At 43.2% G+C, this 144179-nt stretch overlaps 1 protein-coding gene across 1 annotated transcript; it reads left to right on the top strand.

Moving 5' to 3' along the window:
* The first annotated feature begins 2306 nt into the window (after nucleotides 1-2306).
* Nucleotides 2307-113507, top strand: TMPRSS5 (transmembrane serine protease 5). The gene is given in 14 exon segments (XM_053670402.1): nucleotides 2307-2357; nucleotides 3755-3878; nucleotides 4259-4305; nucleotides 4307-4346; nucleotides 4738-4860; nucleotides 6167-6262; nucleotides 6265-6301; nucleotides 6637-6750; nucleotides 7899-8011; nucleotides 8106-8204; nucleotides 8702-9048; nucleotides 25596-25689; nucleotides 111883-111971; nucleotides 113310-113507. Coding segments are annotated over 14 exon segments (1572 nt in total).
* The last annotated feature ends 30672 nt before the right edge of the window (nucleotides 113508-144179 follow it).

Below are 144179 nucleotides of genomic sequence, written 5' to 3' on the forward strand. Positions count from 1 at the left end.
AATCACCAGGGTAAAAATGCAGACCCTGGGGCCCCCATTCAGAGGGTGTGTGCTTCAGTTGGTTTGACACAGAACACTTACAGATGGGAAGGGAAGGGCATAAATTTAAGAAGGCATCACTCTTAGGGTATTCACGAGTCAACCTTCCCCTTACCAGAGAATGCCTCCCTAAATTTTGCACCCTAGGCTCCTGCTGCCCCAATCTAGAGGTGAGTATTTTGTTCAAACTAGGGAGATAGCCAGGGAAACCCAGAATAGTTAATTTGGGATGGAAGGAATAGCAGAAAAAGAGGATAGACTTCCTTTTTTTTTTTTTAAGAGTAATTATTTTATTTTATTTTATTTTAAGATTTTATTTATTTATCTTTAGAGGGGAAGGGAAGGAAAGAGGAAGAGAAACATCAATGTATCGTTGCCCTTCGTGCGTCCCCTGCTGGGAAGTGGCCTGCAGGGAACCAGCCTGCAACCCAGGCATGTGCCCTGACTGGGAATCGAACCGCGATTGTATGGTTCGCAGGCCCGTGCTCAATCCACTGAGCTACACCAGCCAGGCTGAGGATAGACTTCTTGGTTAGCCAGGCAGAGAAGGATGGCCACAAAGAGGCCAGTACCAATTTACCTAGAATATATTCTTTTTTAAAAATCCACCCTGGCTGATAAAGCTCAGTGGATTGAGTGCTGGCCTGTGAACCAAAGGGTTGTTGGTTCAATTCCCAGTCAGGCCACATGCCTTGGTTTTCAGGCCAGATCCCCAATATGGAGCACACAAGATGCAACCACACATTGATGTTTCTCTCCCTCTCTTTCTCCTTCCCTTCCCCTCTCTCTAAAAATAAAACCTTTTTAAAAATCAGGTTTATTAAGGCATAATTGACAAATAAAATTGTAAAATATTTAATGTATACATCATAATTTGTTATCTGTATACATCGTGAAAGGATTCTTCCCATCTTGCTCATTGACACACTCATCACTTCACATATTTATCTTTTGGGGAGGGTGAGCACATTAAGTTTTGAGCACCTTTCATGTACCTGTTGGCCATGTGTACATCTTTGGAAAAATGTCTATTTAGATACTTTGTCAATTTTAAATTGGATTAGTGTTATTTTTTGCTATTGAGTTTTATGACTTCTTTATATATTTTGTATATTAACCCCTTATCAGATATATTACTTGCAAATATTTTCTCCCATTCCATATATGCTTTTATTATGTCGTTGATGGTTTCCTTTGCTGTGCAGAAACTTTTTTATTTGTTTGTTTATTTTTTCTTTTTGCTTGTTTGTTTCTGCTTTTGTTGCTTTTGCTTTTGGTGCCAAGATGGAAATGATGGTGCTTACCCCTGTGTTTTGTTCTAGGAGTTTTTTAGTTTCATATCTTAAATGTGAGTCTTTAATCCACTTTGCGTTGATTTTTGTGTACGGTATAAAATGGGGGCCCACTTTTATTCTTTTGCATAGAGCTGTCCAGTTTTTCCAACACCATTTATTAAGTAGGCTTTCCTTTCCCCGTTGTATAGTCTTGGCTTCTTTGTCATACATTAATTGGCCATGGATTTATTTCTGGGGTCTCTATTCTGTTTAATTGATCTAAGTGTATGTTTTCATGACAGTATGATACTGACTTGATTACTGTAGTTTTGTAATATATTATAGTCAGAAGTCAGGGAGTATGAAGTCTCCAGCTTTATTTTTTTTTCAAGATTGCTTTTGTTCTTTGGGGTCTTTTTGATTTTTATTTTTAAGTATCTTGTAGTATCTTTAGAACTTTATTTTTTAATTATAGTTGACATATAATATTATGTTTCAGGTGTACAACATAGTGATTAGACATTTATATACCTTACGAAATGATCACCCCAAGGCTAAGAACTTCTTATTCAATATCTCATTTAATTCCAACATCAACCCTATGAGGTAGATACTATTTTTCTATCTTTACAGCTGTGGCTAAGTAAGGGAGTGGCAGAACTGGGGTTGGATGAAGGCCTGGCTCCAAAGCCCATATTCTTAACTGTCCCATTTGAGGTTCTGTGAGGCAGTTAGAGAAGGAGGATCCACACCAGCCTTTCCCTTCCCTGGAACTTGTTCTGCCTCCTTGACTGAAGGATGCGGCTCCCAGGTGTGTTCTGCTCACCCTGGGCTCAGCTGAGCCACCTTGTGCTTTGAAGCAACCTAGCACTAAGGGCTTCTACAGTAACTGGCCCTTAGCGTACCAGGGCTGGGAAGCTCTATTTTCTTGGCCTTGGGGGTGGCAGGTACAGCCCAGGTGACAAAGATATCTATCATAATCCCAACTCCAACATGGTGACAACCCCAGACCTCTGGGAAAGCCAGCCCCCAGAGAAGGGAGAGGTAATCCAGACAGCTCAAAAACATTTCAGCAAATGCTAATATCGGCTTCTCCAATACAACCCTGTCAGCAGGAAGGGGGAATTTTGCTAGCTTGCATAGGGTACATTTTTTGGCACAGGTACCTGGTTGCTAAGCAACAGTAGCTGGCCTCTTCTCCTCCCTCTAACCTTTTTCTGTTTCTAAGCTTCCAGTTAGCAGATGGGAGGGACTGAGCCTGACCAGCCCAGGCCAGCCCTCGGTCCCCTTTCCTGCAACAAGGGGTCTATTCATGGCTTCTGAGCAGAGTTCATTGTTTCTCTGGCTTGGGTCTGTGTGCATGTGTGTGGAGGGGGATAAAGGGAGGAGCCGTTGTGTGAACTAGGGAGACCTCACCCTCCAGCCAAGCTGGCTGAGCTGTTTAATAAGTGCTGATGCAAGAACAGGACCAGAACCTTTCCTAGCAGAACTTGAGGCTTTTTGGTCTTTACCGCTCACCAGTATGGTAAGACTATACCTCTGCACCATCCCTGATCTGGCCTCTCGCTCCTTCTTCCCCACCTGCACCCCCCACACCCCTCTTGGAGTTCTTGGCTGGCAGAATGAGCCTCCTTTGGTAGGCAGCTGTGGTACAGGGGCTACATGCTAGAGGGGGCCTTGTGTGGCCAAACTACTGGTTTTGTTTTTTTACAGCAGTTGACTTTATTCTCCTCTCTTTTCTTGAAATACCCAATGCCCATATATATCAGGTAAAACCCTAGTCATTCTGATGGCCTGTGTCAGAGGCTGCCTCTTCTAGGAGGCCTTTTTTGGTCACCCCCAAGAAAAGTAGGTGCCCCTTCTCTGAATGCCAGTGGTGGTTTACCTAAACTTTACTTCTGTCACTCCACGTGCACTGCTTTGTTTACATGACTCATCTTCAGGAGTGAGACGCAAATTCTTTTAGGCAGTTGTGCTGGAGGTTCATGTTACTTGTTCTTGACCTCCTTACAATATCCCCCGTCATGGCCTGTTCACCTGGGCTCAATACTGTTCACTGAGTGAATGGATGGCTGATGCACTGGGGAGGGGCCCTTCTTCCTATGAGAGAGAAGGGAAAGAAGAAGGATGGGATCTTGAGGCCTGAGGAGGGAGCTGAGGGAGTCAGCAGATGCCCTTCATGCTCTCTGGGGTGGTGTAAACTTTGGTCTCTGCTGGTCTGGATCAAGTCTCCGCCCAACACTTCCTGGCCGTGTGAAAGTAAGGTGGGTAGGGTTGGGCTCTAAGGAGAGCAGAGAGGGCTTGGAGGGGCATCTGTAGCAACACACAGGAAGTCCCCAAGGAGAAAAAAGGCTTGCCAGGAGCAGCGAAGGTGTAGTTGAGGTTAGAAGGTGACTCTCCTGGGTGTGGGGGTCTTGAGTGACTGTTAACTGTCTCCCCAGAGCCTGATTCTGAGTGGCCAAGCCTCCACGGAAGCTGGGTGCACGGAGGAGGGCCCAGACCCCAGGATCTTCAGAGCAGAGCTGGGAGACTCACGGCAGAGGCCTGACACCCAACAGCCACCCAGTAGGCCAGACTGGGCCGCAGAGGAGTGACAGGGCGGGGGCCGTGAAGGGATGATCTTCCTACACCTCCCCAGAATCCCCAGATCTTCATTGAGTCAGCCCCAGATGATAACGGCAAGAGGCCATCTTGCTGTCTGGGGTGGACATTTATCCCAGACTGGATTTTGCTCTCTATTTCCCATTTTGGGGATTGAGTGGGCTCTGGGGGCTTCAGGGGTCGTGGGGTGGCGGGAGGTGGGCAGGTGCAGTGGGACAAACTCCCACTCCTGCCGCAGCTCAGTGACTGCCTAGCCCTGTGGTACCTCAGGGTGAAGTGAGGCAGGCCAGCAGGAGCTGGGGACCCAGACACTGCTGTGCCCTCCCCCACGGTCTCTTGGACAGGGCGCTGGTGTTCCAGGAGGTGTGGCTGGGAGGCGCTGGGAGCACTGGGGGGTGCAGGCTGGTGTGAGTGTTGGCTCATGGCTTCTAGGTCAGTGCTGAACCCTCGTATGGTCTGGAGAGGGACCGAGTGCAGGGTCTGGGAGTGTTGGGAGGAAGGAGCAGGTGTGAGCATGTGTTAGGGCAGGCAGATAAGCATCTCTCTCATGTGCCCTGGGTGCAGGGTACTGGAACGAGTGGTCCGGGGGGGCCCTGCTCCAACTGTTTCTAGAAATCTTTCCCAGGCAGACAGAGACAGAGACAGAGGGCACCGTACCTCTCGTCAGCATGTTAGGTGGGAACCTGCGAGGGCAGGGTGGTTGAGGAGTCCCCGGGGCAGCTGCTTGCCTCCGCAGCCACAAATGTCTTGTTGTGCCCCCCACCCCCTCCTGTGGGAATACCTCCCTTCTCTATGACCCTCTCCTTGTTCTTGTCCTCTGAAGGGCTGTATCTGTGGCCAGCTGCCTCTCAACCCATTCCTGGGACCTTGCAGGATGAGGAGATGACTTTGAGCTGCTCAGAGGCCCACAGGGAGGAAGCCCTGCTCCCCTCACTTCCCAGAACAGGTGGGCCACACTCCAAGGCTACAGGACTCCCACCCCAGCCCCGGGCCCTTCACAGCTCTGGGACTCCCCTTCTGGCTGGGGGCAAGAGGACCAAAATGAAGGTCCTCCTGCCACTCATTCGTATCTTCTCTGGTGTGAGGGTGGTGACACAGTCCCGATGTGCAGAGCTGATCTATGATTTGGGGCTTTCAGCACTCCCCTGGGCCTGTCTTGATCTCTGGCTGGGACATGGCCTGGAGCCAAGTTGCTGGCTAGAGAGCAACTTGACATTTTGGTCAGAGTGAGCCAGAAGTGGAGGGGAAGATGAGCCAGGTGTGTGGGGAGACGGCGTGTGACAGACAGGGGCCTTCGTCCAGTGGCCACCTAGAGGGCTGGGAGCATCACTACCTGTTGTCTACTGCTTTGCCCCAGCATTGTCCTCTCCAGGTGAGAGCTAAGGCCCAGCAGGGGTCGTGCTGCTGAGGCTGGGGTCAGAAGCAGTCATAGGAGACAGAATTAGCTTGGAGCCTGCCTTTTGGTAGCTGTGTGACTTTGGGCACATTATTTCCTTTGAGCTTCCAGTTCCTTCTCTATGAAATGGAGACAAAAATATTTACTACATGAAGTTGTAAAGATAATATGAGCTAATAAATAAAATAGCTTAGCCCTGGCTGGCGTAGCTCAGTGGATTGAGCGCGGGCCTGCGAACCAGAGTATCGAGGTTCGATTCCCAGTCAGGGCACATGCCTGGGTTGCAGGCCAGTTCCCAGCAGAGGACGCATGAGAGGCAACCATACATTGATATTTCTCTCCCACTCTTTCTCCTTCCCTTCCCCTCTCTCGAAAAATAAATAAATAAAATATTTTAAAAAAAAATAAAATAGCTTAGCACAAAGCCTGGAAAAAAAACAGATGCCGCATAAATGGTAACCATCACTAGTATTGTCACAACACTTGAAATCAGAAGGCATGGAGTTGATTCTGGATCCATCAGTCTCATATTCTGTAACCTTAGGCAGGTCACTTAAGCTCTGTGCCTTGGTTTTCCCTTTGCAGATGGGGAGGATGGTGATACTCATCCCACAGGGCTGTCGTGACACTGAGTGATGGAACACATTAAAAAGAAAGTTGAAATGCTGCAGAAATAGGGCTGTTTTGTTCTCAGAACTGACCTGATACCCTGGGGAGCAGGGAGCCTGACACTGGGTGGCCCAGACACTATCAGTAAGGCCCATTCAGATGGACAGCGGCCAGGTCCAGCTGCCCCTGCCCACCCTGCACCTCCACCTCATGGCAGGGGCGATGTGGCTTTTATGCCATGATTCAGTATCTTTCAGAATAAACACTGAGGACTTCTTGCTGGAAGTGCAAGTGAAGGCCCGGCCAGGCTGGCTCCTGGTCTGCTGTGAGGGCCGGAGCTCTGCCCGGGGGTGCGGGTCTGCCGGAGACTTTGGCATCTCAGGTAAGTGCTGCTCATCTGGGGCCTGGGGCGTGTGGGGAGCTGGCTAGCAGTTGGAGACCTCTATTTGTCTGTGGTGTTCACAGTGCTCAGGAAATGGCAAGAGGTCATTTTGGTCATCTCTGGGCCTCTGGGCACATTGGTGGTCCAGCCTGTGTCTCTCCCTTGAGCATCTCTGCTTTTTAACAAACATAAATCCCAGAAGAGTTTGTTGTCACAGCTTTGCTCTGTCTCCATCCTGGTGTAGTGTATCAGCTCTTTGCTGCTATGAACCCCTGCCCCTCATGCTGCAGTTTGAGGCTGACTTCCTCCTGCTCTGTTCTCTTCTTTCTGCCAAGACTCACTCACCACAAAGGAGTGAACCTGTCCGACGTCAAGCACAACAGCTCCCAGGAGTTTGCTCAGCTTTCTCCTAGACTGGGAGGCCTCCTGGGGGAGTGGTGGCAGCCCAGGTGGGGCTTCTGGGGAGGCTGACTGGGGTCCCTGACTTCCTGGTGAGCAGTCCAGCAAAAATCTCCCTGTCATGGGAGCCTGGTGACAAAGACATTGATTGTGTAAGATAGGTCAAAGGGGAACAGTCAGAGATTACAGACTCAGTTCCATGAGCCTGCTCATCCAAGTTTCACATACATTATTTTACTTGCCCCTCACGAGAACTACAGGATGCTACAGCTTCATAAGGTAAAGGGCCTTGTCCAAGGTCACAGAACTAGTAAGCAGCCAAACCAAGTCTTGAAATCGGGCTCCTGTCTCCAATCCGAGTGCTCTCTCATCCCTGCCACATTTCATTTGGATAACGGGTGTCTCAGGGAAGATGGTTGACTTGCTCTAGCTAAGAACTGCTTGGAGCCTGGAGACCCTCTAGAGAAGAGGGCTCTGGAATGGAGCAGACCCTTCACCAAATCCCGGGGGTGAGCACAGGCTGAGAAGGTCTTCACTCAGTTTGGGCTTCCTCTAGCTGTCCAGCAGCTTCCTGGGCTGGCTGGCCGAGCATCGCTCACCACTCTAAAGCCTCGTACCACCTTTTCCGAATGCTTCTTTATTTTCTACACCTGAATAGGCAAAGGGACGTAGGGGTGGGACTGACTCCACCAAGGGAGGAGGGCTCTGGGTTGGGGAAACTCGAAGAAGCTAAGGATCCAGGCATTGAGCTGCTGGCAGTAAGAGATGAGTGAGGAAAGAGAAGAGAATTTTGGTCCAAAAGGAACTGAGGTTTATGATAGGGCCCATTCACTCACCACGTGCTTAATCATTCATCCACTGCACACCATACTCAGGGGTCCCTTAGGGGGAACAGCAGGGCTTTCGTATTTGTGACTACTTGGTTGTAACCTTGGGCCCTGCCCACAGCAGTCCCCCACAGCAGTCCTCCAGGACCACAGAGTTCTGTCGGTGCTCTTGGGCAATCGAGCAGTGTGCACACTGCCAACCTGGAGACCTGTTAGGAGAAGGGGTTGGGGCTTGGGTGAGGGTGGGCAGCAAATGGCTATAACTACATGAGAGGTCCCCTCTGACCCCACCCTTCCTCCACGCTTTTGGGTGGGTGCTCAGCCTCACATGGGCCTCTGCCTGGTTTCTGGTTGGTGCCTCTGTTTTGCAGAGACAGCTGCACTTCTGGCCAAATCGTTTCCCTCAAGTGCTCTGGTGAGTCACATCTTGGATTTAGGAAGGTAGTGGTGGGAGGAAGGAGTCTCTCCCACCCCACCCCACCCTGCCTGTGGAAGAGCCCCATAGAAAGGCTCAGCTGGGTCTGGCGGTGGGGTTCCTTATCCACCTGCCCATCTGCCTGCTGGGCCCCTTCTTGAAGACACAGTGGGCGCTGTGTGCCTGCCTGCGGAGGAGCAGGATTTTCCGAGGGGCTCGCAGTGCTGGGTGTCTGGCTGGGGCCACACCGACCCCAGCCACAGTGAGTCAGTCCCCAGGGCCCTGGGTGCAAAAGGGGTGTGCGGGTGTGGGGGTGACCTCCTTGCCCAGGTGAGGTGCCTCCACCCACCCCGGCCACAGGGCAGTGCCAGCCCACGTTTTCTCTGATACCTCCTTTGGCCAAACCAAGGGCCCCCCATCTGCCCTGTGTGGGTCTTTCTGAAAGAACAACCCCTGAGTTTCTCCTAATTGCAGGCCCTTTGCTCTTATTCCCTGTGTTCCAGGAGTGCCAAGGCCTCAGTATTCGGGGTGTATATGTGAGCGAGTTCCACTCCTGCTCTTTACTCCCAGCCTCCACGTCTGACAGACCCTTGCCTCCTTGCCCACGGTCCGCAGCTCTCACCCTGAGCTCTTCTCTTTGGGACTCTGTCTCTGAGGCCTCTAGCCACCCATTCTCTTGCTGTTCTGTCATCCTGGGCCTTGCTTTGTACTCTGTGGCCTTGCTGTGTGTCCCTTCATCTCCATGTCTGCCTCCCGCAGCCCACAGCTTGGACACACTGCAGGACACGGCCCTGGTCTGAGCAGCCTCTCTAGGAGGGCTGAGACAAGACAGGATCCGTGCTGGAAGCAGGAGGGGCCAGAATGGGGGGGTCTGCTTTCTGGGAAGGTCTGGTGCCCCTCCTCCTGAAAGGACTAACTGCCCATTTCTCTGGTCTTTGTGCCTGGACCCTCAGGGGAACAGTGGGGGCCCCCTGGTTTGCCCAGATGGGGGCGCATGGCGCTTTGTGGGGGTGGTCAGCTGGGGCCGAGGCTGCGCAGAGCCCAAGCACCCCAGTGTCTACGCCAAAGTTGCTGAGTTTTTGGACTGGATCCATGACACGGCATGGGTGAGTATGGGGGCCAGGTTGGGGAAGGGAGGTTTGTAAAGGACCTGCCCCTCAGAAACTGTGACCCTTGACCCTTAGGCCTGGGCCTAGCTGGGGGCTAGGGAGGGCCTAGGGAATGTTCTCCAGAGTAAGAGGAAGGAGAAATGATGCACATTACGTTGAATCCATTGGGTTTCTATCCATTTAAGCATTGGCTGGGGAAGATTAGACCTGAGCTTGTGTTGTAGCCCAGATCTGCCATCTGCTGTGTGACCTTTGGTGAGTTCTTAACTTGGTAAACCTCAGCTGCCTAGTAATAACTGTCATGGTGACCTTACCTGCTATCGTGGCAATTAAATGAGGTAAGACCTGAACAAGGCCTGCACAGTGCCAGGTTAGAGTGAGTGACCCTCCTGCTATTTATGGGTGTATTTGTGACTGTCACTCACCCCCTGGTTTCTAAGGCAGTCACTAGGGCCTGCAGTCCTTACATCGCAGAGAGAACTCAGCATTTAGCAATTTGGGTTTGGCCGCTAATTAATTCTTGTATGGCGCTAGGCAAGCCACTCAACTTCCACTGTCCGGTAGGAGGTCCAAGGGATATAATGTGTTAAACTATGTTATTTGTATCCATTGCTTTATAAGTGCAGGGTGTGATAAGGAAAAGCGTCTTCTGCGAGGTTGGGCCTGGAGTGGTTGGTGGATAATACACTTTATGGATTCCGGGGGACGCAGGCATCCACCTTCCCATTCCAACCTTACAAAAGACCTAGAGAAGTGAATATTTTTAGCCCCATTTGATAGAAGTAGAAATGAAAGTTCTGAGTGGTTAAGTGATTTACTAAAATGAAAGTTGACTAGTGCATGGTAGGGTCACCCTGAGGATCTGGTTCCTTTCTCTGTGAGCTCAGAACTCGCTCCCCTGGTCCTGCTGGCTTCTCCTTCTTACTGCATAGCAGCCTCATGTTTCCTGGGGTCTCCGGCAGGTCCACTAGATGGAGGAGGAGCAGCAGACCCCGGTGCAGAAGTCACGGATTTCCCATCACTGCACATGAGACAATTACCACCACCAGCCAGCCTCTGGGCCCTACAGCCTCCCCCTTGGGCCCTGGTTTCTAGATCCTCTATGTTACCAGAGGGCTCCAATGATGAGAAGGAAGCTGGGCAGGGTTGGGACCCTGGGGAAGCCCTGGGATGTGGGGGAGGAGCTGGAGGGAAAGAGGATGCTGGGAGCAGCTGGGAGGCTGCCTCTGCCCTCTCCCCTTCTCAGCCCCTGAGCCCATCTTCCGGGAGGATATGCAGGGATACTCTGGGCCTGTGTTCTTTCTGTGCTCTCAGGTGGGGTGGGGGCGGGGAGAGTGCCTCCCTAGAGGAGCCAGTGGCTCCAGAGGCTCCTGGAAAGATGGGGTCAGGGAGGGCCAGCCCAGATGAAGCCCATGGAGTCAGGATCCTCCCCACTCCCCACAGTTGGTCTCACTTCCTGTTCTTAGCTGGCTCTGGCTGGCCTTGCTGGCATAGGGGTGGGAGTTGGGCCAGTGCAAGAGCACTGTGGTTGGTGTTGGAATAGGGTTTTGGTTTTAAATGACAGTTCTGTGAACTGGTCCAAAGAATTCTTTTATTAAAGCAATGTGATGTATGGTCACGGTCCATTCTCTCTCTCTCTCTATTTCACACACATACACTTTCACAACAAGGGGTAGAATTACAGTTTTCCTTTCACATTGTGCATGTTTCTTAAAGCTCTGGGACTAACTCCTGTACTTATTAGTTTAATTCTTTACATTTGTTAAATCTGCATGTCATGATTTGCAACAAAAAGCCCCGCCACCTAGGTGCTAAGATGCAGCAAATCAGAGAAACACAGGCGGACGTTCTCTGAGGGAGATCTGGCTTCCCCACAAGCCCCATCTGTCCCTCTTGGGTCTCGCGCTTGTTTCAGAGCTGAGCCTTCAGGCTTGGGGAGTTTTCTTTCTGAGGTTATTCTCAGCATTTTCCTGGTTACATTTCTCCAACTCTCTCCGCTCCAGCAACTGAAATGCAATTGGCATCTTGTTTCTAAAAACTGCGATGAATTTTTTTGGTGCTACCCAAAGAAATGCAGTTAACATTTAGCAGTAACACAACTTTTGATGAGTTTATCAGCATTTTTGGAAGGGTTAGTAGAGATGAATATTCATTCCTGGAAGGTCTGCTTCCTTTGCATGAAGTGCACTAAAAAATAAGGGCCTCAATTTACTGTCGCTTTAGTACCCAGGGAAGAGGCTGCTAGGAGTCTGCTGTCAAACTGCAGAAGCAGCATAGCTGAGGCCCTGGCTGCTAACAAACAGCCTGGACCTGTGTTCGCAGAGGCCACACCTCCAGGCTCCCGCCGAGATCATCATTTACCCCCCACTCTGGAAGTGCTCACCTCAAAAGGCGTTCCTCCTTTTCAGGGTGCTGATCCTCCTGGGCAGGGAGGAGTTACCAGCGGATCCATCAACTCTGACCTTTTCTGTGTTTCTGATGTCACCCACAGGCATTTGCTCACTTAAAGGGAGGTTTTATTTATCATAGTCATATGACCTGGTAATATTAATCACATTTGAATACTGCTTTACAGTTTTACCAACCCTGCTCACATGTGGTAGTGCAGTTAAAGCTCACATCTATATGGTGAAGATATTATTGTGCTTGTTTTACAGGCAAGAAAATTAGTTCAGAAAGATTAAGTGACTTTCCAAGACCAGCCAGCCAGTAAGTGGCAGAACCTGAAGTGAACCCTAGCTAGGACCGTTTATGTCACTGTTTTGCACATGGATGAATGAGAGGGTCCAATATTGCACACAAGTATAGAATCGGAAAGAACTTTATCACCTGGCTTAGTCACCTGCCTAGTGTAATACTTTTTATAGGTGAGGTGACCAAAACCTGGGAGGTTAGTGGCTTCTCTCAGAGATCCTTAGGTAAAGGTCTTACAGATTTCCAGTTCTCCATGAGATTCACGGTCTGACTTCAATATTACGAATGAGCATCTTTCACAGGAGTGTGATAAAGAGGACCCTAATTAGGGAGTTTGCTAATAGCAATTCCCTTTTTACCTTATAGGAGCTCCAGCCAGGGGGCCAGTCAGATCTACAGGCTCAGAGGCTCTGACTTGCTCTTTCTTTGTTGGTACCAGCCTATCCAACCCTTAGGAAAGTGAGGATAAGGGAGTGCATTCCTGGGCTGGCTGCTAGAATGCAGGGATGGAGTTGAAGGCAGAGAAAGGTGGGGATATTCAGGTCCAGAAGGATTTTAATGAGGACCAGCTGGGTGCCCAGCTGTGTTAAGCTCTGTAGGGAATTCAGAGGTAGAGAAACCAGCTGTGTTATTGAAGCAAAGAAACTTATTTGCAATAAATTATTAGTGGCTAGCCAGGCAGGAAGCTGCAAGATGAGGCAGTAATTGCTAAGGGAACTCTAAGGGCCCATTGTTGAATAAGTCAGGGCATTTCTGTGTGCAGGAAACCTGTACTTGCCTCCCAGAGGATTCAGCATCTCACCTGCCTGATAGAACTTGTGAGCCTCCCGAGACTGTCCAGGAAGCTGGGTTCTGGCCGCCCTGCACAGCGTGGAGCCTTCTCTCTTCTGCTCCTCATGCCTGTGGATCTGGAGGATGCAGTGCAGTGCGGGCTCTCTCTCTCCATTAGCCCTCCCTGTAGTCCTGCTTTTCCTAGAGGGGCTGCTGCAAACAGAGGGGTGGCCCTGTCATTCCTCCAGAATGTTTCTCAGGCTCTTTTCTGCATTTTATTTTTGGAAATGCTGGGTCATGCACAGTAGGATATAACTGGAAATGCTATAAATGCTAAAAGCTAGTTCAGTAGCTGCCAGGAGGTGGTTTTCCTGAGTCTCTCCATTGTTTGTTCTGTCTCTCTCTTCGGCCCTCTCCTGGCCCTACACTTGGGGCCCTCCTGACTACTCAAAGAAAAACCACCTACTTCTGCTCCACTCTTCAGCCTCCCTCACCATCCTGGGTCGGGATCCCTGCCCACCTTGCTACTCAGACACAGCAGAATGTGTCTGCATTTGCATCACCCTTGGGCCACTTCTTTCTGCTAAACTATTGGAGCCCAGAAAGCCTCTGTAAACTGTCTTAACTCTGCCACCACCTTTAGGAAGGTTTCTAATGCATAGGCGGGAAATAGCCTCCTTCTCCTGAGGGTGAGGCTGGGCTTTCTCGCACATTCTAAACCTGGGAGAGGGAGAGGCAGAGCAGGCGGGCACCAGTGCCCACATTTCCAGTGCCTGGAGGCCCCGGGGCAGAACAGTCCAGAAGGATCTGCTGGATGGGTTCAGCTGGAGTTGGTGCTGGAGGGACCGAGCTGGTACTCACATAGGAGAGAGAGTCCTGGCCCCATAGGGTGGGAGGCAGGTCTTTCACAGGACTGGGCTGGGCTTCTGAGCTCCCTCCCTTCCGAGGACCCTCTGACTGTGGCGTCTGATGGTGGAGTCCCATCTGCGGCTCAGCCACGTGTGAATGCGCTGCCCTGAGCTAGTGACTCAGCCTCCCTGGAGGTTGGTCTCCCACCTGTCTAGTAAGGAGTACGGGGGCAGTGAGATCACTGGGATCTGCCTTGTCAGTACAGTTGAACTCTAACCTCCATTGCCTCTGGAGACATTATCTGTGTGCAACATCCTGCTGGGACCCCCGGGGAGGGTCCTGTTCCCTGGGACTAACCTGGAGGAAGCAGCTCGCTCAGCGGCTCGGGCAGGCACCAGGACAGCACTCACAGCTGCTCTCCCTCCAGACCTGCCCTCCGGGTCCCTGGGAGGAGGAGCTCCAGGTAAAAGATTTTAAAATTACTTTCCCTGTGTCCCTCTGGCCAGTGTTTGTGCCCTGGAGAAGGGTTCAGGGACAAGGCAAGCCGTCGACCTGGCACTGTGCTCCCTGCTTCCTTCCTGACACTCAGGCTCCGCGTGGGGCTTCATGGGCCTCCCAAAACCAGTGAGGGGATCTCCTCCCTGCTTCCTCTGTGAAGACCATGGCACTTGTCCTTGGACTACACCCCCTAGACAGTCCCTAAACTGACCACACAGCCCCTTTGCTCCCCATACATGAGACAGAATAGCGAGCAAAGTGTCGTCTAGCAGGACCATTAACAGTCACCCTGTCCTGAGCCGTGTGCCAGACTCAGGGAAGGAGGATCGTTTCCATGGCCCCTTAGGTGGCTCTGCCTCCTGTTTGCCCAGGACTGCCCTGATTTTAACACAGAAGACCCTGCGTCCTGGGACAGTGTGTCATGCTAAATCCATTGCCTCTCTTCTGTATAAAAGGAGCTCTGCAAAAACCAGTGGCCACTGGCGTTCCCCAGTCTTCCTTCAGTCCGGGCTTATTCAGAAGCTTTCCTGGTGGCCAGCTGGAGGAAGAGAAGGTTCCTGGTTATTCCTGAGGTTGGGGTGGTTCTGCAGGTGCTGGGACCTCAGCAGAGCTGTCTTGGCCCTGAGGCCAACAGAGCAAGAATCCCTCCTTTCCCACAGTGGCCCCTCACATGGCAGCCAGAGCAGGTGCACCTGACCTTGCCTAACATTTTGAATAAGCTGCTTTAGCCTTCCCAGGCCCAGAAGTTCTGCTGCAACTGGGGGAAGGCTGCTAGGAGGGTGAGGCAGATGTAGTGCTGCTTCCTGAATATTGATTTCCCAGTTTCCCAGGTCTCACTGATTTACGGCACCCAGAGCCTGAGCCCACTCAGGAGGAAGGGAAGCTGGGTGGGTCTCTTCTCTGGGCCTCTGCCTTGGAGGGGATCAGAGAGGAGCACACAAGAGACAAGCAGACTGCTAGAACCCGCCAGGATTTTGTGGGGCTTGTTTATCCTCAGCACTGTCTGCGGAGGTGAAAGCGTGAATAAAGGCATGAAGGAAGATTTACTGTTCCCACCACTTGCAGCAGCTCTGTGTTTGTACAGCAGATCTGGACGGGAGGGGTAGAGCGGGTGGAGGCAGTGCCGGGACGCAGAGAGAAAGGCAGAGCCTGGGCAGTCTTTCTGCAAGGACCCTGGGGTGGGGCTGAGGTGAGGCTGGGAGGCTATATTTAGGCCAGCTCTCCAACCACAGGGACCAGTGTGTCCCCTCCATTCTCCCATCTTCTCCCTGCATAAGCCATTAGTAGGCAGCTTGGGCCCAAGAATCCCTATACCCAGGGATATGTGGTGGGCCTGGCAGGGTATGCTGCCCATGAGTCTCTCAAAAGAGAGGGCCTCGGGCTGGGCTCATCAGTCACTCATGGTCCTGGCAGTGGGAACAATGAGAAATGACTTTTACTGTGGCCCAGCCTCGGCTGGCACTAGGACTTGGAACCTTTCAGCTGAAAGTGACCTTGAATAGGGTCCGGTGTTAACTTTGCATACATGCCCAAGGCCACATAAGCCATTTTGTGCTGATGCTGTGCTGTTCCTGGAGCCACGAATAATAGGCCACTCTTTGTACAGTAAATCCGAATGGTGGCAGGAAGCAGCAGAAGAGAGAAAACCCGAACCCTGAAGAGGGACTGGGTTGGCCCCAGGAAGCGATGTGAATCCTGTGTGTGGGTGTCTGTGTTCTGCGTGTACCTGTGTGAGTGTCTCTGTGTCTGCATGTGTAACTGTATTTGTGTGGGGGTTTCTGTGTGTTCTGTGTACATGTCTGTGTGTTTGTGCACACACGTGTATGTGTTCTGTGGGAAACTTGAAAGGTCCGAGGGAAGAAGACAATGTAAGTGGTCTGCGGTAAGGCTCTACAGAATATCTCCCCTAACTCTGAAGGGGCAGATTTGGTCAAGATTCAGGCCAGTTTCCATGTGCAGGACCCTCACCCCCTTCAGCCGCCCCTCTAGGGGCAATGTCAGGGGAATCCTCCCACAGAGAACTCTACTTCTTTCTCATTGAAAACGTCCTCATCTTCTGCAGCTGCCGCTCTACACACACACACACACACACACACACACACACACACACACACGCACTCACACACTAGCTCAATACTTTGCTCTGGCGGGCATGATCATAAGTTACTAGATATAATTAATCACGATAGTCACATATGAGAAATACAGGCCTGTAGTAGTGCTTCCCCAGGCCCTCTGTAACACTGTGGGGTTTGGGGCAGGAGTGTGGATGGAAGCCACATACCATATGTCTAAATAGTTCAAAGTAACACATCCAACTAGCAAACTGTTAAACATATCTTCTCCTCTTGCCATGACGAACAGTCCCTCTTAAGGACGTGGAAGTGCAGACTCAAATTTAGACTTGAATCCTTGGCATCTGCCCCAGAGCACGGCAGGATGGGGGAGCCAGCTTGGGGCTCCATCCCCTCCTACACAGAGCCTGGGGCAGATGTCATTCAGCCTCAGGGCTGCTTGAATTCCAGGGTCTAGAAGGGAGCACATAGGCTGTGGGTGGACACAGCCCCTCCGCTGAGTGACTCTGGTCAAAAAGGGACAGGACAGCGGAGCAGGATTGGGGCAAGGCAAGCGAAGTGTCACTGTCAGGATCACACAAGGGCAGCCTGGCTCCTGTCTCATCCTGACCTTGACCCTGCAGGACAGGGCCCTCTAAAGAGGGCAGGAAGACTCCTCTCATCTGGTCTTCACAGGAGTCGAAATCTAGTCCTGCCCATCTAGTCAGACCGAGGTAAGATGACAGAAGTAGACCCTCTCTTCGGTGTACCCCACTCCTCCAATGTCCCGTAAAGCACCCTCGGCCGTATTTCAGAGAGCTCCATGTCCTCATCAGCTTAAACCCTGGCGTGCTCTCTGTGCTCGTGCTTGGTGGAAAAATACCCAGAATGATTCGTTATGATTCCCATTCATGTCAGCTCTCAGAAATAAACTGAAATAAACACAGAAGAAAGACTCTAATGTGCTAATAGACCAGAGCAATCTCACAGAACAGAGTTCAATAAAAGCCAAGGTGAGTCAAAGCTAATTAGAAAAATGAAAGCATTAGGTAGCCCCAGCTGGTGTGGCTGAGTGGATTGAGTGCCAGCCTGCAAACCAAAGGGTTGTTGGTTTGATTCCCAGTCAGGGCACATGCTTAGGTTGCAGGCCAGGTCCCCAGTATGGGGCATGTAAAAGGCAACCACACATTGATGTCTCTCTCCCGTTCTTTCTCCCTCCCTTCCCCTCTCTCTAAAAATAAATAAATAAAATCTTTTTTTTAAAAAAAGAAAGAAAAATGAAAGCATTGGGTCAAGGAAAGTCTGAGAGAGAGGTTCCGGAATATGAATCCATATGCATTTTGGAGAGGTCTGGGTTCAACTTGCTATGGCTGAATCAAGTGCCCCTGCCATGCATGTGTCAAAGCCCTAATTCCCAGTGTGACTGTGTGAGGAGGCAGGGCTTTTAGAAAGGGAATTAAGGTTAAATGAAGTCATAACAGTGGGGGCTCGATCCCATAGGACTGGTGTCCTTATTAGAAAGGAAGAGACATCACAGCTCTCTCGTCATGTACACAGAGGAGCAGCCATGTGAGGACACAGCAGGAAGGTGGTCATCTGCAAGCCAGGAGGAGAATACACACGAAACAACACAGGTGGCCCCTTGATCTTCAACTACCAGTCTCCACAACTGTAAAAAATAGATTTCATTGTTGAAGCCACCCAGTCTGTGGTATTCTGTTATTTAGTTTTAATATAAAACTAAGTTACTGTAGAGTGTGCTCATAAAACAGTAGAATAACACGAGAGCAAGCATAGGGTGGTCTGACAGAGCCTGTCACCAGGTGTCTGTGGGAGTCATTTAGAAGAGGCTGGGTGGGAAGGACAGAAAAGCGCTGGGCTGGGAGCCTGAAGCCTGCGCTGCAGCTCGGCCTCCGTCACTGGTTAACCAGCCCAGCTGTCACTGGAGTTCACTGTGTTTGTATTTCCTCTTCTATGTAATAGAACTCAAAACATATCAGTTCTGATTAACTCACAGGGTAGATGGGAAGTTGAAATACAAATCAAATGATGAGAAGACTTTGGAGATTGTGTAGAGCTGGGCAAGTGTGAGAGGTTGTTGTTTCTAACCCGTGTCGGTGAGTCTGCCCGTTGTCCTGTTGACCCAGTCAGACCCCGCTCACTCAGGGGCCCTTTGGTGCCACGCCCCATCTCAGCCTGGCACACCTAGGACTGAGTACAACGGCACTGCCTTCAAGTTGCTCATGATCTAGTTGGAGAGAGACACTAAAAACCACCTGTTATTATTTGACCAAAGAGCAAAAATAGGGAAGCTTTTGAAAGAGTTTGCTATAATTACTTTACAACCATTTACAGATAGATGCTTGTTGCCAAGAAGGAATTGATGTGGTAAATGTAGACATTTCCTACGTACTATCATTTTTTAAAGAAAGCCAATGGAGGCAAATTATGTTTTAATCATAACCTCAGAATTGTAGTTTCTATACCAATCTATTCATGCAGGAAAAAAAAGTCGGAGACAAAGGTTGCCTCTAATTCACAATTTGGCTTGCCTTGGTTAAGTCGAATGGTGATTTAATAGAAAAGACTAATGTTCCACCCCACACAGTGCTCTGCCAAAGTGTATGCCCTCCAACACCTGTACACACAGACACAAAAAGGTAAGTCAACTGAAGCCCTCTGAGGGGCCAGCTCAGGCTCCCTGTGGACTCCTGGGTTCTAGCCCAGCCTGTCACTTTATGTCCCTGGGTCTTAGTTTCTTCATCTGTATAACAGAAGTAATACTGCCTCATACATTTTATCATCAGGAAACTGAAATGAGAGCAAATGTATAATTGTCTCAAAAGAACAAGGAACCAAATAGTCGCACAGGCAGCTCCTCCTAGAGCAGAAGGAACATCATGCAGCTTTTGCTAATGACTTGATTTAAACTGCTACCAATGAACCAGATTTCCTCCAGAACATCACAACTGGGGATGAATAGTGGGTCTTCAGCTGTGATTTGGAAACAGAGGCCCAGTTGTCCCAACAGAAGTCACCTGGTTCTCCACACCCGAAGAAAGACAACAAAGTCACAGCAAGATCAAGACCATGTTAACTGTGTTTTTTGATTGGGAAAGCAATGTCCATCACGAGTACACTCTTCCAGACCAAATAATTAATAAGGAGCACTGCCTTAATGTCCTTCGTATGTTGAGCAATGCAGCATGATGAAAATGGCCATAGCTATGGGCAACTGGTGATTGGCAGCTTCATTATGACAATGCACCCATTTGTGCATCACATCTCATCGAGTTTTTTGGTGGAACATCAAATCACCAGGTGACTCAGTGCCCGTGTAGCCAAGAGTTGGCACCCTGTGGCTTCTGGCTTTTCCCAAAACCAAAATCACCTTTGAAAGGGAAGAGATTTCAGACTATTGATGAGATTCAGGAAAATACAACAAGGCAGCTGATGGTGATTCCAACAAAGGATTTTAGAGAGGGTTTTGAACAGTGGAAAAGATGCTAGGAGAACAGTGTAAGGTCCCATGATGACTATGTTGAAGTGGACTAATATGGCACTGTCCTATGTACAGTGTTTTTTGTAATGTATCTTCTTCAATAAATGTCTATGTACTTCACATTACACAGCTGGATACTTTCAATATGGTTTAGCTGTTTAAAATATGTCTAAGCTTTTGTTATGTTACCATAACAAAATACTGTAGAAGTGGCTTAAACAACAGTACTTTATTTTCTTGCAGTTGTGAAGGCTGGAAAGTCCCAAGATCAAGTTCTAGCAGAGCTCGGTTACTCTCTTGCTGACTGGCAAATGGCTGCCTTCTCACTGTGTCCTCACGTACTGGGGAGAGAGAGCTCTAGTCTCTTTCCTTCTTTTTATAAAGACCACCCTCATGTAAACCTAATTAACTCCCAAAGGCTTCTTTTCCAAATAACATCATGTTGAGGGACAGGATTTCAATATATGAATTTGGGGGGACACAAACATATAGACTGAAGTCTATAACAGTTGCATAGCGTGAACAAGTCCTGAATTTTAAAGTTAAGTACTTGAAAATAGCAATTTATTTTTCATAGCCTGATTTTAATCTTAGAATACTCTGTAATTAACAAGGAAAAACTAGATTCAGGGGTCTTTATAAAATGGTATTTGGCATCCCAAATAGATGGGCAGTGGTATACATGGACCTATATGAAATATATAACACACCCTTATTATGGTTTAGAAGATTAAAGTATATTTTAAACAAAATTTAAATAAACTATTTAAGAAGCCCCAAGCTACATGAGAAAACTGAAGACACATGAGATTATTGCTAACCTGAAAGTGAAGGGTGTTATGTGACTTATTTGTGTTGTTCATTTACTGGGGGACAGCAGTTGGCCCTCCCCATGGCTGAAGTTGGACATTTGGGGTTGCATTAGTACTTACTTCCTCAGTGTGGCTCTTGAGAGATGCTTCTTTCAAAACCGGCAGGAAAGAGGGTTGAGCTGGCTGCATTGGGCTTACCTTTCCTATAGACAGCATGTGACATTTGCATAATCTTGCTACCTGTCTTATGATTTGTGGGAAAACCAAAAAAAATGCCAGGATATTGGGAGACCTTGCATCCATCTGGGAACTCCTCACATATGCTCAGGGAGCTTCCACAGAGAACAAAAGCCCACCAAAAAAAGCCTGGTAACAGTCTCTTTTCTGGTGACAGTTTCTTTTACTGAGCACCTACTATGTGCTGGACACTTTAAATGTGCAAACACATTTTTAAAAATAGTTTATTTATTTGCTTTTAGAGAGAAGGGAAGGGAAGGATAAAGAGGAGAGAAACATCGACATGTGAGAGAAACATTAATTGGTTGCCTCTCACATGCACCATGACTGGGAACTGAACCTGCAACCCAGGCATCTGCCCTGAATGGGAATCCAATCAGTGACCTTTCACTTTGTGGGATGAAGCCCAACTAACTGAGCCACACTGGTCAGGGCTGTACCAGCCCTTTTAATCATTGCAGCAACCCTATGAGATGATTGCTGTTGTTATGTCCCTTTTAAAGATGAGGCAATTGAGGTACAAAGAGGTTAAGCATGTCTTTTTTAAAAACTATATTTTATTGATTATGTTACTATAGTTGTCCTGATTTTCCCCCTTTCCATCCCCCTCCCTCCAGTACCCCCCACTCCCTGAGGCAATCCCCTCACCGTCGTTCATGCCCATGGGTCATGTGTATAGGTTCTTTGGCTACTCCATTTCCTATACTGTACTTTATGTCCCCATGGCTATTCTGTAACTACCTATTTGTACTTCTTAATCCTCTCGCCTCTTCACCATTCTCCCACACCCCCTTCCCATCTGGCAACTATCAAAACACTCTCTGTACCCATGATTCTATTTCTGTTCTTGTTTGCTTAGTTTGTTTTTTAGATTCAATGGTCGATATATTTGTATTTTTTTGCCATTTCATTATTTATAGTTCTGATCTTTTTCGTAAATAGAACCTTTTAACATTTCATGTAATAGTGACTTGGTGATGATGAGCTCCTTTAGTTTTTTCTTGTCTGGGAAGCTCTTTATGTGCTCTTTGATATCTTTGCTGGGTGGAGCAGTTTTGGCTGTAGGTCACTGCTTTCTGTGACTTTGAATATTTCTTGCCAGTCCCTTCTAGCCTGCAAAGTTTCTTTTGAGAAATCAGCTGACCGTCTTATGGGAACTCCACTGTAGGTAACTAACTACTTTTCTCTTGCTGCTTTTAAGGTTCTCTCTTTGTCTTTAACCTTTGGCATTATGATTGGTTTGGAGTGCACCTCTTTGCATCCATCTTGTTTGGGTCTCTATTACTTCCTGGACTTGCATGTCTATTTGTTTTTACCAAAATTAGGGAAGTTTTCTTTCATTATTTTTTCAGATTTCCAATGTCTTGCTCTTTCTCTTCTCCTTTTGTCATGCCTATGATATGAATGTTGAACCTCTTGAAGTTGTCCCAGAGGCTGCTTATACTGTTCTTATTCTGGGGGGTTCTTTTTTCTTCTTATTGTTCTGTTTGGGTTTTTTTTGGTTCCTTATGTTCCAAATCATTGATTTGATTCTTGGCTTCACCAACTCTACTGTTGTTTCCATGTAAATTGTTCTTTATTTCAAGTAGTGTATCTTTTGTTTCTGACTGGATCTCTTTTACGCTGTTGAGGTCCTCACTAAGTTCCTTGAGCATCCTTATAAACAGTATTTTGAACTCTGCATCTGATAGATTGTTTATCTCCATTTTGTTTACCTCTTTTCCTAGAGTTTTGATCTGTTCTTTTATTTGGGCCATGTTTCTTTGTCTCCTCACTTTGGCAGCCTCCCTGTGTTTGTTTCTGTGTATTAAGTACAGCTGCCTTGACTCTGTGTCTTGATAGTGTGGTCTAATGTAGCAGGTGTCCTGTAGGGTCCAGTGGCACAGCCTCCCCTACCACCCAAGCTGGGTACTTGAGATAGGTCCTTCATATGGGCTGAGTGCCTCCTCTTGTAGTTGAGCATTGGTTGCTGTTGGCAGATCAATGGGAGGGATTTACCCAGGATAATCAGCTACAAGGATTATCTGTGACCACTCACCACTAACCTCCACTCTCTGTGAAGAATCAGCTGTTCAGGGGCAGGGTGGTGGTGCTCCAAAGTGGTCTGTAGCTGTTCACTGGGTGTGCTGGCCCTGGGGTTTCCTGGGTGACACAGGCAAAGGTCAGCCCCACCTGTGTTTTGCCCAGTGCCACACTGCCTGAGCTATAAAGCAATCTGAGATGGCTGCTTCTTGTGCTGGGCTTGGAGATTCCCAGGTGAAGCCAAGCTGTGAATCTAAGCTGGCTACTGCTAGTGCTGGACCTGGGGTTCACTGAGGCCAGCTCCTGCTTGTTGGAGAGGGTTTAGGAAGTTGTGAAGCATGAGCCAAGCCCAGCCATTCATATAGAAAAGCAGCTCGAGTGAGCTGATAAGTTGAAGGGGGGGGTGGCGGTGGGGGCATTGGGGCAGAGTCTCTGGGGATTTCCAAGGTAGGTTAAACACTGTTAGCCAGGTTGGTGGAGTCTCAGATATGGCACCAAGTTGCCAGCTCTGCAGGGGTAGGATTTAGGAAAGTGACAATGGCCTCGGCTTGCCTTGAATCCAGTCACTTCATTTCCTCCCTGTATACCACTGGTGCTTTTCAAGGTGCTACTGCAGTGCTCAGAAGTGAGTCTGAGTAGGTGAGTCCATGTGTGCATTTTTTAAGAGGAACTGCTTCAGACTCCAGCAGGTTCTTCTACCAATTCAATCCCCACTGGTTTTTGCAGCCAGAAGTTATGGTGACTTATCTTCCTGGCACTGGAACCCTGGGCTCAGAGGCCTGGTATAGGCCAGGCCTGAATATTTCAGGAATATCCTGAGATATTCCTCCTAAATTTTTATCCACTAACCATCAGTGAGGGACCAGCTTGTTCTGCATCTGCACCCCTTCTACCAGTCTGGATGGATGTGGTTTCTTTAATTTCATAGTTGTCACACTGCCATTCAATTTGATTTCTGACAGTTCTGAGAGATGATTGTTCTATATTTTAGTTGTAATTTTGATGTGGTTGTGCAAAGAGATGAGCCATGTCTGCCTACACTGTCATCTTGACCAGAAGTTTGATCAAGAGGTTAAGCATCTTGCTCAAAATTATGCAGCTAATACATTGCAGAGCTGGGATTTGAGTCCACAGTTTAGCTTTAGGACCTGCATGCCTAATCACTGTGTGCTCTTGTGCTTCTTCACGGTAAGAATTCACATTAGACCCCTGAGATCAAATATCTTTTAATTGGGAATAAATGTTAACATTTGTCACTTTAAAACAATGCTCTTCAGTGGACTGAGCACAGGCCTGCAAACCAGAGTATCACGGTTTGATTCCCAGTCAGGGCACATGCCTGGGTTGCAGGCCAGTTCCCAGCAGGGGATGCATGAGAGGCAACCATACATTGGTATTTCTCTCCCACTCTTTCTCCTTCCCTTCCCCTCTCTCGAAAAATAAATAAATAAAATATTTAAAAAAAAAACAATGCTCTTAGTGCTAGTCATAGAATGTGGGTCTTCTGGTTATGCTAAGAATTGAGTTTCAGTAACACTTGTGCAATATACTCTGCAGTTCTGGAGAGGGACTTAAGATATATATGTACTTTTTCAAAATGTAGTATTTCAAGCAGGGCTTGAGCCATTCATGGTCTGGATTCATGATGCTAGCAGGTATCATAAAGTCAGTATATGGTCCTAGGGGTCTATGAACCAGGAAACACAAAGGGTGGGACAGACCCAGCACAGAAACAGTGGTAGGATGCTGAGCTTGGAGTGAGGTGTTACCTGGCTTCTGAATCCTCCTCAGACCCACTTTTTTTCTAGCAGCGGTCCTTTCAAGTAATGGGAAGCAACTCATTAAGCCTCCACTGAAGGAAGGAAGTTGAAATGGGAAAGAGAAGACTAGGATGAAAGTGAATTGGCAAAACACCTAAATTGATAGCAAATAGCAGGATGGGAGCAGCCACTGCAAGCCAGTGTATTAAAAAAAGGTCCCAAGAAGCCAAGCTGGATTTTCTTAAGGGCCAAACACTAAGCCCAGCCAACTGAGTAAATGCAGATATGTCAGTCAGGGCCATGCAGATTGGCAAGAGCAGCACTCTCTAGAGTCAGATCATGGTCAAGATGGCAGCTGACCCATTTGCTGGGTCTCAAGAGTGGCCACCACTCCTTGAAGTTGTAAAGAGTTTATTTCAGGATCAGCAGAAGGAATCTCCTGCTGGGAGCAATTTTATGGAGTTTGTTATCTCTCTTGTTCATAGCAGAGAATGAAAAAATCATTAAGGAAGGATTTAATGAGTTTTTGAAGAGTGAAGAGTAAAGGGGCTATGAAGGGGAGTTGGGGAGGCAAAGGAAAGCTGCCTAACCTCATGGAATTGCCACTGTGAAGCTCAGCAGCCTCCCTGACCCCTGGTGCCGCTGCATACTTAAATGAGCACAAATCATATTGCCAAGTGGCCCCCAGGGCTTCTGCTCAGGTTCCAGCATCCTGTACCCATGCATCATGCATTATGCGGCATCCCCAGAGATCTTGAACCCCTTACTGTAGCACAGAAACCTCGAATCACCAGCTCAGTCCACAAGCAAGGTGTTGTCTTGATCTAACCAGGGCTCTGGTGATGGGTTTTTGGCCCCTTTCCATGTGGTCAAACCATTGACCCTACTTAGAAAAGCAGGGAGGGAACCAGGGGTTTAGGGACACCTCCTTTGTATCAGACACTGAGCCATGTGTGTTAGCTACATTGGTTTCCTGAATCTTTACAAAAACCCTATGAGGGAGTAATCTGTTGTTCTTTTTATAAAAGAGGAAACTGAGGTTCAGAGAGGTTAAGTAATATGCCCAAGTTCACACTAGTGGAGGAGAGAGAGAGGGTTCAAGTACACATTTTTTCAGGTTCCAAAATCTGTACTCTGCACTCTACCCTAGCATCCTGAGCAGAAAAGAAGCTCTGCTCTTTCCCTGAACCAAGAAGCAAGGGCCACAATGTCTCCCAGCAGGACCCAGGACAAAATGTTCCCCACCAGAGGTCCTGCCCTGACCTCGGGCAAGTTATTTGACCTCTTTGAGCCTCAGTTTTTAATATGGATAAAGTGGAAACACTACGCTCTCTTCCCCTTGCAGGATTGTGAATATAAGATGAAAGCCAATGGGAAGAAGGACTTTGTCACTGCCAAGGATGCCTCTGGTGGTAGAACAATCAGCGTTAATCTGCCCAGTGAGTTCACTCTCCCCTGTCCCATTAGGTACCACTGGGATCTCTGGGAGAATGTTGACCCCCAAACATTTTGGGCTTGAACTGATGAAGATCTCACTATTCTGCCAAGAGGAGAGTCACTTACAATTCCTTTCAGATTCTGGTTTTTGTGGGGAAGAACAGGGAAAGCTCCATCTAAGAGGCCAAACTTTTTTTGTGCCAGCACAAGAAAGAAAGAAAGGAATTTTTTGACTGAAGGCCTGGACAGCCAGCCAAGCTCCAGGGAGGGCAGGTATGAGTCAGTCACCTGGAATGGGGACTGCTGTGCCAGAATCCCAGGCATTTCAAGTCGTTTCAGAATTGGATGGGTAGGAGGGCAGAGTTGACAAATTTGGGAGGAAATGATGGGTCTCTGTAGATACCTGGGAGGTTTTAGAGCCCTCCTCCCCCCACAGCTGTCCTGTTTGTCATCTCAGGGGGTGGGGAAGGGGTGTCACACTGAAACTGCCCCTCTTAAAACACTACCTGCTCTGAAGACCCTTTGCCCCTCTTCAGCACACCCTTTGCTATTACCTGCTTCTTAGGCCTATTCTCCACTGCCTGTCTGATCAACACCACCCTCCGCTGGGTACCTCAGAAACCTACCTGCTTTTCCTATGCTCTCCTCTACATCTGCTCTGCAAGCACCCAGGGAGGGGCTGCTATGTGCTAGACACTATGCTACAGGAAGGAGGAGGCAGGTAAATGAATCACTTGTTTAATCATGCCTTTCAATTTTCTGATGATTTGACATTTGACCTTGCTGACCTAATAGTAAACACTTTTCTGATTGGTGGTGATCTGAATCTGTGGCTTTAAAAATATTGTAAATATTTTTACAATGAAAAACATTTAATGGCATGTTATAATAAAACATGCCATTTGAAAAATCTACATTATTCAGTAAACCAATATTTTCCAAATGACCAAGACATGATGTTACATATTCATGCATGGATAAATGATTCAGCTAAAGTACCAATAGACCAGGAGATTTTAAGTAACAGAGTATGAAAAGTTCACTGGCATGGTTACAGGCTCTATATTTCAACTAACCTTTAAGAAACTATGTCTTCTTTAGTTTTGATGAAGTATCAAAAAAGAGTGTCCACCATGATCTTAAAGATTATTAAATACCCCCATATTTTCCAACCACAGCATTATGTGAGGCTGGGTTTTCTGCATATATATCAACCCAAACAACATATCCCAACAAATTTTGTGCAGAAGCAGATATGAGAGAGGAGGACTGGACCAAATGCGAGGGATAATGGCTGACAAAGGAGATCAGAGAGAGGGGTGAATGATCCCTGATGGACATAACAATGCAGGGGGCAGGTATGTTCTGACAGGCTGCAAGGAGAACCAGACAAAGCAGTCCCATGCTTAGGCTCCTTTGCCTGCCAGGTCCTTGGATGGAGGCATTAGAGATTAGTGGGGATACTGCACTCTAAGCTGGCCATTTTGCTGACAAGGCCACTCAGAAAACCATAGTTCCATAGACCTTTCTTAGGAAATATCCCCAAGAATCTCTGATGTCGCATCATTCTTAACTCAATGGCTCCCCAGTATTTGTAGCTTTCAGGCTCATCTTCATTCATCAGTCACCACTCATACACTCAGTAATTAATTTTAAAAAGTGCATATTGAGTGCATTTAATATGCCAGGTACATACTAGGTACAAGGATTAAAATAGCACAGCCGTTCTCCAAGTGTGGTCCCCAGACCAGCAGTATCAGCCTCATCTGGCATATTGATTTATCTATGACTACCTGACAAATCCCCCAAAACTTAGTAGCCAAAAACAACAATAACCACTTACGATTTCTCATAGTTTCTGTAGGTTCTGGATTAAGATCTATCATAAAACAGAAGTCAAGGAGTTCCAGCTAAGATGGAGGCATAGGTAGAAACCCTTCACTTCCTCATACAACCAAAAAGAGGATATCAACCAATCTAAAATTAATAAACAACCAAAATCACCAGAAAATCAAACTGCATGGAACTCCAACAACCAAGGAATTAAAGAAAAAATCAACCAGAACAACCAGACTGGTAGCACCACAGAGCAGCAAAATGGGTTGCCCTGCCCTGGTGAATAGCTAAAGCCCCACCCCCTTACAACCTATCAGCTGCACCAAGAAAAAGAAATATGGCCCAAATGAAAGAACACAGAAAAACCCCAGAAAGAGAACTAAGCGATGAGGAGATTGCCAATGTATCTGATGGAGAATTTAAAGCCCTGGTGATCAAAATGCTCGCAGAACTGATTGAGCTTGGTAAAAATTAAAGAAAAAATGAAAGATACCCAAAATGAAATTAAAGCAAAATATTCAGGGAACAACAGTGACAAGAAGGAAACCAGGACTCAAAGCAACAATTTGGAACAAAAGGAAGAAATAAACATCCACCTGGATCAGAACGAAGAAACAAGAATCCAAAAAAATAAAGAGAGGCTGAGGACTCTCCAAGACAACCTGAAATGTTCCAACATTTGAATTACAGGGATGCCAGAAGGAGAAGAACAGCAGCAAGAAATTGATAACTTATTTGAGCAAATAATGAAGGAAAACTTCTCCAATCTGGCAAAGGAAATAGATTCTGCATGGAATCCCATGCAGGAAGTCCAGGAAGCCCAGAGAGTCCCAAAGAAGTTGGACCCAAAGAGGAACACATCAAGGCACGTTATCTTAAATTACCCAAGATTAAAGACAAAGAGAAAATCATAAAAGCAGCAAGAGATAAGGAGATAGTTACCTACAAAGGAGTTTTCATAAGGCTATCAGCTGATTTCTCAAAAGAAACCTTACAGGCAAGAAGGGGCTGGAAAGAAGTATTTGAAGTCATGAAAGATAAGAAACTACATCCAAGATTACTCTATCCAGCAAAGCTTTCATTTAGAATCGAAGGGCAAATAAAGTGCTTCCCAGATAAGGTCAAGTTAAAAGAATTCATCATCACCAAGCCCTTATTATATGAAATGTTACAGGGACTTATCTAAGAAAAAGAAGATAAAAATATAAACAATAAAATGACAACAAACTCACAATTATCAACAAATAAACCTAAAAGAAAAGGAAAACAAAAACTAAGCAAACAGAACAGGAATAGAATCAGAGAAATGGACATCACACAGAGGGAGTTCAGTAGGGAGGGAGAAGAGAGGAATGGGGAAAAAAGGTACAGAGAGGAGGAAGAAGCATAATTAGTTGGCATGAAATAGATGGGGAGAGATAAAAAATGCCATAGGAAAGAAGACTTGAAGAGCTTATATGTACAACCTATGGACATGAACTAAGTGGTGGGGGGTGGGGAATGCTGGAGGGTTGCTGGGGCAGCGTGAAGGGGGATAAAGAGAAAAAAATTGGGAAAACTGTAATAGCATAATCAATACAAAGTACTTAAGAAAAATAAAGTAGAAGTCAAAATATTTGGCTAAAGCTGCAGTCATCTGAAGTCTTGATTAGAACTGGAAGATTTGTTTCCAAGGTAGCCTGGTCACATGGCCAGCAAGCTGGTGCTGGTGTATTGGTGGGAACCTCTGTTCTAACCTTTGTGCATCTCTCCACAACACTGCTTGACTGTTTTCAGAGCATGGCACCGAATTCCTGAGTGAAAATCCAAGGGCATAAATGGCAACCTGCAATTTCTTTCATAACTATCACTTCCAAAGTCCCCTATTGATCACACAAGTTATCTCTACTCCATGTGGAATGAAACTCCAAAAGAGATGAACAGGAAGTAAGAATCACTGGGACCATTTGTAAGATTGGGAAATTACCAGACCTATGGGAATGTCTCAGGCCTAACCCAAGACCTCCTGAGTTGGATACTGTGGGTGGGGTGCCCTACAGTTGGTGTTTTAATGAGCCCTCCCAGTGATTCTGATGCACAAAGCCTGGGAACCATTGCAAGGATGTATGGAATAGTCCCTACCCTCAAGGTGCTCATGGCCTAGCATAAATGACAAAGCCATCACAAAACTGCTGTAACAAACGCAGGGGAGAGGTCAGGGGTGTTTCCTAGCCTGGCGTTTAAGATCTGCTAAACCTCAGTTCCTCTGACACCTTCTTTCATTCATTTCTCTCCTACTTGGACCCTGTGTTGGTTTGGTCTGTTTCCCTACATTGTGCTCATTCTGTCTTTTATGCAATGAGCTGTTATGGCTGTGACAGCAGCTGGCATGGTGCCTGACACATAATAGTTGCTCAATAAATGTGCCCTTGCTTCCATTTCCCATGTTCTGGATTTCACCTTTAGAAGAACCAGATCCTTCATCTTACCAAATTCTAACCTTTCTTCAGGGTCTAATGAAGGGCTCCACTCTCATGCAGCATCTCAGGCTCCTTCATGTCTAGTTTTTCCCTTCCCTGAATATCTGAGCACTAGCTCACATAGTCTAACCCTTGATTCCACTGATGAATTTGTCCTGTATTTTTCCCTTGAGAGTCTCCATTTGTAACAATCTTTGTAGTTCTTATCACTATCTGAAATTTCCTGGTTTATTATTGTTTTCTTGCCACTTTCTATCACCATTTACCAATGCTGCAGCCCTTACCTCCACCAATAGGCTTAACTCGCCATTCTTCCACCCAGGGCTGCTGTGAGAGAAACCTTTCAAGGTCAAATGCCTCTAAGTTGGTTTCTTGCCTAATTAGTGCCTACTATGTGCATGGTGCCACAGTAGGTCCTGGAGTATGGGAGAGAGTTCCCTTTAAATGCTGTGAGCCTTCACAACTGAGGGCAGGCACCTCATGCACCAAATTTCCAGCTTCTCCATCTCCCAACAGGGCAGTCCTGGGCAAGGCCTCCTCACTGATTTGAACTTTCATTTTCAAAAGCATCATAAACACCTAAGCAAAGAATGGCTATGACAGAATTAAACAATAAAATTATCAAGGAAATGAATGCTAATGCTTAAGAAGTATTTAACATTTATTAAATGCTTATGACACATTGAAATCTGGTCGCTGGATGTAAAATAGTGAAAGAAGTCCTTTAATTATCACCTGAAACTTAGCAGTGTTGTCAAGAAGAACAAGGCAGAGTAGAGAGCCCTCTTTGAAGAAGGGAGCTGCGACTATGGATGAGGGCAAGGGGAGGGAGCTGGACTCTGAGGAGGCAGATGGGGCAGAGACTTGATCCAGATGGGGCTAGTCCATAGGTAGCTTTACATTTCTTTGTGCCCCATAGGACCCCCGTATGGTCCTCACTTTTGCAGCAGCACATTGCTGACCAGTATCTTCTGGGTGGGATGGGGCCAGGAACAGAGGGCAGTGGAGGGGTCTCTGTGGATTCCCCTAAGTTTGATTTCATGTAGAAGAGGCTCCTTGGAGAGCCTCACCCTGGGACAACCCCTCAGTCCCCATCCTCCTTTTTCATTTTTAAATGTGGCAGCTGAACTGCGACTCACTTAAATATTCCTCAGATTGTCTTCACTATTAAAAGCAGGTGAAGCTCTAATGAGCTCCAGGACAGATTCCCCTGTACAGCTGGCCTAGTTGTAGATGAACACATGCGTAACAAGATTACTTCAAAAGCCAGCATGGAGCAGATGGTTAAGGGGGGTAAAGAAGAGCTATTTTGGTTGGGATCCATTAGAAGGTAAATATGGCCCAGTGGTTGGCTTCTAATACAAAGTTGTGTTTATACACCTGAAACTAAAACAAAATAGTGAATGTAAACTATAACTGAAAAATAAAATAAGAAAAGGGAGTTGTGTTTGGCCCTTTTTTGTTAAGTGAAGCTCTTGGGGTCTCTCTGGCCAGGATGGGGAGGAAAGCAGTTACCTGCTTGCCTCTGATGAATTCATGTTCAGAAAAGACAACAGCCAGGTATAGGAGAAAGATCTCAAAGTGAAGTCAGGAGAATGCATATTGTCCCAGCCCTGTCACTAGTCAGCTAGTGGCATTGACCAAGTCATGAACCTGTGTTCTTATCTGTCAGATGAATGGGGAGGGTGAGGGTGATCTCTGAAGCCCGTTCCTGCCCTCATAGTGCTGGACTATAAGAGGAGCCTCCAAGCTTGTTTGAAACCCTATGATTTTACGAGTTCTGCCTGGCTCCTCCTCAGCGCCACTCCCTTTTCTCCTCACAAGCAGGAGTTGCTGTGCACATCAGCATTCCCCCAGAAAGGACTCAGTATTGCACAAAAGGTGAGAGATGAATGCTGTACTACTAACTCCTACCTGCCTACGTGCCATGCTTTATGTCCTTTTTCTTTAAATACCATGAAGGCAAACTTTGGGGACCATCCAAGCCTAGATTTCATGGCTAGTCTAAGTTTGGGGCTGTATTAATTAATGCCCATGCTTAAACTGCTACCTTTCTATTCCAATGCCTCTATTTAAGGTAATAGTGTCCATTATCTGTTATCACTGAAATGGTTTATCATTGATTATTAAGGAATTTAACTCCATTTATCAAACAGCTACTGAGCTCTTATTGTGGGTAAAACCCTGCCATGGATGCTGTAGGCAATAAAAACATTTTTTCCTTGGGGACATAATTTTATATAAAGTGTGTTTTATGCACTGATTGCCCAAGGGGATATCTGAGTGTTTGAGTATCTTAAGGTCTAGCACATTGCTTTCATAAGAACAACTCTGATTAATTTTTCAGTTAATGCAAAACTATGTGCTAGTCATCATGCTAAGCACTTTGTAGGTATTTTCTCAATAAGTTTTCACAACAGTCCTATTTTAGTGATGTGGAAACTGAGGCCTAGAGACCTCAAGTAGTTTGCCAAAGCCATACAATCAGTAATAACAAAATAGAGACTCAAACCAAGTCTGTCTGTCTCTAAAACCTATGAGTTTATCAATGTACATAGTCTGCTTTGTATAAAGTTGACAATTCAGAAATACTGGTTGAGTAATTGAGTGACTGAATAGTGAATGATTAAAAGAATAAATAAATGAAAGGACTTCAGAGTGGACCCTGAGTGGCTTCAGGGAGGTGTAGGCTTCCCCCTTTACCTCACTGAATGGAGCCCAATAGCTGAGTATAACTGTCCTTTGGATTCCTTGTCGTTCTAGTCTGCTGTTGCCTCTCATAAAGGACAATACCTCCATTCCCAGCACATGTTCACCCATATCTAATTATTAATTTGAGTGGAGCCTCTGCTTTGAGTCAACCAAATAATTTCTTTGCATTTTGTCTCACTCCCACCTCTACCCCAGGCCTACTTCCAGTTGAGTTATTATGCAGTTCATTTCCTGGTCTGAGATCCCAAGATACCCTGGGATAGTCCTCAGAATTATTCCCTTATCTCCTTTCCAGATGCCCTGGGTGGAGACCAGCCAGAAGAACAGGGAGACAGCCTAACTTAGGCCCTCAAGAGCCTCTTAGCAGCCTCATCCATTCTCGGAGGCCCAGAAACCCAGGATCTGGGAGGCACAGGGCAGTGACAGCCCTTCCATTGGGCCCTCCACATTCCTGGCAGTGGGAGTGGAGAGCCCGGCCTGGTGCCCCCTGGCATAAGCCCCTAAAAATTCTATGAAGAAAGGAATGCATCTAAGGGATGACCAGGAGGTCCAAGAACTCACCACAGGCATGCAGCAAAAGTAAAGACCAGCCTTGGACTTTTTTTTTGCCTTCCCTCATTTGTGCTACCCTTGTTCCAGGAGCCCAGTTCCTTCTGAACTCTGTGCCTCCCACAGTCTCAGCTCTGCCTGGAGAAAGGCTGAAAGACTCATTCCCTCTGAATTGCAGAGGCTGTCCTAGAGATGGGATGAAGACAGGGGTAAAACAGAGTATAAGATGGTCCAAGAAATGATGCTATTGAGTGGGGAGGAATCAGGGCTCATCTCTCAAAGGATGAGTGGTGCCTCTTGGGGCCCTAGAAGTTCTCGCATTGCACATTGATGCAGGCAAATCTTGTTCTCAAAGCCAAACATGGAAGAGAAGGTAAGAGGAAATCTGACCTATTGAGATGTTGTTACTGTGTGCCACTGGGGCCTTTATACACGATCTAGCCTTTGACTGTAACTATAGACTTCTGAGTTATGTTTGACTACTTCTAGCTTACAGATGAGGAAACTGAGGCTCAGAGAGGCTAGGTAACTAAACTATATTCTCACAGCAAGTGGTGGAGGTTGAACTTGAATCCAGGTGTATTCTACTTCTAAGCCCATGTGGCTTCCTCAGGAGGGGCTGTTTCATACCTGGTGCTTTTTGTTCCTTGTGTGGCATGGCTCCCTTCATGTCCCTTCTGCTTCCTGGCTTCCTTTCTGTACTTGGCTCAAACTGGGGCTTCTAGAATTAGAAGGTGAATTCCTTGCTTGTGTGTGCGTGTGTTCATGATCACATGTAGCACACATGTATGTATGGTGTGGGAAGGGTGGCGAGGAGACAAAGGCTTCTTACTTTCAGATTTAGGGTCTCTGCACAAATGTGGTGTCTGTGGGGTCTGCAGAGGTGCCTCCTCCCCACCACAGCACCAACTCCTGTTGCTGCTCAACCTGTCCACGCTACACCAAGACTGTCAGGCAGCAGTCTCCAGGTTGGCCTAGGGCCTTGGGGTGGAGTTTGCTGTTGTGTTACAGCATCTAGTCTCTTTCCCCAAGGGGGAAAATTGCAGATACGCTCACATGTACAGCAGTAGAGAAACCAGCTTTATTTTACTCAATTCCTCCTTTTTCTATGTGCTAAAAAGCTTTAAGGGTGGAAAAAAAGCTCTTCCGGAAAATTATTCCCTGCATCTCCCTTTCTGCTGCTCCTAGGAGTCATTTAAGATGGAAATTAGGGCCTATTATTGCACATTTAATTACCTACCAAATGAATGGAATATTTAGTGGAAATGGCAAAATTCTCCAACATGTGTAAAATTTCTAGTTCATGCATTTCCAAGTATGTTGCAAAATAATTCATTAACTAGAAATGTGTGTTGCTGGGACTGCCTCAAGGGAAAAGCAGGGCCAGGGAATGGGGCCAAGGATGTGGGAGTCAATTAGTATATGCCTGATCCTGGGGACTGAGGTGACACAGCATCTGCTCCAAATGTGCTCTGAGGTACAGGTCCCTACTCATTGGGGGTGGGGCATGGAGGCCAGTGCTGGGGCCAACAGCCCAGGATAAAGTAGTCCAAAGCTGAATGGGAAGAAGAGGGTGTATCTAGTTTATCTACAGCCCTCTTCCTACCCCCAGGTTCCCATATCTCCCATATTGTAGCCCCAGGTAACATGCAGAAGCAGCTGTTAGGTGTAGCGGAGAGCTTCAAAAATGGTGGGGACAAGAAAACTGTCTCTGAGGTAGTTCTTGCAGGGCAGAGTCTGTCACCTCACCCCCCACTGATGCTCTTTGCTGTGTCCTCTCTGGCTTTGCTCCAGGCAGTTGTTATATATTAAGGATATTTGTTCATTCACTCAACCAGTCAACATTTATGAAACATCTGCTGTTTGTGGAAAATCTGCTTGTTAATTCAACCATGCAAACAACCAGCCTTTTTATTAAATGCCTATCATTCATTTCCTCATTCACTTATTTATTTTAAGCAATGAATTAACCAGCCAACATATATTGAATATCTACTGATTCACTTATTCATGCAACCAATTGACAACAGAGTACCTATTTGACCACTCATCCATCTATTCATCTATCCAACCAACCAACCAACTAACCAACCAATATTTATTGAATGCTAAATCTTATTTATTCATGCAATCCACAAACATATACAAAGATCAAGACACAGATTGTGCCTTCAAGGAGCTTAGAATCAAGTAACAATATTACTGGCTAACATTTATTTAGCAGTTAATAATATATCTGCTCATCACTGTGTTAAATGATTTACATGTGTTAACTCATTTGCTAGCATAGGTACCATGAAGAAACAGGAATGTAGAGGTTAAATACATTTCTCAATGTTACACAGCTTTTTGTGTGACAGTTTTGAGATGTGAACCCAGACAGAAAGATCAGAGAGTGTGTGCTTTCAACCATAGCACTGCCTCCAGGGCAGGGAGGCAGATATATGTGTTGCACAGTCCTACAGAAGGAGAAAGAGATGAATTGACTCTGCCTGCAGGAGATAGAGGAGTTGGTGTTTGACCTGGATCTTTTTAAAAATATATTTTATTTATTTATTTTTAGAGAGGGGAAGGGAAGGAGAAAGAGTGGGAGAGAAACATCAATGTGTGGTTGCCTCTCATGTGTCCCCTACCGGGGACTTGGCCTGCAACCCAGGCATGTGCCCTGACTGGGAATCGAACCAGCGACCCTTTGCTTCACAGGCCCATGCTCAATCCACTGGGATACACCAGCCAGGGCTGATGATCTGGATCTTAAAGGAGGCATTGGGGTCTGTAAACTAAGGAAAGGCAGGGGAAACATCTTGAACTGGTAAATTTTGGGAACTAGGGCATGAAAATACATAAAAGGTATGATTTCTACTCGTGAGAGCTTTCAATCTAACAGGGGAAGTAATACATGGACATAAATGACTTCACTACAAAGAATTGTGGGAATGGTATGAAATGGTATGTGATGAATCATACAAGTAGCACAAATGAAATTTGTAGTAGCAGAATAATGAATTCTTCAGATGATCAGAAATGCAGTCATGGAGGAGCTATAGATTAAGATAGTCCTTGAATTGGGGCTGAGTAGAATCTCCTAAAACAGAGATAGGGCTGGGGACCATTGCAGCATGTGAAATGGCATGAGAAGAGACAGTGCACTAGAAAACAAGTGGTGTCATTTCAGGCTTAAGTATGTGAGCAGTGAGTGAGGATGAGTCGGGAAGGGACTTGAGTGGTCATCTAGGGAGGTTATGCTTTATTTAGTAAGCAGTGGAAAGAGCCACTGGTAATTTTTAAAGGGAAGGAGTGTTCATTATTTAATAGTTTTTCAATATTTAATATTTTTCAATTATAGTTAACATGCAATATTATGTTAGTTTTAGGTATACAACATAGTGATTAGATAATTATATAACATCCAAAGTGATCATCCTGGGTAATAAGTCTAGTACCCATCTGACACCATACACAGTTATTACAATATTATTCACTATATTCCATATGCTATATTTTACCTCCCTGTGACTGTTTTTATAGTTGGCAATTTGCACATCTTAATCCCTTTGCCCTTAATCCCTTTGCCAGATATTCTTTATCTATTTGTCTATTGATGGACAATTCCACATTTTGGCTATTATAAATAATGCTGAAATGAACATAGGGATGCATATGTCTTTTTGAATTAGTGTTTAGTGTTTTAGGTTTCTTCGAATAAACACCCAAAAGTGAAATTGCTATGTCCTGTTTTGTCTCTTGTAATAGCCTTTGTTTTAAAGTCTATTTTGTTTGGCACTCACTGGTTTGATTCCCAGTCGGGTCACAGACTGCAGGATCCATCCCTGGTTGGGGTGCATGCTAGAGGTAACCAATCAATGTTTTTCTCGCATCAATATTTCTCTTCCTCCCTTCCCCTCTCTCTAAGATTAAATAAGTAAATGAAATCTCAAAGTCTATTTTGTCTGAAATAAATATTGCTACTCCATCTTTTTTTCCTCTACTTGCATGAACTATCTCTTTCCATCCCTTTCCTTCTAGTCTGTGTGCATCTTTCAATCTGAAGTGGGTCTCTTGTAAGCAGTATATGTATGGGTGTTGTTTTCTTATCCATTCAACACCCTATATCTTTTGATTGGATCCTTTAATTCATTTACATTTAAAGTGATTATTGATAGGTACATAGTTATTTCTATTTTATTATTTATATTTATGTACTTTTTTGCCTGCTTAAAGAAGTCCTTTGAATATAACTTATAATATTGGCTTGGTAGTCATAAACTTCTTTAACATTTTTTGTCTGGGAAGCTCTTTATCTCTTTCAGTTTTAAATGATAGCCTTACTGGGTGGAGTAATCTTAGTTGTAGATCTTTGCTTTTCATCACTTTGAATATTTTGTGCCAATTTGTTCTGGCCTGTGAAGTTTCTGTTGAGAAATCAGCTGACAATTTTATGGGAGCTCCCTTGCTGGTAAATAACTGTGTTTCTCTTATTGCTCTTAAGATTCCATTTTTGTCTTTAACCATTACCATTTTAATTATGATGTGTCTTGGTGTTAGCCTCTTTGGGTTCATCTTGTATGGGATTCTCTGTACTTCCTGGACTTGTATGTATATTTCCTTCCAGGAATCTATATCTTTGACATTCAGTCTAGGTAGTTCCAATATTCAGGTAGATCTGGTAATCATTGATCCATACTGTTACAAATCATTATCTCATTTAATCTTGTGAATGAAACAATATTTTAATCTGTATTTAACAGTTGAGAAAACTATAATTCAAAAGAGTTGCGATGTGTCCGATGTCACTAACTTTTAAACAGAATAGATGGGATTATAATCCACATTTCTGGGTTCTGCTCAAAATGACAGAGGAAGTAAATGTACTTGTCTTCTCCCATGACCACATCAAAAGTACTGCTAAATTATAGAATGATCAACCTAAGAACTATCGGAAGACCAGCTAAACAGAAGTTCTGTAACTAAGGATACAAAGAAGCAGCCATGTCAAGAGTGGTAGGAGAGGCAGAGACACTGAATGGGCTGGTCCCACACCCATGTCTGGCAGATAAAAATCGGGAGAGATATCTCAGCTGCAGAGGTTACCCATGAGGAGAAGGGGGGCCAGCCCCATACCAGGCCCCCAGCATGGAGTACCAAGGCTAGAAAGAGGAGCCTCTAGCCCCACGACACCTGGCTGTGAAAATTGGCAAGGATCTTGTCTGCTCAGGTAAGAGGGAAAGTTGCTGGGAACACAGGCATCCTCTTAAAAGTCCCATGCACAGACTCACTTGCTCACAGGAACTCACTCTGGGCTACAGAGAAGGGCTAGCAGATTGTGGGCTCCAGAGACATACAGGAAAAAACTTAATCATGTGGTTTCAAGGCGAGGGCTAGAAGGACAGTTGCCATTGTTCCTGTGTTGAGCCTTTGTTCCACAAAGCCAAATCTAAATTTGCAGATCCTGGTGAATACTACTCACCCCACCCTAACAAATCCTTGAGATCCCACTCTACCTAACTCATGCACTACCAGAGGCTCTTTCAGCAGCAAGCAACCAGCCACAGACCATACTGCAGTCTTTCTTAAAAACTTTCAAAGGTCCACAGGCCCTGCAGGTGGTAACTGGCACCAATGAGCCTTTTGCCTTCTGATGAAAGGCTCAATCTGAATCTGCATTAACTTAGTGAACAATACTTGCATCACTCTGGTGACTCCTTATGACCCCACTTCACTTAACTCATGAACTGCCTGAGTTAAGTGGCTGAGTCTTATAGACAGCCAGCAGGTGGTAGCAGGCCTTGGGGTGCTCTGTGCCTTCTGCTGTGTGGCCCCTACTTATATCCGACAAAATAGACTTTCAAACAATGGTTATAACAAGAGACAAAGAAGGACATTTTTACAATGATAAAGGCAAAAATCCAATAAAAGAATATAACCCTTGTGAACATTTATGTGCCCAAAACAAGAGCAAATATTGATGGACATAAAGAGAAAGAAAGAGAGAGACAATAATAGTCATAGTAGGGGACTTTAACACCTCATTGTCATCTTAGGATAGATCTTCCAGATAAGAAAACAGAGGAAACTATGGCCTTAAATACACATTAGAGCAGATATATTTAATAGTTTTAGAGTATTTTCACCCCAAAGCAACAGAATATGTATTATTTTCAAGTGCACGTGGAACATTTTCCAGGATAGAGCATGTGGTAGGCTGTAAAACAGGTCTCAATAAACTTAAGAAGATTGAAATAATTTCAATCATCTCCAGCCATGATGGCATAAACTAGAAATCAATTAAAAGAAAAATACAAAATAAAAAAACACAAACAAAGATATGAAGGCTAAGTAACATGCTGCTAAACAATGCAATAAATAGCAAAACAGTAAGATCAATGAAAAGCTACTTTGAGACAAATTAAAATAAAAAAAAAAGACCTAAAATCTATGGGACACAGAAAAAAAACAGTCCTGAGAAATTCATACCTATAGAGCCCGACCTCAAGAAAGAAAGAAACAAACTAAAAAACCCAAATGAACAATCTAAACTTTCATCGAAAAAATTGGAAAAAGAACAACAAACAAAAATCCAAGTGAGTAGAAGGAAGGGATTATAAAATCAGAGTGAAATAAACAAAATAGAGTCTACAAGACAATATAAAAGATCAATGAAACCAGGAGCTGATTTTTTGAAAAGAGAGGCAAAATTGATAAAACTTTAATCAGACTCATCAAGAAAAAGAGAGAACATCCAAATAAATGTAATCAGAAATGAAAGAGAAGTGACACACAGATGATAAAGAATTATAAGAAAATACTATGAACTACTTTATGCTGACAAATTGGACAGTCTAGAAGAAATAAATAATTTCTAGAAACCTAAAATCTTCCAAGACAGAATCTTAGAAGAAACAAAATCTGAACAGACTGATTACTCCCAACGAAATTGAATCAGTGATCAAAAAGCTCCCAAAACAGAAGTACTGGACCAGATGGCTTCACAGGTGAATTTTACTAAACATTCCAAGAAAAACTAACACCCGTCTCTCAAACTATTCCAGAAAAATCCAAGAGAAGGGGAGGCTCCCCAGATCATTCTATGTGGCCAGTAATACCCTGTCCACATACACATTATTAAAAAAGCAAAAATTGTAGGGCAATATCTCTGATGGACATAGATGCAAAAATCTTCAACAAAACGCTAGCATATCGAATTTAATAACACATCAAAAAGACCATACAGCACATTCAAGTGGAATTTATTCTTGGGATACAAGATTGTTTCAATGTCCAAAACCAATTAAGGTGATATTCCACATAAGCAAAACAAAGGGTAAAAATGATATGATTATATCAATAGATGCAGAAAATCATTTGACAAATACAGTATCCATTCATGATGAAGACACTCAGCAAAGTGGGAATAGAGGTAACATATCTCAACATGTTAAAGGCCATATATGACCAACTCACAGCTAACATCATACCCAATGGGGATAAGCTAAAAGCTTTTCCTTATGATCAGAAACAAGACAAGGATGTTTACTGTCCCCACTTTTACTCAACGTAATATTGGAAGTCCTAGCCAGAGCAGTCAGACATGATGAATAAATACATGCATTCAAATTGAAAAGGAAGAAGTAAAACTATTATTATATAAAGATGACATATTCTATATGGAGAGAACCCCAAAGTTTCCACCAAAAAATTTCTAGAACTGATAAATTAATTCAGTAAAGTAGCAGGACACAAAATTAATATTTAGAAATTGGTTGCATATTTAAACACCAATAACAAACTATCAGAAAGAGAAATTAAGAAAACAACCCCATTTGCAATTGCATCCAAAAAATTTGCAGGCATATACTGGCAAACCACATCCAGCAATACCTTAAAAAGATCATATACCATGATCCAGTGGGATTCATCTGAGGGATGCAAGGATGGTACAATATTTGCAAATCAATAAATGTAATACATCACATAAACAAAACAAAAGACAAAAATCACATGATCATATCAATAGATATGGAAAAAGCATTTGATAAGGTACAACACCCATTTATGATAAATACACTCAACAAAGTGGAAATAGAGGAAGCATTCCTCAACATAATAAAGGCCATATATGAGAGACCTACAGCCAACATCGTACTCAATGGACAAAAACATAGAGCTTTCTCACTAAGATGAGGAACAAGACAAGGATGCCCACTTTTACCACTCCTATTCAACATAGTACTGGAAGTTCTAGCCACAACAATCAGACAAGAAAAAAAAAAAAGGCATCCAAACTGGAAGGGAGGAAGTAAAACTGTCATTGTTTGCAGATTACATGGTAGTGTACATAAAAAATCCTATAGACTCCACCAAAAAACTACTCAAGCTAATAAATGAATTTGGCAAAACAGCAGGATACGAAGTCAATACTCAGAAATCAAAGGAATTTTGGTACACCAGCAATGAAATATCAGAAACAGAAATGAGGAAAAAATCCCATTTGATATAGCAACAAGAAAAAGTACCTAGGAATAAACCTAACCAAGAAGGTAAAAGACCTGTACTCAGAAAACTATACAACACTGAAGAAAGAAATTAAGGAAGACACAAATAAATGGAAGTGTGTACCATGCTCATGGATTGCAAGAATTAACATAATCAAAATGGCCATACTACCTAAAGCCATTTATAAATTCAGTACAATCCCTATTAAAGTACCAATGACATATTTCACAGATATACAACAAATATTTCAGAAATTTATATGGAACCATAAATGACTCTGAATAGCTGCAGCAATTTTGAGAAAGAAGAACAAAGCAGGAGTGATCACAAAACCTGATATCAAATTGTATTATAAGGACACTGTAATCAAAACATCCTGGTACTGGCATAAAAATAGGCACATAGACCAATGGAACAGAACAGAAAGCCCAGAAATCAACACAACTCTCTACAGTCAATTAATATTCGACAAAGGGGGTGTAACATAAAATGGAGTAAAGATAGCCTCTTCAACAAATGGTGTTGGGAGAACTGGATAGCTACATGCAAAAAAAATGAAACTTGAGCACCAACTTACACCATACACAAAAATAAATTCAAGGTGGATAAAATAGAAGCCATGATACCATTAAAGTCCTAGAGGAGAACATTGGCAGGAAAATCTCAGATATTTCACACAGCAACATTTTTACTGATATGTCCCCTAGAGCAAGGGACATAAAGGAAAGAATAAACAAATGGGACCTAATCAAATTAAAAAGCTTCTGCATGGCTAAAGAAAACAGCATTAAAATGAAAAGAGAACCAACTATATGGAAAAACATATTTGCCAACAATACCTCACACAAGGGTTTGATGTCCAAAATATATAAAGAACTCACATGACTCTACTCCAGGAAGACAAAAAAAAAAAAACAAAAAAAAAAAAACAATTTAAAAATGGGCAAAAGACTTGAGCAGATATTTCTCCAAGAAGGAATGACAGAGGGCCCAGAAACATATGAAAAGATGTTCAGCATCACTAGCCATCAGGGAGATGCACATTAAAACCACAACGAGATACCACTTTACACTGGTCAGAATGGTTATTATAAACAAATCACAAAAAGCAAGTGTTGGAGAGGGTGTGGAGAAAAGGGAACCCTAGTGCACTGTTTGTAGGAATGCAGAGAGTGCAGTCACTGTCAAAAACAGTATGGAATTTCCTCAGAAAACTAAAAGTGGAACTGCCTCTTGACCCAGCAATTCCACTGCTGGGATTATACCCTAAGAGCTCTGAAACACCAATCCAGAAGAACCTGTGCACCCCAATGTTCATAGCAGCACAATTTACAATAGCCAAGTGCTGGAAGCAACCTAAGTGCTCATGAGCAAATGAGTGGATCAAAAAACTAGGGTACATTTACACAATGGAATTCTATGCAACAGAAAGAAAGAAGGAGCAGCATGGATGGAACTGGAGAGCATTATACTAAGTGAAATAAGCCAGACAGTGAGGGACAAATATCATATGATCTCACCTTTAACTGGAACCTAATCAACAAAAGAAAAAAGGAAACAAAATGTAACTAGAGACATTGAAATTAAGAACAATCTAACAATAGCCAGAGGGGAAAGGGGAGCGGACAGACGGGAGAAGGGTTTTCAGGAACTACAATAAAGGATACATGGACAAAACCAAGGGGGAGGGTGGAAGCAAGGGAGGGAGGTGGGTTAGGCTGTGGGGGAGTCATGGGGAGAAAATGCAGACGACTGTAATTGAGCAACGGTAAAGTAATTTTTAAAAAAATTCACAGGAATAAATTTAATCAAGGAGGTAAATGACTTTTACTTGGAATAAGACATTCAAAAACAAAGTTGAAGAAAAATGCATAAATGGAAGCATATACTGTGCTAATGGATATAAAGAATTAGCATAGTTAAAATGTGTATACTACCCAATACAACCTATAGATTTAATACCATTTCCATCAAAATACTAATGGAATTTTTTACAGAATTAGAACAAATAATTTTAAATTTTATATGGAACCACAAAAGAACCCAAATAACCACAGCAATCTTGAGGAAAGAAGAGCAAAGTTGGAGGTATCACACTACCTGATGTCAACTATACTACAAGTCTACAGTAATCAAAATGATATGGTACTTGTATAAAAACAGAGATATAGATCAATGGAACAGAATAAAGAGTCTAGAAATAAACCCATGCCTATATGATCAATTAATTTATAACAAAGCATGGAAGAATATACAATAAGGTAAAGACAATCCAGTCAATAAATGGTGTTGAGGAAACTGGACTGAGACATACAAAAAAGAACTAGACCACTGTTTTTTTTACATCATTTGCAAGAATAAACTCAAAATGGATTAAAGCCTTAAATGTAAGACCTGAAAATATAAAACTCCTCCTAGAAGAAAACATGGGCAGTAAACTATCTGACATTGCTCTTAGTAATACTTTTTCTTTCTATATATCTCCTTGGGCAAGGGAAACAAAAGAAGAAATAAATAAATGAAACTACATCAAACTTTAAAATTTTGCACAGCAACCAAAATCAACAAAATGAAGACAACCTAGTTTTTTTGAAGAAGATATTCACCAATGATGTATCTGATAAGGGGTTAATATCCAAAATTTATAAAGAACTTATATAGCTTAACAGGACCTCCCCCACAACAATCCAATTAAAAAATGAGCTGTAGATGTAAATAGACATTTACATCTACAAAGGGGAAATACAGATGGCCAATAGATAAATATGCTCAATGTCACTAATTGTATAAGAAATGCAAATTAAAACCTTGTACCTGTCAGAATGGCTATCATCAAAAAATCAATGAGCAACAGAGTTGGTGAGGATGTGGAGAAAAGGAAATGATTGTTGGTGGAATTGCTAATCAGTGTAGCCACTACAAAAAACAGTATGGAGCTTCCTCAAAAATAAAAATAGACCTACCTTATGACCCAGCAGTTCCACTTCTGGGTATTTATTTAAAAAATACAAAACACTAATTTGAAAAAAATTCACTCCAATGTTCATTGCAGCATTATTTACAATAGCCAAAATATAGAACCCAAGTATTCATCAGTAGATGATTAGATTAAGAAGAAGTGGTACATATATTCAATGGAATATTATGCAGCCATAAAGAAGAATGACATCTGGACTTCTGGCCAAGATGGAAGTATAGGTATATATACTGTGCCTCCTCCCACAAACAAAAGAAGGACAATGACAAATTTAAAAACAAAAAACAACCAGAACTACCAGAAAATTGAACTGTATGGAAGTCTGACAACCAAGGAGTTAAAGAAGAAACATTCATCCAGACTGGTAGGAGGAGTGGAGATGGGCAGCTTGGGCAGAGAGGACTCACAGAAAAGTGGTGGCTGGAGGACTGGGGCTGATGAGGGCAACTGGTGGTGGACCAGGCAGTTCCACATTTGTGTGCAGATAAATCAGAGGGAACAATTGGTGACTGAGACATACTAGGCAGTCCAGGGTTCCAGCATGGAGAAATAAAGCCTCAAAACCTATGACTGAAAAAACCCGTGAGGGTTGTGGTGGAAGGAGAAACTCCCAGCCTAACAAGAGAGTTTGTTGGAGAGATTCACTAAGTCCTAGAACATACACAAATCCACCCACCTAGGATTCAGCATCAGAAGGGACCAATTTACTTGTGGGTAACAGAGGAAGAGACTGAAAGTGTATTGAGAGCTGAGCAAGCAGCATTGTTCCCTCTTGGGCCCTTTCCCCACATGCAGCATAACAATGCAGTGATATGGGTTGCCCCACCCTGGTGAATACTTAAAGTTCTGCCCCTTACTACATAACAGGTGTGCTAAGACAAAAAAAAAATATGACCCAAATAAAAGAACGGAGCAACACTCAAGAAAAAATACAACTAAACAATGAAGAGATAGCCAACCTGTCAGATGCAGAGTTCAAAACACTGATAACTAGGATGATCACAGAATTGATCAAACTGTCACAAAATGAAGGCTACATGAAGTGAAATGAAGAAAAATGTACAGGGAACCAACAATGAAGGGAAGGAAACCAGGACTCAAATCAATGATTTGGAGCAGAAGGAAGCAATAAACATTCAACCACAAAGAATGGAGAAATAAGAATTCAAAAAAATGAGGAGAGGCTGAGAAAGCTCTGGGACAACTTTAAATGTGCCAACATCCAAATCATAGGAGTCCAGAAAAAGAAGAGAAAGAGCAAGAAATTGATAACTTATTTGAAAAAATATTGGACAACTTCCTTAATCTGGCAAAGGAAATAGGCTCCAGGAAGTCCAGGGAGCACACAGAGTCCCAAAGAAGTTGGACACAAGGAAACACACACCAAGCCACATCATAATTACATTACCCAAGATTAAAGACAAGGACGGAATTTTAAAAGCAGTAAGAGAAAAGGAGACAGTTACCTACAAAGAAGTTCCCATCAGACTATCAGCTGATTTCTCAAAAGAAACCTTACAGGCAAGAAGGGGCTGGAAAGAAGTATTCAAACTCATCAAAGGCAAGGAACTACATCCAAGATTCTCAATCCAGCAAAGCTTTCATTTAGAATGGAAGGGCAGATGAAGTACTTCCCAGATAAGGTCAAGTTAAAGGAGTTCATCATCACCAAGCCATTATTATATGAAGTGTTAAGGGGATCTATCTAAGAAAAAGACTATCAAAACTCTGAACAACACACAACTATCAACAACTGAACCTAAAACAAAAACAAACTAAGCAAACAACCAGAAAAGGAACAGAATCACAAAAATGGAGATCACATGGAGGGTTATAGGTAGGGAGGCACAGGGGGGGAATGGGGCAAAAGGTAAAAGGGATAAGAAGAATAATTGGTAGGTATAAAATAGACAGGGGGAGGTTAAGAATAGTATAAGACATGTAGAAGTCAAAGAACGTATATGTATGACCCATGAACATGAACTAAGTGGGGTGAGGAATGCTGGTGGGAGGTGGAGTAAAGGGTAGAGGGGAATAAAGTGGGGGGGAGGACAACTGTAACAGCACAATCAATAAAACATTTTTAAAATATATTTTATTGATTATGGCATTACAGTTGTTCTATTCCCCCCTTCATTCCCCTCCACCCTGCACACTGCCTCCCCCACCATCCCCCCTTTAGTTTATGACCACATGTCTCAAGTTCTTTAGATTCTGTATTTCCCATACTATTCTTGCCCTCCCCCTATCTATTTTCTACCTACTATCTATGCTACTTATTTTCTGTACCTTCTCTCCCCTTCTCCTCCCACTCCCCTGTTGCTAACCCTCCATGTGATCTTCATTTCTATGGTTCTGCTCATGATCTAGCTGTCCTCTTAGTTTGCTTTTGTTTTAGGTGTGGTTGTTAATAACTGTGAGTTTGCTGTCCTTTCACTGTTCATCTTTTTTATCTTCTTTTTCTTAGGTAAGTCCCTTTAACATTTCATATAATAAGGGCTTGGTGAGGATGAACTCCTTGAATTTGATCTTATCTGAGAAGCACTTTATCTGCCCTTCCGTTCTAAATGAAAGCTTTGCTGGATGTTGGTTGTAGGTCTTTGGATTTCATGACTTGGAATACTTCTTTCCAGCCCCTTCTTGCCTGTAAGGTGTTTTTTGAGAAATCCGCTGACAGTCTGATGGGAAGTCCTATGTAGGTGACTGTCCCCTTATCTCTTGCTGCTTCTAGGATTCTCTCCTTCATTTTAATCTTGGCTAATGTAATTACAATGTGCCTTGGTGTGTTCCTTCTTGGGTCCAACTTCTTTGGGACTCTCTGAGCTTCCTGGATTTCCTGGAAGTCTATTTCCTTTGCCAGAACTTGGCAAAGTTCTCCTTAATTATTTGTTCAAATAAGTTTTCCACTGGTGGCTGTTCCTTTCCCCCTTCTGGTACCCCTATAATTCTGATGTTGGAGCGTTTAAAGATGTCCTGGAGGTTCCTAAGCCTCTTCTCATTTTTTTGAATTCTTGTTTCTTCATTCTTTTCTGTTTGGTCATTTTTTTCTTCCTTCTGGTCCACTCCCTTGATTTGAGTCCCAGTTTCCTTTCCATTATTATTGGTTTCCTGTGCATTTCCCTTCATTTCAATTAGTTTAGCCTTCACATGTTCCTCTAATTTGTGACTAAAATCGACCAGTTCTGTGAGCATCCTGATCACCAGTGTTTTGAACTGTGCATCTGAAAGTTTGGCTATTTCTTGGTCGCTTAGAGTTATGGGCTCTGGGGCTTTGAGTTCTTCTTGAGCCATAATGTTTTGCTCTGTTTGTGCCTGTTATGTATCAAGAGCGGAGCCCTAGGTGTTCACCAGGGAGGGGCCACCCAGGTTGCTGGTTTGTGATGCTGTATGTGGGAGCAGGGTCAGAGAGGGACGATAGCGGTCCCCTCTGCCGCTTCTTGCTGCTGGGGCCTGCGCGGTCCATCTTACTGCTCGCTCCTTCGCTTGTTTAGCTGCGTGAGAATGTGTGACCACCGAGGTCAGCCCTTAATGGGTCCACTGGCTGCTACTCCACACCTGAGATCTGCTCTCAGCTGTGCACCTGGGTTGCACCTGGGTTGCATGCCCAGGTTGGTCTGGTGGGTCTTTCCTGCCCGACCCCGCTCTGCTGCTGGCTCTGCTCCTCCTACTGGTTTGGCTGAAGGGTTCGTTGTTGTCAGACCTCCATATAGTTCAATTTTCTGTGGTTTGGCTGCATTTTTTGTTGCTAAAACTTTGTTGTTTTTAAATTCGGTTGTGCAAGAAGGCACAGTGTTTCCACCTATGCCTCCATCTTGGCAGCAATAAAACATTTTTTTTTAAAAAGAATGACATCTTACCAGAGTGGCAACATGGATGGACCTAAGTGAAATAATTCACACCATGAAAGGCAAATACCATATGATTTCACCTGTATGTAAAATCTAAAGAACAAAATAAACGAACAAAACAGAAACAGATACATACTTACCTCAGTGGTTTGGCACAGCATCAGCCTGGCTGGTAACTCAGCCAAGGACTCTCAGGGTGCATGGACTCTATTCCCTTTTAGGGCAGAAATGTCTCTGGAGTTCTGTTTCCTCAGTCTTTTGGGGACACTGGAGACCAGGAACAGGCCTCAGACAGAGAGGAAAGCATCTCTGGCAGCCGATGTGCTAAGGCTTGGATATAGCTCCTCATCCAATTACAAGCATGAAACAGAGGGCAGTGCTTGATGTACCTGGAAATAACAAAAAGAAAATAAAGAAGATTCCATCCCTGAATGTCGTTTGCACAGTGCTTGATTGTGAGGATGGCATATTTATGAATAAAAAGCTCCTTCATGTCAAGAAAGGCACTGCCAGTTCACGTTCCCAAGCATGGATGATGAAAAGACAAATCTTCACTTCTCTCCTATCTTCTTCTTTTCATAGTTAAATGCATGAGGAGACTCAGGACTGTCTACGCCCCTGCTTGCTGGGACACAGTGAAAATAAGTAAAGTAATTAGATTTCAGGTGAATCTCCATGACATTTGGGTGAGGCCATTAATGTAGAAATAGAATAAATAGAAGCAGGATTCCAGGGCTGCTATTATTATTTAAATATTTACTTAACATTTGAGTGGCAAGATGGCCATGGAGTAGGAGAGTTTATCTCACACTGGTTCTGGTTTCCCAGAACCAAGCTGAAAATAAAGAAGGGAACATCCACCTGAAATAAACAGCAGACAACTACCCGAGAAGGAGATTCTTAACCAAGGATCATCAGAAACCACCTTGTAACTGGTAGAGAGGGCAGGGATATGAAAGGGGCCAGCACCACTTTCACGGGCAGCAGCCACAGTGGCTGCTTGACTGAAGGGGCTTCCCCCAGAGCGGAGTGAGGCCTGGACGCCTGACCAGGCTCCCAACTCAGCCATCCACCCATGCAGTGTTGGGGTCACCCACCCATGCAGCATCCAGCAGTGAAAGGGTATGGGTTTTATTTTATTTTAATTTAATATTTTATTTTATTTTATTTTATTTTATTTTATTTTATTTATTTATTTATTTATTTAGCCTGCTGGAGAAAGATGGGGCCTGCTGGAGACAAAGCCACCTTTTTTTCCCTTTTGTTCCGAGGGGCCAATGCACTGGTTTCATGTTCTCAGCCACTCATCTTTGACTTGGGCATAGGGAGGGCAGTATGGTCTGCAGCTGTGAGGAGAGTGAAGTGGGAAGGTTGAGGGAGAGGCATGGGGAAGTGGCTGCTGGGTTTACAGTGCTGGGACATAACACCATACTGAAACAGCCATTTTTCTTGAGAAAAGCCAGCCCCTTCCAGAGGAAACAACCCCCCCCCCACTTGTGGGGAAACCACTCGCCCCAGCCCCCGAAAGCCTCTTAGCCCCATCCTCTGGAATATTGCTTGCCACACCCTTTGAAATCTTGCTTGCCTCAACCAGCATCTTTCTTACTATCTTCCAAACTGCATCTCATCCCCTGCTGAGAAGACAGCAACACAGGTGGATTCAGGGGTATTAGAGACTGGCTTTAGGGCACAGCTATTCCATATATTTTCCCAGAAATCAGACTTGTGTTTCCCCCTCACAGGGGAGCCTAGGAATGCTATCAGATCCAAACTCTGCATTCTGGAGGCCCCACCTGCTACACTACGAGGGGCTTCACCCTGCTGAGTTCAGGGAATTAATATGAGACACTCACTTATAAATGGCGCCCACCATCTTCCCTAAAGTCTGAATTACACCTCCCACAGAAAATTCCATCTTCCCAATTCTACCAGAAGCCCTCTGAGAAACAAACAGGAGACCAGCTAGATTAAGACTGACAGCAGGACCACAGGCAGAGGCAGGTGGAGGTGGTAATGGCAGTGCTTTCAGTCATTAGTTGACCCATATCTGGGCCTTGAGCTGATAAAAAGCCAGAAGCGCAGAGGAGCAAGGACCACCTTGGACACAGCCAAGACTGAAGGAGACGGCCACAAACTCTGGATTACTTATAGCTTTGAACAGGGTGCCTAGAGCTGGAAGGGGACAGCCTCCAACATTGGCTTACACCAGACTCAGAACACCAGAGGCATATCCAGAAGGAGAAGCCAGCAGGCAAGCACTAAAATCTGCTGAGATACATCCCACCTCAAACTTTGTCATTATTTGCATTATTTTTCTCTCACATAGCTTTTTAAGCAATTTTTCTTTTTCTCCAATTTGTTTCTATTTTTTCACTATTTTTATTTCAAATCTCATATTTTACGGGATATGAGAAAGGGAAGTAAGAAAGGGAAGTAAGAAAGGGAAGCCTTTGCCTTTCTTACTTCATTTTGCCTTCTTTCTTCTATTTTTTATTTTCATTTAAAATTTTATTTTTTCCTTTTTTTGCATCTTGTTTCTATTCCTTACTCTTATTATTTCTCCTCCCTCTACCCTCTCAAAATATTTTTCTTTCTTTTATTCATCTCATATCCTTTTTTCTTTTTATATATTTTTATTCTTCCCACCTTTATTAATCTTTGCTAATTTGTCATTGATATTGCTGTTGTGGTTGGGGGTGTTTTTACAAGTGTGAGGGCTTTTTTTCTGTGTTGTTTTGGCAGCACTGGTACAACAGCATAAAAGATGTGGCGGGGATAGATACCTTCAGTCAGTCAGGCAGAGGGGAGTACCCACCAACAAACAAGCCAAGAACAATCAAAACCCAAATACTACCGGAGAGACCACATAAGCTGCATAAAGGGCACCCCTAGAGCATCCAGCTCAGGGAACCAAGGAGACTGCACCACTGAGTCCCACAGGACTTCTACCACAGAAGGCCACCCTGTGAATATGGGTCATCAAAGCAGATCAATCTAATACACAGAAACAAATAAAAAAATGTCACCTAAAATATAGAGACAAAGAAACAACCCCCAATCAAAAGGAAAGGAGGAATTCCAAGAAAAATGGCCAAATATAATTGAGGAACTTAGTGAGGACTGCAAGGAACTTTATGGGAGCTACCAAGAGCTTAGTAAAGACTACATTAGCGTGAAAAAAAAAAGACATAGAAACTATGAATAATAACCAGGTGGAAATGAAGGCTACAATATTTGAAATGAAGAATATACTAGGAGGAATTAAAAGCAGTCTAGATGAAGCAGAGGACTGATTCAGTGAGCTGGAAGGCAAGGTAGAAAAAAATACCCAATCAGAGCAACAAAATGAAAAAAGATTAAAAAAGAATGAGGATAGTATAAGGGAGCTTTGGGATGGCGCGAAACCTGTTTGAAAAAATAATGACAGAAAACATCTCTAACTTGATGAAGGAAAAAGTCATGCAAGTTCTAGAAGCACAGGGAATCCCAATCAAAATAAACCCAAAGAGGCCCACTCCAAGGCACATCAGAATTAAAATGGCAACATTTAAAGGCAAAGAAAGAATCTCAAGGGCAGCAAGGGAGACAATTAGTAACATACAAGGGAGCTCCATTAAGGTTATCAGCTGATTTCTCAACAGATACATTAGAAACCAGAGTGACTGGCTGAAATATTCCAAGTAATGAAAAGCAACGACCTGCAACCAAGACTATTCTATCCAGTAAGTCTCTCATTTAAAAATGGAAGGTGAAATAAAGTGCTTCTCAGACCAAAAAGAAGGGGGGGGATGATAAAAAAAAGTACATCTCCACATAACCAGCATTGCAAAAGGTGCTAAAAGCACTGCTTTAAGAAGAAATAGAGAGAAGAGCACAAGTGTAAAGGGAAAAAATGGCCATGAAGTAGTACCTTTCAATAATAACCTTAAATATAAATGGATTAAATGCTCCAATCAAAAGACACAGGGTAGCTGAATCAAAAAGAAAACATGACCCACGTATTTGCTGTCTATAAGAAATGCACCTCAAAACAAAATATTTACACAGGCTGAAAGTGAAGGGATGGAAAAAAATATTTCATGCAAATAGACATGGGAAAAAAAGGTGAGTAGCAATATTTATATCAGACAAAATAGGCTTGAAAACAAAGGGCATAATGAGAGACAAGGAAGGTCACTACTCAATAATTAAGGGAGTAGTTCAAAAAGAGGATTTAACCCTTGTAAACATATATGCACCCAATATATGAGGACATAACCATGTAAAGAAAATCTTGGATGACTTAAAAAAAGAAATCAATAGCAATATAGTCATTATAGGGGATTTTACACCCCTCCCCTGTTAACAATGGATATATATTCCAAATGACAAATCAACAAGGATATTGAGGCATTAAATGACACTCTAGACCAAATGAGTTTGATTGACATTTGCAAAGCATTTCACCCCAAAGAAGCAAAATACATTATTTTCTCAAGTGCACACAGATCATTTTCAAAGATAGACCACATGGTAGGACACAAAACAAACATTAAAAAAATTTAAGAAGATTGAAATCATTTCAAACATCTCCTCAGATCACAATGGCTTAAAACTAGAAATCAACCTCGAAAAAAACCCCTCAAAAACATTCAAATACATGGAGGCTGAATAACATGTTATTAAATACTGAATGGGTTAAGAATGAGATCAAGGAAAAAAATCAAAAAGTTTCTGGAAACAAATGAAAATGAACACACAACAACCCAAAACCTATGGGTCACAGCAGAAGCAGTCCTGAGAGGGAAGTTCATAACAATATAGGCCTACCTAAAGAAAATAGAAAAATCTCCAATAAACTACCTAATCCTACATCTAAAAGAATTAGAGGAACAACAATAAACAAAGCCCAGAGTAAGTAAAAGGAAAGAAATAAGTAAGGTCAGAGCAGAATTAGATGACATAAAGACTAAAAAGCAATTCAAAACATCCATGAATCCAGGAGCTGGTTCTTGCAAAAGATAAACAAGATTACAAACCTTTAATCAGATTGCTTGAGAAAAAAGAGAGGACCCAAATAAATAAAACCAGAAATGAAAGAAGAGAAGTAACAACCAATACCACAGACATTCAAAGGATTCAAAATGACTGTGAACAACTGTATATCAAGAAATTGGACAACCTGGGTGAAATGGATAAATTTCTAGAAGTGTACAATCCTCCAATACTGAATTAGGAAGAAGCAGAAAACCTGAATAGATCAATAACAACTAGTGAAATTGAAGCAGTAATTTAAAAAACTCCCCATACATAAAAGCCCCGGACTGAATGGCTTCACAGGTGAATTTTACAAAATATTTAAAGAAGAGCTAACACCTATCCTTCTCAAACTATTTCAAAAAAGTGAAGAAGAGGAAGACTTCCAAACTCTTTTTATGAGGCCAGTATTATCCTAATTCCAAAACAAGTTAGATACAACAAAGAAAAAAATTACAGGCCAATATCTCCAATGAACATAGATGCTAAAATCCCCAACAAAATATTAGCAAACTAGATCCATCAATACATTAGAAATATCATATGCCATGATTAGAAAGGTCATATCAAATGGGATTCATCTTAGGGATGCAAGGATGGTACAATATTTGCAAATCAATAAATGTAACATATCACATAAAATGAAAGACAAAAATCACATGATCATATCAATAGATGTGAAAAAAGCATTTGATAAAATCCAGCACTCATTTATGATAAAAAAAAACACTCAGCAAAGTGGGACTAGAGGAAGCATACTTCAACATAATAAAGGCCATATATGGAAACCTTATTGCCAACATCATACTCAATGGGCAAAAACTAGAAGTGTTTCCCTTAAGATCAGGAACAAGACAAGGGTTTCTGCTTTCATTGCTCTTATTCAACATAGTACTGGAAGTTCTAACCACAGTTATCAGACAAAAAGAAGAAATAAAAAGCATCCAAATTGAAAAGGAGGAAGTAAAACTATCATTATTTGCAGATGACATAATACTGTACACAGAAAACCCTATAGACTCCACCAAGAAATTACTCAACCTAATAAGTGAATTTGGCAAAGTAGTGAGATACAAAGTCAATATTCAGAAACTGATGGCATTTTTGTACTCCAACAATGAACTAACAGAAAGAGAATCCAATAAAAAATCCTATAAACTAGAGCAACAAAAAGTAAAGTACCTAGGAATAAATTTAACCAAGGAGGTAACAGGCTTGTACTCAAAAAGCTATAGGATACTGAAGAAAGAAATTGAGGACGATACAAACAAATGGAAGCATATACCATGTTCAGGGATTGGGAGAATTGACTTCATTAAAACGTCAATACTACCCAAAGCAATCTATAGATTCAATGCAATTCTCTTAAAAATACCAATGGCATATTTCACAGATCTAGAGTGAACATTCCAAAAATTTATATAGAATGAAAAGAGACCCCAAATAGCCTCAGCAATCTTGAGAAAGAACAATATTGGAGTGACCACAATACCTAACATCAAAGTATATTGCAAGACCACGGTAATTAAAACAGTCTGGTACTGGCATAAAAACAGACACATAGATCAATGGAAGAGAATAGAGAGCCCAGAAATAAACCTATGTCTCCATGGTTAATTAATATTTGACAAAGGGGACATGAGCATACAATGGAGTAAAAATTTATCTTTAATAAATAGTGTTGGGACATTAGACTGGTACATACAAAGAATGAAACCAGACCACCAGCTTATACCATACACCAGAATAATCTGAAAATTGATAAAAGACTTGATATAAGTTGTGATACTCTAACAGTACTAGGGGAAAACATAGGCAGTAAAATTTCAGATATCTCATATAGCAATATTTTCACTGCTATATCTCCTATGGCAAGGGAAACAAAGGAAAAAATAAACAAGTAGGACCACATCAAATTAAAACACTTCACAGCTAAAGAGCCACCATCAAAAGGAAAAGGGAACCAATTGCATGGGAAAACATATTTGCTGATGGTACATCAAACAAGGGTTTAATCTCCAAAATACATAAAGAGTTTATACAACTCAAAACCAGGAAGACAAACAATCTAATTAATGAATGGGCAAAGAACATGAATAGACACTTCTCCAAGGAGGACATACAGATGGCCCATAGACATATAAAGAGATGTTCAACATCACTAATCATCAGAGTAATGCAATTAAAGCAATAATGGACATTGACAACAGTGTCATGATTATGTGGGGAAGGAGGTGTAAGGGGACTAAATGGTAATAAAATACAATAAATAAATTATTAAAATTTAAAATACCACAATGAGATATCACTTCACACCTGCCAAAATGGCTATCATTAATGAATCAATAAACAACAAGTATTGGAAATAATGTGGAGAAAAGGGAACCCCAGTGCACTGTTGTTGGGAATGCAGACTGGTGTAGCCGCTGTGGAAAACAGTACGGAATTTCTTTAAAAAATTAAAAATGGAACTGCCTTTCTGACCCAGTAATTAAACTGCTGGGAATACACCCCGAGAAACATGAAAAACCAATTGAAAAGAACTTATGCACCCCAGTGTTCATAGCAGCACTATTTACAATAGCCAAGAGTTGGAAACAGCCCAAGTGCCCATCAGTAGATGAGTGGTTTAAAAAACTGTGGCACATTTACAGCATGAACTACTACATAGCAGTAAAAAAGAAGGAATTCTTACCTTCTCCAAGAGCATGGATGGATCTGGAGAGCATTATGCTAAGTGAAATAAGCCAGTTGGTTAAAGACAAATACCATGTGATCTCACTTATAAGTGGAATCTAATGAACAAAATAAACTAATAAGCAAAATAGAACCAGAGGCATGGAAACATGTAACAGGCTGACAGCTGTAGGAGGGGAAGGGAGAGGTGTTGACTGAGAGAAGGTGAAGAGGTTAGCCAAAGAACATATATGCATGACCCATGGACATGGACAGTGGTGTGAGGATTGACTATGGAAGTTGCGGATGGGCTGGGTGGAGAGGGGCTAAGGGGGAAATATTGGGACAACTGTAACAACATAAACAATAAAACATTATTTAAAAAATAGAAACATGTTGGGAACCACTCTGCCTGGTTTCAGGAGTTGTAACTGTCCCCCATGGCTAAGGCTGAGTGAGCGACCTCCGGACTGTGAGCCACTAAGGAGACAAAGCTGATCTCTGGCAGCAGCACTGCTTCTGCTTCATCCCCTGCCCCCAACACTTGGTCAGTTAGTCAATGATGGGTAAGACCCCTCAGAGGGGGGGGGCAACCTAAGCCAGACACGATCACTTGGGAGGCCCTCAAGGAAGGACTGGGGGTGGGGGCTGTAGCAAAAAGTGTGTGATGGACTCTTGCCCCCTGGCTATTCTGACATAGCCCGAGTCCTCATTTCCATTTGGGAGAAGCACTTCCTGGCTCTAATCCACTTCAGCCTGAAAACCTGTGATGGGGAGGCGGTGCAACCTCTTGCCAGCTAGAGTGGGTTCTTAAGAAAGAATTTGCAAAGTCCTGTGAAGCCTGCTTTGCTAAGAGTGCTTTCATTCATATGATAAGGGTCCAAGCAAGAAATGGGTATGTCTCCCAAAGTTTCTGCAACCCCCTTACCTGACAGACACTGTCTCAGACTAAGCCCTCAAATTTCTTTGAAATGTTATCTATTGTTTAATCCTTGCTGCCTGACATTCATTGATGAGTTTCACCTGTATTCCTGTGTATTACAACCTAATAAAAGGCATTGAAGAAGAGGTTTTTGGTCCTTCTCCTCTGAGAGATTGACCACCTCTCCTCCTCAAGCAGATCATGTCTTGGTAGTTTCACTTTCATCCGTGGCAGACGGGGGACTTGCTGACAAAGTTGCCCCCACAGAAACAGACTCACAGATACAAAGAAGAAACTGAATGTTGGCAGATAGGAAGGGTTTTGGGGGCTGAGTGAAAAAGTTAAAGGGATTAAGAAGTAGAAATTTGTACTTACAAAATAGTCAAGGAGAAGTAAAGTATAGCATAGGGCATATAGTCACTAATATTAAATTAATGATGTATGATGCCAGGTGGTTACTGAACTTATTGGGGGAATCACCTCATAAATTATATAAATGTCTCACTGCTATGCACCTGAAACTAATGTAAAATAATATTGAACGTCAACTGTAATGGACAAATTTAAAAATCTGCATTTCTTATATTCAGCTTCCTAGGGGAACCACAACCAAGTTAAAAGACCTTTGTAATAATGAAGCATGATGCTACTTTTCTCAACTTGTTTCCTCTAATCTTTTCATTGCCAAATATTGCCCATATATTCTCTAATGCCCATCTTAATTAGCATCTGCTCTACACAACCCTCTGATTCCCCAGTTAATTATAACTTCATAATCCTATGCCTATACCTGGTTTATAGGTGCTTGTCTTCTCTTTCCACTTTTCTTTAAAGATTTTAAAATAGGGACTGTGGAATAGTGGTTAGTGCATTGGTCCTAGAATCTTTGGTCTCTTGGACTGAATAATGTCACTTTCCCTTCACTAACCCTTGTCAGCTAGATGGTCATCATTCTATGACTACTCTCCCTATCCCTCCAGGTGTATCACTCATCATTTATGAATTCTTTGTTAGTACTTTCTCATTAAATACTATTTTGGGGGTGAGCTGGAGGAAGATGAGTCAGTTAAACAGAAAGAGATAGTTCCTGGGGGAGGAAGGAAGAAATAGCCTTGTGGGTAGGGTTTGTCTTATGTCAAGTGGAGGCCAGGAAAGATCATTACTGCATATCTATTCTGTGCTAGGTACTTAATTATACTGCCTAATTTAAGCTCCACAACAAAATCGTATAAATTTATATGTCTATTTTTATTTTACTGAAATAAACTAAGTTCAGTGAGGTTAAGTAAAATCCTGCAGGTCTCTTAACTTGTGGCAGCAAAGCCAGGACTTCAACTCACACCTAGGTAATTGCTTTGTCTTCTGATATAGGAGTGCTGAGATGAAGAATTTATGGCAGAGAGACTACAGCAGGACAACAAGGGCTCAGGATCCAAGTTATACCCAAGGATTGCAGCTTGACTTTCCATATTGCAGGTGATTACTTCTGTCCCCTCTGCTCCCACTCACCTGTTGATTTCTCCAAAGAGGCCCCCAGCAATGACTAAGCCTGGAGCTGTCCTGTCCACCTTCCAAACCTAGTGGGAGAGACTTCTGAGGTATGTAACGGCTTTTAAAATGTAATTTAACTTAATGCAGTGCTGTATTATTACTATTGTAAGCTTCATTGTGTGTTTCTCTGAGCCAGCCAATCATAGGGATTTTCATAGAGAGTAAGTCTAAGCCAAGGCAGATGCTATTTTTCAAAGCAAATGTAATGGGATTTAAGCCATCTGACCAGGGGCTAGTATTGGTGGCCTCTGTGACTGTAGTTGAGATTCTAGGCTTCTAAGAAAATGTTGGGGAGAAGGCCCCCATTATCCCTTCAGGAATGGCACAAAGACCTGTGCTGAGGATCCCTTTGTTCCCATGACTTCCCACTCCCACCCCACAACCAGCATTGCTGGAACAAGGCTGCCAACGTCTCCAGGGATATTCTGTATGCACATGGGCTAAATTATTCACATTAACACTAAGACATCTCAAAGAAATAAACACGGACTTGTAATATTCTTCAGGCTAAATAGAGGGGGTTTTGTAAAAGATAGCTAGCATCCGAGGATATTGAATCAAATCTCAATTCAACCCTCATCTGACTAGTATATGGAGCAGATGCTTAAAATACACTCAGGTAGGGGCTCCACTTACCTTCCTTCCAATTTCTGACGTTAATCTACCCTCCTCTTCCCTCCCACACCAAAGCTGTCACTGAGGGGTGCCACTGGGTTCCCTGCAGGGAGCCACCCTCCCTCCTCGTTTCTGTCACTCAAGCCATGCTTCAAAACTCCTGCTCCAGAGGCAGGGATCAGGCCCCACACTCCAGAAGCAAGTGTGTAACCCACTTCCCAGGACAGTGTCTGTCCTGTCACATCTACTTTGTAGCCACATGCACCTCTGAGATTTCTAAGGGCCACAAACTGAATCTTAAAGCAACTTGCTTGAAATCCTCAGTATTTAAAATGATGACAGGGAAAAATCAATCTGAGTATCCAATGTTAAGAAATTCTCTCTTTGAGACAGTCAGAGTCCAAGTCCTCTGGGACTTGGAGGTCAAAAACCTTTAGTGCTGTTAGGTAGGACATTTGGAGTGTGTATCTTGACATGAAGTGACTACAGCCAGTAAGAAGTGTTTGATGAACAAGGGGAACCTCTCTATGTCCCCGGGATGAACACACAGAGTGGAGAGGGCACTAGGTTTCAGGTTTTAGCCACTGCTTTGCCAGCCCTGGCCATTTGAAACTAATGCATCACAAGTTATCTAAACCCCACAGTTTTGGTCAAGCCTAAGTTATACTTTTGCTTCAGGTTCTGTTGTGATATTCAAGACCTTTCATTTACTATCACTCCAGCAATCTATCAATCTGTTCATCTTTCTATCTGTCTGGCCTTATACTTTTTCCAAATGAGGCAAAAATTTCATCTTCAAAAGAGTCCAGACTTTGATGAAGCCCAGACCTTTTCTCCCTTCCAGCCTGTCTGTCTCCCTTCCAGACCTTGTCTCTCTTGACCTCTACATTACAGTCTATACCCCACTGAACTGGTCACACTCTTACCTCCCAGCCATGGCTCATGCTGTCCCTCCTACCTATTGAATAGATCAAAAAGTCAGAGGAAGGGTGAATTTGCTCTCTCTGCTTGATCTGAGACATTCATCTTCTCCTGCTCCCTGAAATCAGTGCTTTAGGTTCTCAGGCTTTTGGGTTCAGACCAGAATATACATCATTGGCTGTGGTTCTCAGGCCTTCAGACTTAGACTGAATTACACCACCAGTTTTTCTGGTTTTTCAGCTTATAGACAGCAGACTGTGGGATGTCTCAGCCACCATCACTGCATGATCCATTTCCCCTAACAAATCTCCATATGTATGCATGTGGGTTCTGTGGAGAACCTTGACTGATATGGTAGAGGCTGAAATATATAATTTTCCTTTTGTGCACCACTTGAATGAGTTCTCATGGCCAATCTACCCCTCTGTGAGGTCTGCATCAGTCTGGGTAGGGAGAGTTATCAGACAACCCAAATGTAGTCACTCTGAAACTTTAGGGTTCCCGAAATGTGTGAAAATGGGAAAGCTGAAGGGGGTGTTTTGGGTTGGCTTGTGGAGAGGGAAGGAGACAGTCCCACTACCTGATGGCCTGTGTTTGCTGGTGAATGCACTGGCTCATTTCATATTTCATGGGGCTTATCTTCACTGTCCAGGTAGCATTTCAAAGCCTGTTGGAGCAGAGCAGTCTGGAACAGAGGCAGGAATATGTAACAGGTTTTTATGGCAGAGTCATTCCTGAAATTTTAATTATTATATCTTTACATTATTATATACACATATATCCTAATAATAAGATTAAACATTTCAGTTAGTATGTAATTATGAGTTTCATTACTTAAAGAAAAATACTTGGGGATAATTATACAATTATGAAGTACAATTAGAAAATGACATATAATTAAATTTAGAAAAGCTTTTAATATATTCCCTGTATCCTCCTTCCCCACCCTCCTGTACAAAAGATTTCTTGTATTTATTCTCTACCCTCTTTTTCAAGTATATGTGAAGCCCAGTCCAGCCTAGTGTGAACAAGGGGTGGATATTCCCCTTGTTCCTAGAGGATCCAGGGACATTATATCTTGGGATGCAAGCCCTCATGACCTCTTGGGGTTTAGGAACATATCAACTGAGGAAGGTCTACATGAGGTTGTGGGTCATGAAAGAATGTTTTCAGCCCTGGGTAGTATTGTCCAATCTTCTTTGGTACTCCATCTGCTGGGGATGCAGAACAGGAGCACTTTCAATGGCTGGAAATGTTGTAGGAGGCTGGGCTTTTTACCGGTAAGAAACATTATCCAAAGTCATCTTGTAACTGAAAAAGACACCGGTATTTGGGCTGCCTGTCACTACCAAACCCAATAAGCAATGACAGCAAATGAATCATTATGGACACTTTATTCAGATGGCCGACAATCTGAGAAGATGGTGGGTTCATACCCTAACAGACCATTTTGCCTTCTCTTTCCAGGCCAGACTCTTTATACCAGGGAATAAACAAGGTGTGGTGAGGCCTTTGAGATTCAGGGAGGACTGGGTGAAAGAAGCTGCAACATTCCTGTCCTGGGCAGTTAGCTGTTCCTAGAGATGGGTGGTCTTCTGTCTCTCTCTGGAACACAAAAGGTCTGGATGCCTCCAGTTGTCCCCAGGCAGTAATCTTTAGCAGTGCCCCAGGAGGTCGGCTGTTTTCCCAGGAGCTAGGATGGGCCTTATCTGTAGTTTCTGAACCAAAAGCTTTAACATACACATTACTTGCTAGACTTATAACTTTTTTCTTTAGGCTAAAATTTTCCAAGTCTTGAGTCCCCTATCAATCTCTTACATGGCCACAGCAGTTTATCATTTTGAAAGCATTTTACTTTTCCCAACTCATTCAATTCTCAGCACCACCTGATGAGGCAGGAAGATAGGGTAAGTTCTGGTGTCCCTTTTGGAACTCCTTCCTTTGGTCTCTGAATCCTTACTCCGGGTTTTCATCTTTAGTTCTCCAATTTCCCTTTTCAGTCTCTTCATTCCTTCTTTTTCTAATTGGACCACAGATTAAATTTTATTGTTCTTCAGAGTCCCATCCTGTCTCTTGTTCTTTTTCTCTCTTTGGCAATTCAGTTGGGTTGGAAGGAGCAGGTAGGGTGAGGTTGGATGGTAGCAGGGAAGGTAGCCAAATGGTGCTCAAATCTACAGTGGCAGAGACTGGCCACTGTTTACACGTCCATTTCTCTTCCTCTGAGGCACAAAGTTAGTGTGTCTTTCCCACACTTCCCTGCTACTATGGGGGGCATGAAACTAAGAAACCCCACTTCTAGGTTTGGACCATAAAACTTCCTCTCAATCCTCTACTTTCTCTGTCAGCATCTCTGATTGTTGATGTCCAGGACTACATTCAAAATCATTTTGAAGAAGGCAACGACTGCCCCCATCTCTAAAGCAGAACACTCATATCACTCTTTTCTTGTTACAATTTAAATTATGAGCAAGAAAATTTTTAATGGCATTAAATCACTGAGATCTTTAGGTTTACCTGTTAGAGCAGCTGTTTGTAAAGAAAAACAGCCTTACTAATATGATACAACTGGAACCTTAATATTTGTATTGACAGAACATTCCTTCTCTCTTCTGGCAGGTCTAAATAGGAATCCAGCTTATATTCAGAAGTTGATAAAATTGGTTAGTGTAGTGAATGTCTTAATAGCCTCCCTGATAACCATATCCCTTTCATTTGGTAATTATCCCAGTTATGTTTGGGTCCCCAAACGTTGTCCACACAACCCTGTGCTTGAGGGGAAGCTCACCCTGCCCTCAGCTTCAAGGTTGGGCCTGATGAGTCTAGGCATAACCTCAACCCCTCGCTGCTGGAATCCAAGCCAATGTGAATCCTGGCTTTAGAATTTGTTCAGGAAGAGCTATGACACAGAGCAAGTTTTCTGGATTGCTTGGAAAGATGCTTCTTCACTCTTAAGGGAAAGACACAGAAACTGTGTCACTGATGAACCCAGAGTTCTGAAAACAAAAAGCCAAACATCCAGACCCTGTCCAAGCAGTGAGCATGGAAACGTGGTCTGCCTCTCAGGTCTGAGTGCCCTGGTCCATGGGCAGCTCTGTCTCTAATAGGACTCATTCATTCTTTTGCAGAAGATAGCACAGGAAGAGTTCTGTGACTGCCCTTTTGCTGCCATTGCTGGCCAAAGGCTAGTTTCCTGGTTGCCAGGCAACACCTTTTAACACTTAAGTAGAAGCTAAGAATGAGTGGCCAGAGGAGAAATAAAGGCAGGGCTCTCACCATTACAATCTAATAAAGAACTTAATACAGTAGGCTAAAAGCAAAGGCTCACCCGGTGACACGGTAAACCTAAGCCTGGTTCAATAAGGCTGCCAGCCATTCTGAATAACAAGATAGTGGGGAGCAGGGGGCTTGAAAGTCTGTGTGTATCATCCCCACTAGCTGGGAAAAGGAAAACCTTGAGATGGTGTATTCATCCCAGGGCCTGGAAGGGAGAAGGGGAGTGGGACTACATTGTGCCCCCCAAAAAGCCCATAAACAACTTTGGTTAGCTGCCTGCCTCACATCATGTATATAAAATAATCAAATAGAGCCTGAAGCAAAATAAGGATTTGGGCTGACAGCTCCCTGGGGGAAAGCTGGCACCACCTTCCCCATCAATCAACATGTAACTCCCTCATCCCCATCTCACTGACCATGTAAGTCCTCAGAAAAAAGGACTAGCTCTCTTCTCTTAGCTCTTTTTGCCACATGCTGGCTGCTCGGCCTCTGGCCAGGGGGTCCCTCGCCACCTGCCTCTGGCTACCTGGGGTTTTGCTCTCCCATTAGAACTTAGCACTAATAAACTTTGCTTGCATGCTAGTAGGCTTGCTGATATGTAATTCTTTACTGTGTCAGCTAGAAGAACCGGGGTTTCTCTGGTAACATTACCATCTCTTACTATGCTTCTAAGTTCACTGAGAAGTATTAACTAAAGATGCCTTCAACTGAAAGGATCAGAAAATCCAATTGAAATGAACTGAACTCAATAACAGGGATTTTTTTTTTTTATTATGTAACTGAAAGAGGGTAGAGGTGGAACTGGGTTCAAACATGGATCTTCTTGCCTAGTTCTTTTGAAATGCTCTTGCCATACTGTTTCTTTTTCAGGCTGGTGTCCCACAGTATTCCCAGGCCTCATAGCCATAGACAAGGAAGAAAGTTACACCAGGCCAATTCTCTGGGCACTTAACTGTAGACATCTTAGTTTACTCCCATAGTTAGCTGCTCACATTCCTTGTCTGTATATTGCTATTTAATTCTCAGAAGAGTGACAGTACTTCCTGATTTCTAAGTTCCTGGGGAGAATTAGTACCTCTCCATGGCTACCCTGTGTGGCCAACATAGGTTACGCTCTCTCCTTGACTGATCTCATCCTCTCCCATGGCTTCAGCCATCATCTGTCCATTGAAGACCTCAAAACTACAGTCCAGGGCAGATTCCTCCACAGATTCGTCTCAGTTTTCTAGTTTCAACAACCTGCTGCACAGCTCCCTATGCACGCTGGGCAAGCACCTCAAACACAAAGCGACCAAGTGGGAAACTCCTCATCTGCTCTTCGGCCAGTGTTCTGTAACTCAGTTAATGGTGAGTTAAATGAGTTAACTCAGGCTTGAAACCTTGGCACCATTTATATCTCTTTGTTTTTCTTTCCTCTGACACACCCAGTGAATTACCAAGTACACTGATATTTCCTAGATAAGTTTTTAATATTTTCCCTCTTCATTATCTCAATGGTCATAATTTTAGCCCAACTTCTTCTTCTATTTCACCTGGACTATGAAAGTATTGATAGTTTCCTGAAAGGTCCCTCTACTTCCCATCTCACTCCTCCTAAATCCATCCTGCTGATTACCCCAGGTTCAACATTTTTACAATACAAATATTCATTTCTTGGTTTAAAATCTCTTCATTGGATCTTCATTACTGCTAGAGAATAAGATTCATCTATCCTAGCCTAATATTCAAAGCTCTTCACATTTGGCTCTGACCACCTCTGCCAACCTTTTCTTCTACCATGATACCCATCTCACTCTATCTTTCTTTCAGGCATACTGAATTATTTGCTCTTCTCTAGGGACAGATTATATTATATTATAACTAGGGACTTTCATGCACATTTAACTCCCTGCCTAAGATGTATGTCCTGTACTCTTTTAAACTCATCCACGCTCCCTGATTCCTTAGATTTTACTGCATGAGTCACCACCTCAGTGCACCTTCCCTTAGCCTTCTTTCCACAGTGAGCAGCTTTGTCTTGCTCTCCAACACTACACACCTTCATGGAAGGCCCCTCACTGCATTCCCATTATTTGTTTACCTGTCTGTCTGTTGTGCTGGAGGATGAAGGTCTTTCACTCATTCCACTAGCATTTATTGATTGAGTGCTCAGCACGTGCCAGACACTGGGCTAGGTACCGGGAGCATGAAGATAAACAATACTAGGTAACATTCATATAATACTTACCAGGGACCAGGAACTACTCAAAACACTTTGTGTATATCAACTTAAAAGACAATAATTTACTGGGAGCCAGGGAGAGAATATGACCTTGCGTATGAGGGCAACAGTGGGTACCCATTCCCTCCCCAGCAACTTAGAAATACAGTAATTCTTCTAAGAATTAACTAGTAATATATACACACAAATATTTTTGCAAATTTAGGTTGTAGTAGAGGCAGCGCTTGAATCCAGATCTTTCATTCCCAAATCTGATGTTCTTTCTGTTATGTCACACCTGTTTCACTTAACCTCCTCCCGGCTTCCCCATCTGTCAGGTGGTAATGATGATAATACCTTTACTTTTCTACTTTATTTAATTTGTGAAGAAGATCCAATATGATGTTGATAAAGTTTTTGCAAACTGTAAAGCTCTATGCAAATGTGACTCTATAGCTATAATAATAGCTATATATGTGTCTAAAGAGCCATATTTAACATCTATTTTTGCCTAAATTAAGGAACCTTTTAAAGTCACTTATCCTTTAGGGGTTTGGAATTGCACAAGAAAATGCGGTTGCCCTGATGTGGTGAAGGGTCTTTGGTTGCTTCCTGATTCCTCTTGGCACTCGAGGCATGGATCATTTCTAATTAAGTAGATCATTTGCCTTCATTTGAAGAGTTTTAGTCCTCTATTTATTCTTCTCTCACCACTGTATGTACCTCTAAACTCTTCCATCTCTCCTGCAAGCTACATGATTCTGAACTCCCAATGCCAGATTCTTGCCATTAGTAGGAAGCCCCACAGATGCCAAGACCTGCTGGAGGCTGCAACCTGAAGCTGGCTTCCTGATGTACACTCACCTTCTCAGCCCCAGGGGAGAAACCCTTCTATACTCAGATGCTACACAATGCCTTCCTGGGATGGTGGAGCAAACCTCAGGCAGGCCCTACAGAAAAGGTGTCAACTGCATAGACAGCGGTGCAATCTTCAGGAAACTTGCTCCCCAGGGATGCCCCAGGGAAACCCCAATAGTCTTACTCTGGCTGTGTACTGACTGTGGAGGGCAGGAGGGACACGATGGTCCTGGGGGATTGGGGTGTTGATGTGGAACAGTGTGACTCTTCTTATCTTTTATGCACGAAAATTAGACCTTATCCACTAGGGTTCAGTTGTCTGGAAAACAAAGGAAAGTTTAACATAGGCTCAGCCTGGGGCAGTGAACAGGGATCCTGGTCTGTGTGCAGCATCACCCCTTCTTTTCTGATCTTCCCCTGACATTGGAGGAGGGAAGGGCATTGCCTTCAGACGTAGGAGATTCTAGGGAGCCTTGGACCCTGCAGGCCTTAAGCTGGCTTTGCATAAGACACTCATGTATTAAGGGATTCCTCTCATCTTAAATCTCCTACCTTCTGCTTTTAAAAAATTTTTATTTTTTTTACCAATTTCCATAACAGCAGTACTGAGTATATCAAAGATAACAAAGAAGTGCTATCTTTAAGAGCAGTGATTCTAAATCGCAGATCTGACAATGTAATTTTTCCCCACCTCCATCGTGTTCCTCATCTCTCACTTAAAGACTATCCAGACTCCATGAAGTACCTATAAACAACCACCCAGCCACTGCCTCCTTCTCCAGTCTCATCCCTCAGTACCCACCCCGCTCCACCTTTCCGTTCCAGCTAAACTGAACTTCTTTCAATGTCATAAAATGTGGAAACTCTGTCAGTCACTCCAAGGCCTTGGGATGAGCTGTCTGAAACACTCATTTATCTCTATTCTCCTGGCCAGTTCTTTTTTTTTCTTTATTCTCAGTTTAGACGTGACTTTCTCCCGGACCACCTCCTGGGTGTTAGGTCTGCCTCTTTCTCTGTGAATGATTGACTCTTCAACTTGTGTGTTTCCAAGAAAACTTATCAGATGTTTTATGATGAAAGACTTACTTATTTTTTCATTAGAACAGTTCTAATAGGACAAAGACTGCTGAATCTATGCTGAAAAAATGAATGAATGAATGATTGGTAACCCATCCAGCCTGGCACTAACTGGGCTTTTGAGAGACCCAACAGATCGTGACTACTAACATTTCTACTTCCTAGTGGGCTTCTTTTAGATTTCATCCCCCTTTATTCTGCCATCAGGCAACACTGTCTCATCACACACAGAGCCTTTGTGCCACCAGAGGAAACTCTAGCCTCTTCAGGGGTTCTCCGAAGCTCTGAAACTGAATGCTTTTGTTTGACCTTACAGTATTTGTGAAAGCAAGGAACCCCTGGGGAAGGGATTACTTCTAGTCTCAGAATAATGGCTTGCAGGGTCTCCCAAGAGCAGGCTTATAACAACAATTTACTTTATTTTTCCCTCCTATTTTATGTTTTTCTGCTTCCTACTAGTTAGTGAAATTTTTGAGTGCTGCTGAAAGCTCTTGGGAAAGAGTGGCCTTATAGCATCCCTAAGATTAGCCTGCTGGTAGAGCTTCTGAGCAGAGAAAGGTAGGCTGTGAGGACTATTCAAAGCTAGCTCTGCAGCTCATAGCCCTTCTGCTGGGTTGGGGTGAAACAGCTGTTCCTCTGAGCACCTTGAAAAATAAAACACTTTGACATTCTGATGAAGATTAATGTGACAGACCATTGAGGAAGTTTCAAAGCCAGCCCATGAGAGAGGTAAGGGAGTTAGTCATAGGATGAGTTCCTTGAAATAATTGATCTTCTGTAATCAACAGTGCTTGCCTTGCTCCTGGGCTTGTTCTTCAGGATACCAGACAGTGGGCCCAGACACCATCCTGAACCCCTGCTCCCCGGCCCCCACCCCAGACAGCAGAGTTACCATGTGATTTGTTCTGAATATTCTGGCATTTGAGATTAATGTCTACTGGGAAGAAATATGGAACATGTACAGGTCTACTTTTTTTTTTCCAATTAAGTATGGATTTCATTATGGCATGACAATGTTACTTGAGTATATACAGCCAGTGTCTTTGAATGTGAAATACAAGATACGGTAGTAATAGTTGTCCATTTGCTCTCCATCTCTGTTTTTTGGTTTGGTGTGCACATTTTTTAAATCAAGTGTGCCTAGTATTTATTTTTGTTTGGGAACCATATGTCACCTTTAACAAGGAAGGCATCGAAACCCTACAGCATGTCTTTCTTGTCATACTCACTTCTTGGCTGGCAACAGGATGTGTGGAATTACAAATGTTAATATTTGGAGCCAAACTTTTATGGTGCTTTGTTAAGAATGCTGAAGTCTTTTTTGTATCTTCATTAAACAACAACAATAATAATAAAGGAGTAAAGAATTCTGTTGAATAAAGGTGAGAAAATAGGAGCTGAATGAAGGAATAAAGAATTCTGCTCTATCTTCTTCAGATGGCAGGGGAGAACTCTAGGATTGGGAATAAGAAGTAGAGAGTCTTGCCCAAAAGCAAAGATCTGTAGGAGGTAGCAAAAACTCTTGGTTGAGAAGATGAAATAGATCAGCCTCAGAGAGAGCCCTTGCAAGGCAGAAGAATAGGACAAGGTAGGCTTGGACTGAGAGGAAAAGAAAAATTCTCTAAGTAGGAAACTGAGGATTGGATGAAAGTCTTGGAACAGAGATGGCAGTTCACAGGCTGAACAACTTCAACTTTATGGCTAGAAGTTAGGGACCTTCAAGGTCAAATTATTTACCTCTTCCCCCTACACACATACCTAAGAGGAAACAGAGGCTTAGTGAGTTGAAGTAGGCAGCGTGAAGTCACAGAGCTAATTAATGAAGGTTAACAGAAAGCTAATTATATCTTTTTGTGGTTACAAGTAGGGGTCTGAAAGAGTGACACTGGGTTTGGTAGAGAATACCCAGGAAGGCAGAAGGGGAACAGGACTTTCAGGATGAGGAAATGCTGACCTCCGTTAAGTTCTCATTTTTCTAGAAAAGATAAAGACTTTTTTTTTTTTTTTTTTGCTGGAGGTAACTTGAAAAATTTTCTTTAGTAGGTAAAATTAAGGAACTCTGCAGGGAAGAATAAAACGACTTCTCAAGATGGGCTCAGGGTACATTTAGACCTAGGTTTATATGGCTTACAAGAACTACATCTCTTACTCTCATAATGTGTCTCAGAGGCTGTAGTGGGTTGAATGGTGACTTTTCCCAAACTTGTGCATGTTCTAACCCCTAGAACCTGTGAATTTGATGTTAGTTGAAAAAATCATCTTTGCAGATAATAATTAAGATTTTCAAGATGAGATCATCCTGGTCTTAGAGTGGGCTCTAAATCCAATGACAAGTGTCCCTACAAGACAAAAGAGAGGGAGATTTGAGACACAGATAGGTGATGTGAAGACGTGGGCAGAGCCTGAAGGGATACTGCCATAAGCCAAGGAACACTCGGGGCCATTGGAAGGTCTGTGGTAAGAGTCAGGGAAGGATTTTCTACTAGAGCTTTCAGAGGGAGCATGGATCTGCTGACACTGATTTCAGACATCTAGCCTCCAGCACTGTGAAAGACTAAATTTCTCTGTTCATGGCCACAAATTTCTTATGGCAATCTTACTTTCTCTGTTTCTTCTGAGGCCTTAAATTCTCTCTGTTATCTGTGTTCTTCAGCACCATTAAGTGTCAATTTGACCATCTCTGACCATCCAGATTTTTTTTGGAGTAAAACTCTAGCATCTCAGGTAGAAAGTAGCAATGGATAATGGTTAAGAGTACAGGTTCTGAAGTCAGTTTGTGTAATCTTGGGCAAGTTATTTATTTCTGTCCCTTGATTCACTAATATGTAAAATGGGAAGAATAATTGTACCTAACTTTATAAAGAGTTGGTAAGGATTGAAGACATTTATATTTTAGAATCTTTTAAGTTTAGACCTCTTTGAGGTTCTCAGTCTCCACATTCCATATTTAGTATTTCCAGAAGCTATTTCAGAAAAACAAGCTGACATTTGAAAACAAAGGGCCATGGGGGCCTACCTTCCTTGTTGAAGTCTTTTACAAAGACCACTGGAAGACCTAGTGATTATACAAAACGGCTTATTAAACATGCTGAGAAAGGTGGAGGATTATCTTGACAGCCTCAGTAGTGGCTCTAAAGGGGGAGTTTAGTGGGCTTTTGTGATAGGGTGGTTTTAGGGTGGTTAAGTTAGTAAGTGAGGTCTGGATAAAGATTGGCCTACAATTTGTAAACCAAGTGAATCACTGGAATAGTCAGTGGTTTTGTGTTTGGTACTTCAGTTGATGTGGAATTACTGTTAAATCATTTTCTCCATGATCTTATTATTAAGCCTATGAGTCTCTATGAGTTAGTGTTAATATATTGTGATCTCAGTTTGTGCTGCAAGACATGGTTTCATACAACTGATCTATTTTGCAAGTTATAGTACAGCTTTTCAGTGTGTGGTTTCAGTTTTATTTCTTACCTCTGAGGACAGGAGAATTTGATTGCCAAAGAGCTGCCACTCTTTTGATTTGGTCCAGGAAGAAATTCCTGATGGAAACAAGATTGAATGCTTATTCCAATTGGAAACCTCCCATTCACTCTTTTCATGCTCTACCCAAGAAAGTCTAAGTCTTCTTGCTATATTAGGGACCTCCTAGGACCTGGCTTCCATCAGTGTTCCATTTGTGTTAATGTCATATAACACAACACTTCCACCACTCACCACCCCCACCCACTATTATTACTCACTACCTCCACTGGCACAGTCCACCCTTCAACACCATCATTCATTACCACTTCTCCCCACTTTATTACTCACCTCCATCACCACCCCCACTGAAAACAGTGCCACTTACTAAGCAAACACTATGAGCCAGAAATGAGGCCATGTGTATCTGTGACTACTGTTTTATTCATTTTCCTCTACAGCATTTGATATGGATTAGTGGTTCTTAATGTAAAAGATTCTGATGGGTCCTAGACCAGGAAGTACTGAATCAGAAGTTCCTGAATGAGGGCTCAGGAATCTGTATTTAAAAAATATTCCAGGGTTGATTTTGGTGTATAGATAACATCCAAGAACAACAGATATAAACAATATTATCTTTGTTTTACAGGTGGGCCAAGGGAGAGGAAATTTAAAAACTGATTTGCCCTGGGATCCCAGGAATTGTTGTATCCAAGATTAGTTTGGAAAATAATCTTAAAGAATCAACAACAACAAAAACAGAGTTACTTCTCCTTACTGAACTATTATAGCAGTATATAGTTTATAGAGGAAACTGAAGCCCAGAAAGGTTAAATAAATTGTCCAAGATCACACAGCTCATGAAGTCAGAGCCAGAATTCAGAAGCATGAATGCCTGATCCTGTGTGGTATGCTCTTTCCTGAATACTTGCAGTGGTCTCCAGGAAGCTTCTTTCAGTCTGGTGTGTTTCTTTGTTTTATAGACTGCTCATGTTTCTGCTTCTACACAAGTAGAAACATAGCTTCTTAACTAAGAATGATTTCTCTGCTGTCTTGGCCTTTATGAGCACAGTATCTTATCATCATCACCTTCCTTTGCCTCTAGCAGCTCCTCCCAAAACTCCTGTCAGGCTCTGTCCTTCTCCCAATCATTGGATTTAATTAAGACTTTAATATTTTTTCTCCTTTATTTCTACAAAGTCATCATTTCCTGACTATCTTTATTGCCAGTGTAATTCTTTTTTAAAAAATATGTTTTATTGTTATACTATTACAGTTGACCCAACTTTCCCCCTTTGCCCAGTACCTCCCTTCCCTCCTGCATTTTACCCTTAGTTCATGTACTTGGGTTGTGCATATAAGTTCTTTAGCTTCTCCATTTTCTATACTATTTTAAAACTCTCCCTGTATGGGAGATTTTTGTACATATCAATTATGCTTCTTACTCCCTGTACCTTTCCCCCATATTCTTCCCTCTCCCCCTTCCTGCTCATAACCCTCTATGTGATCTCTATTTCTGTGATTCTGCTACTGTTCTAATTGTTTGCTTAGTTTGCTTTTGTATGTTTGTTTTTTAGATTCAGTTGTTGATAGTTGTGAGTTTGTTGTGATTTCACTATTAATAGTTTTGATCTTCTTTTTATTGGATAAGTCCCTTCAACATTTCATATAATAAGGGCTGGGTGATGATGAACTCCTTTAACTTTACCTTATCAGGGAAGCATTTTATCTGCCCTTCCATTCTAAATGACAGTTTTGCTGGGTAGAGTAATCTTGGATGTAGGTCCTTGCCTTCCATGACTTTGAATATTTCTTTCCAGGCCCTTCTTGCCTGTAAGGTTTCTTTTGAGAAATCAGCTGATAGTCTTATAGGAACTCCTTTGTAGGTAACTGTTTCCTTTTCTCTTTCTGCGTTTAAGATTCTCTCCTTATCTTTAATCTTGGGTAATGCAATTATGATGTGCCTTGGTGTGTTCCTCCTTGCATCCAACTTCTTTGGGACTCTCTGAGCTTCCTGGACTTCCTGGAGGTCTACTTCCTTTGCCAGATTGGGGAAGTTCTCATTAATTATTTGTTCAAATAAGTTTTCAATTTCTTGCTCTTCTTCTTCCCCTTCTGGCATCCCTCTGATTCAGACATTGGAAAATTTAAAGTAGTCCCAGAGGCTCCTAAGCCTTTCCTCATTTTTTTTTTTTGAATTCTTGTTTCTTCATTCAGCTTTGATTGAATGTTTATTTCTTCCTTCTGCTCCAAATCATTGATTTGAGTCCCGATTTCCTTCCCTTCACTGTTGGTTTCCTGTATATTTTCTTTATTTAGCTGTGCATAGCCTTCACTTTTTCCTCTATTTTGTGACCATACTCAACCATTTCTGTAAGCATCCTGATTACAGTGTTTTGAACTCTGCATTTGATATGTTGGCTGTCTCCTTGTCACTTAGTTCTTTTTCTGGAGTGTTGATTTATGTTCTTTCATTTGGGCCATATTTCTTTGTCTCAGTGCACCTATTATGTACAAGGGGCAGAGTCTTAAGTATTTAGCAGGGTGGGGCAACCCACATTGCTGCATTGTGGTGCTGTATGTGGGGGAAGGATCAGAGAGGTAACAACACTGCTCACTTGACTCTCACCAAGCATTCACTCCACAAGCTATTCGGGCCCTTCTGGTTCTAATTCCCAGATAGGTGGGTTTGTGTGCATTCCAGGACCCTGTGGGCCTCTCCAACAGACACTCCTGTGAGGCTGACATTTCTCCTGATGCCACAACCCCCACAAGTTTTTACAGCCAGAGGTTTTGAGATTTTATTTCCCTGTACTGGAACCCTGGGTCATGTGATCTGTCTTACTCCGTAGTTGTTCCTACCAGTTTATCCCCATGCAAATGTGGGTGCATCTGGTTCACTAGCTGCCACCTTGCTGTGCATCCTCTCTACCCTAGCTGCCCATCTCTGCTCCTCCTACCAGTCTGGATGAATATTTCTTCTTTAACTCCTTGGTTGTCAGACTTCCCTACAGTTTGATTTTCTGGCAGTTCTGGCTTTTGTTTGTTTGTTTGTTTTAAACTTGTTGTCCTTCTTTTGGTTGTGGAAGGAAGCAAAGTGTCTATCTTAGTCAGAAATCCCTATCAATTATGCTTCTTAATCCCTGTACGTTTTTCCCTTTCTCCTCATTCCCTGTCTCCACTGATAACCCTTCAAAAAAATCTCCATATCTATGATTTTATTTCTGTTCTATTGTTTGCTTAATTTTTTTTGTTTTTGTTTTAGGTGTGGTTGTTAATAACTGAGTTTGTTGCCATTTTAATGTTCATAGTTTTAATCTTATTTTTCTTGAATAAGTCCCTTTAACATTTCATGTAATAATGGCTTGGTGATGATGAATTCCTTTAGCTTTACCTTGTCTGGGAAGCACTTCCACTTGAAATGATAGCTTTGCTGGATAAAGTAGTCTTGGTTGTAGGTCCTTGCTTTTCATGACTTTGAATACCTCTTTCCAATCACTCTTGCATGAAAAGTTGCTTTTGAGAAATTGGCCCATAGTCTTTTTTTTTATTGATTATGCCATTACATTTTCTCTATTCCCCCCCTCCATTCCCCTCCACCCTGCATACCCCTCTCCCACCATTTTCCCCTTTAGTTCATGAACACGTGTCTCAAATTCTTTAGATTCTGTATTTCCCCTACTATTCTTACCCTCCTCCCTATCTATTTTCTATCTACTGTCTATGCTACTTATTTTCTGTACCTTCTCCCCCCTTCTCCTCCTCCCACTCCCCTGTTGCTAACCCTCCATGTGATCTTCTATGGTTCTGCTCCTGATCTAGCTGTCCTCTTAGTTTGCTTTGTTTTAGGTGTGGTTCTTAATAACTGTGAGTTTGCTGTCCTTTCACTGTTCATATTTTTCATCTTCTTTTTCTTAGGTAAGTCCCTTTAACATTTCATATAATAAGGGCTTGGTGATGATGAACTCCTTGAATTTGGTCTTATCTGAGAAGCACTTTATCTGTCCTTCCATTCTAAATGAAAACTTTTCTGGGTAGAGCAATCTTGGTTGTAGGTCTTTGGTTTTCATGACTTGGAATACCTCTTTCCAGCCCCTTCTTGCCTGTAAGGTCTCTTGTGAGAAATCAGCTGACAGTCTGATGGGAAGTCCTTTGTAGGTGACTGTCCCCTTATCTCTTGCTGCTTCTAGGATTCTCTCTTTCATTTTAATCTTGGCTAATGTAATTACGATGTGCCTTGGTGTGTTCCTTCTTGGGTCCAACTTCTTTGGGACTCTCTGAGCTTCCTGGATTTCCTGGAAGTCTATTTCCTTTGCCAGATTGGGGAAGTTTTCCTTTATTATTTGTTTAAATAAGTTTTCCACTGGTGGCTGTGCCTTTCCCCCTTCTGGTACCCCTATAATTCGGATGTTGGAACGTTTAAAGATGTCCTGGAGGTTCCTAAGCTTCTCCTCATTTTTCTGAATTCTTATTTCTTCATTCTTTTCTGTTTGATCATTTTTTTCTTCCTTGTGGTCCACTCCCTTGATTTGAGTCCCAATTTTCTTTCCATTACTATTGGTTTCCTTTGTATTACCATTCATTTCAATTAGTTTAGCTTCCATATGTTTCTCTAATTTGTGACTAAAATCAACCAGTTCTGTAAGGATCCTGATAATCAGTGTTTTGAACTGTGCATCTGAAAGACTGGCTGTTTCTTCATCCCTTAGATCTATCGGTTCTGGGGCTCTGAGTTGTCCTAGAGCCATTTTTGGTCTATTCGTGCTGTTAAGTAAGCGGAGCGAAGCCTTAGTTGTTTACCAGGACGGGGCGACCCAGGTCGCTGGTTTGTGATGCTGTGTGTGGGGGCATGGTCAGAGAGGGAGCAATGGCGGTCCTCACCGCTAGCCCAGCCCGTCCAGTCACACCACTTGCCCCGGGCTTATTTATCTTAGAATTGTGCGAGCCTGCTGCCCCGCGCAGGCTTCCCTTCTCACTGGTTTCTCGGCACATAGACGCGTGACCGACCAAGACAGCCCGCTGCCCCTCTTCCCTGTGCGCTCCCGTAGCTAGCACGCGATCAGCACCTTCGGCTGCTTGTGCACTGCACACCACCCGGGAATTTTTTCTTGTTAACCTGCTCTGCTGCTGGTTTCGCTTCTCTTACCGGTTTAGCTGAGCATTTAGTTGTCTTTGGACTCCGTATTGTCGATTTTCCGTGTGGCTTGGTTGTGATTGTTGTTAAAAATAGTTGTTCTTAGATTTGGTTGTGCACAGAGGCAAGGTGGTTCCTCCACCTACGTCTCCATCTTGGCGGAAGTCCTGGCCCATAGTCTTATCAGAACTGTTTTGTAGGTAACTCTCTACCTTTTTCTTGATGCTTTCAAAATTCTCTATCTTTAAAAACTTTGGCATTTTAATTATGATATGTCTTGGTGTTTTCCGCCTTGAGTCCAGTTGGGACTCTCTAGGCTTTTGATTTCTTGAAAACTCTAAGTTTTTAATTTCTTGCTCTTCCTCTTCTCCTTCTGATCCCCCTATTATTCAGATCTTGGCACTTTTGGAGATGTCCCAGAGTCTTATACTTTCCTAATTTTTTTTGAATTCTTGTTTATTCACTCTGTTCTGGTTGAATGTTTCTTTCTTCCTTCTGTTCCAAATTGTTGATTTGAACCTTCCCTTCACTTCACTTCCTTCCTTCACTCTTGCTTCACTGTGGATTTCATTTCACTTAGTGTAGCTTTCATTTCTTCCCTTACACTTTTGTCATACTCAATGAATTCTCCGAGCATCCTTATCACTAATGTTTTGAACTCTGCATCTGATAGGTTTGTTATCTCTGTTTCATTCAGGGGTTTTGTTCCGTTCTTTCATTTGAGCCATATTTCTTTATCCCTCAATTTGGCAACCTCCAAATTGTTTGTTTCTATGTATTACGTAGAGCTGCTTGGACTCCCTCTCTTGCCTCACTTGTTATGTTATATGGGGGGAGTGTTAGGTAATCACCAGGGTGGGGCAACCTACTTCACTGCTTTGTGGCTTTATGTTGGGGGGAAGGGTTGGAGAGGGAAATACTGTTGCCTGGCTGCTGGAGAGTTGCTTGGCACTTACTCTGTTTCAGTCACTTCACCCATTTCCTATATGTGAATGGTGGCCCTCTAGCTGTTGCCCTGTTGGTGATTCTCAGAGTGGGTGTGTTTGCATATGTTCTAGGACCATGAGGGCCCTTTAAATAGACTCTCCTGAGAGACCTGCAGTTTCTTCCACTGCCCCAACCCCCACTGGTTTTTACAGCCAGAAGTTTTGAGGCTTTGTTTTCCCTGTGCTGGAACTCTGAGCTGTGAGGTCTGGTTTAGGGCTGGGATTGCTTGCTCCTCGGGTATCCCTTCCAACTTTTATCTACCACAAATGAATGTAGGGCTGTTCATTCCACCAGCTGCCACTGCCGCTGCCACCACACCTCTGCCACACTGAGTCCTCTCTGCCCTAGTTCCCTGTCTTCTCCCCTGCTACTCATCTATATGACCAAGAGTTCTTTGATATCTTGGTTGTTGGAATTCCAGCAGTTTGATTTTCTGGCAGTTCTGAGGGTTTTTTTTGTTTTGAGGTTAGTTGTGGTCCTTCTTCTGGTTGTACAAAGAGGCAAAGCATGTCTACCTATGGCTCCATCTTGAGTAGAAGTCTATTTCCAGTGTATTTCTTTCCTCTGTTTTTTCTCAGTTCCACTGCTATTATTCCAGGTCTTTATGCTTTAATCCTTGTCAGTCTCTGAAACTGGCTTTACTGATACCTCCAGTTTCTTTCCCATGTCATGTACTGGGAGGTAAGAGAAAAAATATGAATGTGTATATATGTATGTATATTTATGTACATATATGTATATATGCATATATATGTATTGGTCTCGATCCCTGGTTACTGACACAGAGCTTCTAAAAACCTTGTAAATTCCTAAGTGATGAGGGCGATATAAACATATTTGGTTCTAATGAGGTAACTCTAGATGGGCTCTAGGATGGCTCCTGGATAGGGGCTGGTTCCCAGGAAGACCAAACCAGGATTACAATAGAAGTTGTGAACTTTCAGTTCTTCCCCTCCCCTACTTCTCTAGAGAAGAAAAAAGAGCAGGAAGATGGAGTTAATGGATTACACTTACATGAAGCATCCATAAGAATCTCAACATTATGGGGTTTGGAGACCTTCCAGGTTGGTGAAAACTTTCAAATCCTGGAAGGATTATCATCTTCAACTCCATGAGGACACAAGCTCCTGCTCTTGAGACTCTTCCAGACCTTGTCTTATGTATCTCTTCATCTCTTCTTCTGTATTCTTTTTTAAAATTTTTAAATATTTTTAATATATTTTATTGATTATGCCATTGCAGTTGTTCTATTCCCCCCTTCATTCCCCTCCACCCTGCACACCCCTCCCCTACCAGTCTCCTCCTTTAGTTTATGACCACGTGTCTCAAGTTCTTTAGATTCTATATTTCCCACACTATTCTTGCCCCCACTATCTATTTTCTACCTACTGTCTATGCTACTTATATTCTGTACCTTCTCCCCGCTTCTCCTTCTCCCACTCCCCTGTTGCTAACCCTCCATGTGATCTTCATTTCTATGGTTCTGCTCCTGATCTAACTGTCCTCTTAGTTTTCTTTGTTTTAGGTGTGGTTCTTAATAACTGTGAGTTTGCTGTCCTTTCACTGTTCATATTTTTTATCTTCTTTTTCTTAGGTAAGTCTCTTTAACATTTCATATAATAAGAGCTTGGTGAGGATGAACTCCTTGAATTTGATCTTATCTGAGAAGCACTTTATCTGTCCTTCCATTCTAAATGAAAGTTTTGCTGGATAGAGCAATCTTGGTTGTAGGTCTTTGGATTTCATGACTTGGAATACTTCTTTCCAGCCCCTTCTTGCCTGTAAGGTGTCTTTTAAGAAATCCACTGACAGTCTGATGGGAAGTCCTTTGTAGGTGACTGTCCCCTTATCTCTTGCTGCTTCTAGGATTCTCTCCTTCATTTTAATCTTGGCTAATGTAATTATGATGTGCCCTGGTGTGTTCCTTCTTGGGTCCAACTTTTTTGGGACTCTCTGAGCTTCCTGGATTTCCTGAAAGTCTATTTCCTTTGCCAGATTGGGGAAGTTCTCCTTTATTATTTGTTCAAATAAGTTTTCCACTCGTGGCTGTTCCTCTTCCCCTTCTGGTACCCCTATAATTCAGATGTTGGAACACTTAAAGATGTCCTGAAGGTTTCTAAACCTCTCCTCATTATTTTGAATTCTTGTTTCTTCATCCTTTTTTGTTTGGTCATTTTTTTCCCTCTTTCTGGTCCACTCCTTTGATTTGAGTCCCAGTTTCCATTATTATTGGTTTCCTGTGCATTTCCATTCATTTCAATTAGTTTAGCCTTCATATGTTCCTCTAATTTGTGACTAAAATCAGCCAGTTCTGTGATCACCAGTGTTTTGAACTGTGCATATGAAAGTCTGGTTATTTCTTCATCACTTAGATTTATCGTCTCTGGGGCTCTGAGTTGTTCTTGAGCCATCTTTTGATCTGTGCATGCCTGTCATGTATGAGGAGCAGAGCCTTAGGTGTTCACCAGAGTGCGGCCACCCAGGTCGCTGGTTTGTGATGCTGTATGTGGGGGTGGGTCAGAGAGGGACAATAGCAGTCCCCTCTGCTGCTTCCCACCACTGGTTCCTGCATGGTCTGTCTCACTGCTGGCCTCTTCACCGGTTTATCTGTGCGTGAATGTGTGGCCATGGTCAGCCCTCAGTGAGTTCACTGTCTTGTTTCCTCAGTTGGTCTGCTTGCTACTCCACACCTGGGATCCACCCATGGCTGCCAGTGTGCCTGGGTTGCACACCCTGGTTGGTCCGGTGGATCTTTCCTGCCCGATCCCACTCTGCTGCTGGCTCTGCTGCTGGCTCTGCCCCTCTTACTGGTTTGGCTGAAGGGTTCATTGTTGTCAGACTTCCGTATACTTCAAATGTCTGTGGTTTGGCTGCATTTTTGTTGCTAAAACTTTGTTGTTTTTAAACTTGGTTGTGTGAGAAGGCACAATGCTTCCACCTACACCTCCATCTTGGCAGAAGTCCACTTCTTCTGTATTCTTTATCATATCCTTTGATAAGTTAGCAAACATAAGTAGATGTTTCCATGAGTTCTATGACCCTCTCTGGCACATTAACTAAACCCAAGAAGGGGGTCTTGGGAACCTCTGATTTGTAGCCAATCCATTAGAAGCACAGATGACAACCTGGACTTGCAATTAGTATCTAAAGCAGTGGTGGGGGATAAGACAATTTTTATGAAACTGAAACCTTAACCTGTAAAATCCGATGCTCTCTCCAGGTAGATAGTGTCAGAATTGAGTTAAATTGTATGACACCCAACAGGTGGCACAGAGAATTGTTTGGTGGGGGAAAATCCTACATGTCTGGTGTCAGAATAATTGTGAATGTGGTAGAAGTGTGAGAGTAAAGGGGAGTAGAGGAGAACAGTGTTTCTTTCTACCCAGGAGGAAAGAAGTAATATTTTCCCAAAATATCTACCTTACACTCAATGAAAGCTTTATCCTCCATAAATACTTTTGCTTCACTTCTGGCTCCAAAACACTATAATACTCAAGATGCTCATTGAAGTCTTTACCAAAAGGGGCTCCACCTAGCCTATAGTTTCATTAAAAATAAAAAAAAATTTAATTAAAAAACAAAAAATTTTTGTTTAAAAATTATTGCACACAAACCCAAGCAATCTGAACATTCCACTCAATATTTGGATTCTTATGGAAACATTAAAATAGCCTTCAACATAATGTAAGTTTTGATAAAAATTAAAGTGAATTTGGACCTAAACATTTGCTCTAATTTCATATAACAAAAACACTTCTAATGTTTATTCAGTTTCCTTTCTTATAAATCAATTTATTTCTATGTAATTAAGATTTTTGTAGTGTTCAATATCCTGCGCTCAAAAGTATCTATTATATACATTCTTTCCTATTTCAAGAAATAGTTGATTGCCCTGGCTAAGTGGTTCAGTGGGTTGGGGTGTCATTCCATGTACCAAAATGTTCGGGGTTCCATCCCCTGGGATGTGTATGGGAGGCAACTGATTGATGTTTCTCTCACATCAATGTTTCACTCTCTCTCTTTCTCCCCCTTCCTCTCTGTTTAAAATCAATAAACATATCCTTAGGTGAGAATTAAAAACAAAGAAATAGTTGCTTTTTACTTTATATTCTGCTTGAGATAAGATTTCTAACATAGCACAATTATATCCCATAAGTATATAAAATAGGGCCATTGATTCTAATAACAAAGCTATAATCAGCAATCAGCAAAAAAGAATCTTTGGCTATTTTAGGAAGTTTCTGAAAACTAAATATATCACTACCCCTCTACCCAACCCTTGTTGGATTCAGTAACAATTCTTTGATTTCATATATGAAAAATCATATATGTGATTTTATCTCTGTTCTAAAGTAGAACTCTAATTCACCAGTTGTAAAACTAGTTTATCCACATAGTGCAAAATTCAACATGACTTTAAACATTATTTTGTGATAAATGGCCATTCTGTGTGTGAGAGTGACCCTGAGGAAAATACAAGCAATTACTTTCATCTATTCATGTCTCAAATGCTCAGAAAAAAATCTTACCTTCTTGGCTTCTTGGGCTGGATTCCAGCTTGCACCATATGTTAGGGCTATCTAACCACTATAACACCAGTCACTGTTACAATCCTCACATCTCAGTGGCTTATCACTGTAAAAATTTATGTTGATGGGGATAGATTATGCTATCGGACAGCTCACTTCCAAGTGGTAACTCAGGGATCCAACCAGGCCTCTTCTGTTTTGTGGTTCTACTAGGCTCTCACATAGGTTCAACAATGCATTTGATAATATTAAATATTCTTTTGAGATAAAAAAACCCCTCCTAAGTAGATTATTACTAGGGGACAGGAATTTAAAAATCTGATCAAGGATATTTCTAAAAAATCCACAGCAAACGTTATGGTTAATGGTGAGATTATAAAACTATTCCCATTAAAAACTGGAATAAGACAAGAACAATGATCATTGATTCTATAGCCAATGCAATAAACCAAGAAAAATAAGTAAGAGGTAAAGGATTAGAAAGAAATATATAAATTTCTCGATGATATGGTTGTCTACATTAAAAATCTAAGAGAATCTACAAATGATTAGAGCTAATAAAAATATTAGCATTTTTACTGAATACCAAACCAACATACAAAATACATAACATTTTTACATAAAATAATAGCCAACCAGAAACAACAAAATTAGGGAAAAATTATTCACAAATGCCAAAGAAATTTTAAGATACCTATGTATAAATTTTTCAAGTTTTCTGTGAACAAAGTATTTTGAGTGGAAGGTTTAATCTCTTTTACTTCTCTTTCCATTTTCTTCCCTCTATCCTCACCCCTTCTTGCCTAGTGTTTGCATTTACTTCCTCCTAGCTTATTTAGTCCCTGTCCAGGAACTAGGTCTTATAAATAGCTACTCAGAGTCCTCTCATGGGTGATGGTAGGTTTTCACAGATCCCAGGATCCCGTTTGTGGTTGTCTCTGGCCTCCCACATCTCTGGGCTGAAGTTTACAAAGAGATGTACCCTTGGACAGCATTTGTCAGTAGTAGTTTATAGCCTCTTTTTTCCACCTAGGAGGGGAGTAGGGAGTAAAAACCCTGGGCTCCAGTCCCTGGATTTGTGTGAATTATTTAAAGCTCTTTTATCCTTAGGAGCTCAACACCCAGCTTCTATTCCCTGTTCCTGGGCCCAAGCCCAGCAACCTATAGCTCCATTCACGCTCACCTTTTATGTTCATGCCCTGTTTCTGATCAAAAGAAATGCATATCTCATTGGTTATGTAATATTTTGTTTTCACTTTTTTACTTCATTGCTATGTGTTTGGTATAGTGGAAGTTATCAAGCATAAAATTGCTGCCCATCTTGACCAGAGATAGTTCATTCCTTCTCATGGAGAATAAAGGGAAGAAAAGGACAAGAAAATATATACTGTTAATCTCAATGATTACTAATTAACACCAATTTATGTCAACATCTATTTTAAAAATCCATCTGGGAAGTGGGCAAGATAAAAGTGAAGGGCAGAGTCAGAAGGAATTGAAGACTTGGGTGCTTGGTAGATGGAGAAACAAGTGAGAAACATGAGTGCTTGCTTCTCTTTGGGAAGCATGAATTTTGCCCCTTTTTTTCACTGCAGGGAATGCAGAGAAGAGCTCTTCTTCCCTCTCTCCTACTCTTTCTATTTCTTTATCCACTTCTTCCATTTCTTCTAAGAAAGTGCGATGGAGGTTTGTAATTTCTTTCCCCTACTTTCCTCTTGGATTTTCAGAAAGAGGACACCAAGAGATGCTTCCAGGACTCAGCTAGGCCTGTCCCTTTGTTCCTGAATGACAATCTCCAGGTTGGGAAACTGATCAGAAATAAAATTCTCCTCAGAGACCAGATCAAGGGCTAGTATTGACAAACACTCTATTTTTTTCCTTTTTTTTGGGGGGGGGAGTATTTTTGAATAGCTAATATGTTTCAAGCTCAGAGAACCCAAAAGAAAATTCATAGATAAGAATGAAAAGTTATGTTGAGTAGTTACTGAATCCTGAAGAAATCCTTACATTCCAAATTCCTTTTCCAGCTTTTACTTTTCCATTCCTCACACAGCTGCCAATCTCTGAACCAAGAGAAAGAGCCAGCCCTCTGGTTAAAGAACCAAGGTCCCTGCTCATTCCTGGCTCTCTTGTTTTACTATGAGGACCTTGGCATTGGAAGAATATCCACTTTGGCTCCTGGCCATTATCTGCTGAGGTCACCACGGCCACCAGTCTGTGAGGGCCTGTCCTAGGGCTTATCCAAGCCCCTGCTCCAGGAAGCACACTGCAGATGGTTCTTCTATTTTTAGATCCTGGGATGTTGCCCATGAACGAGCCAGTGACCTGGAAGAGGCAACTCTCCCTCCAGTCTCTGTTTCTTACTCCCTTGTTTCCCTTCATTGTCCTACCAGAATTTCTGTTGAGGAAATGAATTTCCCTCTGCCTGGGATGAAATGACTCAGAGTTAACAGAGCTGGACCATGGTTTGAGGGCACAGACCCTGATGCCAAGCCTGTGGCTACCAAGACTGGTTTTAAGCATAACACACTGGACTGCTTGTTACATCAGGAGTCTCCGAAATATTTCATTATAATTTTCTGTCAGTAAAACATGTTCGAGTATATGCTCCAGTTTTTGCCTATGTATTTATTCATAAATTCTATACATATAAGTTTTACCGCTATATATATTATTAAGCTTATGTACAAAATAGGATGTAGGTTGAGATAGTTATAAAGGATTAGAAGTTCTTACATTTTTTGTCTTGTAGCACATAGATCTGGCACATCCCACTGTGGAACTCACTGCCCTACACAGAGAAATGAGAAAATGTTCTTTGGAGATATATTTTGAGCTGCAATGCTAACCACTGCTGATTTGAACAATAATGGAAAGGTCTTTGTTAATCAAAGTAACAAATAATCTGAAAATTCTCTATTAGAGAAGTGATTATCTTTGAGTTAAACATTGCTTTCTCTCTGAGATTTCTTAGAGCACTGGTTCTCTTAAGAGTTGAAAAAAGAGCCCTGGCTGGTGTAGCTCAGTGGATTGAGCGCGGGCCTGCAAACCAGACAATCGCGGTTCGATTCCCAGTCAGGGCACATACCCGGGTTGCAGGCCGGTTTCCTGCAGGCCAGTTCCCAGCAGGGGATGCATGAAAGGCAACCATACATCGATGTTTCTCTCCCTCTCTCCTTCCCTTTCCCTCTAAAGATAAATAAATAAAATCTTTAAAAAAAAAAAAAAGAGTTGAAAAAAACATGTTACGCTTCCAGTCCTTTGGGTTGATATCTAAATTCTTGCTTTCTTTAGAGCCCTGGATGCCTGACATAGAACCTGGCCTGTAAAAAGAGCAAGAAGGAAAAAGGATGCTGGGAGATAGAGTGAAGTTGAGCTTGCTCATCTCCCTAATTTTGCTTGGGTTGAGAGCAATCACTCAGCACAGTATGATTCCTGCCAGCACAGGGCTTCTCTTGCTTTGAAATTCTCTTTCCCAAGATTGCTGGGGAGTTTGGGTCCCACCAGGTTTAAGGATGGAGACTCTACCATCTAGAGATCTGTGAAGAGTTCCCTCCCTGCTTTTCCAATAAGCTTAGCAGTATTATGTTTGGATTTCTTTCTCTTTATTTCTAGTGCATCTCTTGTAGATTACTGGTTTGTGGTAACCATGTGGTTCATATAAACCAAGCATGTTTATAGCAGTCTATTTTAAGGTGATGGTCACTTAAGTTTCAACACATTCTATAATTACTATCATTTTTACTCACACCCTCCACATTTATGTTTTTGTCACTTTTTAAACTTCTCTTGTGTTTGTGTTTATGTGTATCCCTTATTTTACTATTATAATTACACATGATCTTTCTACTTTGGCCTTTTAACCTTTGTACTAGATTTAGTGTTGATTGATCTCCTGCTTTTATTATGTGTTTGCCTTCGTCAGTGACATTGCTTTCTTTGTGATATTTTCTTATTCATATTTTAATTTTAATTTTCTTAAAGAAGTTCCTTTAACATTTCTTGTAATACTGGTCTGGTGATGATGAACTCCTTCAGTTATTCTTTCCTGGGAAGCTTTTATTTGTCCATTGATTCTAAATGATAGCTTTGATGGTTATAATAATATTGATTGTTGGTTGGTCCTTGCTTTTCATCTGGTCTGGGTGCCAGTCACTGCCATTTCAGAACTCTATCCAGGACATTAGTGAGGAAATAGTACAGGGGGCAGCCATCTGCACCATTGAGGGGCAGGTGCACCAGTACACCAACAACAAAGATATGACTCCTTGCCTATCAGCATAGCCTTAGTGGGGAGCTGACTTCATGGAGGACACTCTATGCCACAAGAATGGAGAGGTAACTGGTTACTAATTACTGAAATATCTCAAGGAGGGAGGATTCCCAAGACCCCAGGTAACTACTGATAAGTTTGAGACACCTACAAAAATCTGAGGAGAGAAACTGAGAAGAATGAGGCTTTGCAACTGCTTTCAAAGATTCATTTATGGCTTTTGCATGATGAGCTTCTCACAATGAAGCATGAAGAGTGGCATTGGAGTCAGGACAAATGTGTGTCTTTCAACATTGCCATCTGCAGAAGAGTGTCACAGAGGTTCCCTACTGGAAGGAGGTAGAGAACAGCAAAGAAAGGACACAAGTAAACTGAGCCCCTCGCTTTGTCAGGCTGCACACAGACAATTGTGGTGTAACTGTGTATGATGTGGGGTGCTGGGTGAGTGGTCAGCAGCCCTGAGAAGCTCTTGAAAGCTCTTGTCTGAGGAGGAAGCTCAAGTAGGAAACCCTAGGTAGTGACTCCTTTCCTGTTAATACAGCTCAATAGAACTTTAAACCATGGTAACCAGGCAGCCATTTTTAAAGAAGCCCTTATTTAGCTTTCTTAGCTGGAGAAGGTCAAGAGAGCAGGATGTTAAGTTGCTGCATCCTCATGTCCTAAGGCCGTAGTCTGAAGAGAGCTCACAGTGACAGGCTTCTTAGATGTTGCAGACTTCGGGTCAGATCTCACACCAAAAGCCTCTGGCCATTTACCTGGAGAGATGCAAGGGTAACAAACACATGGAGGCCCAGGTGGTCCAGTTCAGGCCAGGCCACCACTCTGATCCCACCTGGGCATCTCTATGTCTTGTCTGTGCACGTGTGTGTGTGTGTGTAGAAGAAAAGAAGTTCACATACAGAGGGCCTGTCCTGAGCAGGAGCAGGCTGAGGAGGGTTCTGAAGCTTTGGAGCCCTCCTCAGCCTGGTGACCTGGTTGTGTTCATGTTCACATTCCAGGCCAAGGCTGGCTGGGTGTACCTGGAGTGTGGAGAGGATCCCTCGGCCTGAAGTTTATCCTGATCCCTGGATGTGAAATTCATTTTCCCTCGTGGGTGTCTGTGCAGACACAGGCCTGGGCCTGAGCAGGGAGCAGAGATCTAAAGGAAGCAGCAATGAAGGATTGACAGGGTTCTGACGCCTCTGGTCTAGCTGCCAGTCACTGCCATTGCAGAGCTCTAATGAGGACATCAGCGAAGAGATAATCTAGAGGGACAGCCATCTGTACCACTGAGGGGCAGGTGCTCCAGGCCACCAAAGGACCAGTGCAGGTCCCGCAACCACCTGCAAAGATTCACTTATGGCTTTTGCATGGTGAGCTTCTCACTTCTACCTGAAACATAAAGGGTGGCATTGGGATCAAGACAATTATGTGTCCTCCAACACTGACATCCTGAGAAGAGTGTCACAGAGGAGCCCCAGTGGTTCCCTACAGGACAGCAAAGAAAGGGCAGAAGTAAACTGAACCCCTTACTTTGTCAGACTCTGCATGTGGACAGTTATGCTGTAACCGTGTATGGTGTGGGGTGCCAGGTGATGAGTCAGCAGCCCAGAAGTGGGGGGCTTGTGTCTGGGGAGGAAGCCCAGGCAGGGGACCATAGGCAGTGACCTCTCTTCTAATGATAGACCTCAACAGAGCTTGGAACCCTGGTCACCATATTCTAAATAAGACCTGCACCAGCTCACATGGCTGGAAAATCTTCCCAGAACAAGACGTTAAGTTGTCAAATCCCCCGTCACAATACTGTGGCCTCGGGGAAGCCTACAAAAGCCTCCTTACACATCACAGATGCTGGGTAAAATCTCACCCTCAAATCCTTTGATTTTCCCCAGAACATAAGGAAGTCCAGGGTGTTCTAGTTCAGGCCAGGCCGCCACTCTGATCCCACCTGGGCATGTCTGTGCCCCTTCCAGTGTGTGTGGAGTGAGAGGCTTCCACACAGGGAGCATCTGCCCTAAAAAAGAGAAGGCTGAGGAGGTGTCAGAAGCCTAGTGGTCTGGTTATGTTCACACACAGGTCAAAATTGGCTGGGTGGATATGAAGTGCAGGGCAGTGCCCTATGCCTGAGGTTTACCCTGAGCCCTAGAGGAGAATCCCATGTCCCCCAGGTGGAAGCCTGTGTAGACACAGTGCTGGGACTGATCTGGGAGCTGAAGGTCAAACGAGCAAAAGAAGCAGTGAAGATAGCCCTACAGGGCGCTGCTGCCTGCAGATGGGCTAATGGTGATTCTCACTGCAGAGCTCCACTCAGGACTTCCTCCAGGAAATGGTTAGTGTGCACATCACTCCATCCTCCTAGTGAACTGCAGGTGTGCCACACAACCCACAAGGGCCAGTGAAGGACTGGCTGATTGATTGTGGTGGCTACTAAGGGGTCTGTAGAAACAGGGCTCGTGTATAGCTGGGGATGACCCTGACACTGCCCAGACAGCCTCCCAGGTTCCTGTCCCTAGTTGGCATGCACTTCATCCTGCGCAGTCTTGACCTGGAGCACTGTCAACCTCCTTGGACTAGGTTTGAGAACCTGGAGCCCTCATTAGAGGTAAAGGTCAGCCATGAGGAGGCACTTGGGGTGAGGTGGGGGGTGTTACAAAGACAGCATGTGGGGAGGAGCCAGGGCTGGGCACACAGAACAGAAATCTGGAGGCTGGCATTGGGCCAGGAACAAAGTCTGCCTTTAGACCACCCATTTGGTAGACTTTGCAGGGAAGATGTTCTGTGGTGCGTCCTGGACTGTGGCTTTTCTGGAAGGCTCTGGCTGTGCTTGTCTCTGGAGGGCACCTGGAAAGGCAGGCATGTGGCTAATTTTTTTCTCCTCTTCCAGTTCTAGCACAAGCCCAGGAAACAGAGCTGGCCCCAGCTTCGGTGCCTGTACACCCTCAGGAGCCAGTTCCAGGTGCTACAACCAGTGCAGAAGTAAAAGTTAGTTCCCAAACTGGACAACTGTCTACCTCCAGCAGCCACTTCAGTGCCGCAGGAAACACCAGCATTCATTCCATCAGCAGGTCTGGAGCAAGAGGCAGCACGCTGAGTGATGGACTGTTGCAGGGACCTAGGACCCAGCACTCCTGCAGAGAAAATAGATCATCAGTCACATCTACAATGGCTCTTGCATGGTGCCCTGACATCTCACAGGAACTACCACCCTTGCCAGGTGAAGTGTCACCTGCCCCTGTGCTGGATACTGTGGGAGACCAGGCGATGGCCCAGGGTCCACCACCCTTTATGCAAAAACCATCTTCTGCATCAGCAATGGCTTCTGCAAAAGACCAGGAGTTGGCACATTACTCAGCACCCATTCTTGGAGAACGTCACCTGCACCTGCATCCAAGAGCTGGCAAATTAACCACCTTCCCTGCAGGTAGAACCATCACCTGTGCCTACACTGGATTTTTCAGGAGACCAGGAACTGGTCCATTGCTCATCACCCAGTGAGAGAAGGGCTGGTTCTAGAAAATTCCTCAGTGCCAGCTATAGAGCCTCGTGTTTCAGCTGCTCTCCCACCAGAACTTCCCTGACCCTTTCTTTCATCACTGTTTTTGGTGTTATTTATAGTTTATATTTTTGTATTAAATATTGTATCTTTTAATTTAGTTCAAGTTGTAAGTTACACATCATGAACTGTGTTTGTGTTAAATTGTGCAAGTCGTGAGCATTATGTACATTCACGAGGCTGTGCAAACATTCCCACTACCTATTTGTAAAATATTTTATCTCTCCAAATGGAAACCCTTTAACAAAAGCACCCACTCCCCATTGCTCCCTTCTTCAGCCCCTGGCCACCTCTAATCTGCTTCCTGTCTGTGTTCCTTTACCTATTCTGGATGTTTCCTAAAAATGGAATCTTACCACAATTATTTGCCTTTCTCTGGCTGTTCACATATTCAAGAAGGAAGTGATTAACTTGGTTTTTGTTTTTATTCCATCTAGTACTTAATCTTGTTATTTTAAAGGGAAATTCCAAATGAATTAAAGGTTATACATAAAGATGAAAGCCCTTTTAGTTAGTATGTGTGTAACCTGAGCTGTAGAAGCCTCTGTAATTTTTAAATTCCTTGTATGTAAGAGAAAACTATACAGACTCTGCTTTCTTTCTTTCCTGTTCCTCTCCTTGTTGTCTTCTACCCAGTAAGATGGCCTGGCAGCTCAGTCCATGCTTGCCAACCACCTTTACATACACTAGCACTTTGTCCAAAACAAGAGCAGCTTCCCTGAGTGTTGGGAACTTCCCCACCTGGTTTCAGAAGCTGTAAACTCCCATGGTAAGGCTGAGTAAAAAAAACCTTGGAACTGTAAGCCACTAAGAGGACAAAGCTTATCTGTCTGGCAGGAGTGCTGCCTCTGCCCCCTTTACTTTATCCTGCTTGGCCCCAAGCCAATGAAGGGTAAGATTCCTCAAGAGAGGGACAACCTAAGACAGGCATGGTCATGAAGGGGCCCTCAGGGAAGGCCTTGGGGAGCTATAGAAAAAGGGGGTGATGGACTCTTACCCCTTGGCTTTGACATAGCCTGAGTCCTCATTCTGTCTGCAATAAGTTTCCTAATCTCTTGGCTGCCTTACTTCCTCTGCCTGACTTAAGCCTGAAACAATGACAGAGGGCAGTGCAGCCCTGTGCTGGAAAGGGGAGGTTACCTGGGTGATTAGGCCTGAGGAAGAATGCATAAAATCTTATGAAACCTACTTTGTTAATACCCTCAATTTAAATGATAAGGGTCCTAACATAAAATGACTTTGTTTCCCCAAAGTTTTATGGCCCTTTAGCTGTCTGACCCTGACTCAAAATAAGCCCTCAGAGTTCTTTGAATGTTAGCTATTGTTTGATCATTACTGCCTGACAATGACTGATGAGCTTTACATATACACCCTGTATTCCTGTGCTAATTAAACCCAATAAAACCCCATTGAGGAAAAGGCTCCTGGCCCTTCTCCTTTGAGAGATTGGCCACCTTTCTTCCCCAAGTACATAATGTCTTGGTAGACTTATTCTCATCTGTGGCAGCTGGGGGTGGGGTGGGGGTTGTGGGTGGAGCTCTCTCCCCACCTGAGTATTTCACAATTAGTGACCACAAAGGTACTGACAAGTTATTTTGTGTCCACTTTACTTTGAGACCCTGTTAAATGCAACTTCTGAAGTCAAAACATTTGTGACTCAAGTAAGGTCCCCAATTATTGATGTCATATAAAAATGTTACTTTAATGGTTTCTTTTTTAATTAAATTCAGATCTAAATATCAAATAATATACAATTTGCAAGACATCTACAATGCCCTTGATGTTTTAGGTTAATGTTGAGCTTGTGAGACTCTTTTATCATTTGATATCTGATTGAAGAGGATATTTTGAAATGACAGCACCCATTATAAACTGGATGGTGAAGTCTTTCCCTTACAATTTCATACCTGGGATTAAGTATTTTGTAACTGGCTTCCCAATGAACTTGATAGGTAATGCTCCAGAAAAACTCCTGCCTTTCAACAGGGGTCATCTATATTTGTCTTGGGATTGTTAACCTTTGATTCAAAACATGTTTTACCCATCAGTAAATGAGTGGATCAAAAAACTATGGTACATTTACACAATGGACTACTACACTGCAGAGAGAAGAAGGAGCTCCTACCTTTGCAACAGCATGGATGGAACTGTAGAGCATTATGATAAGTGAAATAAGCCAGGCTTCCCAGGAGCAGTCAAAATACACCAGGGTTTATTAAATGGGTTTGTTTATTAAATGTATGTTCTGCCACTCAACATAGTGCACCCAACCTATGGTTGAATTGAAAGCTCTGTAAAAATTCAAATATTAATTTGAATAACTCAATGACTAATTTGAATAACTGTAGGTTACTCAATATCCAATATGCACAAGAAAGCTGTACAAAGACCCTTTGTATTCTTTTTTTTTTTTTTTTGCTTCTCCCATTTGCCTTCTGTCTTCCACCCAGTAGGATGGCCCAACAGGGGCTCAGTCCATACTTGTTAACTAACCACCCCCATACCCTCTGGTCCCCCTCTGGTCCCTTCTCTGCACCTGTTAAAGCTCCATGAGTCATTCATGGTTAGCAGTGACCAAGGGATTGGTAGTTGTTCTGTGTTCCACTGGCTCCATCTGAGAACCTGTTAAGGGTAACTTCTGAAGTCAAAACATCTGCTGCTCAAGTAACGAATCCCCTTTCTCCAACTATATATTTCCCTTTTTTCCAACTATTCAATTCAGTTTAATTCAGATATGAGAGTCTGACAGCGTTTGGTATATATAGCATACAGAACAACCATAATGTGGTGGCTTGGTATTTACTGTGGGTCTTTACTAGTGGTAGCTAATAGAAAAGATCATCTTCCAATGAGAGCATCCATTATAAACTGGATGAGGAGTTCTTTTTTTCTCAGGACCAATTATTTCCTTGGTTTAAGTATTTTATAATTGGCAGCCCAATGTACTTCAGAGGTACATGCTCCAGGAAAAACCTTTCAACTGGTTTGGTGTCTTTGACCTTTGAGTCAATACTTATATTTATTCTTTTTAACTCATAAATTGTAAGCAAACAAACAAACAAAAACAACTCTCGTACATTTGCACAACTTGATCTCACCATCACAATGTTTTCTATGACTGCAGATGCCTCAAGCATCAGCAATATTTGTATGTATTCTGGAACCACCAACTAGCTGAATAAGAATGTGTGTTGGCTTTTGTCTCTATAGCCACCCTAACTCTGTGTCCTGAAATGAGAATGTGGATGTGGGGAGAGGTAATTGTCTACTGTGTTTATTTCTATGGCCACTGGGTCTCTAGGAAAATCCTTTGAATCCAGATAAAAGAACAGGGTCATCTAGTGGCAGCCAGCAGACTCACTGGTGCCAGAAGTAGGGGTGAGCCCTTCTCTCTAATAATGCTCTTCTTGCTGTCTCTCTTTATGGAGAGTCTGGAGAGAGTTAGCAATGATGCAATCTGTCCTGCTGGGTCAAAGTACTTCAGGTAGGAGCAGTCAAATATACTGACAGTGGTTTTGAAAAAACTACATCCTGCCAAATACTGGGTGCACCCTACAAATTACTCAAAGGTACTGTGGAAATTACATCTTTCAGTTGATTCAGAATTAATAGTTGTAGTTCTTTAATGCTACTTCACAAGTAACAGAAAATTGAAAAGGCAAAGCGATATTCTTTTCATTTACATGTGGAAAATCATGTAGCAATCAGTATATTGCTACAAGCACAGATTAAAAGATTCATTTAAAAGCCAAGTGCAAGTGCCCTGACAGGTGTGGCTCCGCTGGTTGGGCATCATTCCACAAAGTGAAGAGTTCTCGGGTTAGATACCTGGTCAGGGCACATGCCTGAGTTGTGGGTTCTGTCTGGTCAGGGCACATATGAGAGGCAACCAATCAATGTTCCTCTTCCTCTCTTTTTCCCTCCCATCCCTCCGCTCTCTAAAAAGAAATAAAATCTTTAAAAAAAAGTGCAAGTGCAGCCATTGTCAGGCTCATCAGGTCTCAGTCAAGGCTGAGCAGACAGTAGAGCTAAAATCTTGAATCAGCCATGTGTCAGGACCTTACAGACTTAACATATTGACACAGCAAAGCACCTGCCCAGCTGGCCGCTTTCCCACTTGGTTGCATTTACTGCTCTTCCAGGGCCGGTCAGTTAAAATAACTGCTGGTTCTTGGCAGCTGTCATGTGACAGTTGGTTTGGAATATTCTGTGTTCTGAGACAGTTTGAGAGCCAAACAGACAGTTGATCACTGCTCATGACAAGGGCTCAGGGCCAGAGATCCGACCCTGAATGCATGTGTGTGAGGAAGCTAGGGATGGGGAGCAGGGCTGGGGGTGCCTGAGTGCTCGTTTTTCCCAAGGGACCTCAGGCATTGGTTGGAGGAAAATGAGCAGGACGCTGGTCAGCTTTTAGAATCTTTTCCTGACTCCCATTGCTTGCATTTCTTTTCCAAATATTAGGCTGATGGCCTTGATTGACCCAAGGAAGGCTAAACCAGTGACAAGGACAACAGATTCTTGGCTCTTCTGTGGAGAAAGATTGACTTCATGAGAGTATATGTGAGCATGGTTTTATATAAATGAACCAAAGATGCCCAGATTATTTGTCCCTGTGTTTTTTGCTGCACTGCAGGCTGGACCACTTGTTCAAAAACTACCTGACCCAGCTCCAGTTTTCACACATGCAACTGTTTAAATTAGAGCTGAAGTAAGCACATTTTAACCATTTAAAGTCTGCCTGCACTGCATAGTGTGATATGTGCATCACCATCTTCTCGCCATGGAGAAGACAGACCCTTGGGTGGGATGGGGGTATGAACAAGCTCAACTCACCGTAGCCCTCTGGCTTCTCTGACCCAGAGCCCCCTCACCATGCTGCTGAGAAGAATCACTAGACACTTAAGGTCCCCAACTGTGTCCATTCTCCCCCTAGAGCTACCTGCCCTTTCCCCTTCTGGATAGGGACCCCCTCCTGTTGTCTCTGGAAGGGCCTCATGCTGGGTGGGATTCCCCCTGCATACAAACCTGTCAAAGTGCTCCCCAAATAAAACATATTGTGTGTTACTGCCTCCTTGTTGTGGGCACATATTTTCACTTGCTCGGCATGAAATCCCTGAACTGAGTACACAGCAGAGTTGGAGCCAAAAAATCAGGTGCTGTATATTGTGGAGGGCAGTGATAGGAGAGGTTTCCACCTGCTCCTCATCCACTTAGACCGAGTCCTGAGTGGTTCCAGGTGAAGAATGTGGGGCCACACTTGGTTATGAATGTGCGGTCCAGTGGGTTATGATGTCAGGTCTTTCTTCTAGAGCTTCAGAAGAAAGCATGTGGGACGGGTGGGAGGGGCCAACTTCATGGACAAGCGAATTGTGCATTTGTACATTAATTTTTATCTTTGAACTTTTGCTTTGCATTGAAATATGGTGAGATATAGATCACGTGAATGAGCAGAGGAGCTATCCAGGTAGCCATCTGTGTACCTGTGGGCTCAGGCATGAGGCTCAGCAGGCAGAGAGTATCATGCAGTGGAGGGTTTGGCCTGCCAACCTGGTGGGTGCATGCATCCTGGACACTTCAGAGACCACAGGTCCCTAGCAAGTATCTAGGCTTTGAAGCCAGGATGAGAATGCTAGCAGCAGAAGACTGGGTAAGTTATATAATATCTAATCACTGAAACTAATCACTAGTACAACTGAAACTAACATAATATTGTATGTCAACTGTAATTGAAAAATAAACCATGATTTATTTGTTTAAAAACAAATTATTACTTCAGTCCCCTTATACTCCCCTCCCCATACCACGGTTATTACACTGTTGTCCATGTTCATGAGTCCTCTTTCTTTTTGCTCAATCCCTCCACACCCCAAATCCCCTTTAGCTGTCATGCTGCTCTCTCTGAGTCTGTCTCTATTTTGCCTATTAGCATATGAGTGAAATCGTATGGTGTTTGTCCTTCTCTGTTGGCTTATTTTAGTTAGCATAATGTTCTCCCAGTCAATCCATACTGTCACAAAGGGTAAAATTTTCTTCCTTTTTATGGCAGAATAGTATTCCATTGTGTAAATATCCCATAGTTGTTTTATGCACTCATGTACTGATGGATATTTGGGCTGCTTCCATATCTTGGGATTTTAACTTGGTGTGAGAGCTGTTTCTCATGCTTGACCATGTGGCTTGGAAGGGAGTAGGAGTGCCATGAGAAGTTTTCTCTTTCTTGGGAACTTTGCCACGTTGGGGGTAATAGTGAAGAAGGAGACATGCTGTCTATAGTCAGGGATTTTTGCCATGTGGTTTGAAAGAGAGCAGTGACAAGGGAGAATCTGGATTTTACCTGGATTTTAAAGACCTGTGCCTTTCCTGAATTTCACCATGATCCAGAGTAACATAGCACATGCTTTTTTGGACTGTTATATGGAGGCTGATAGCAGTGTATTCCAGATGCTGCACAGATAAGGACATGGGAGATTTCTGGGGATGCTTTTGGCTAGTAGCCTGATAGGAAGCATGGGAAGTGCTGGCTCTTGTGGGAAAGGAGGGATCTGAGCTAAGGTGCTTTGAGCCACTCCAAGGTTGGAATGTTGCAAATAAAGATCTGCTCCTTCCAGCATTGCTTATTGGGTCATTCACCAAGGCACCACATGAACTGCCCCGGTCTGCTTGGTAACAATCTCTCCTGCTGCCACCAACAATCTCTGTCTTTGAGCCTTTGTATTATTCTCTGCTGAGTCAAAACCCCAGGTAAGTGCTATTGACCAACTGAAGTCACATATTCCAACTGTGGTACCAAGGGCAGAACTAGGGCATGGGTGGTTTCTTTTAGCTTTTAAAGTGGAGATGGGGGCTGCTACCATTAAGACTTACACTTCGAATGGTAAGAGTGTTTATGTCAAAAGCAGTCAATGTCAGCAAATACCTATAAATGGATCTACCTGCATCAGCCTGGGTTCTCCAGAGAAACAGAATATATACTGACACTTGAACACAGAGGTTAGGGGCACTGACCACACCCTGCAGTCAAAAATCTGCATATAACTCTTGACTCCTCAAAACCTAACTACTAATAGCCTACTGTTGACCAGAAGCCTTACTTATAACATAAAAGAGTCAATTAACACACATTTTGTATATTACATGTATTATATATTATATTCTTATAATATAGTAAGCTAGAGAAATGAAAATGTTATTAAAAATTATAAGGTAGAGAAAATACATTTACATTATTTATTGAGAAAAATCCATGTATAAATGGACTACACATTCCAAACCCATGTTACTCAACTACCCCCACACACACACACACACGCACACGCATACACACACACAGAGGGAGAGAGAGACAGAGCCAGATGGAGAGAGGAGAATTTATTATAAGAAAATGGTTCAAATGATTATGGAGGCTAAGAAGATCCAACATCTGCAGTTGGCAAGCTAGAGACCAAGGAGACCTGGTGGTATAAGTTCCGATTTGAGTCTGAAGGCCTGAGAACCAGAAGATCTGATGGTGTAAGCTCCAGTCTGAAAGCTGGACACTTGAGACCCAAGAAGAGCCAGTTTTTCAGTTTGAGTCTGAATGCAGGAAAAGACCACTGTCCTACATCAAACAGTCATGCAGCAGGAATTCCCTCTTAATCAGCCTTCTGTTCTATCCAGGTCTTCAGTTGATTGAATGAGGCTCACCTATTTGAGGGAGGGCAACCTGCTTTATTCAGTCTCCTGATTCAAGTATTAATCTCACCCAGAAACACCCTCACATACACACCCAGAATGTCTGGGCACCCCGTAGCCCAGCTATTGACCCATTAAATTATCACACCAATAGTGTGGCTATACAAGATTTATATATACTATCTTATTATATTTTCATTAAACTTCTCTCTGCTGAAAAATATTTGGCTACCATCATATGACTGTCCTCCCATGCATAAATCAAAAGCACTAGCTTTTTCCCTAAAGGGAAATAGTTCAGGGTCTTACCAGTTACTACAACAGATCTTGGTCCAGGGTCTCTGGGTCCTTGCATTCCATCTCAGATTTTCACCACCTCATCTCTACATTCTGTAACCTATAGAGCCTTACTGGCGCCAGCTTGTACTACAGCTTTTGGAACCTGGTTATTAAACACAGCCATTATTCAAAATTAAGTTATGCACACTTACAACAAAATTAATTACATTAGAAATAAAAGTAGGAGACTTCCGCCAAGATGGAGGCATAGGTGGAGACGCCGTGCTTTCTCACACAACTAAGTTTAGAGACAACTAAATATTAGCAATAGAAAACATAGCCAGAACACAGAAAATTGAACTTTTTGAAAGTCTGATAATGACAAATTCTTCAGCCTGACTGGTAAGAGGAGCGAAACCAGCAGCTGCAGCGGAGTGGGGTTGCACAGGAAAACTCGGTCAGACAGACTCGGGCGCGCGGAACCCAGGTGCAGGGTTGGACCTGGTGAGCGACTGAGCCAGCAACCACAGGGAAACAGCGAGGGAGCAGGGCCAAGATTTGACGGTGGTCGCACATTCATGCGCAGATAGACAAGTGAGGGAGTGGGCGATTGGATGGGTCCCAGCAGACCCCAGTGGTGAGCAGCAGCAGAGGGGGTCGCCATTTCCCCTCTCTGACCCCGCCTCCACATACAGCGTCACAACCCAGCGACCTGGGAGTCCAAGTCTCCGCTCCTCAGACTTAACAGGTGAGAACAGACCAAAAATGGCTCAAGAAGATCTCAAAGCCCCAGAGCCTATAAATCTAAGAGATGAAGAAATAGCAAAACTCTCAGATGCAATTTAAAACACTGGTGATCAGGATCCTCACAGAACTGGTTGATTATATCCACAAATTAGAGAAACATATGAAGGTGAAACTAATTGAAATGAATGGAATTGCACAGGAAACCAACAGTGATGAAAAGGAAACTGGGACTCAAATCAATGGAGTGGACCAGAAGAAAGCAAATAATGGCCAAACAGAAAAGAGTGAAGAAGCAAGAATTCAAAAAAAATGAGGAGAGACTTAGGAACCTCCAGGACATCTTTAAATGCTCCAACATCAGAATTATAGGGGTACCAGAAGGGGGAAAGGCACAGCCACCAGTGGAAAACTTATTTGAACAAATAATAAAGGAAAACTTCCCCAATCTGGCAAAGGAAATAGACTTCCAGGAAACCCAGGAAGCTCAGAGAGTACCAAAGAAGTTGGACCCAAGAAGGAACACACCAAGGCACATCATCATTACATTAGCCAAGATTAAAATGAAGGAGAGAATCCTAGAAGTAGCAAGAGCTAAGGCGACAGTCACCTACAAAGGACTTCCCATCAGACTATCAGCGGATTTCTCAAAAGACACCTTACAGGCAAGAAGGGGCTGGAAAGAAGTATTCCAAGTCATGAAATCCAAAGACCTACAACCAAGATTGCTCTATCCAGCAAAACTTTCATTTAGAATGGAAGGACAGATAAAGTGCTTCTCAGATAAGATGAAATTCAAGGAGTTCATCATGACCAAGCTCTTATTATATGAAATGTTAAAGGGACTTATCTAAGAAAAAGAAGATAAAAAATATGAACAGTGAAAGGACAGCAAACTCGCAGTTATCAACAACCACACCTACAACAAAAGCAAACTTAAAGGACAGCTAGATCAGGAGTGGAAACATAGAAATGAAGATCTCAAGGAAGGTTAGCAACAGGGGAGTGGGAGAAGGAGAAGGGGGGAGAAGGTACAGAAAATAAGTAGCATAGATAGTAGATAGAAAATAGATGGGGGGCAAGAATAGTGTGGGAAATATAGAATCTAAAGAACTTGAGGCATATGGTCATAAACTAAAGGGGGGGGTAATGGTGGGGATGGGGGGTAGGGTGGAGGGGAATGAAGGGGGGAATAGAACAATTGTAATGGCATAATCAATAAAAAATAAATTAATTTAAAAAAAAGAAATAAAAGTAGTAAATACACCAAACTAATTGTTATATGGTAATCTATGCTCTTGAGGTCATTTACCTTTGTATTATATCTGTGTAGTAGAAATACTGTAACATGTTCTACTGAGCACCTCTTTTCAATTCTGTTCAATAATATCCTATTAGAAGAGTTAAATCAGACACAGTGCAAGTATTTATACAACAAAAATGAGCAAACACTATAAACCAAGCCTCTTTTGAGGTGATTTAATAAAAATGATGAAAAATGCCAATAATGGTGATTAAACTTCAACATGCATCATGTCTACACCTGTTTACTGTGAGTAGCACAAAAATTGAGAAAATATTCCTCCAGTATTTGAAAAGTATTGTTTGATTGGTGGAGTTGTCATGCCAAGAACCAATGAATGGAGTTTGACATAGATCTTCATTGCTTTACTTCCACCTTATTTTTTAACATAAATGAAAATATCCAACAACATTTATGTCAGAACTACTTCAACTCCATGATCTTTAATCAGAGATTAGCAACACATCTCTGGCAAAACTCAATAAAAGCATTCTCTGGTGAGTCAATGGGTATACTGAATTTACATAAAAACCATTGCATATTAATAGTTATTCGTAAATTGTGTGAGATAATTTTTAACTCAGTAAAATTAATAGTAAAGTTATGTATGCTGTGATATTTTGATTTATAATAAGAAATATATATTATTTGGTCTTAGTCCTGTCTCTGGCACAGAACCAAAACCCTTAGAATTTCCTACAGAATGAGAACAACAAAGGTGTCTTTTGTTATATTAATGAGATGAGTTTTCGCCTCACCAAAGGTTGAAGGGTGTTACCAGGAGAACCAAGCTGTGATTTTAAAGAGTTGGAACTTTTAGTCCCACCAACTGCCCACCTGACCTCAGGGAAGAAAAAACAGCCTAGAGGTTGACTCCATCACCAGTGACCAGTAATTTAATCAAGTGTGCATGTGTAAAGAAATCTCCATAAAACCCCAAGGACAGGGTTCAGAGAGCTTCCAGGTTGGTGATCACCTGGAAATTTGGGGAGAATGGTGCACTTGAAGAGGGCCCTCCTCACATACCATGCCCTACGTGTCTCTCCCAACTGGCTATTCCAGAGTTATATTCTTTTCTAGTAAACCAGTAATCTGTTAAGTAAAATACTTCTTTGAATTCTGTGAACTTCTCTAACAAATTCATTGAACATAAAAAGGGGATCATAAGAACTCCTGACTCACTACCATTCAGTAAGAAACACAGATGAGAACCTAGACTTGCAGTTGGCATCTGAAGTGGAAGGGTGCAGATTCGTAGGACTAAACCCCTAATCCATAACCCAACACAGCGATCTAAGTTATAGATCGGAGGGCCCAATCTAGAGTTAGTTAGAAGCATAGGTGAGAACCTGGGTTTTCAATTAGCATGTGAAACAGAGCAGTCTTGTGGGAGTGAGCCCATAACCTATGGAATCTGATGCTAACTCTGGGTCAACAGTGTCAGAATTGAGTTGAATAGTTGAATAGGGCAGCAGCTGCTGTTGGAGAATTGCTTGGTAAGGAGCAACCCTCATACATCTGAACTCGTGACCAGAACCTATTTATTACATATATTTTGTGTCCTGGAAAGCTGGTTGTTGAAAATTTGCCAGGACACTAATGTCTGTAGATTAAATGATGTTAACTACCATCAACACATAGATATGAATAGATCTTTCTCAATATAGGAGTAACTGAAAAAATAAACCCCAAATGAGAAAATACAAGGTGGCAATCTTTTTATAAAGTTAAAAGTACTTTTAAAACATTTTTGAAAGAAAACATAAACTAACGTAAACTAATATCTTTTTACATCCTTAAGTCATTTTTAATTTTTTAATTGTTGAGTTGTAAGAGTTCTTTATATATTCAGATACTAGATCTTTACCAGATTTGCAAATATTTTCTTCCATCCTGGGTTGCATTTTTACTTCCTTGACTCCTAGACACTTGCTTCATCCTTTTTTTTCTTTCTTTCTTTCTTTTTTCTCAATAATTTTATTTAGTTACTTTTCAAGTACAGTTTTCTATTTCTCCCATCCCAGCCAACCCTGCCCTGTGCTCCTCACCTCCCTCCCATTTCCGTCCCCCTTAGTTCTTGTCCTTGTGTCCTTCATACTTGTTTCTCCAAATCCCTCTCCTTTTTTCCCTTTAAATCCCCTCCCCTCTCCCCTCTCATCACTGTCCCCTTGTTCTCTATTTCAGTGTCTTTGTTTTTATTCTGCTTGCTTGTTCGTTTTGTTGTTTAGCTTCCTGTTAAAGGTGAGATCATATGGTATTTGTCTTTCAACACCTGGCCTATTTCACTCAGCATAATGCTTTTCAGTTCCATCCATGCTGTTGCAAAGGGTAGGAGCTCCTTCTTTCCTTCTGCTGCATAGAATTCCATTGTGTATATGTACCACAATTTTTGGATCCATTCATTTACTGATGGGCACCTAGGTTGCTTCCAACTCTTGGCTATTGTAAATTGTGCTGCTATGAACATTGGAGTGCATAGGTTCTTTGAAATTGATGTTTTAGGATTCTTAGGATATAATCCTAAGAGTGGAATTGCAGGGTCAAAAGGCAGGTCGATTTTTATTTTTCTGAGAAAATTCCATACTGTTTTCCATAATGATTGTACCAGTCTGCAATCCCACCAACAGTGAAGTAGGGTCCCCTTTTCTCCACAACCTCTCCAACATTTGTTGTTCGTTGCTTTGTTTATGATAGCCATCCTGACTGGTATAAAGTGGTATCTCATTGTGGTTTTAATTTGCATCTCTCTGATGGATAGCTTATTGAGCACCTTTTCATGTGTCTCTGGATCCTCTGTATGTCTTCCTTGGAGAAGTGTCTGTTCAAGTCCTTTTCCCATTTTTTAATTAGGTTAGATGTCTTCTTAGAGTGGAGTCGTGTAAGTTCTTTGTATATTTTGGAGATTAAACCTTTGTCTGAGGTATCGTTGGCAAATATGTTTTCCCATACAGTTGGTTGTCTTTTTAATTTAATACTGTTTTCTTTAGCCACCCAGAAGCTTTTTATTTTGATGAGATCCCATTTGTTTATTCTTTCCTTTACATTCCTTGCTCTAGGGGACATATCCGTAAAAAAGTTGCTGCGTGAAATATCTGAGATTTTCTTGCCAATGTTCTCCTCTAGGACTTTAATGGTGTCATGGCTTATATTTAAGTCATATCCACCTTGAATTTATTTTGATGTATGGTGTAAGTTTGTGCTCAAGTTTCATTTTTTTGCACATAGCTCCAGTTCTCCTAACACCATTTGTTGAAGAGGCTGTCTTTACTCCATTTTATGTTGCTGCCCCCTTTGTCGAATATTAATTGACTGTAGAGAGTTGGGTTGATTTCTGGGCTCTCTGTTCTGTTCCATTGGTCTATGTGCCTGTTTTTATGCCAGTACCAGGCTGTTTTGATTACAGCGGCCTTGTAATAAAGTTTGATATCAGGTATTGTGATCCCTCCTACTTTGTTCTTCTTTCTCAAAAGAGCAGCTGCTATTCGGGGATGTTTATGGTTTCATATAAATTTTTGAAGTGTTTGTTCTATGTCTGTGAAATATGCCATTGGTACTTTAACAGGTATTGCATTGAATCTGTATATTGCTTTGGGTAGTATGGACATTTTGATGATGTTAATTCTTCCAATCCATGAACAAGGTATATGCTTCCATTTGTTTGTGTCTTCCTTGATTTCTTTCTTCAGTGCTGTGTAGTTTTCCGCATACAGGTCTTTTACCTCCTTGGTTAGGTTTATTTCTAGGTATTTTATTTTTCTTTTTGCTATATCAAATGGGATTTTTTTCTTGATTTCTGCTTCTGCTGTTTCATGGTTAGTATACAAAAATGCCTTTGATTTCTGGATATTGACTTTGTATCCTGCTGTTTTGCCAAATTCATTAATTAGTTCGAGCAGTTTTTTTTGGTAGAGTCTATAGGATTTTCCATGTACACTATCATGTCATCTGCAAACAGTGACAGTTTTGTTTCCTCCTTTCCTATTTGGATGCCTTTTATTTCCTTTTCTTGCCTAATTGCTGTGTCCAAAACTATATTGAATAGAAGTGGTGAAAGTGGACATCCTTGTCTTGTTCCTGATCTTAGTGGAAAAGCTTTTAGTTTTTGCTCATTGAGTATGATATTGGCTGTAGGTCTCTCATATATGGCCTTTATTATATTGAGGAATGCTCCCTCTATTCCCACTTTGCTGAGTGTTTTTATCATAAATGGGTGTCGTACCTTATCAAAAGCTTTCTCCGCATCTATTGATATGATCATGTGATTTTTGTCTTTGCTTTTGTTTATGTGATGTATTACATTTACTGATTTTCGAATGTTGAACCAACCTTGCATCCCTGGGATGAATCCCACTTGGTGATGGTGTATGATCTTTTTGATATATTGTTGGATGCGATTTGCCAATATTTTGTTGAGGATTTTAGCATCTATGTTCATCAGCGATATTGGCCTGAAGTTCTCTTTCTTTGTTGTGTCTCTGTCTGGTTTTGGAATTAGGATGATGCTGGCTTCATAAAAAGAATTTGGGAGTTTTCCATCCTTCTGGATGGAAACAGACTATTTTTGGAATAGTCTGTGGAGAATAGGGGTTAGCTCTTCCTTAAATGCTTTGTAGAATTCTCCTGTGAAACCATCTGGTCCAGGGCTTTTGTGTGATGGAAGTTTTTTGATTACTGCTTCAATTTCCTTTGCTGTTATTGGTGTGTTCAGATTTTCTGTTTCTTTTTCATTAAGTTTTAGAAGATTATATTTTTCTAGAAATGTGTCCATTTCCCCTAGGTTCTCCAATTTCTTGGCATACAGTTCTTCATAGTAATTTCTTACAATCCCTTCTATTTCTGTGGTATCAGTTATAATCTCTCCTTTTTCATTTCTGATTGTGTTTATTTGAGTCCTCTCCCTTCTTTTCTTGATGAGCCTACTTAAAGGCTTGTCTATTTTGTTTATCTTTTCAAAGAACCAACTCCTGGATTCATTGATCCTTAGAATTGTGCTTTTAGTCTCTATGTCATTTAGTTCTGCTCTGATCTTGGTTATTTCCTTCCTTCTACTTGCTCTGGGCTGTTTTTGTTGTTGTTCCTCAAGTTCTTGCAGGCGTAGGGTTACGTTGTTTGTATGAAATGTTTCTATCTTCTTTAGGTAGGCCTGTATTGCTATAAATTTCCCTCTCAGGACTGCCTTTGCTGTGTCCCATAAGTTTTGGGTTGTTGTGAGTTCATTTTCATTTGTTTTCAGAAACATTTTGATTTCTTCCCTAATTTCATTCTTGACCCATTCATTGTTTAATAACATACCATTCAGTCTCCATGATTTTGGGTGTTTTGGGTTTTTTCCTTTGGGGTTGGTTTCCAATTTCAGTCCCATATGGTCAGAGAAAATACTTGGTATGATTTCAATTTTCTTGAATTTGTTGAGGCTTGTTTTGTGTCCTATCATGTGGTCTATCTTTGAGAATGTTCCATGTACATTTGAAAAGAATGTGTATTTAGCTTCTGTGGGGTAAAGGGCTCTGTATATATCAGTTAAGTCCATTTCATCAAGGGTGTTGTTTAATGCTGCAATAAATATCTTTGTTGATGTTTTGTTTGGAAGATCTGTCCATTTTTGATAGTGGGGTGTTAAAACCCCCTACTATAATTGTGTTGCTGTCAATATCTTTCTTGAATTCCTCTAAGATTTTCTTTATATATTTGGGTGCTCCTCTGTTGGGTGCATATATATTTATGATGTTAATGTCTTCTTGGTGGATTCTTCCCTTGAGTATTATGAAGTGACCTTCTGGGTCTCTCTTTATGGCCCTTTTTTTGAAGTCTATTTTGTCAGATATGAGAATTGCTACCCCAGCTTTTTTTTCTTGTCTGTTTGCTTGGAAAATTTGTTTCCAGCCTTTCACTTTTAGTCTGTGCTGGTCTTTTGTCCTGAGGTGGGTCTCTTGTAGGCAGCATATGTGTGGGTCATGATTTCTTATCCATGCAGCTATTCTGTGTCTTTTGATTGGAGCATTTAATCCATTTACGTTTAAGGTTATTATTGATAGGTACTTATTCATTGCCATTTTTGTACCTGTGTTCCTCTCTACATCTCTTTTTTCCCTCCTTTCCTTAAAGTAGTCCTTTTAGTATTTCTTGTAGAGCTGGTTTGGTGGAAGCATATTCTTTTAGACTTCTTTTGTCTTGGAAGCTCTTTATTTGGCCTTCTATCTTGATTGAGAGCCTTGCTGGGTAAAGTAGCCTTGGTTGTAGTCCTCTGGTTCTCATTACTTGGAATATTTCTTGCCCTTCTCTTCTTGCTTGAAGTGTTTCCATTGAGAATTCAGTAGCTAACCTTATTGGGACTCCCTTGTATGTTACTTCTTTTTTCTCCCTTGCTGCCTTTAAGATTCTCTCTTTGTCTTGGAATTTTGCCATTTTAATGATGATGTGTCTTGAAGTGGGCCTCCTTGGGTTCCTCTTGATTGGGACTCTCTGTGATTCCTGGATTTGTGTGATTTTTTCTCTCATCAAATTCGGGAATTTTTCTCTCATTATTCTTTCAAATACGTTTTCTATCCCTTGTTCTTCTTCTCCTTCTGGTATTCCTACTATTCGGATATTATTACATTTCATATGGTCTTGCATTTCTCTTAATTCCTCTTCATTCTTTCTGAGCCTCTTTTCCCTTTCCTGCTCTTTCTGAGAGATGCTTTCTACTTTGTCCTCCAATTCACTAATCCTATCTTCTGTTTCATTAACTCTATTTTTAACACTTTCAACTGTGTTCTTCAATTCAGAAATTGTATTCTTCATTTCCTCTTGGTCCTTGCTAATAATTTCCATTTCCTTTTTCATGTTTATATAGTTTGTGGTGAGAACGTTGTAGCTCCCCTGTAGTTTCTGGTAGCTCATTGTGAGCTCTTTGAACTTCCTGATAACTAGTGCTTTGAATTCAATATCTGATAGTTGACTTGCCTCTGTTTCATCTAACATTCTTTCTGAGGGTTCCTCCTTTCCTTTCATTTGGGGATTATTTGTTTGTCTTCCCATTGTTTGTGAAACTCTTCTTGTTAGCCTCAGCTTCTTAGATTGATCTGTTTTGAATTCCTGAGTTTATGGTGTGAACTTTTGTGGTGGAATGCCTGTGAAATTCAGTGGTGCAGTCTCTTTCAGTTATCCTGTCATTCTCTGCTTCCACCTACCCAAATATGCAGCAACTTGTGGCTTCTTTCCTGCTGCAAAGTGCAATTTGTCTCTCTGACTCTACTGTTGGGAGGCCTCGTCTATGGATCCAGCTCTGGCCTTTTTGTATTTTCAAGTTGTTTGTGTCTCTTGTGGATAAAAAAAAAAAAAAGACAAGGAAAGAAATAAAAGGAAGAAAAAAGGAAGGTAGGGGAATGAAGGAAAGAGTGATAAGTTTGGAAAGAAAGGAAGAAGAAATAAAGCAGAAAATTTGAAAAAAAGGACAAAAGTATCAAAAGATAAAACAGTAATAAAATTTAAAAGAAATAACAGATTACTTTAAAAAAGCAAAAAGACAAAGGAAAGGAAAGGAAAAAGAATAAAAATAAAATAAAGTAAAATAAAATTTTAAAAAAAGAAAAGAAAGAAACAAAACAAAAAAGAAGGAAACGTTGCTTATTGGTTTCAAACTGGCCAAACCGGTTTTTCTGTTGGCACCTCTCCAGAACTCCCTACAATGCGCAACTAGGATTTCCTCTCAGTGCTCTTTTCCCAGGGGTTACTGCTGTGGGTTGGGTTGCAGGGTGCCCCGGCCAAGTTGCCTGGTTCCCGGTTCATCAAGCACAGAGCACAGACCTGCCCCGTTCTGTGGGGAAGCTCCAGGCCCTCTGCCCGACCTCAGGTTCTCTGCCAGGTTGGATGTGGTGCCGACTGGGCAGTTTTGTCTATTGGATTCAGAACCCCACACTGTACCTATCAGATCTCCGGGGCTGGGAAGCACAGAGTCCTCAGCACCCTCTCTTTAAACTGTAGCAAACAAGTCTCTCCTGGCACCCAACCTTGCTTGGCCAGAAAAAGAGGGAGTTGAGGATCTCAGCTCTTTCCCCAGGACCCCTCGGCAGGCCCGTGGCTTCCAGATAGTCTGAGGGAGATGAACTGAAAGCTGGGAGCTGATCTGAGGGCTGGGTGCCGGCAAAATGCTGTGCACTCCTACGTCAAGGCACGCTGCAGGTTGTGTACTGATCCCCCGAACTGTGCGCCTTCTGCTCCTGTCTTTGTTTGGGTCCCCTGTCAGGCCCAGCCACGAAATCCTAGGGAGGGAGCATCACGGGGGAAGTTGGCCCAAGCGCGCCCGGCAATCGCCCAGATACACTGCTCGCGGGTGCTGGCCCCCCAACCATGCACCAGCCGAAAGCTCTTCAGCTCCTGTCTTTGTTTTGTGAGGCTGCAGCTTCCAGACGAATCCAAAATAGGGGTTTGCATGGGTCACTGGTCCAGAACGCTGGACGCTCGTCAAGGAATGCTGGGCGCTCATCAAGGGGTGCTGTGCGCCGAGCACTGCTCCCTGGACTGTGCACCCCCAGATTCCTGGCTGTTCCTCTCTTTGCTCCATCCCAGAGATTCTACTGTATTGCTGCTGACTCCCTACCATTTGGTTCCTCTGTGACCGTGGAGATTTCTGGTCCCTTATTTTCATATATGTTGGGCAACTGCTGGCTTGCTGGCTTCTCCTCCGCCCACAGGTTTCTCTCCCTTGTGTACAGGAACTGGAATCTGCTCCTTCCTACTCCGTCGCCATCTTGCCTCCGTCTCTTCATCCTTTTTTTTTTTTTTTAAAAAATGTTTTATTGATTATGCTATTACAGTTGTCCCATTTCCCCCTCTTCACTCCTCTCCACCCTGCACACCCTCTCCCACCCACATTCCCCCAGTTTAGTTCACATCCATGTGTCGTAAGTTCTTTTGCTTCTACATTTTTCATAGTATTCTTGCCCTCCCTGTCTATTTTCTACTGACTGTCTATGCTACTTATTCCCTGTACCTTTTTTCCCCTCTCCCCTCTTCCCACTCCCCTGTTGCTAACCCTCCATGTAATCTCCATTTCTGTGGTTCTGTTCCTGTTCTAGTCATTTGCTTAGTTTGTTTTTGTTTTAGGTGTGGTTGTTAATAACTGAGTTTGCTGTCATTTTCCTGCACATGTTTTTTATCTCCTTTTTCCTAGGTAAGTCCCTTTAAAATTTCATATAATAAGGGCTTAGTGATGATCAATTCCTTTAACTTGACCTTATCTGGGAAGTACTTTATCTTTCCTTTCATTCTAAATGAAAGCTTTGCTGGATAGAGCAATCTTGGATGTAGGTCCTTGCGTTTCATGACTTGGAATACTTCTTTCCACCCCTTCTTGCCTGCGAGGTTTCTTTTGAGAAATCAGCTGACAGTCTTACATGCACTCCTTTGCAGGTAACTCTCTTCTTTTCTTTTGCTGCTTCTAAGATTCTCTCCTTCATTTTAGTCTTGGTTAATGTAATTATGATGTGCCTTGATGTGTTTCTCCTTGGGTCCAATTTCTTTGGGACTCTCTGAGCTCCCTGGACTTCCTGAAGTTTATTTCCTTTGCCACATTGGGGAAGTTCTCCATTATTTGTTCAAATAACTTTTCCACTTGTTGCTCTTCCTCTTCCCCTCCTGATACCCATATAATTCGGTTGTTGGAATGTTTAAAGGTGTCCTGGAGATTCATAAGCCTCTCCTCATTTTTCTGAATTCTTGTTTCTTCATTTTTTTCTGTTTGGTTGTTTATTTCTTCCTTCCTTCTGGTCCACTCCCTTGATTTGAGTCCCAGTTTTCTTCCCATCACTATTGGTTCCCTGTGCATTTTCCTTTATTTCACTTAGCATAGCCTTCATTTTTTCATCTAATTTGTGACCAAATTCAACCAATTCTGTGAACATCCTGATCACCAGTGCTTTGAACTATGCATCTGATAGGTTGGCTACCTCTTCGTTACCTAGTTGTATTTGCTGTGGAGCTTTGATCTGTTCTTCCATTTGGGCCATTTTTTTTTTTGTCTTCTCGCACCTGTTTTGTATAAGGATGGAGCCTTAGATGTTCACCAGGGCAGGGCAACCCATGTGGCTGTGTTGTGATGCTGTATGTGGGGGAGAGGTGTGAGAGGGAACAGTGGTGGTGGCTCTGCTCTCTGTCGGATTTCAGTCCCTTCTGCTGCTTCCCCCAAGCAAACTGGGCCTTTCTGGTACTGATTCCTATGTGGGTGGGCTTGTATATATTCTAGGACCCTGTGGGCCTCTCCAAAGGACTCTCCTGTGAGGCTGGGAGTCTCTCCCTGCACCTCAACCCCCATAGATGTTTTCAATCGGTGTTTTGAGGCTTTATTTCTCGGCACTAGGACCCTGGGTTGCGTGGTCTGTCTCACTCCCCAATTTTGCCTGGTTTATCTGAGTGCAAATGTGAGACTGCCTGGTCAGCCAGCTGCCTTGCATGCAGTGCCTCGCTTCACAATTGCCACCTCGCTGAGTCTTCCAGCTGCCGCCTGCACAGCCAAGGTCTTCTTGCTGCTGTCCAGTGTTCCTGGGGTGACTTGTGCACCCAGTGCCACTGCTTTTTGTGCCTTGACCCCTCTCTGCTGGGTAGCCTGACTCCACACCACCTACCGATGAATGTGTCTATTTTATCTCCTTGGTTGTCCAACTTCCATACAGTTCAATTTTCTGTCAGTTCTGTTGTTACTGTGTTTATAAATTATTGTGCTTATTTTGGTTGTGCAAGGAGGCACAGTGTGTCTACCTATGCCTCCATCTTGGCTGGAAGTCTGCATCATCCTTTTTGGAACTTAGCTAGGAGTCTCCCAGAAGGGCGATTTGCTCTATAGTCCAAGCTTCAGAGGTAAAGAAAACCCACAGTCTCAGAAGGGAGAAAACAGTTAACAGGTTTGTCTAAGGGAAGAAGCAGTTTTTAGGTGGATGATAATTAAACAAAAGTTCAAAATTCAATCAGGTGCCAATTTTGGCATCTGCAGAGATTCAATTAGTCATGATTAAAGCCACAGACTGGAAATGTGGTGCCCTCTGAACATTAGTGCCCCAGGGCGGTGCCTGGAGTTCCTGGTGTGGGTGGGGGCCTGTCCAGCAGCATAGGCCAAGTGGCAGGTATAGCAAGAGCAGCAGAAGCCCCAATGTGCAGTGACCATGCTGTGGGCTGTATTTTCATGTTAGACAGGGGGCCACCTGGCTCTGCCCAGGCTTAGATAGGTCTCTGAAAGAACTGTGGCCAAGACTTTTTCTATAGTTTTTCTAAGGAGCTTTCTTGCTAAGTGGAATCAATCTACTTCTCTTGGGCAGATGGTGTTTTAATACCAGATGTCTTCTCCTGGTCAGGCAGCAGTTCCAGGAGGGCCATTTCCTAAAAGATATCTTGAAAAGATACCCAGAAATAGCTGCCAGGAGGGTGGGATTTTGCAGACAACTCTGAATGGGTTGCTAGAATGCCTTTTCTCTGGCAATGCTTCTGTCATTTTACACATACATTGAACACCATGTGCCATAGCACATCCTAGACACACCTCTACTGAACAAATGAATGATCACTATTGTAGTCTCCATTTTAGTATGAGCAAACTGATGCTTAGAAAGGTTAAAAATCACATGAATACTATGACTAGGAGGAGCTAGGACTGTCTGAAATCAGATCCTGAGGTTGTTTTTTTTCCAGAAAATAAACCTTATTTTGAAATAAGGTTAAACTTGTGAGGTTTGAAAAAGAGTCATGAAGCATGAAACTACTCACACAAGTTAGTTTCCTTCCCTCTTCCATAATCTCTCTGATAGTCCAATTCATACTAAAGCTTCTATTAAGGAAAGTCTAATCTTTCTCTGTTGTCTTGGAAAACCTTCTCCTTATCTCTTACCACCTACCCTTTTGTCCATCTCACCATGCCCTCTTCTCCCTGTATTAAAAACAAGCTTTTAAGAGCAGCTCAAACATTGTCTCCTCCAGACAGTCTTCCCAGATTGAACCTCTTAAACTCCTCTGTTCCCCAGTGGCCTGTCAGTCTTGCCATTCATGCTGTTGGCCTGTAATATAGGCATTACAGTCCCTGTTATATGCACTCCCTCCCATGCACACCAAAATTTGAATATTCATAGCAGCTTTGCTCATAATAAGCAAAATGTAGAAACAACCCAAATATCCACCAGCTGGTGAACAGAGAAACAAAATCAGCATATCTATATAATGGAATATTCAGCATGGAAAAGAATGAAGTACTAATTTATGTGTGGAAGTCTTGTATGTTGTCCCTGCCACAGGTACCCCAAAAGCAGGGTTTAAGACTTTTGCTGTGTTTCCCTTCTCTTCCCAGCTCTGCTGCCCATGGACTCTGGGGAACAAGAGCCAGCTACCAGGGAGGTCTCTCCAGACATGGCCACCTTCAAGGTCAACCACAATATGGTAAATATAGGAAGAAATAAATTTCTCCTAAAAAAGAACATTGATCCTCAAAATCCACAAAATAACACAGGATGGGAAAACCCTGAGCCAGCTTGAGTAGGACACCTTCCTCATCATTCCCTCCTCAGAGGTAAATGTTGAACTAAGGGTCAAGGCAATTTCCATACATGTTATTGGTCCTCTTTCCTCTCCCCACTTCTTTTGCCCCCTGGTGAGCATCCAATTATGATGGGGTTCCTGAAAACCAGTGGCTCACAAGAAGCAGCATGTATATGGAGGGAACACTGGACAAGGAGGTTGACTACCTGGGCTCTGCTTCCCACTCTGACACTTCTCAATTGTGTGTCCTTGGGCAAGGAATTTCAACTTCCTCACCTACAAAGTACTAGAGTATAAGATTCCTCAGGGCCTATCTTGCATACTTTCTGAACTCCACAGCACTTAACACAGTGCCTGAACACAGCAGGTGAACAACATTTTCTCACTCATTTAAATGGTGCGTAAAACTGTTCTCCCCTACCTTACAGGGTTGTTTTGAATATCTAATGATGTCATGTAAGTGAAAAGGCTTGAAAGGCTTTACAGTTGTCATGGATGGAAGAGACCAGCCCTGACCTGGTCAAGCAGTAGTCAGACATCGGCCTGCTTTTATGCCCTCTGTCAGATGTTCATAGCAGCTTTATGTATCTTTTATATTTTTGCAGTTGCCAAAAATTTGAAGCAACCCAAATGGCCATTAAAAGGTGGATGAATAAACAAATTGTGGTGTGTCCATATAATGGAATGCTATACAGTAAGAACAAAAATAAACTACTGATCCAGAGTACATACTGTATAATTTCATTCATATGAAATTCTAGAAAAAGCAAACTAATCTAGAGTGACAGAAAGCACATAAGTGCTTGCCTGAAGATGGGGGTAGAAGGAAGGGTGAATTACAAAGGGGCACAAGGAAATTTTTTGGTATGATGGAAGTGTTTGCTGTCTTGATTATGGTGATGGTTCAGTGGTGCATGCATATGTCAAAATTCATCAAGTTGTGCACTTTAATTTTGTGCAGTATCTTATACTTTAATTAGAGCTCAATAAAGCTGTTAAAAAGAAAGATTAGTTGGGGATGATTTTCCTCTTGGGGCTGTCTTTCCCCCTCCATCTCTCCCCTTCAAGAGTAAAGGTTCTGAGAGATAGGCATATGGTTATTCTTTCTGGGTGGTGAAAAGGGTGGGGAAAACTCTCCTGTAGAGTTTCAATCTGTTTCTTAAGTTTTTTTGCTAGACAACTGCAAGGAAACAAGCTTATTTCTAGTTTACTGTTCTCTCTTCTTTCTCCCTTCTGAAGGTTTTAGTTCATTGCCTTAGTAGATTTTTGGATGGAGGACAAGATTATATGGTGGCTGCACCCCAAGCTAGTCCTGGATACAACCTTTATGACCATAAATCATCTATCACCCAGTCCTTCAATTCTCCTACACACCAGCCTGACTTCATCACCTGCATCTCATTCAAGGTGGCCATCATGGAGGATACGGCATCTTAATGATAATTTTCTCTGGAAACATGGCACTGTAATGACAATTTTCATCAGAGACTAATCCAAATAAAATCTCTAGCTTCTCCAAAAACTTCAGGCTTTGGGGAATGGGAACTAGAGGAACAGATGTCATAAAATCTCTTCACTCTAGAGACTACTCTGCTAACCCAGAGTCAGTCTCTGGGGCTTAACAACCAATTTCAACTTCATTTAATACCTGCTGAGTTTCTCTAGCCCACAAGTGTCTGAATCCTTTCTCAGCCTGCTGCTTGGTTTTGCTAGTGTTCTTCTGATTTACCAACCACACACTCCTGCAGAGTGTAATTACACAACAGTTTCAACAACCTTCATTACTTGCAGAAATAACGCCATGCTTACACTCACACCAAGCTAAGAAGGCAAGGATGAGTACCTCATTTAGGTCCTTATTGTGAAGGGACTCAGTCATTATGAAGAAAGATCGCGTGAGCATTTATATCATTTATCTCCCTGGGTGGGGCTTTTCTCCTCTAGTCAAGCCCCTTTTGCTGCACATATGGGCCTGGGAGAAGGCTAGTAGTAACGAGGCCTCTGCTCATTAGTCTGAGCACCATAAGGTAGGTTGGAGGCCATGCTTCCTTTATCAGCCTAGTCCAACACCCGAAGCCTCAGGATGGACAACCTGTCTGCTGCAAATACCACTTCTGCTTCCAGAGGCTGATCTGCACTTCTAAACAGGAATGCTGATTTTCTGTATTCTGTTATCCTCTCCGCTGCCCTACAATTCCCTGAGGAGCCCTGGAGCTTTCTGGATAAAGAGGAATATTTATCTCTTTAGCAAAATAAGATAAATAAAGAGGAAGGGGTAGGGGGGCTCACATAACAGCAACTGCATCAGGACTGTGAGTTTGTAAGTCCCAGCTTGTCTCTCAGACACACCAGATCTTCAGGAAGTTATTCTTTTCAGAAAGGCACTCTATACTTTTCTGTTGGGACTGCCATAACAAACAGCTTAGACTGGGAGTTTAAGCTACCGGTCTGGGTGAATGTGTCTATTTTAACTCCTTGGTTGTCGGACTTCCATACAGTTCAATTTTCTGTCAGTACTGGTTGTTTTTTTTGTTTCTAAATTTTTGTTGTCCTTATTTTGGTCATGTGAGGAGGCACAGTGTGTCTACCTAAGCCTCCATCTTGGCCACTTAGTTAGCTCTTTAAAGGCTGTGTCCCCAAATATAGTCACATTCAGAGGTACCAGGGGTTTGGGCTTCAACATACATCCTTTGGAGAAACATGATTCAGCCCATAATAATTACAAAGTCCCATCTGGGTGGAAGGATGTCTAGCTTCCTACACTGCATAACTTACTGTCCTCAGTGACATCACATTGCCCAGACCCTGGCCCTACACTCAGATTGACGGTTGAGATCAGCCAGTGAGTGTGAGCCTCCTATTCGTAGGAGATACCCTACACTGCCCAGGCTTCTCAGAGGCTTACCTCAGGCAGATTCTGGCCCACTGATGCACATAGGCCCTACCTCTGGTCTTTTGTTCATTTTTTCCTTTCTTCTTATAAAACCCTCAGATAATACTAAAATAATAATATAATGGCTAATATTTATTGATGCTTACTCTGTGTTAAACATTATGCTTATATAAATATTGAACTATATTATTATTATATCCATTATAGAGATGAGAAAACTGAAACTTGGAGAATCATTTGTCAAAAGCTACACAGCTAGTTTACAGGACCTTGGAAATATATCCTTCACTACACAGATGAGGCCATTTGGAGCTCAAAGGCCCTGTCAGAGAGGGTCTGACCCCATCTTGGAAAAAGGAATTTTGGATGCTTGTTGGGAACTGCCCTGCCTGGTTTCAGGAGCTGTAACCCCCCCCCCCACACACACACACTCATGGCTAAGGCTGAGTGAGCTACCTTCGGACCATAAGCCACTAAGGAGAAAAAGCTTATGTCCCCATCCCTGGTAGGAATGCCACTTCTGCTCTTTTTTTATAACTGGCCCCCAATGCTTGATCAGTTAGACCATGACAGGTAAGATTCCCCAAGGAAGGACCTAAGACAGGCATGATCACGTGGAGGCCCCAAGGAAGGACTCGGGGGACTATGGAGAAAGGGGGTGATGAGACCCTCGCCCCTTGGCTTTGACAAAGCCTGAGTCCTCATTCTGTCTGTGAGAAGTCTCCTAATTTCTTGGCTGCCTTACTTCACTGCCTGACTTGAGCCTGAAACAGTGACAGAGGGCAGTGCAGCCCTGTGCTGGAAAGGGCAGGCTCCCTGGGTGATCAGGCCTGAGAAAGGATATATAAAATCCTGTGAAGCCTGCTTTGCTAAGAATGCTTTTAATTAAATGATAAAGGTCCAAGCAGGAAATGAGTTTGTTTCCCAAAGTTTTGTAGCCCTTTAGCTAACAGACCCTGACTCAGAAGAAGCCCTAATAGTTCTTTATATACTATCTGTTGTTTGATCCTTACTGCCTGACAATGATTAATGAACTTTACCTGTCTTCCTGTGTTAATTGAACCCAGTAAAGCCTGTCCAGGCAAATGTCAGCATGCTCTCCCCTTGAGAGGCATCCAGGCTGCTCTGAGGCACTCCCCCCTTGAGGGAGTAGCCGTGCCATCCCTTTTCCTCCACAGGACTCAGTAGTCCATGTGAACTTGTCTCACATCTCATCCATGAAGCCTCCGGAACTGCGGGCCAGTGAACGCATCAGATGCTGACTGGGGGACTCCAGAAGAGAATAGGGAGCTTGAAGATCCTTGAGTGTCCCATAGAAATTACCTGTGCAGATCTTAGTGTAGTGAGTGAGCTTAACCAAGGAATGTCTAGTTCTAGGGCTCAGGGTTCTGAGGGCAGAGAGAGTGAGAGAGATTAATTGCAAGCTTTCTTCCAGACAGGGAAACTAATTAAAATTCAGAGCACCACACCCTGAAAAGACATTCCAAAGGTAGAAAAGAGGTGGGAAAGGCCTTGAAGATGACTCAGAGATGAGGAGGGTCTTGTATTAGAACAGAGCCTGAGATGGTGAAGATTTGACAATGGGTCTGGAAGACACCCTTTTAAGTTCAACAGAGGGATAGCAGAGGAGATGTTATTTTATACAGTGGTTCAAAGCAAGTGCAACTTGCTTTGTCACTGATTTTGTGCAATATGAAAATATAGTGTAAGCCCTAGAGTTTTAAACTTATATAGGTCTTTGAGATAGAACTTAATAAGAGGTCAGATGAATTATTCATGGGAGATGTATTTAAGGGGCAAATGTCCAAATGGGATGGCAGGGGAAGGACACAATCTAGTCAACAAAAATGACCAGATCTAGCTTCTAGGATCTGCTCTGAAGTTAACTTGTGTGTTCTCTGGCCAGCAGCCTAAACCTCTCAAGGCTTCCATCTGCTTCTATGCAAACTGAGGCGTTAACTACATAAGGGTTAAGGGCCCTCCCCACTCCAAGACTCAGATTCTGTGGTCTCTGGGCAGGAAGAGGCAATCAGAGTGGCTGGGATGGTTGATAAAGGAGGTGCGTGGTGCTCAAAGCAACCTCCATGGGTTTTGCTTAGAGAATACCTTCCATGAGAGCACTTTCTCCAAAAAATAACCATTGCATGATGATCAGAGACCTGATCATCAGAGCATTTGGGAGGGACTATGGTATGACCCAGTAAGCAGTCCTTTATAGACCTATTTAGTGGTATAAACTGGAAAGTAAAAATGGACGGCCACCCGGTGGAATAAACAAATTTTAGAGCATGGCAAACCTGGGTTTGAATCCCAGCTTTGTCATTTACTGTATCTTTGAGCAGGTTATGTAACTTTTCAGTGCTCAAATTTCTCACCAGTACAATTGGGATAATAATACATTCCTCCCAGAGTTGATGGGATAAATAAATTGGATAATGTATATAAACACTCAGCACAATTCCCAGTAAGCTGTAAACCATCACATGGTTATTTCATATTATTATTATCAACTGACAGTAAGTACAGTGGAAAGATGAGACCACCCCATTCAGCCAGGATGGGCTGTGTAACACTCCCTCTCTAGGCTGGGCCTGTCTCCTTGGATGATGTTGCAGGTTTCCATGAAACTAGAATCTGAGGCCTGTCAAGTAGCATGTCAAGTAGAAAGATGGTTATTTAGTTAATTAAGGGTCTAAGAAAGAGCTGAGAAGCTGAGATAGGCATTCCAGAATAGAACTTCTTGACTAATGCAAATAAATCCACAGGGCAACTGAAGTGTAATTACATTTTTTACTGCAGTATTTATGGAAATCTTTTATTCTTTGGTAGATTTACATTCAAACTCAAATGACTTTAAAGGAACAGTTGGGAGAAAATTAAATGTTCTAACTAATTAAATAATGCAACTAATTCTAATTATGCCATTGATATCCACTGAGCTACAGAAGATGTTGCTTACAGAAAAAAAAATACCCTAACAATTAATGTGGTAAGTGCTGATGCCATTTCTGATTTCCTTAATAGAGTCAGACTATTTTTAAGAAGTAAATGAATAGTAAGTGAATATCAATAACAGTAAACAATCTTCTAGTCTTGGTGAAAACTAGCTCAGAAAAATATTGAAAGCTGTTGCCATTATACATCCTAGAGGTATTTTATTTGTGTCTCTGGAAAGAGAAGTTTCATTGCTAAAACACTGTCTCAAGAATTTAACTGTTGGTCTCATTCTCTGTTGAATAACTTAATATCCCCTTGTATGTCTGCAGCACTGGTTTGGAAAGTGATGTTGGCTGTGTTGCTGGAGAATAGGCCCACTGGCTTGGAGCTCATGGAGAATATAGCACAGGAGCTCCAAATCCAAACTGGGGAGCTGCTTAAGTGTTCTTCTTGATATTCAGAAGAAAACCACCTGGTGGACTAGCCAATGGGACATGACATCTATTACTCACATTACAGGGGAATGCACTGACAGTCGCAGGTCAGTGTGAGAGACTGTACCTTGTCCAGTTTGAGGCTTGTTATAAGGGGTCCCAGACAAAGGAGGCACATGCCGCTAAACTGCATTACCTCAGTGTGTAAAAGGGTCAAGAAGCAGTCACACAGGACAAGAAGGCCCTCCCACAAGGAGGTAAGGAGGGAGTTATTAAGTCAGAGTCACTCAAGAAACCAGATGGATGCAGTGAGTTAAGGAGCAGGGTTTATTAGCAGGGAATAAGAGGGAAAAGTGGAGCCAACCAAGGGAGATTAAGACTCTTGGGGGAAAGGGGAGCCAACCAAGGGAGGTTAGGACTCTCTTGGTTGTTCTTAGGGCAGGGTTTTTAAGCCCAAAAACCCATGAAAGGTAACTGGTTGGGTTGTCAGAATCTGATTGGCTAGAGGTGGTTGTTGGGCATACATCTTATCAGGGTTAAGTTAAAGCTACATCCTGTTATGCCAGATTGGGGGACCTCAGACCCCAATCTTAGCCAGGCATCTGTTTGTCCTGGGTAGGGCGGGCAGGCAGTTTCCCAGGCTACAGTTTCCCATGGTACAGTTATCCCGCCTGGTGATTTTCCATTCCTCCTAGGCCTGCCTAAGTCTGTCAGGAGTTACAATCCATTCCCAAAACAATAAACATTCCTTAGGGCCAGCCGTGTCATGGAAGGCGGAAGGGTCATGTCCATTGACACCGCAAAGAACTTGAGCAGAGCATGAAAGACACTGGTGATAGCAGAGACAGTCTGGGGTTCCTGATTCCAGCATAGAACTTGGTAATGGATTAAAAGGGGGGAAAAACATAATGAGCTGCATGCTCCTGCTTAAAGTGTAAAAATAGGTTGCTATAAGACAAGCACCAATTCTTAAGGCAAAAGGTCTGGAGCTCAGCTGTCCCACTAGCCTATAACCAACCTCTCTCATTTCTCCTGGATTCCGGTTGTGTCTCTGTCCCAGGCTGTCCTTTTGTTGTTATCTTACAAACTTTTTGAGCTGACCTTGCAAAATTTTTAGCAGTGGGACCAGGTTCTCCCTTCCTTGCCACACAGACACTCCTTCTTACACAAAGGATGCAGCCTGTGTGGGGCTGTGTGTGTGCTCCTGGGCTCCCGGAGCCAGATACACAGGACGTCCCTCATTCCCAGGGAGACACAGCCTGGAGTTGGCCACCACTAGATAGGCAGGAGAAAGCCTAAGGAAAGCTGCAGTCATAGCGGCCTCCCAATCAGATTTTTAAAGGCCACGACCTGTGATTTATATACTGGGAGGTGATATATCTTATGGATAAGGGCACAGATTTTAATTCAAACTCCACCTTGAATTCTGCTGTTCAGGTTACTTAAACTCTCTGAGGCTCAGTTTCTTCATTTGTAACATGAAGATAGCAACACTTCTTCTGCAATCATGGGAGAAGATAATGGGATAATCTATATACAATTCCTGGCTCGTTGTAAGTGCTCTACAAAGGGCACTGAGGGCTCTCATTATTCACCTAATCTGCCTGGTATCCTGCATGGTGCCTTGCACACAATATTTGTCAAATATATTTGTTTGATTGTCCCTGGGATCCAGGAGGATCACGGGGACAAGGCTGGTGAGACATGGACGTCAAGGTAATGGGGAAGAAGCAGGCTCCCTGCACAGCTGAGAGGTCCAGCTGAAGCTGCTGGATGGATGCAGCTGGCAGTTTTAGTGCATCTGCTGAGAAAACAGTCTGTTATAGCTAGAAGGGAGTTTATCAGCATCCCGCTTAATTTACAACTGAGAAAATGAAGGCTCTGAGAGGGCCCTTGGTGGTTCACTGTCATATAACAAGGATATGGTGATTTCAGATTCAGATTCCTGCTCAGCCCATTGCCCATGGTGTGCACAGCTCATTAAAGTTTGTGGCAGCCTTTCATTGTGACAGGTGTGACATCTCCGACTGTTCCTCTAACCCAAACTGGACAGGGCCACCCGCCTGTGAGGCTGACTGCCTCAGTCCCAAAGACCTCCTGAAGAGTCCAGCAACTCTTCCCAGCATATCCTAGAAGCCTGTGAGGCATACAGTCTTGTTTAGCTTTGACAGAACCTTCCATGCTGTGGACCTGGAGGAGTGCAAGGCCCTGGATGCAGCTTCCTGGGATGAACTCCCTTGCCCTTCCATCCTTCCCATTTGGGCTGTCTGTCCCACCATGCGTAACTGAAGGTGTGAGGTGCTACTGAGGCTGTGATGTGAGTTCTTTAAAGTTCACTCTTTAAATAAGGACATGAAGTTACCTGGAATGTTGGGATCTCAGCTTGCTGAGCTCTGCAGCTCTCTGTGAGACTGGCTGCTGCTTTCAACAAGAATAGAGCCGTCATTCTGCAGGAAGGTTTAATAAACCTTTAGATGATAATTGGGTTTTTGCCTCCCAGGAATTGGAAAGGTGCTAATCTAGTGACTCATGAGCTGCATATAAGAAAAAACCCACCCTGGAAGTGAAACTGCATCATGTTTTCTGAGTGCTTCATCTTATTTCTGTAGTGAGGGCAGGCTGGGGCTTAGCTGTGTACAGTAGAGCTCCAGTTTTCCTGGCAATCCTGCTGGAGTGGCCATGTACCTCAACCTCCCCTCTAAGTAATGTGGTGTGTAGAAACAAAAAGGGATGGACACCAGCCACATGTCTGGGGCAGCAAACCCAGTCTAGGCTACTGGGAAGGGGAGCTGGCCTGTGAATGGGTTTATAAAGGACACAGTCATGTCAAAATCAGGGTTAGAATTGCCCAAGGTTGGAGGAGTGAGTGCACATGTGTGCATTCAAGTTTGGGTGTGTGTGCTCATGTGGGTTTGTTGACCCATGTGGGCTGTAGTGAGCATGCTCCCTGATGTACCCAGGCCTGCAGCTTTTCTTTCGGCTTGGGCTGTAATTATTTTTGCTTTCTCCGCCTATGGCATATTTTTTTTAACTTTCAGGGACTTGAGCTGAATCCTGAGATCTGGCCTTTGTGTCTCTGTACCTAGGGTAGATGGCTGAGCTGGGTCTTGCTAACAGGGAGGAGTTGGAGTGTCAGTTGAGCCCCCTTTGGAAAAATGCAACCCCTTTATCCATCCCTAAAGGGCAGACAGCTGGACTCAGACTGTACTGGGAGGGTTAGGATCTGGTACTGCCCACCACCCAGATGCCCTCAAAAAGCCTCCTCTGTACCCCACTCCCTCTCTTGCAGCCCCTTTGTCACCTTGCTGCCCTCCCTTTACTTGGGCCCATCTCCCTCCTACTCCTGACCACTGTCTTCTTCTCATGGTATCCTGCCCTCTATAGAGCCCCCATCTTTGGTGCACCCCTAGGACCTCTGGAGCCCAGAAGGGCAGAGATTCCTTTCAGACACGATTCTCCCAGTCCTCCTCCTCCTTCCCTACTGCTCTCAGCCTGAGTCACAGTACCCCCCCCCCCCAGGCTCTTCTCTCCTTCCCCTCCCACTCCTTTCATTAACTTCAATGAAGCTAATAATCCTGTTGGCAATTCCATTGTCTCTTCTTAATTCCAATTTCCTTTTGTCCCGAGACAAATCAGCATAGTGAAATGGTGACACAGCCTCCCATGTATTAATTAGGGGAACATTACAAGGTGATATAAACACGCCTTCAGCATCAGGGTGCTACTCCTACCTCCCCCTCCCTTTAACTTTTCCCTTCCAAAAGTCCAGCCAGGTATTGTTACCGAACAAGAGGTCCGAGGGAGGGACAATACAATATTTGGCCCACCTAGGGATGCCCAAAACTGCTATACAACAGGGGCCCCTCCCAAAGACAAAATACTAATATCTACTGGGCTCTTCTGTCCGCCGCCAATTGGAAAGACATCTGTTAAAGCCAGAGATTTGTGAAAAGGAAACAAAATGTTTATTTAATGCTACTCAGGCCTAATGCCTCTACTAAAATATCAAAGTCCTTTAGGTTGTGCACCTACACCCACACAGCACTCCCTTCTCCCACTGTCCCAACTCCGGGTACCATAAATCAGGAAAAGAGCACACGTCCCTTTTTCAGGTCGCTGGCACCATCAGCTGTGTCGCTGTGCAGGCAGGATCTCGAGTTAATCCAAAGTACTGTGGTACCCTCTCATGGTCCACTGGCAAGAGTCCTTTGTACCCAGTTCCAGTCAAAGTTTCTCCTGCTTTTCCAGGCCACTCGGCCAAAGGGAGCACCCCAAAGCTGCGTGGGCCTCTTCTACCAAAGCTGCAGGGGTCTGCACTCCAACAAAAGCATGTGGCTTTCTTCTTCACCTGGCTGCAGGGATCTCCATTCTGGCAAAGCTGGGTGGTTTTCCCTTTCACCTGGGAAAGAGGGGGTCCGCACCCTGCCAAAACCACATGGCTCCCTCTTTACCTGGCCAAGAGGGGATCCTTGCTCTGCTGAAATCACGTAGCTCTCCCTTACATGACTGCAGGGGTCCTGCACTCTGACCAAAACTACATGGTTCTCTCTCCTCTTCACCTCAGCCAGAGGGGATCTTAACAGCTGAGACCATGTGGCTCGCTCCCCTCACCTCAGCAAGAAGGGATCTTAACAGCTCAGACCATGTGGCTTGCTCCCCCAATGGCTGCTGCGTCTTGGTTTAAATCTCTGCACCCATTCTCCTTTGCGGCCCCATTTCCGACTCCTCCTACAATCAGTTACACCTGGCAGGACTCTCATACCCTCCCAGCTTTACTGGGCTGCCATCATTAGTCTGGGCAGGTATCACCCCATGTCCTGGAGCCAATCAATTCCAAGCTCTCACGCAGGCGCTGTAACTCGAGGGGACCTGCCCCTAGTTACATCTTGGGTAGAAGCCACTCCCTTCTTCCTGGCTCAGAGCGTGGTCACAGCTATTTAACATATCTATGAAACCAGTTAAAGGTTATAGATATGTTAAATGGCCATTCTAGCTGCAAAACTATTGCTATTGCTATGCAAAACAGTTCTCAATGGCCCTGCTCCATAGTCCCGTCCCCCTGTGGGGGGGGGGTGAGGACATCTTATATGTCTCTCCAATATTCTCATACTCTTTGAATTCTGGACACCATTCCAAATCTTTTTGCCCCCCCCCCCGGCTGCACCCTGTATCAGTATGAAGGGTATCCCAGGGTTAGAATGTGCTAGTTGTCCCACTTCCCCTCTCTCCTTCACCCCCTCGTTAAATCAGTCACACAGTTGCCTCCTGACTACGCCTCAAATCTTCCACAATTCTCCCCTTCCCACAACCACTTCTCAATCCACAGCACCATCTGCTCACACTGGGTCATGGTGACAGCCTCATAACTGGCCTGCTTGCCTCTGGTTTGCCCTTGTCGAGTACTTTCTTCTTCCTCTGTTACAGAACAGAGGTCCAAGTGAAGGGGGCAATATTTGGCCCGCCAAGGGATGCCCAAAACTGCTACAGAACAACAGGGGCCCCTCCCAAGGACAGTAGGTATACTACCTACTGGACTCATCTGTCTGCTGCCAGAGGAAAGACATCTCTCAATGCCAGAGATTTGTGAAAAGGAAAGGTTTATTTAAAGCTATACACAGACTTAGAGTAGTGACCCAATGTCCCCATTAATATATCAAAGTTATTTAGGATAACCACAGTTGCCCACAGTGCTTCCTTCTCTCCCTGCCCTAATTCTGGGTACCATAACTCAGGAAAAGAAGCACACGTCCATGTTTCAGGCTGCTGGCACCATCAGCTGTGTCGCCATCCAGGCAGGATCTCTAATTACTCCAAAGCCATGCGGCACCTTCTCATGGTCTACTGGCAAAGTGTTCTTTCACCCTTTTTCCAGGCAAAGTCTTTCCTGCTTCCCAAGACATGCGGCCAAAGAGAGCACCCCAAAGCTGTGTGGTCCTCTTCTACCAGAGCTGCAGGGGTCTGCACTCTGGTCAAAACCTCATGGTTCTTTTCTCTACTAGAGCTGTGGAGAGGGTAGGGTTGCCACTTTGGCAAAGCCGATTGGTGATTCTCTGCTAAAGCCATGTGGTACTCCTCCTTCTTCTTACATGGCTGCGGGAATCCCCACTCTGGCAAAGCCACTTGGTTCTCTTTGCTAAAGCTACATGGTGATTCTCTCTCACATGGCTACGGGAGTCCTCATTCTGGCCGACAGTGCAAGGTTCTCTCTCTCACTTGGCCAAGAGGAGGTCCTCATTCTACCAAAACTGCCTGGCTCTCCTTCCAATGGCTGCCGTGTCTGTGTTTAAATCCCCACGCCAGTCCTACTTTGCAGCCCCATTTCCGACTCTCCCCATAATTGGTTACACCTGCCAGGACTCCCATATCCTCCCAGCTTTACTGGGCTGCCATTGTGAGTCTGGGCAGGCATGGCCCCATGATGTGGAGCCAATTATCTCCAAGCTCTCACGCAGGTGCTGTAACCAGGGGGCGTTGCCTTTCAGTTACATCCTGGGTGGAAGTCACTCCTTTCTCCCTGGCTCAAAGCATGGCCACAGTATTGAACATATCTATGAAACCAGTTAAAGGTTATAGATATGTTAAATGACCATTCTAGAGGTTATCTGCAAAACTGTTGCTATGCAAAACAACTCTCAATGGCCCTGCTCCATTTGTCCCTTCCCCCAAGTGACATCTGTGGGTGGGGGGTGGGGTAAGAGGTGAGGACATCTTATATGTCTTTCTAATATTTCCTGGACACCTTGAGTTCTGGACCCCATTCCAAATGCCTTTTTTGGGGGCTCCCTCTTGGCTACGCCCTGTTATACAACCAGATGCAGGAGAAACTGCTCCTTCTGGGTACTTGTCCTGAGTGGGTACCACACAGCCATCCCTGGCACATCCTCCTTGTCACCTGCTGAGCTCCCTCTTCCCCTCTAGTTTCTTGGGCATCCTTTTCTCTAAGAAGCCCTCTCTGACCTGCAGGACTGGGCTGGGGAGCCTTCTATGTTCCCATAGCAGTGTGGGCTGATCCCTAACATGCACTGGCTGTGCTAGATTACATGTGCCCCATCAGCTGTGTTCCAGGTGAGTGAGGCTTTTGGAATTGGGGGGTGGTTTAGGGATGACAGCTACGAATTGAGAAATAAGCACAAGAGTTGGCTAGCTTCTTTATTATTATTAGGCTTTTCTTTATTATTATTAGGCTTTTTATTGTTAGTGAAACTGGATTGAAGAGAATGACTTGGCTTCAAAACATAATAAACTCTCTACTCCTCCTCTTCAGGGCTGAGTTTGCCTTCCAGTCACAGCAGCACCACAGGACACGTGAAGGCCTCAGGTGTGGGCAGTCCCCTCAGAGGTCTTACTGAGAGGAGGAAGGAGGTGTGTCTGAATCACCACAGGAAACTCCACACACACACGCAGACCTGCTGGACCACTTTCCCAACCTGAACAATCAGATAGTCACTGCTTCTGAGGACAGAATAATGGAGAGGAAGTGGGGAACAAGTTCCTGTTCATTGTTAAAAGATAAACTGAGGAATATTAAAAATTTTGAGGTTATTTGAGCAAAAGTTTATTGGAATTGGGAAGTGTCCAGCCAGACATGGTTAGGACTGCTCCACCAATGAGAGCATTTGGGCAAGACTTTTTATAGAGAAGAGGTGGAAGCAAAGCAAGGAAATAATTTGGTTGGCCATAGTTTAAGCAGTTGCATTATAGTTGGTTGTTTGTGACTGGTGGTCCTTAGGTTTGATTTCTTAACCTTGAGGCATTGTAAACCTAGATTTTGGTTTGCTTAGAAACTCTAAGGAACAAAAATTAAATTTAAAGATCTAATTGTCTTAATTGAGCAATTCATGAATTGGACAGCATCCCATCTAGCAAGTAGAAAGGAGCCCTGAGATACTGTGCTGTATGGAAGGTTTCTATAGGCAGAAACTGACTGGGACAAGAAAGTTATTAATGAAAGAAATGATTATTTCAGGCAAGGCTATCTTCCCTTAGGAAAAGGTGAGGGTCTTGTAAGGCAGATTCTCTCAGTTTATTCTGGGGGATGGAGAGTGCTCTAGTGACAGATTACCTACCTCCTAGATACTGACCAGATAATTCCAGATTGACCTGTTAAGATTACATTCCTGGAGAAGGTTGAAACTGCAGTTAGGTCAGGTACTAACTCTAGGTTCCACATCATGGGTTTTAGCACAAGTGACTCCATTTTGGGCCTGTAATATTTCTCTTTAACAGTAGGCTACTAAGGCATTAAAGGTATCTCACTCTAATGGCTTCCTTGTTTAATTAATTCAACACCACTACTTATAAGGACATACAGGTTCTTCTTTTAGGGGTTGGCAGAAGTGTGGTGTAGGAGAGGTGAAGGATGTTTCTCCCTTCATGCACCACCTCTGGTTTGCATCAAATCCCAGCACCCAGCCCAGAGTCAGGCACATTGTGTATGGTTGATAAAAGTGTGTCAAGTGGAGGAAAAGTCTTACATTTATTGGCTTCATCAAACCTTATAGCTAGAAAGGATCTTCATGATGAGGAAACTGAGTCCTGAGAGCCAAAGTGACTGATCAAGGTCACAGAGATAATCAGTACCCCTTTCAGCCTTCTTACTACAGGATTCCACTTCCTGGTCCAGCTCCAGTTGAGGGCTGAGGTCAGTAGGTGGGTTGGCCATGGGAGTGCTGCACATAGAGGGAGCTTGGGCTATGGTAGGACACAATATCCCAAGTGCACTATGTCAAAACCCATATGTGGATTGATGTGGGGTTTGAGATGGTGGTTGCTCAGGAGGAAAGAGGACTTGAAGTCAGAGCTATAGGAAGAGGAGCTGGTTAGCCTGGAGAAAGAGTGCATTTTTGGAAGGGCTGCTGGAGGAGAGAAGAAGCAAGTGTGTGCTGGATATTCCCAGCACATGCAGCATAGACCGATGAGGAACATATTTTGTTTAGTACACTGAATCCCACAGATAATCCTAGGCACTGGGTTATGTGCACAGTGGTGAACTGGTTTCTATTGTTGAGAAGTACAAGCAATACTGTGTCAGAAATGCCCAGTGCTGGTGTTCACTGTGGGGTAGGAAAAAACAGAAGAGAACTTTTTGACTTTGCCTGGGGCCAGGTGAAGTGTGGGGTGGTCAGAGAAAGTTCAAGGAGGTTTGGTTCAATAGAGAATTTTCTAATAAGTAGTGCTAACCAAAAGGGAAATGGCTAATCTAGAGACAGATCCCTTCCAACTCTGCCTGCTTTGGTTCTTAGCATGGAAGTAGAGATGGGTGATATTTAGGTCTGACCAGCCCAGGCCCCACTCACACAGCAGATAAGATGCTTCCAGGAGCTCATCTGCATCTGCTGCTTTATTTGGTCCAATACTGCAAAGCCATTCAATCTCTTCCTTTCTAAATTCTCTAGTGGTCCATTTTTATCCTCATCTCTGCCCTGCCATGCCCTGATTTTGTTCTCTCATAAGAGATTGCCATCTAAGACCAGTTCTTCTCCTGGGAACAGGGCACATGATTTGTCCCCAGAAACTAACATGTCCACCTTTGAGATACTGGAATTCAGAGAGGAAAGCAATGCTTTTGTTTTCTAGGTACCAAAGCCCAAGAGCACAGCTGAGACACACTTGTCACCAGATCTGCCTGCCTCCCCATTCCTGCCAGTTCTGCCCTGGCCCTGTCCCACTGAATACACCCACCCAGACTGAATGCCCTATTGAATTCCACTGGCTAAAATGTTGACAACAAATCCTTCTTTACACACAATAATCACCACCCATATTGTGGTGCTGTCAAGTGTATTTTTTCCCATTTATTTTAACAACTTCTAGGTAGGAAGAGAAAGTTCTGTTATTCCCTTTCACAGAGGAGAAAACTGAGGCTTCTTGAGTTTATAAACTTAGAAGCCACACGGGGGCTTGGATCCAGATAAGATTGCTTCAAGGAGAGGTGTAGGATGATTCAACCTTTTGAAATCTTCAGATTATATTTTAGGTCCCTGCTGTATTTCTTTAGAGTTTCAGATAATTTATATAGGTGTTCCAAAAGGGCCTCTTTTATAAGATCCCATATTTGGTGGTTACAAGAAATGACCACACAAAATTCTGTATATGTATGTTTATAGTAGCTTTATTCGTGATTGCCAAAACTTTTAAGTTGCCAAGGTATTTTTCAGTAAGTGAATGGATAAATAAACTGTGGTACATCCAGACAACAGAATATTATTCAGTGCTAAAAGAAATGGGCTATCAAGCCATGAAAAGACACAAAGGAACCCTAAATGCAAATTAATGAGTGAAAGAAACCAATATGAAAAGGCTACATACTGTATGAGTCCAACTATATAACATTCTGGAAAAGGCAAAACTACGAAGACAGTAAGATTAAGAGCTAGGGAGAGGAGAGATGAATAAGTGGAGCACAGAGGATTTTAGGGCCATGAAACTACTCTGTATGGTACTGTAACAGTGGATACATATCAAAGTGAACCCTAATGCAAACTATGACTTTGGGTGATTATGATCTGTCAGTATAGGTTTATCATTGGTAACTTACATACTACTCTGGTGAAGGATGTTAATTAGGGGAAAGGCTACACATATGTGAAGCAAGGGGCATATAGGAAATCTCTGTACATGCCGTCAATTTTGCTGTGAACCTAAAACTGCTCTAGAAAAATATAAAGTCTGAAAAAAAAATGGCTCAATTTCTTAGCCACTCCTTCCACAGAGAGGTGGCGTCCATGCTTCCTCCCTTTAAGTCTGTATATGATGGTTGGTGACTGCTTTGGCCCATAGAATAACAGAGGCAGCAATGTTATGAGGTTTTTGAGGCTATAAAAGAAAACGTAGCTTCTGCTTGGTTCTCTTGGAATAGTCACTCCTTGGATGTTTTCTCTGGGGGTACTGTTTCTTGGAACCCAGCTAATAGGCTCTGAGAAGTGCAAGCCAGTGGAGAAGCCCCAGGTAGGCCCCTGGTTGGAAGTCCCAGCTGAGTCCAGCCTTCAAGTCTGCCAAGTCCAGGACACAGAGTGAAGAAGCCTCCAGCACAGACACAGAGTGAAGAAACCTCCAGCATTCAGTCCCCAGCTGTTCACATCAACCACGACTGCTTGAGTTTCTCAGATAAGGCCCCAGACTTCATAGAGCAGAGATCATCCATTCTTGCTGTTCCCTGTCCAAATTCCTAACCCATAGAATCTCTGAGCATAATAACATAATTTTTGTTTTGTGCCACTTAGTTTCGAGTGGTTTCTTACATAGCAGTGGATCACCTGGACATCATGGCAGACCAAAAGGGTATGGGAACTTGCTTTCTCAGACTCCCAGTAAAGTTTTTCCTCACTTGCAGGCAAGATGTGGGCTGCTGGGGAGAAGGCACAAATGGGTCCTTGGCATTGATCATCAGGCCTGGGTGTGGTGGCTTGGGCACTTTACCTTTCCTTCCTGCCAATCACTTGGCTAAAAGAGGGAGTAAATGGTGCCATTAATCACCCTTTACCCTCCTTCCTCCCTCTGTCTGTCAGAAGATGGCTGCTCACTGGTCTCAGAGCTCAGCCTTTCACAGAATGGCCTAATCAATATCTGCCTCTGAGCCAGCTCTTAGGGGCTGTTAGTGTGTCGTTTATTGTAGAAAATGACTGTATTGAAGATGATTGCAAGTGACAAATGCCCACTTGCAATCCCACAATGCATTTTCAAGATTATGATTTTCTTCTCCATTATTAGATGGTGCTCTGAGTCACTTACCCCAATTTTTACCCACTTGCAATGCCCTTGTGAAAGCTGACATGCAGCTTTCTCTAGAGCAGGTAGGGAACTGTGGCTCCTGTGTGGATGTGGATGTGGATGTGGTGTGAATTGGTGTGGAGAGGAATTGGGCAGGAAACACAGTCTGGGACTGGATGTGGAGGACGTTAGAAGGAGTGTGTGTGTGTGTGTGTGTGTGTGTGTGTGTGTGTGTGTATGAGAGAGAGAGAAGACTTAGGGAAGGGCTCTGACCTATTCAGTCATTCCACTTCTAACTCCTGTGTGGCATCAGACAAGGCTGTGAAATCCGAAAGGGTCAGGGCTGCTTTGGGGTGTTGCTCTTTTACTCCCATTTTTTTTTCATGGGGCTTAGGGACAATGGAACTACTGCCTTCTCAGTTCGTTTCTTTAACCACCTTCCCAGAAACTGGGTAAGAAAATACATGGTCAGTGTTGATGACACGCACCACGGAATGAGAAGGAGGAAAAACACTGACCTAACTGGGGCAAGGGTAGAATCTGAGTGAGCAGTTAGGTCACCAATGAGGTTGTGGTCGCACCACACATTTTGAAAATAACACTTTTTTCTCAGGCCAGTGGTAGCATATCACAATGTTGTTCTGCTCCATGGGCTTTTTTTGGTTTTCACTTTACATTGTATCTTTACGTAGACTGTTCTATGTTGGTACATAGAGAGAGGTTCATTTTTAATGAGTGTATGTAAAATTTCATTTTATGGATATACTACCATTTATTCATTCAGTCAGCTTCCTATTGGTGGATATTTAGACAAATATTTCTCAAACTTTACAGTGCACATGAATCTCTGGTGACGCTGAAATGCAGGTTCTGGTTCAGTAGGTCCAGGGTGGCACCTGACATTCTATATTTTGACAAGCTCTTCTGGTCCATTGACCACCCTTTAAGTAGAGAGTATTCAGCCCATTTTCTATATTTTGCCATTATAAACAATGCTGCAATAAATATTTTTGTAGGTCCCTTTTGTAATATGCAATATTATCTTAGGATAAATGCATAAAAATAGAATTTCCAGGCCAAAAAAATGTATGTGCCCTGGTAATCTGATGGGTTTTACAAATTTCCCTTCCTAAAATGTCCACTCTGCCAGTACTATATAAGAGAGCTTGTCCCTCATGCCCTTGTGAATAGGGTGTGTTATTAAATAAATGTGTTTTCATTCCTCCTTAATATTTTTATTTGTTATTTTATTAATTTAGAGGAATTGGTGGGGGAGGGGAGAGAGGGACTGGGGGGAGGAGGGAAAGAGAGACATTACTTCTAATTTATGTATTTATTGGTTCCTTCTTGTATGTGCCTTGACCAGGGACCAAACCTGCAACCTTGGCCTATCAGGATGACATGCTAACCAGCTGAGCTACCCACCCACAGCTGGATATTATATTATTGGCACACAGATATACAGATATTTGGGGCTATTAGATCTTCATGGTGAGTTTACCCTTCATATAAAGTATGTTTCTTTGTTCTGTTTAACACTTCTGCCTGTATGCCAGATTCCAATCTGCATTTGCCTTGTGTGCCTTTGCCCATGCTTTCCTTTATAGTACTGTATATATTTATTTAGAATTTTTCAAACTTAAAGTTAATTTATCAATTAGTTCACTTGCATATACATATCTAAAGTCATGTCTTATATAAAAATCTTAATTTAGACCTTCAGTTTCTTCCACCCTTATTATTTCATGAAATCATTTTGTTCAAATTCTTCACATGCATTTTCAAGATTATGGTTTTCTTCTCCATTATTAGATGGTGCTCTGAGTCACTTACCCCAATTTTTCTGAGCACATCGTCTTCACCCACTTCTAAATGTTACAATACTACACGTTTTGTATCCATATGTGCTGTCACTGCGGAAGTCCTCCCAAGCTACAAACCCTGTTCCTTAACATTCAGTTGTTCCATCGTTTGTCCTGCAGCTGTTTATTTATGAGCTCCTCAGTGGAGCTACTTACAGTGCTGCTTTTCCCTTTCCATTAAATTTATTTTTTTTTACCCCACACATTGGAACAGATTCAAATAGCAAGCATTCTATAAGGCTTGTATTCTAAAATTTTGAAAGAAAAATTCTTCAGTACTTTTCATCCACAGCTTTTGCTCTCAGACCATTTTTAATTCTTCTAGCTTTTTAGACATTTTCTCTATATTTCCAAATAACACATTCATTGCTATTTTTCTTTTTTTAAATATATTTTATTGATTATGACATTACAGTTGTCCCATTTCCTCCCTATCATTCCCCTCCACCCTGCTTACGCCCTTCCCGCCATTCCCCTCTTTTAGTTCATGTGCATGTGCCACAAGTTTTTTAGTTTCTACATTTCCAATACTGTTCTAGCCCTCCCCCTATATATGTTCTGCCTACTGTCTATGCTACTTATTCTCTGTACCTTCTCCCCTCCTATCCTCCCACTCCCCTGTTGCTAACTCTCCATGTGATCTCCATTGCTATGGTTCTGCTCCTGATCTCGCTGTCCTCTTAGTTTGCTTTTGTTTTAGGTGTGGTTGTTAATAACTGTGAGTTTGCTGTCCTTTCACTGTTCATATTTTTAATCTTCATCTTCTTAGGTAAGTTCCTTTAACATTTCATATAATAAAAGCTTGGTGAGGATGAACTCCTTGAACTTGACCTTATCTGGGAGCACTTTGTCTGCCCTTCTATTCTAAATGAAAGCTTTGCTGGATAGAGCAATCTTGGATGTAGGTCTTTAAATTTCATGAGTTGGAATACTTCTTTCCAGCCCCTTCTTGCCTGTAAGGTCTCTTTTGAGAAATCAGCTGATAGTCTCTGATGGGAACTCCTTTGTAGGTGACTGTCCCCTTATCTCTTGCTGCTTCTAGGATTCTCTCCTTCATTTTAATCTTGGGTAATTCAGTGATGATGTTCCTTGGTGTGTTCCTCCTTGGGTCCAACTTCTTTGGGACTATCTGAGCTTCCTGGATTTCCTGGAAGTCTATTTCCTTTGCCAGATTGGGGAAGTTCTCCTTTATTATTCATTCAAATAAGTTTCACTTGTTGCTCTTCCTCTTCTCCTTCTGGTACCCCTATAATTCAGATGTTGGAATGTTTAAAGATGTCCTGGAGGTTCCTAAGTCTCTCCTCATTTTCTTTGAATTCTTATTTCTTCATTCTGTCCTGGTTGGATATTTCTTTCTTCCTTCTGGTCTACTTCATTGATTTGAGTCCCAGTTTCCTTTCCATCACTATCGTTTCCCTGTACATTTTCCTTCATTTCACTTAGTGTAGCCTTCATTTTTTCATCTAATTTGCAACTAAAATCAACCAGTTCTGTGAGCATCCTGATCACCAGTGTTTTGAACTGTGCATCTGATAGGTTGTCTATCTCTTGGTTGCTTAGAAGTATTGGCTCTGGGGCTGTGAGTTGTTCTTTTGCTTTAGCCATGTTTTGGTTTGTTCATGCCTGTTACATAAAAAGGGGTGAAAGCTTGCATGTTCACAGGGGTGTGTCAACCCAGTGGCTGGGTTGTGACTGGGGGCGGGGTCAGAGAGGGAGCGATGGCATTTGTTCCTCTTTCTCTTGGATTTCAGTCCCCTCTGCCACTTTCCACAGGCAAATTGGGCCCTCTGATGCTGGTTCCCAGGTGGGTGGGCTTGTGTATATTCTCAGACCCTGTGGGTCTCTCCAATGAACTCTCCTCTGAGGCTGGGAGCCTCTCCTGGCACCTCAAACCTCGAAAGTTTTTCAGTCGGTGTTTTTAGGCTTTATTTTCTGCCACTGGGGCCCTGCGTTGTGAAGTCTGTCTCACTATCCATTTTTTCACCTGGTTTATCTGTGCGTAAATGTGTGACCACGGTCAGACACACGCCTTGCACCTTCACTGGGTCTGCCTGTTGCCACCCCATGCCTGCAATCTGCCAACCGCTGCCTGCGAGCCTGGGTTGGTCAGGCAGCCACCGCTTTTCCCTTCTGCAAACCGTCTTTGCCAGCCACCAACTGTGCCCCACTTACCGGTCTGGATGAATGGTTCTTTGTTGTCAGACTTCATTCGGTACAGTTCAATTTTCTTTCTGTTTTGGTTGTAATTTTGTTTGTAAATCTTTGTTGTCCTTAAATTTGGTTGTGCGAGGAGGTACAGTATTTCCACCTATACCTTCATCATGGACAGATCATTGCTATTTTTTAATGTTTTAAACTTTTAGATATTGTCTTTTGACTTCCTACAAATAGAAAATGTGAGTTTGGCTCTTGCACTCTTCTCTTCCCTATTTTCTCCTAGTATAGATATATTACAATTTTTGGATGAAATAGACATCAATGTTTATATTATTGTGATTCTATAAATATTATTTAGAATCAAGCCATGTGGTATATCATAGTTAAGTTTTCTTTCTGTACAAATTTCTGTTTTTTCTATAGTTATTGACTTTCTTTTTTGTTTGCTTCACTTCCTCTGTGTTTATCATTAATTTGGCCCCAATTTTCTGACAGAAGCATTATTCTTGTCTCACTATGTCCAACATTTCAGTAAGAGCTCTTCCTAGAGGCCCCTGGCTTCCTACTGCAATCCAGATGGGTCGAAGTGTTAGCCTGCTACTCAAAATGTCATCTGGGCACTACTTTCACCTTCCTTGGGGATCCCCTTGTCTCTCAGTTGTATTGTATCACCTGTCTTCTGGCTTTTTCTTTGTTTACTCTTGTTTTGGTGGAGCCATCTTCCATTAGCTTTCAGAGAGGAAAGGTTTGAAAATCCTTAAATTTTAGAGGGTTTGTATCTCAGAAAATGTTCTTATTATATTTGCATGGCTGATTGATAGTTGGGCTAGATATAGAATTCTGAGTTTGATATAATTTTCCCTTATAATTTGAACACCCATTGTCACCTAGCTTCAAGTATCGCCTGAAAATTGTTCTAATACCGGGTCATTTGGATGTGACCCCAATCTCCCTGTCACCCTTTCTGCCAGTGCATTACTTGTTTGGGTGCTTCTAGACCACTTTTATATACCTAGTGTTCTGAGGTTTTACAAAGTCTGTCTGGAAAAAGTCCAGCCATTGTTAATATAATGAGAATGGTTTGCACAACATCAATGTAACCTGGAAGCCAAGGAGAGTAGACTGGAATGCATATGTGTGAACAATGATAACTTCACTGTACTAGTCAGTGGGAGAGGTAGATACTGTTGAGTGAGCATGTGTACTGTGTGGCCATTGCATTCAAAGTGATTGAGTGAATAGAGCAATTAATTTGCATTAAATTTTGCATTAAGCTTGAACATTCCTCTGCAAAAACTATTGAGATCATTCAGAAGGCTGCAGCTATGGGCAACTGATGATTGGCTACTTTATCATGACAATGCACTTGCTCATGCACCTCATCTTGTGCAGAATTTTTTGATGCAAAACATCAAGTCATCCAAGTGACTCAGCCTCCCCAAATTTGATGCCCAGAGACTTCTGGCTTTTCCCAAAATTAAAATCATCTTTGAAAGGGAAAAAGATTTTATACAGTCAATGAGATTCAGGAAAATATGATGGGAATGCTGATGGTGATTGGGAGAACCGTGTGAGGTCCTAAGGTGTCTACTTTGAAGAGGACTGAGGCATCATTATCCTACATATAATGTTACTTATATCTTGTATCTTTTATAAAGGCCTCTTTTTCATATTACATGTCTGGACACCTTCTGGACACACCTTATAGAATAATGTGCTTGCATATCCATTTTCTTGCATTGTACTGGGTAGTCAGTGATTTATTTTTTTATTCTTTATTTTGGTGGAATTTTAAGGTTTTATTAACACAAATATAATGTGTACACAATCTGTCTATTTACTTTCTTCACTGTGCAGCCTGGCATTAAAATAAATGATGTGATGGCTAGCTGAGCTGCTCTTTCCACAGTGGCTTTGCGGTTCTTGAGGAGACGTTGTGAGCAATCTCAGCACAGTAAGATTAGTTGCACATCAGCAGCACTTCAAGATCCTTGACACTGTGGACTAGGAACTTTTGAAAACCACTGGGCAGCATGTGCTTTGTTTTCTTGTTGCTCCTACAACCAATGTTGGGCATCAATATCTGGCCCTTGAATGTTCTGTGCACCCTATTATCAATGCCTCTGGGTTTCCTCCAGTTCCACTTAATTTTGGCATAATGGTCTAACTTGGTCCTCTTTTTGACGATCCTTGGGTTTCACCAGGGGTCTGAGGGCCACCATGGTGCTGAGTAAGGGATGGTTGCCACCTGCATAGGCAGCACCAAAGAAGAGAAAGGGAGTGGATGGGTGAGGTGTGTGTGATTTGACCTCTTCAGTGATGTCTTTAAATAACAAGCCTGATCTTATCTTTCTTTGTCTTAAACTCAAGGTTGCTGAAGTTTTTTAGGATGCAAGCTGGATCTTCAACGAAGCTTGAAGACTTGTGTGACCTGCCTCCTCCCTTGCCTCCCCTGAGACACTGCTCCCTGCACTTACTCTCTTCCAGCCATGCTGGATTTTGAATATGCTGTTTTCCCTCTGCCTGAGTATTCTTCCCTCAACTGACACTCACCTAGTTTATTTCTGACATCCTTCACTGCTTATTTCTAATCTCCTGCTTCTAAACCAGGTCAAGTTTTCTACCACACTTTCCAGTAGCTCTCTGCACATAAATTTAGTGTTCTCCACTAAAATGTAAGCTCCTAGCATTTAGCTTGGAGGTGGAATGGGTAGAGCTAGGTTCTGTGTGGCCAGAGAGTACATATGTCTTCTTTAGTGTTGTGCTCCCACAGCCTAGCACAATACTTGCACAGAAAGACTACTCAAAATATAACTGTAGGGTGAATGAATGAATGGATGGATGGAAGAGTATGCCCCTAGGCCATAGAGGTTGCCTGGCTCGATATCTAATTGTTATGAATGAATACACTGAGACTCATCAACATAAGAGGAAGTGCCCCTAAACATGTACACATACTGCTAATGTGTACACATATAATGTGCATACATACTGCATTATATGTACACATATAATGCTAATAACAGTCCTCTGAGGTGGTTCCTGTCAGTCTCATTTTACAGAGGAGGAAATTGAAATTTAGAGAATTAAAATAACTTGCTTAATATCACATAGCTAAGCAACAGAACTGGGATTAGCAGTCAGGTCTCTCTGCCTCCAGAACCCAACAATTTCTGCACTTTTTGATACCCTGAACAGTAACATTCAGATCATACTCAGACCTGCCAGAAATCACAAAAGTGAGTGTACGCAGTAGTGTCTGCTATTATAACAATTCCTAGACCTCATTGCTTACATTAACCTTTCATTCTTACTTATGGGTCTCAGGTTGGCTGTGGCTATGCTGGCCCTGGCTATGCTTGACTGAGGGTCAAGTTCAGGCCTGCTCCATATATGTTCTCATTCCAGGACTAGTCTGAAGAAGCCTCCAGTCTCTGAGGCATTTTGTTTTCATGGCAGAAAGCAGAAGCTCAAAGAGGGCTGCCCTAAATGTCTGCCCCTTCTAGAGTTTTGGACTTGGATGCCACATCCACTCACATCCATTGAGCCAAAGCAAGTCACAAGGTCAAGCCCAACATCTAAGGTGTGTCAGGCAACCCCTCCCATGGGTGTGGGAGCTCTAGAGAATGAACAGCTGCTGAACAATAATACAGTCTAGCACAGCGAGAGACATGCTGACCTCTATGGACAATAACAACATTGGAACCCATTTTGTAGGCGCTTTACACCCTGACAGTGATACCTTCAGGGACAACTCTTCATTGCAGCCCACATATTAAGGACACACCATGATTAAATGCACACTTGATGTTAGAGGCACCCAAACCCCACTGTGAGAGAGACACTTAATGATAGAATAGGCATCTGTTTGAATTGGTTTTGTGCCCATGCAGTTGTGAAGTATTTTAAGTACCACCCCTGAATATTTGTAAATACAAATTGCACATTTACCTCTTTTTCTAACCCAACACTTTACCTTCTTCTACAGGACTGAATAGTTTGATAACTAGGATCTACCATACCCATCAGGGACCCCAAAGGCAGAATGTGTTGAAATAAAAGCAGTGGACCTTAGTTAAACGCAAAGAAGAACATCCTGTCTGCCCATGTGACAGATTAAAATGGAAAGTTCCTTTATTTATTAATTTAACAAGCATTTTTTAGATTCCTTTAACTGCTGGGCACTCTGCAGCTACTTGGGGTAGGGGTGGGGCATGTCACATTGCACAACCAATGGCAGGGCTTGAAAGAGCCTGGTTTCTATCCAATGAAATGTCACAGCTGGATGGGGCCTTAGAAGCTTGAGAACCAACACTTTCAGACAGAGCAAATGTCATTCCACCAGGTTAGTGCAGTGGCAGGGCTTTACTGTCTTCAGGAAATACAGAAAACCCATGTTGGGAAAGAACTCCTGGGCAGTAAGAGGGCAGTTGTTTGGTGGCTGCTCTGGAGGGCAGCATTATCTGTCTGTGGTCAATTTTGTACGAACTGGCTTACCTGGGGTTCAGAGGTGGCTTGGACTCCAATGCCTTGGGCAGAGGCTGGACCCACCTCCACTGCCCTTGATGAGCCTAGAGGTAGGGAGGGGAGGGATCTCTGCAGCTGATTTAATCATAGTAGGATGTGAGTGGGAGCACATGTTCCTTCTATCTGCTTAATCCAAACCATATGAAAAATAAAACTCTCTTGGGGCCTCTGTTAATAATAAGTGACTTATGCTTCCACCTCAGGTGGGGGGGTTTGTTCACCTTTCATTCATTCCTCATCCTTATTCATCTTCCCTTCCTCCAGTGCCTGTGGATGGCAGGAGGAGAAAATAGAAAGATGATTAATACATGTTGAAATAGATCGTTAAAATAAGGACTTGTTTAAGAATTTATTGTTTGGGGTTTTTTTTATGACCATTGTCCTGGAGTCTAGATATCTAAGCCCTGACCCCACCTGCCTGGGCACCACAGGGAGGAGGAGGGGTTGGTGGCCAGGTGAGCATTTCTTGGGGGGAAGATTAGAGCACCTCAGCTGGGAGAATCCAGTGTGCCAGAGTCCCGAGCTCTGGTGTGCAAATTCCACCACCACAGGGCACAGCTCTGGAGGTTTGGCATGAGAGAGAGCACTGGAGAAGGGACCCTGATTCTGCCAGATTTTGCCATTTAAACTGGAGCACTGGAGAAGGCACAATGATTCTGCCAGATTTTGCCATGAGGTAAGTCATGGCATCTCTGGGCCTCCATTTTCTTAGCTGCACAACATGAACATGGATCTGTCCTCACAGGGTGGTATGAAGGTTAGAAAAGATAGAGGCAGGGAAAGCACTTGAAACTGCTAAGCTGGGAACCGGCGAGGGGGATGGGGATTATCATTGTTACTGCCAGCCCTGCTCCTCTAACATGAAGGTGGGGGCATTAGGCAGGAAGGGGACCCCTCCTTTTTCCCATGTGGGCTAATGTGGGGTCCTGAATTGGAGGGGACCATGACCCTGCAGGTGAGGCTGCCAGGGACTCCTATACCTGAGGCCCTAGGCTTCTTGTGGTGCAGGGGCCTGAGCTGCCTGCCACCTGCAGGCCTCTCCAGCTAGAGCACATTAGTAAAATCTCTGCATGGTGTTAGCTGTCTCTGCGGGGCCCTTGCTTGTAGGCTTCCTCTAGGAGACAGGAACACAAATAGGTGGTGCAAAGAGCTGTGCCTAGGCTGTCAGGGCAGGTGAGGCCAGCCTCTCCCCACGTGTAATGCCAGGAACAGATCTGTCACCCGCCCTAGCCACGCTAGTCTGGACTTCTGAGTCATCTGCTTCCAGATACCCTCCATCCTTTGGATGGAATTGAAGACATGCCCCCTTTCATCCCAACCCAAAAAATGGAGCTTTCCTACCTAGCCCCCTCTTTTCTCTGCTCTGGACATGAAGAAGAAGATTCGGATAACTTGTAGCTTTCCTCAGCTTCACAGACCCCCATCACTCCCCTCTGCGACATCAAAGTTTTGAAGGAAGACAAGACCTGGCCAGCCCAGTCCCTGGCCCCAGCCCTCAGCCTACCACCAGACTCCTGTCATAAGCTTTGAAATCGGGTGGAGTGTTTCAGAGCCTAGGTTTAGAGAGGAGAAACCCATGACCCTAGAATAGAAACACTACATTGAAGTAGGTTAAACTTCAGCCCTGACTTTTAATTAGCCTTTTTTTCAGCTCCCACACTTGAAGAGTACCTGCTATTTCTTTTCTTTCACTCACAATACACTGTAAGCCAGGAGCATTTTTCTGAGCTCCCAAACCTCTCATCAGAAGTCAATCACTTCGGAAGCATGATAAATACTTCTACAAGCCTGCCAAGAATGTGGCTTGGGAAATGAGGAGCTTTCCTAGAGGTAATGAGACAATGGTGAGGGCAGGACCTTCACACAAGCGTCAAGCTTTTGGTCAGCCTGTGTCGCTTCCCATCACCCTGAACACAATCACCTCTCCAAGTGAGCACGGGCATCTAATGAATCCCCAGACCATGTGCCTCTGAAAACAGCAAAGAGGGAGTCATGAGGAATGCTGCTGCCCTGCCTGCCCGGCCACATTGGAAGCTGCTTAGAGCAGAGTGGTGAAGTGGACAGTGTGGGCGTGGCTGGAAGGATAACCCCCACCCACATATAAATAGCAAGTTCAGTGGCAACAAGTTCCATGAAGGAGGGTGTAAAGCTGGGATTCGTAGCCTCGGGAGCTCAGGGAAGGCAGACATCATGAGGGTAGGTAGGATGAGGCAGGGTGAGGTATGGGTGGAAGGTTCCAGGCAGAGAAAACAGCCCCGTGCTAACCTCCTGGGTCAGAAGAAAGCTGGGAGCCTCCAAGGAAGGGAACAACGTGTTTCTAACATCTGTCCCTTCCTCTCTGTCCTGCTTCAGGCCTGGCCACAGCATTAGCCTCTTATCAACCTTCTTGACTCCTTCCCCCACTTCCTTCCAAACTGCTTTATTGATCGTCACCAGGTTAATGTCTGGAAAACAGAGCTTTGATCATAATACCCACTTATCCACAAACAGCTGGTGTGTCCCAGTGGCCCACTGAGACAAGGCCCTGTGTTGTGCACCACTCTGCCTGGTTCTGGGAATTGTAACTCTACCCCCTGTGGCTAAGGGCAAGGGACAACCTCTGGAATGCGAGCCCCTGGTAGCAAATGCTGCCTCAGTTTTCTCCTTGCCCCCAAAGCATGGTCGGAAGTCCTTGATGAGTAAGACCCCTCAGAGGAGGGACAACCTAGGCCAGACATGACCACTTGGGAGGCCATATCATGGAAGGACTCAGGGGGCTGCAACAAAGCGCAATGGACTCTTGCCTCCCCACCTTTGACATAGCCCGAGTACCCATGCCCTCTGGGAGAAGCGTTTCCTGGCTCTAATCCCCTTAAGCCTGAATACCTGATGGGGAGGGGTGTAGCTCCTTGTCTTGCTAGAGCATGTCCTAGGGAAAAATCTGGCATCACAAAGACTTGCTGATAAACCTGTGAAATCTGCTCTTCCAAGAGTGCTTTCATTCATATGTTAAGGGTTTGAGCAGGAAACCCTAAAACTCTGTTCCTGACATACTCTGACTCAGACTAAGCCCTCAGATTTCTTTGAAATGTTATGTACTGTTTGATCCTTGCTGCCCTGTATTTCTGTGTATTACAACCCAATAAAAGCCCCTGGAGGAAGGGGCTCAAGGCCTTTTTCCCCTGAGAAACTGGCCACTGCTCAAGGCCTGTTTCTTCTGGGAAATTGGCCACCTCTCCTCCCCAAGCAGATCACATCATGTCTCAGTTATGTTTACTCTCATCTGTGGCACATGGGGGGACTTGCGAGGAAAGTCACCCCCACAGCTCTGTGCACTCCAGTTCCCATCATTCCCTTGTTTTCCCATCATTTTCCTGCTTGTGACCTCAATTTAGCCACACCAAGTCACTGCTGCTCCTGGGAATATACCCTGTGCTTTCCTTCTCCCAGCATCTGTGCCCTTGCCTGAAATTGTCCCCTGCATTTCCATGAAGGCTTCTAAACCTACCCACACTCAGACTCCTTCCCAAAGCTGCTCTTCTGTGTGAGACAGGATAGTAAGAAACTAGGGAAATTCCTTGGCAAGTGGAATAGGGCAACTGAACCATGTAGCTGAACACAGTGGCTGAGCAATTTACAGCGAGATATAGGAGGTCACCTTCCTTCTAGGCCTCAGTTGTGTTTCAGCTCCAGGCCCATAAAAGAAACAAAATCAGATGGCTGATACCAGGACCAACTGCCATGACTAAACACCCACTACCCTGGCACTGACCAATCAGAGGAGACCACGACCCTGAAAGGGCACACGTGGAGAACTGATGAATATCCTGGTGAAACCCTCCCCTGAGGCCTCCCCTCAGGTTCCCCCACTACAAGAGATAAAAGCTTCAAGACAAAGGACTCAGTTCTTGCTCTCCCTCTGGGGAGCACCCCAGCCCATTTTTTCCTTTCTTCTTCCACTTCTTCCCCACAGGCACGTGTCTCCTAAACTCTAAGGCAACAGGCAGCAGGTAGCTTGTCCCAGGCTGATCCCCTGAACCTGTCCCCAAAACCTCCTTTTCTCTGACTTCCCAGTGAGCTAAGGCAGCCCGGCCTAGGCTCTACTGTTGCTTCTTCTCTGCTAAGCCCTGCCTTGTTTCACTGTCCCCAGCTTTAATAAATGGATCCTCATAATCACCTGCACTTGCGTTGTGAAATCTTTCCTATATGAAGTCAAGAACCCACACCCTACAGCTGGCCCTAGGCAGACCCACTCAGGGCCAGGCCCCTGCCCAGTAACACATGTAAACTTTTGATGCAGACACTTCAACATACCAGCACATGGATCCACCTGAGGCACTGCCACTGCACAGCTGTCGTAACTGATGTCCTGTGGCTGCATGGTGAAAGCCAAGAATGGGTTAGGTTGGAGGTGGGGGAATCAGGGTAGGCCCCTTCCAGGTCTAAGAAGACCAGTGTATTCATTTTACCTTTGCTTCCCACAATATAAGCCCCGAAGATCTTCATCCTACATCATCCTGACCTGCCCCCCCAGCCTCTGAGTGAGGTCTAAGTTTACTCTTGCTTCTTTGACCTGAGCTCCCGAAGGCCTTAGTGCAGCTCCCACCACATTCACCTCTTTTATCCTGAACTTTTGGGTCCTTTGAGTTCTCTCTCTCTTCTCCCTTGCAGGTGGGAATCTTAGGGGAGGTCTCAGGGGAGAGTTTCACCAGAATAGTCATCATTCTCCAGGTTTGCCCTTTTTTCAGGGTCATGGTCTCCTCTGATTGGTCAGTGACAGGCAGGGGGTCCTTAGTCATTGTAATTGGTCCTGGCTTTGCCCACCTTTCCTGGGCCTGGAGCTGGTTTTGCTTCTTTCCTGGGCCTGGAGCTGAAACACAGCTGAGGCCTAGATGTTATCTCCAGGGACGAAAAACCAGGGGAGGAAAGGTTACCTTGGAATGAGGTCCTTCTTTTGCCAGTTTTGCCCCCTGTCAGGCACTGTGGGCTTCTGCCATGGTGACAATCTGTATCTGGCTATAAATTGCTCAAACACTATGTTCAGCTGTCTGTCTCAGTTTTTTTATTCCACTTGCCAAGGAATTTTCCTAGCTTCTCACTATCCTGTCTCAATATGTGCAGTATGATATTATCGGAGAAACATGGACTTGAGGTTCAGAGAGACCTGGGTTCAAATCTAACTCTGCTGTCTGTAGATGTCTATTCTTATTCACATTATTTCACCTTCCTGAACCTCTATTTCCAGGGAGACATAAGACCTCCCTTTCAGTCATGTTGTAGAGTTAAATGAGATAAATGAGATCATGTAAAGGGCTAAAAGCATAGTAGCTAACTTGTTCTAGGATCTGCCAAGCTAGAGGTGGTGTTCCTCTCTGGAATAAGCCTTAATTTGATTATTTTAATGGTACTAGGGTAGAAGTTTGGTACTCTAAGGGATAGAGCCCTGGCATTCTCCCCTATTGGCCTACTCCCCTACTCTTTTATTTCCTGTCCAAGACAATTAAGCAGTAGTTAAGCATTACTCACACTTTTCCCCTGCTAATGGTGGGGTTGTGGTGGGGTTGTATCACATTTGACCCATTCCTGGATTGTGAGTTGGTGTAGCTCACCT

This window comes from Artibeus jamaicensis, unplaced genomic scaffold (assembly GCF_021234435.1).
Source record: "Artibeus jamaicensis isolate MK-2021 breed Jamaican fruit bat unplaced genomic scaffold, CSHL_Jam_final contig_585, whole genome shotgun sequence".
Lineage (NCBI taxonomy): Eukaryota > Metazoa > Chordata > Mammalia > Chiroptera > Phyllostomidae > Artibeus > Artibeus jamaicensis.